The sequence below is a fragment of the Elgaria multicarinata genome, chromosome 15 (assembly GCF_023053635.1).
Source record: "Elgaria multicarinata webbii isolate HBS135686 ecotype San Diego chromosome 15, rElgMul1.1.pri, whole genome shotgun sequence".
NCBI lineage: Eukaryota > Metazoa > Chordata > Lepidosauria > Squamata > Anguidae > Elgaria > Elgaria multicarinata.
Window position 1 is genome coordinate 9,280,273 of NC_086185.1, and position 144,179 is coordinate 9,424,451.

Below are 144,179 nucleotides of genomic sequence, written 5' to 3' on the forward strand. Positions count from 1 at the left end.
GTAAAATCTGTTCCATCTGCATTTTGTGGATTTATTTGTGGCTCTTGTTCCGTCATCCACTTATTGGTGGAAGCAGATTCCTCCCCCCCCCCAATTTCCTGAATTTGTGCAAATTCACATTTTCGCAAATGTGCAAATCTCCCCAAATGCACAAATTGTCCCCAAATTGCACAACCCCCCCCCAAATGTTCAAATCATTCCCAACTCTGCTCTTTTATTCCCTAGCCTATGGAGAAAATGTGCATTTTCAGAAGTTGCTTTCAAAATGTATTTTTGTACAACTAGAATTCCATGAAATTCCAGTATTTTTTTTAAATAATAACAACAGTCTGCAAGTCCACTGAATCCGTGCAACTCAGGAAAAGTAATGTGGAATGACTGAAATCTTTATTGCTTAAAGCGATAAGCCATCACAATTTAACAGAGTTAGAAAAATAAAATACAAGTAAAAAGATGAGCTAAAGTAAATGGAATAAAAATAAATAATTTAAAATAAAATAAAAAATAGTAAACAGAAATACAAGAATATAAAAATGGAAAGTCACGTTAACATAAATGGAGCGCTCCCCAAGGGGTACTAGATCAGCACATAAAAAGGGCAAAGTCTTCCGCTCCATTATGAAACTTATAGATGGTCTTGAGGCCTAGCTCTCAACTTACTTGAAGCCAAGGCAAATTTTGCAACCAGGGCAGTAATAAATACAGAGCAGTAACACGGAATTTGTGAATCAAATATATAGAAATCCATTTGATTCCATTGTGGATTTCTCCTGGCTCATCTACACCAAGCAGGATATTCCACTATGAAAGCAGTATATAAAAGGCAGGAGCCACACTACTGCTTTATAGCAGTATTGAAGTGCACTGAAAACTGTTGGGGCTCATTGACCCATACTATATACCACTTTCATACTGCTATATCTTGCTTGCTGTGGCTTTTGCCTTTTATATACCGCTTTCATAGTGGAATATCCTGCCTGATGTGGATGAGTCCTCTGACATCCCTACCCCCAGGTTAGGATTTATGGCCTAGGGTTTGATCTAGAAGGAGCTAGGCCTGGGTGAATTCTCCAAGGTTTCTGTAATGGACTGCGATACCCTGTTCCATGGACAGAAACGAGAGCAGTCAAAATGTTGCTCCTTCACTCTTTTTTCCTCCTTCCCTTCCTGTGGCCCTTTCCACTGTCACCAAGTGGAAATTTACCTCTACCACCACCCCGGCTGCCTTCACCAAATCAGCCTGTCTCGTGGGGCTCATCTACACCAAGCAGGATATAGCACTATGAAAGCAGTATATGAAAGGCAGGAGCCACACTACTGCTTTATAGCGGTATTGAAGGGCACTAACAACTGTTGGGGCCTATTGATGCATACTATATACTGGTTTCATACTGCTATATGCTGCTTGGTGTGGCTCCTGCCTTTTATATACCGCTTTCATAATGGAATACCCTGCTTGGTGTAGGTGAGCCCCTGGTCTCAGATATCTATCTTAGGTAGCATCTGTGTGTAGGGAGAGATTGTGTGGAAATGTTTTTTTAAAATAATAATAACAACAACAACAACAACAACACATTTTCTGAACTCGATTACAAACGGAGAGAGGGGCAAAATGAAAACTCTGGAGAAAGAGGCTGGAAATGGGATAAATTCAAATAATTTTCACCTTTGGGCAGAGAACAGGTTTCCCCTTACCTTTTTAAGTGTATGTGGTGGCTGAGGGATCTGTTGTTGTTCTTCTTGTTGTTCCTTTTTTCATTTTTCATTTTTTTTTACTTTAAAAATGCACCATGCACGTGCAGTAGCACAAGACTATTTACAGAGAGGCATCTATAGCCTGGCAGCACTTCCTGAACTCCAGTGACAACTCATAACCTCCCTCTCTTTCTTCGGCGTTCAGAAAGAAATCATGGGCTGCAGGAGCCTCTGTGCAAAGAGTCCCACGGTGCTGCAAGCAAGAATAAACAAGGCTTTTAGGGCTTTAGAAAAATTCTGTTATTGCTTGCAGCAGTACAAGGTTCTCTGCAAAGAGGCTTTCTGCAGAGAGACATTCAGGAACACCTGCTGGGCTGCAGAAGCCTCAGTGGAAAGAGCTCTGAGCTGCAACAAGCAAGAAGAGAGTTTTCTAAATCATACAAAGTCTCATGTTACTTATAGGAACACAGGGCTGTTTATGGAGAGGCGTCTGCAGTCTGGGAGCTCTATAAGAGAGTTTGACTCATGTGGTCTGCTACACTGATGACGCCTCTCTGTAAAGTCTCTCATGCTGCTGGAAATAGAAGATCTCTCAGCCACCTCCTAAACTTAAAAACTTAAAAATGGTATGTAGAAACCCTGCCTCCTTCCCCAATATTAATTTTGTATCAATATTCACAATTGGTAACCCATTTCCAAAGCAAGGAATTCAGCCATTGCTAGACTTGATAGACATTTGCAATATAGATAGACAGACAGACACAGAAGGTACCCAAGGACATAAACAGGTGCATATGTTTTAAGGCAATAAAGATGGTATCATCACTGCCACACTTTAATGCCTACCTTCATCTACTGGGTATTGCAAAATAAGGACAATGCTGAAGGGGTGGTGATGAGTTTTCTTTCTGCTTTCATGCCCATGGGGTAGAATACTAGCTCAGCATCAGGAGATACCACTACTATATGAAACAACAGCCACTGGCCTCTTGTTAGTTGAATGGATCCAGGTCCTTCCCAAGATTGCAGCGCATGTGTTTTTGGCTTGTTTGCATTAAAGTTTCATGTAGACTTTCTGCACACTCATGATGATCGCTGCCCCGGATCCAATCAGCCGTGCCATCTCTAAAAGCTTTTTCACAAACCTTACAGACTACAAACTGGCCTCGACAAAAGACATCTTTGGAGACTTTCAAGAACAGGCAGGCACATTTTAAAAAGGGTTTACAGTTAATCATTTATGACAGCCCATGAAATTCTGTCGAGGGAGGGCGAGGGAGAAAAACACACAGTGTTACAAGCGCTGCTCTAAATGGAGCTTCGGTGTGTCATAATAAGGTGCAGCATGGAAGGAACTGTAGGGATATAGGAAGCCATTTTATCCTGAGTCAGACCGTTTGTCAACCAAACTCAACATGGTCTGCACACTGACTGGTGTGCTTTCCCCAGCTAAGATGTGTGAATCAGCAAACTCTGAGTTCCATGGGGCTGCCTATATGCTCCGGAAGCCCTGTGGTGGGGCTGCATTGATTATATGATGCAACACCACCCTGAAGCCCCCGTGGGACATTCCAGAGGAGCCGAAAAACTGTTTTCTCTGGAGCAAGGCAAGTACAGCACATTTGCCATCTAGCTCCAGATTCACATGGGACGCATGGCCGGGTGCATGGCGACCCTTCATTGGTCACTGTCCTCCTCCCCAGCTAAGAAAGGGGGATGGTGAGGGCACAGCAACTACAGGCACTTGTCTGCCACCGAGGCACCCAGACGGGGTGGTTTGCTGATGGCCAAGGCCTTACAGAGCACAGAGGCATCAGGGCTGCTTTTGTTCCTGCATGTGTGATGGTTCTGGAACAAAACCTGGGGCAGAGGTTGGAGGAAGTGGGTGGTGAGGGAAAGGGGGCATCTAGAGCCCCCTCCAATAAGTGCTTCCTTCCTCCCATGGAGCCTTAATTGCTCACCTGGACCTTGGCTTCGGGCAGTTGTGTGAGCTCCTCCAGTTGCTTCTGGATGCCATAGGTAGGACAAAGTGGTGAAAATGTGCCCCTGTTGGCTCAGCTGGCCCCAGTCGAATAAAACCCCATGCCCTGCCTCAGCATCAGGATTAGCCGATGCCACCCCACAGCAAAGAACGGGCAGCATTTTGCTTTTCGCAGCAGCAACCTGGCGCCATGTGGTCAGCGTTGCATCTTTTGAATTGCACAGATTCTGAGACCACTTTTGAACTTTATGGAATTCTGCACCAATTGAGTGGTCCAAAAAGACAAAAGTTGCTGTGAAATACACACACGTTTTATACATCTCTGATCTCCAATGTATAGAACTTCTGGGGTGTTTGTGTGTGCTCTCCTCACTGACCAGATGCTGAACGAAGAAGAATACACAAAAGGTTATGTGACAGTGAAACTTACATAAATTTCAATGAACTTTTTTTTGGCATACTTTTCTGAAGAAGGGGAAACAAATCTGATTCCCTCAATGAAAAACACCTGACAATCCACAAAAGAAGATGGAATGGATTAATCAAACATCTCTAGCAGTTTTACTAATTGCATGTAAAACACTCTGGGAATTACGGAGTGGGGTAAAAATACTACTTCTACTACTACGAAGTAGAAGAAATAAAAAAAAAATGATGTCATGGCACTTTGGTAACCACGTCTCTCAGCAAGATGCCCCAGGAGAAAGTAAAAGAATGTGTTTGATCCGGCAAATTTTCTGATGCATAAAAAGAATTCAAAACTTCCCACTGGGCAGGACTGTTGTAAAGCTAGCTGACTTGGACATGGGGTTGAATGCTCTCATATCTGTTTCCACAGTGTTAAGAGTTAGCAGTAACAGGGGACATTCAATTTTCATACTTTTAGAACACTGTTAAGATGCCTTTTCTGGATGCATTAATGAAGACTTAAGAAGGTTAGGAATGATGGATTTGGAAGGAGGCGTTTCATGTTACAGAATAAGCAGCATGTCTTGCACAAATCCCAATTATGCGAAAGTCTGCACAAATCTTCAAAAGGGCTCCAGGCGACTGTCAAGGAGAATAGTTGAAAACATGTTCAATATCTTTACAGCACAAACTAGCTGCAGGTTTATGTAATACGGGCAATCCTCAATCCTGAAAGTGGATTACATGATTTTCTGGAGCTCCAATCACCTTATACGGCTACTGTAAGCTGAGGAACAAATGTGGGCAAAATCTTCAGCTGTTTTCAGTTCCTGGCCACCTTTGCAATTGCTCCTTGCGTTAATACTTCTTGGAGTAAGCGATGCTATGGGCCTGGTTCTCATACACATAGTAAATCAATGCCTGGGTTAGAGCTGAGCTGTAATTTGATGGACAAACTTTAAATGGCCATTGTTGGTATGCTTTCAAACACAGACATACCCTCCACCTAGAAATTAGCATGTAATGGTCATTGTCCATGTGATGCTCAGTGGTGTCCTTGTTTGCCGACTAAGAACGAAGGTTTACGGCCATCATTATCAAGTGTGGAGATTGAGCCAGAGAAACTGCAGCTGGATACCTTAGTTGGCTGGGATGCCGGCAGAGCTGAATAACACAGTCCTGGAGTCACAGAGCAGGGCTTTTAGATGCAGGCAGAGTTGGGGTCACCGTTCAAAGGGTCTCAGCTCAACAGGGAGTCCAAACGCATGAAATATTGGATGGGTCAAACACTTGGGGGTTTGCATTGTTACCAGCATCTTCCCTGGGCTGCTCTGAGCCTTTTAACTCATGACATTAAGGTGCTGACAATTTGAGCTCTGCTGATCCCTCAATCTCATGAACCTGCGCTCAGCTGGGGTTGAAGGAGCTTTGTGATCCCCCTTCATCATTGTCTGATGCTGTTAAGAGGCTTCAGTTGGGTCTTGCCTGCCCCCTGAACGTAGAGGGTCTTGTCCTTCTTTGCTGCTAGTCCTTTTCCCAGAATCTGCTGGAGCTTGCTCTTCCCTTTCATCCTCTGATGATGAGGACTCTGGAAGAGGCATGGCCAGCAACATGTAGTTCCCTGAAGTTCTCTCTCTCTCCAGGGCTGGTGCCAGACTATTTTATGCCCTAGGCAGGTGAGCTGCTTTCACCCACCCACCCCCACCCCAGCATACCTGGGCGCGGGGCACCATCTCGCCCGCCCAGCCAAAGTGAAGCCAGGATGCTGGGGTGGGGGGGACGGGGCAGTGGTTTTGGAATAGCACGCCTGGTTGGAAGCCGCTCTAGGAGAGTGACTTCTGGACGCGCCGTTCCGAAGCTGCCTGCCTGCCCCCCCCCCCCCCGTGTGCTGGCTTCACTTCTGCTGGGCGCCCACCTAGCCAAAGTGAAGCCAGGACGCTAGGGTGGGTGGGCCAGCGGGCAGAACAGGGCACCTGGCCAGAAGCTGCTTTGGGAGAGTGACTTCCGGGCGCGCCGTTACGAAGCCGTCTGCCCCACTACCCCAGCATTCTGGATTCGCTTCGGCGCCCACCCAGCCAAAATGAAGCCGGGACGCTGGAGTGGGGGGGCAGGTATGGCTTTGCTTCGGCTGGGTGGGCGCCCAGCCGAAGCAAAGCCAGGATGCTGGGGTGGGGGGGCGGCTTTGGAATGGCATGCCCGGAAGCCGCCCTCTCAGAGCCGCTGTGGGAGAGAGGCTTCCAGGTGCGGCATTCGGCGCCCCCTTACCTTGGTGCTGTATGCGGCTGCCTGAGTGGCCTCTATGGTAGCACCGGCCCGCCCTCTCTCTCTCTCTCTCTCTCTCTCTCTCTCTCTCTCTTGATGCAGCTATCGGGACTATAATCTGCAGTGGAATTTAGGAAGTTGCCTTATACCAAATCAGACCCTTGGTCCACCTAACTCATTGACTGGCAGCAGTAGTTGGCCAGGGTTTCACTTGGGTGCCTTTTTGCCTCTATCTGGAGATGCTGGAGATTGAACTTGGGACCTTCTGCATGGAAAGTAGGGGCTCTATCACTTCCCTGAAGTACCTAAACTCCCCTGAGTGGTGGATGTCCAATGTTCCCGAGTGTTGCTGTGGGGAGTTTTTCAGACTTTTCCTCTTTGGTGGATTTTCTCCTAAAGGAGACCTCACGTATTTCCTTCCCCCTCGTCAAAGCAGGAAATGATATGGGCGCACAATGCAAATGTGGATACCAGAGTACCCATAAACCCATGCACAGACAAACAAGTCAACATCTTTCTGATTGAAAATCTGGCAGGCTGTAAAAGCCCTGTGCCTTTAGGAACAGTTCCTGACTTTACTTGGCTTCAATGATTTAATTATGTTTCAGAGAAGCTCATCAGGGAGCTATTTGTCCAATGAGAACGTTTTCTGCTAAGATTTTTATTAAAAGAATAATCTATGGAACGGGTTTATTGACCGCATGGATTTTGCCCAAAAAAAGAAGAAGTTATCGGGAGCAATTAACTGTCTCGAACAAGTGCCTGGACAGACATTAAAACAAAACATCTGGATGAACATGTCAGATTGAGTTCATCAATATTCATTAAGTCATCCATATTTATATTGCATCCCTCCCAGTGATTAGCTTTGATCACTAAAATAGTATTAATTATGTGAATGCGAAGACCTAGCTCAGGCCTGGTTTGAAAGCAAGTAAATTTGATTAGGAGCATCATCAGGTGAGCTTTTTATCACATGCTCACTACTGCCCACCTATGGATGTTCACATGTCCTTGAGATGACGTCATCCACCTCCCATGTGTCTCCCTTTCCTTCTAGCCTGTTTTCCATCACAAAATGGAGCCCTTTTCATATGATTTACAAACAAAAAACAAACCCAGAACGTGCCACTATTTCCTGCTATGTGCAGGAAAAGCGTCATGATCAAAACAGCTCCTGAATGGGCCATGTGGTCTTTGTTTACTTCCACTCTCTTCTTCCGATAGAAAGAGGAAGTATTGTGGGACAAGAGCGGGGGCGGAGAAATGATGGTAGGGAACCAATGTTTCCCCCCATCTGGTGGTACTCTTAAGCACGATCTAAATATGATGCAAGTCATTTCGATTGCATTTGGGGTGTTTGTGGGAGGGGAAATGGCTCAGAGATAGAACACATCCTTGGAACACAGAAAATCCTGGGTTCAAAACCACCACCACCCCATTATGTCAAGTTTAAAAAGAATGGAAAAACGTTGAGAGGCTATTTGCATGCAGGTCTAGCTGCTATTTATTCTCTCTCCACTCCCTTCTTCACAATTTCCAAGAGGAACTTAGTTTTCACAGGGGGCATGGCTAGACAAAGGGGGCTGATCTCACGATATGATGATCGCAAGATCCTCCCTCTCAGTCTACATTATTATTTATGTATTTATTTATTTATTGCACTTATATACCGCTCCCATAGCCAGGGCTCTCTGGGCGGTTTACAGAAATTCTAAAATTAAGATAAACACTAGTATACAAAATGTAAAATTCTAAAACGGAGAACACACACACATAAAGCATTAAAAACCATTAAAAAACTAAACATGTGGGTGATAAAGATGTGCCGCCATATGCCTGGGCAAAGAGGAAAGTCTTAACCTGGCGCCGGAAAGATAGGAGCGTTGGTGCCAGGCGAGCCTCGTCAGGGAGATCATTCCATAGTCTGGGGGCCACCACTGAAAATCAGGTATTGTGGTCCCAAGCTGTGTAAGGCTTTAGAGGTCAAAACCAGCACCTTGAATTGGGCTCGGAAACATACAGGCAGCCAGTGCAAGCAACGTCCCGGGAGAAAGAGGACGTTACGCCCACGTTTTTTTTTAATAGAAAAAGAGTGCTCCATCGCTTTTTTAAAGAGGCTTTTTTTCCCCCTGAAGAGTCCTGCTCCCTGTGTCCGGTTCCCAGCTCCTCACAGTTACTCATGAGGAGATAGGACAAAACTGGGACAGCCAGCCACACGTTCTGCACTCTCAGGATCATCCCAAGACCGTGGGAAAAGTCGGGATTAAAGGTAGGGTATATCCTGGGGGAAAAGAGGGATCATCCCTCCCTGCTCCCAGGATCCTCTGTGCATCATGTGGACACACAGGGACGATCCCGGGATGATCCCTGGGATATCGCCCCATCTAGACATGCCCTGACAATCCCTCCAAGGGTTGCAGCACCTCGCTCCAATTGGGGTGAAAATGGCCCTCCACATGCAAGCAATTCTTTGCAGAAAATATCAGATTCTAGGTCAAATAACAATTTTCTGGTATATGAGTTTCATTGGGAAACATATGTTTACCTGCTCCGTGATCTAACTCAAACCAGAGGTTCCTGTGAAGAAAATCCATGCATCCCTACTTGAAATCAACTTCATGACCTGCTCTTCCTTATTAGTGGGGAAATTGCCAATGAAACAAGCCCTGTGGACTTCTGCAGTTTCAGCAGGATTGCATAGGGAACTGCACGTGGAACGTCCATTGACAAAGACTGGATACACATCACCCTCTGAGCGCACAACATCAAATAAATCCCCCCATTCATGTCACTGTGTTGAATTGGACCCTCCAAAAGGTAATCAGATTATAGCAGCCTGAGGGCCTTAGACGAACATCCATCAACACGCTTAAAATTATGGCCTTGTAAAAAGCCTTTATTTTCCAGATGGGTTTTACGAACCCCCTTTTTCACCCACAAGAATGGACAGGCTGTATATACGGACAGGCTATTAAACTTTCCTATAAACTTTGCATGAATCATTCTGACAGATGTGTGAAGTGCTTGGTTTTCAATGGTGCAATGTGTGGTGGCGATGCTAGTGACATTTAGTAGCATAACGCAGTTCAGTAACATAATGCTCACTTCCACAATCTGGTCTCAAAACTTGTGTGTGTGTGTGTATTATTTTTGACCAGACTGGAATTTATTTTTTTATTAAAACACTTCTTTTTTAATTATTTTTTTAATGAAAAATATACAACATATTGTTATACAACACGGTCATTATACATAATCAATTATTTTAATTAGAGTCTCATGTGGCACAGAGCGGTAAAGCAGCAGTTTCTGAAGCTGAAACTCTCCCCATGGCCTGAGTTCGATCCCAGCGGAAGCTGGTTTCAGGCAGTCAGCTCGGGTCGACTCAGCCTTACATCCTCCCGAGGTCGGTAAAATGAGTACCCAGTTAGCTGGGGGAAAGGTAATCACGGCCGGGGAAGGCAACGTCAAACCACCCCACTGTAAGGCCTGCCAAGAAAATGTCAGCAAAAGCTGGCGTCCCTCCAAGTGTCAGCAATGACTCAGTGCTTGCACGAGAGGTTCCTTTCCTTTTTCCTATTTTAATTACTCAACCAAAGCACCCGATTTAACTCCACATATAAACATCCAAGAATGAGTTAAATAAATTTAGCATCAAATAAATTGAATTCTCATAACACCACACAAAAACCTCCAAGAATGAGTTAAATATAAACTAAACTAAACTAAACTAAAGAGATTAGATAGTACGTAAGATCAAGGTTCACTTATCATCCAAAGCCAATGATTTATTAAATAGCAAAACAAGAATATATGTTATTTTCTCTATTGTGATTATTTTTTACTATAGTCAATAAAAGGTTTCCATTCCTTTTATTTGATTAACAGATTTGGGGATCTGTTAAAATATTTGTATCCACTTTCACTAGGACCTCAGGGCGGTGTACAGATAAAATCAGAATAATTTGTACTGTTTTACTGGGGTGGATGAGGGGGGTGAAGATTGAAAAGAGTTTCTCAGAGGTTAGCTGGGCCACCCCGAGGGATGTCGCTGCCTGAGGTGAAGGACTAGTTGGCTGCCACACACCCCTCATTGGTTTCAGTGTGAACTAAGTGCAACTGACTAGAGAGTGTGATCGTATGCATGTCTACTAGAAGTATCTCCCATTGAGTTCAATGGTGCCTACTGCCAGATAACTCTGGCCATGGATGGACCAGGCCTATATCCCGGGATTGTCCCAGGATCATCCCTGTGCATCCAAATGACACACAGGGGATCCTGGGAGCAGGTAGGGATGACCCCTCCATTTGCCTGGGATAATCCTTAGGTCTAGCTAAGGCCTCTGCCTAGGGTTGCAGCTCTTCTGGCAGGCTCCCAGTGATGTAGAGGTAAATTATGAACCTAACAGCGCTCATCATAACAGGGGAATCCAAAAAACCAGGCCGCTGTTTTGGTTCATATCAACAAAACAGTTATGGCAGCTCTCATCTTTCCCAGGAGCAAGGTTTTTGGGTCAAGCGAACGGTTCTTAATTGCCCATTCAGTACCAAGCCACTCTAAAATGCGTCGTATTTTGACAGGGATAGCTCATAGTCACAGCAGTATATTGTTGCTGGAGGAACCTACCCACCAGAGTCCTCCAGCTACAGTGAGAAACACAGCTAAACCCGGAGAGAAATCTGATGGGGGAGGGCAGGTCCGAATGCTCTGATCCTGTGGGCGCTGGCCCCATGACGCCAGGTTACCTGTCCTGTGGCTACAGTTGCTCAAGTTTCCAGGTCTCTGCATAGAGTTCTCCTATGGCTTAACAAGTGCTCTCCCTCCTGGTTTCACTGACCCACAGATTAACTGACAGCTCCGTGCTGCCTGGACATTTTCTTCCGCCTCGTCCCTTTAACGCAACGTTCTCCGAGTTTGATCCTCCTGCGTTTTGATCTTCCCTTCTCTTCCCCACCCTCTGCCCTAAATGTGGATTTTTCTTTCGAGAAAATTACACACAGCTCGGTCTTCAAGACAAGCGGGCTTTCCGCCCTGCATCACTCAAAGGGATTATAAACGTCTTTTTTTTTCTTTTTCTTTTTAATTTGGGGACGGGGTTGGTATAACGCGAGTGCTGTGCTGTGCACATCAACACCCTTTAGGCTTGTAATTAACCTGAGAACTCTCATTAACCAACAGGACGCAACAGGGAATAATTGTTGCGCTTGATCATTCACACTTGGAACTTTGTCAGCCAGCCAGCCGATGCAGCCAGTGTCAGACAAATACTGCCGTTGCAAGTTATGATTAGTTTTCTATCCCCTTGTGCATTGTTACTATAACGAAATGAAGCCTGTCACTTTGGAAGTGGAAGGCAATGAAGCCCTCCCTAATGCTCCAATTGCCTGGTGAGGTTGAAGAAGCCTCTTTTAGGGTGGGGATCCAGGCCTGAGGGTGTATAGAAATAACAGGGGGGGGGGGTTCTTGGTGAGACTGGCAGGTCAGCAGGATGGATGCACTTTTAGGGTTAGTTAGTGCTTCACAGTGGGCAGTATCAACTGTGTCATTCCGTTTGCACAAATGACGTTGCACTAGCAGAAACTAGGTTCCAAACCACGCAGAAGAGAAAAATCCAACTGAAGTTGTGTTTGCATGAGCACAGTTGCACAAGTGGTTCAACTGTGCAGCCCGTTGTGCCACCCACTGTGCATATTTATTCTAATAATAATAATAATAATAATAATAATAATAATAATAATAATAATAATATTTATTTATTACCCGCCTCTCCCTTTGGATCGAGGCAGGGAACAACATTAGAACAGGAATCAACACATCTTAAGAATTCTTGATTTAACATTGATCTGGATAGGCCTGCCGGAAAAGGCTAATCTTTAAAGCTGCCTTAAAATCACACAGAGAGTTAATTTTACGAATCTCCTCCGGCAGGCCATTCCACAATCTGGGGGCGACAGAAGAAAAGGTCCTCTGGGAAACTGATGTCAGCCTAGTTTTAGCTGACTGAAGTAAGTTCACCCCAGAGGACCTGAGTGTGTGGGGCAGACTGTATGGGAGAAGGCGATCCCGCAGGTAACTTGGACCCAAACCATTTAGGGCTTTAAAGGTAATGACCAACACTTTGTACTTTGCCCAGAAACTATTTGGTAGCCAGTGGAGTGATTTTTATGTTGGGGTAATATGCTCACCCCTAGATGTACTGGTGACCAACCTGGCTGCCATATTTTGAACTAGTTGAAGTTTCTGAACTAGGTACAATGGTAGCCCTATGTAGAGCGCATTGCAGAAGTCAAGCCTTGAGGTTACCAGTGTGTGCACTACTGTCTTTAGGTCTAAAACATTTAAAACATTTCTTAGTTGCCTTTCAGGGCAAAAGCCATCCCAAGGCAGCTTACAACCATACATAAAACAGTATAAATGTTAAAAGCAATAAAAGCATAGGCAGTAAGATATCAGTTAAAACAATAAGAACTAAGAGTGAAAACTAACAATTGACATTGTAAAATAAAATGTTTTAAGGCCTTCTTTAAAGGCTGCAAGGATGGTGCATGGTGGACCTCCGGCGGGAGTTTGTTCCACAGGCTTGGGGCCACTGCCGAGAAGGCCCTCTCCCATGTGGAGATCCACCTAACAGCTTGCACAATGGATTGCACAAGGGTTTCCATACCTCTTGTGCAACCCAGTGTGAAATCAGCTGCTTGCCCAGATAGTTGTGCAAGCGTAATGAGCAACCGCTTGTGCAACAGAAAGGTTTGGCGGAGCGCCGCTAGAGCTATTGGAGTGTGCGGAATGACACTGCTGGACGCTGCCCACTGTTTTCTTTCTATGGCTTATGCTTAGAACATGGGCTCAGTGGATTATTTTGAAATGTGGCAGTGTAGGGGAAGCAGGTTTGCGGATAGTCTATGCGAGTTTTGAGGAAGACATGGTTCGTTTTGATAGGGCTTAATATATGTTGGATGAGTGACTCTAGCAAGCTGCTGTTTTTGGTCAGTTGTCTCCCCTTTTGCACCACCATAGACTTTTCTGGGGTTGGACTTCATGGGCTGGGTTCCCCCCCACACACACACACATCCCATCTGTACTACATGAAATGCTCTCACACACAAATGATCGTTCGTCAGCTTTTCATTGCAGCAGCCATTAGCGTCGATCCCACAGTGTAAACACAAATGGGAATGCCAGGGAGAGAAATTTCAGGCCATTTGGGAGTTTAATATAATCTAACACACTATTTTAAACCGAGCATTAATGACGCTCAAAACAGTATCAGCTGCTGTTTTCTTTTAAGAGCTGTAATTCATTTAAAGCATTTATGCTCTTGCTCTACAGATGTAATTCCTTCATGCCTTCAAGAATGCCTTGTAATAAGACTCTTAAAATAATCCCATTAAGAGAGGCTGATGAGCAAGCATGGATCTTGTGGAACTGAATGGTTCCCTGTCCCCCACCAACTGGTTTAGCCTACAGCTAAAAATGAAGGCACTTACGTGTAGGAATCCATGGATGTGTCTATTTGGGTTTTACTCAGTTTCTCAATTCTCCAGTCGTATGTTTATCTTGTCCTTTTTCTGCATCAGTTTGCAATTAAAACAAATAAACAAACAAACCAGAAATTGTTATGCATTTTTGTACACAATTTGATCCAAGATATGCATTCTGTTCAAGCCATTTCCCTAATATAATACATTTTGCCTGCTATTTTCATCAATGTGCACCTTTTCGTGTGCACTTTCTCCAAATATGATATTATAGAAATGTCGCACTGCTCTAACAGTCAGGAAGTTTTTCCTGATGTCAAGCCGGAATCTGGCTTCCTTTAACTTGAGCCCGTTATTCCATGTCCTGCACTCTGGGATGATCGAGAAGAGATCCTGGCCCTCCTCTGTGGGACAACCTTTCAAGTCTTTGAAGAGTGCTCTCATGTCTCCCCTCAATCTTCTCTTCTCCAGGCTAAACATGCCCAGTTCTTTCAGTCTCTCCTCATAGGGCTTTGATTCCAGACCCCTGATCATCCTGGTTGCCAGTTTTAAATTCAGATTTAAAACTTCGCTGTTTTAAATCTGTATTTAAAATCTGCATTCATCTCTGCATTGCTGCTCAGGTTTATCCTGGTTGTGGTTTTATATTGTGCTTTTATACTGTGTTTTTACACTGTCATTTGTTTTATACTTTGAATTGTCTCTGTGGTTTTAATTTTTGTGAACAGCCCAGGGAGTTTCGGCTATTGGGCAGTATAGAAATGCAATCAATCAATCAATCATGACATTTGGGTGTAAGGATAAAAGGCATATGTTTTAAAGGAAAGAGATACTGCAAACTGTATTGAAAAGTAATGTGATGTCTAACCCTACGGCCCCTGTTTTGGGAGAAGATGTTTCAGGTAATCAATCAGAATCAGATTCAGAACTAGAAGACGCAGCGCCAGACACCAGCCATCCTGTACCAGTGGGGGAGGAAGCTCTCATGGGCGATTCCCCAGCTGGGAGTCAGCCCTCTCCAGAGCTTATCTCCTCAAGGCCAAATCCTACACACAAAGTGGGAAGTGAGTGTGCTTCTGGGGGTGAGTGTTCCAAAACACTAACTGATGCTAGGATCCACCAGAAGCTGAAACGCACAGCGCGTAAAGAAGCTGTGAGAAAGTCGGTTCAAATACGCCAGAACCTACCACTGCACCAGGCACTTTGAAGTTACGGGCATTTGAGAAGTAACTTCTTTCTCTTCTTGAAAAGACAATTGTCTTGCTTAGTTTGCATAATTTTGCCTAGGGAGTCGTTTCAAAGAGGTTAGACTCTATTCAGGTAGAAGCTTAATAAAAGCTTTGTAGATTACTTAGCAAGCCTCATCATTTACCTCCCATCGAAAGTACAAGCATTCTGAGAGTCAGGACAAGTAAGGACTTTGGGGTGCAATCCTATATCTTCTTTCCTGGGAACTTGAACTCATTGAACTTGATGCTACTTTCTGTGAGTAGGCATATATGAGATTGCAATGTCATTGAGGGAACAACATGCACAAAGGCCACTTTCTTTCTTTCTTTCTTTCTTTCTTCTCACTGTAGTCAAAATGCGTCAGAACAAAACTGACGACCTTGGAAGATAAGAGTGTAATGAAGCCAAAACACATTCACTTTTCCTTTTCAATCTGATGGGCTGATTTTTATCAGGTGCTTTTGGAAATGTATGAGAGAGCTGACGTGGGCCATCTTTGCACTGGTGCAATTCCACAGTTTCCTAGGCAAGGGCCTTCCTTTCTTCTTCTTCTAGGATTATTATTATAGAATCATAGAATAGCAGAGTTCGAAGGGGCCTATAAGGCCATCGAGTCCAACCCCCTGCTCAATGCAGGAATCCACCCTACAGCATCCCTGACAGATGGTTGTCCAGCTGCAGTTCTGTTTTGCTTAGGACATTAATTTAAACAGATGCCCATGTCTAAAATGTTTGTATCCACAGCCTTTTTTATTTTAAATACAAATGCATTTTCCAAATGACCGAAACAAGATTGGCTTTTCTTACATGCCTTGTCCAGAATACAAACTATCCTTTGTTCCCACACCCCTAAAATAAAGACAGGGGGACTTGACTCAGTAATTGACTTGAGCTATAGGCCACAGATTTATTCTTCTACTACATGTCTGATCTGCTGCACAATAAATAGTTCAGCCAACTTCACCAATTCAGAGTGGGTACATTTGCTACTCTGCTGGAAGCTAGGACACTGAATTCCCTCTAATATGTGTGTGGGTGAACCCTCCAAGCGTTCAAGCAGTAAGGCCATTTTTCTTTGCACTTCAATGCCCACACATATTAAAGGTCTGAAGATGAGCCCTTATTAGAATCATCAGCCCCTAGCATTGAGGTCAATGAGGCCACCAGGCCCTGCTGCTGAACATCTCAAAACAGTTAACCATGAGAGGGTTCTTTGGGTAATCTTCCATTTTGGGGATGCTCTCTGCTGTCCCCTGGGTGTTCCCTTCTTTCCTCTTTGTTGTTGTTTATTCGTTCAGTCATTTCCGACTCTTCATGACTTCATGGACCAGCCCACGTCAGAGCTTTCTGTCGGCCGTTGCCACCCCTAGCTCCCCCAAGGTCAAGTCTGTCACCACCAGAATATCATCCCTCCATCTTGCCCTTGGTCGGCCCCTCTTCCTTTTGCCTTCCACTTTCCCTAGCATCAGCCTCTTCTCCAGGGTATCCTGTCTTCTCATTATGTGGCCAAAAGTACTTCAGTTTTGCCTTTAACACCATTCCCTCAAGTGAGCAGTCTGGCTTTATTTCCTGGAGTATGGACTGATTTGATCTTCTTGCAGTCCAAGGCACTCTCAGAATTTTCCTCCAACAACACAGTTCAAAAGCATCTATCTTCCTTCGCTCAGCTTTCCTTATGGTCCAGCTCTCGCAGCCATAGGTTACCACGGGGAATACCATTGCTTTAACTATGCGGACCATTGTTGTCAGTGTGGTGTCTCTGCTCTTAACTATTTTATCAAGATTTGTCATTGCTCTCCTCCCAAGAAGTAAACGTCTTCTGATTTCCTGGCTGCAGTCAGCGTCTGCAGTAATCTTTGTGCCCAGAAATACAAACTCTGTCACTGCCTCCACGTTTTCTCCCTCTGTTTGCCAGTTATCAATCAAGCTAGTTGCCATAATCTTGGGTTTTTTAAGGTTTAACTGCAACCCAGCTTTTGCACTTTCTTCTTTCACCTTTGTCATAAGGCTCCTCAGCTCCTCCTCGCTTTCAGCCATCAATGTGGTGTCATCTGCATATCTGAGATGGTTAATGTTTCTTCCTGCGATTTTAACTCCAGCCTTGGATTCGTCAAGCCCAGCACGTCGCATGATGTGTTCTGCATACAAGTTGAATAGGTAAGGTGAGAGTATACAACCCTGCCGTACTCCTTTCCCAATCTTAAACCAGTCTGTTGTTCCGTGGTCTGTTCTTACCGTTGCTACTTGTTCATTATACAGATTTCTCAGGAGGCAGACAAGATGACTTGGTATCCCCATACCACCAAGAACTTGCCACAGTTTGTTATGATCCACACAGTCAAAGGCTTTAGAACAGTCAATAAAACAGAAATAGATGTTTTTCTGGAACTCCCTGGCTTTCTCCATTATCCAGCAGATATTGGCAATTTGGTCTCTAGTTCCTCTGCCTTTTCTAAACCCAGCTTGTACATCTGGCAATTCTCGCTCCATGAATTGCTGGAGTCTACCTTGCAGGATCTTGAGCATTACCTTGCTGGCATGTGAAATAAGTGCCACTGTCCGATAGTTGGAACATTCTTTAGTGTTTCCCTTTTTTTGGTATGGGGATATAAGTTGATTTTTTCCAGTCTGATGGCCATTCTTGTGTTTTCCAAATTTGCTGGCATATGGCATGCATCACCCTGACAGCATCATCTTGCAATATTTTAAACAGTTCAGCTGGGATACCGTTGTCTCCTGCTGCCTTGTTATTAGCAATGCTTCTTAAGGCCCATTCAACCTCACTCTTCAGGATGTCTGGCTCTAACTCACTGACCACACCGTCTGAGCTATCCCCGATATTATTATCCTTCCTATACAGATCTTCCGTATATTCTTGCCACCTTTTCTTGATCTCTTCTGTTTCTGTTAGGTCCTTGCCATCTTTGTTTTTGATCATACCCATTTTTGCCTGGAATTTACCTCCGATATTTCTAATTTTCTGGAAGAGGTCTCTTGTCCTTCCTATTCTATTGTCTTCTTCCACTTCCGCACATTGCTTGTTTAAAAATAATTCCTTATCTCTTCTGGCTATCCTCTGGAATTTTGCATTTAATTGGGCATATCTCCCCCTATCACTGTTGCCTTTTACTTTCCTTCTTTCTTGGGCTACTTCCAGTGTCTCAGCAGACAGCCATCTTGCCTTCTTGGTTTTCTTTTTCTTTGGGACGTTTTTTGTTGCCACCTCTTGGACAATGTTGCGAACTTCTGTCCATAGTTCTTCCGGGACCCTATCTACTAAATCTAGTCCCTTAAATCTATTCTTCACTTCCACTGCATATTCATTAGGAATATTAGTGAGCTCATATCTAACTGATCTGTGGGTCTTCCCTATTCTCTTTAGTTTGATTCTAAATTGTGCAATAAGAAGTTCGTGATCTGAACTACAGTCAGCTCCAGGTCTTGTTTTTACTGTCTGTATAGATGTCCACCACCTTTGGCTGCAAAGGATGTAGTCAATCTGATTTCGGTGTCAGCCATCTGGTGAAGTCCATGTAGAAAGCCGTCTTTTCGGTTGTTGGAAGAGAGTGTTTGTTATGCACAGTGAATTGTCCTGGCAGAATTCTATCAGCCTATGTCTCGCTTCATTTTGTTCTCCTAGACCTTGCTTAACTGTAATTCCAGATGTCATTTGACTGCCCACCTTAGCGTTCCAGTCTCCTGTAATGAAAATAACATCTCTTTTTGATGTATTATCCAGTAGGTTCTGCAGATCCTCATAGAACTGATCTACATCTGCTTCTTCAGCATCTGTGGTTGGGGCATATATTTGGATCACTGTGATGTTAAATGGCTTACCCTGAATTCAAATTGAGATCATTCTATCATTTTTTTGATTGTATCCAAGCACCGCTTTAGCCACTTTATTATTAATTATGAAGGCTACTCCATTTCTTCTGTGATCCTCTTGTCCACAGTAGTAGAACTGGTGGTGATCTGATGTGAAGTGGCCCATTCCAGTCCATTTCAGTTCACTGACACCCAATATATCTATATTTAATCTTGACATCTCACCAATAACCAGTTTGCCCTGGCTCATAGATCTTACATTCCAGGTTCCTATGGTGTGTTGACCTTTAGAACATCGGATTCGTCGTTCACCACCAGCACCGTCGGCCGCTAGCCGTCCTTTCGGCTTTGAGCTAGCTGCGTCATCACATCTGGGGCTAGTTGAACATATCCTCTGTTCCTCCCCAGTAGCATTTTGACCATCTTCCGACCTGGGGGTCCCATCTTCTGATGGTATACCGACATATCTTCGGTTGTACTGATCCATTTAGTTTTCATGGCAGGAATACTGGGGGTGGGTTGCCATTACCTTCCCCAGGGATCGTATTTAGTCTGACCTCTCTGCCATGACCTTCCCGTCTTGGGTGTCCCTTCATGGTTTAGCTCATGGCATCCTTGAGGTGCTCAAGCTCCAGCACCACGACAAGGTAACGATCTCCTTTGCTGGAGTCTTTCCTCTTGCACAGACCCTATTTAATGGGAAACTAATTTCATATTATAGGGTGACCATATGAAAAGGAGGACAGGGCTCCTGTATCTTTAACTGTTGTATTGTATTGAAACAGGAATTTCAGCAGGTGTCATTTGTATATATGGGGAACCTGGTGAAATTCCCTCTTCATCACAACAGTGAAAGCTGCAGGAGCTATACTAGAGTGACCAGATTTAAAAGAGGGCAGGGCACCTGCAGCTTTAACTGTTGTGACAAAGACGGAACTTCACCAGGTTCTCCATATATGCAAATGACACCTGCTGAAATTCCCTTTTCAATACAACTGTTAAAGATACAGGAGCCCTGTCCTCCTTTTCATATAGTCACTCTATCATATTAGTGCTGTGCCAAAATTTTGGAGAAATTCTCCTGGGTTTGGTTCAGAGTTCTTGCACTTACCTCGCGTATGAGGTGGCTTAGGAGAGTGTTTTGAGTGTGAAGAAATGCATATATCTGTGTTGTTCTGTAATGTTTACTTTGTGTGACCTCTAGGAGGCAATAATGTTTATTTATTTATTTATTTATTTATTTATTACATTTTTATACCGCCCAATAGCCGAAGCTCTCTGGGCGGTTCACAAAAATTAAAATCATCATAAAACAACCAACAAGTTAAAAATACAAATACAAAATACAATATAAAAAGCACAACCAGGATAAAACCACGCAGCAAAATTGATATAAGGTTAAAATACAGAGTTAAAACAGTATAATTTAAATTTAAGTTAAAATTAAGTGTTAAAATACTGAGTGAATAAAAAGGTCTTCAGCTGGCGACGAAAGGAGTACAGTGTAGGCGCCAGGCGGACCTCTCTGGGGAGCTCATTCCACAACCGGGGTGCCACAGCGGAGAAAGCCCTCCTCCTAGTAGCCACCTGCCTCACTTCCTTTGGCAGGGGCTCACGGAGAAGGGCCCCTGTAGATGATCTTAAGGTCCGGGTAGGTACATATGGGAGGAGGCGTTCCTTCAAATAACCTGGCCCCAAACCGTTTAGGGCTTTAAATGTCAATACCAGCACTTTGAATCGGGCCCGGACCTGGACTGGCAGCCAATGAAGTTGTAAAAGGACTGGCGTAATGTGATCTCGCCAGCCAGTCCCTGTTAGTAAACGGGCTGCCCTGTTTTGTACCAGCTGAAGCTTCCGGACCGTTTTCAAAGGCAGCCCCACGTATAACGCATTGCAGTAATCCAAACGAGAGGTTATCAGAGCATGGATAACTGTAGCTAGGCTATCACTGTCCAGATAAGGGCGCAGTTGGTATATCAGCCTAAGCTGATAAAAGGTGCTCTTTGCCACTGAGTTCACCTGTGCCTCAAGTGACAGTTCTGGATCGAAGAGCACCCCCAAACTACGGACCCGATCCTTTAGGGAGAGTGCAACCCCGTCCAGGACAGGGCATCTGAATAGGCCTGAGGCCTTGCTTTGTTTCTGTCAAAGGTGTAGGTAGTAGTTGCTTAGTGACTAGGGTGACCATATGAAAAGGAGGACAGGGCTCCTGTATCTTTAACAGTTGTATTGAAAAGGGAATTTCAGCAGGTGTCATTTGTATATTTGTATATATGGCGAACCTGGTGAAATTCCCTCTTCATCACAACAGTTAAAGCTTCAGGTGCCCTGCCCTCTTTTAAATCTGGTCACTCTAGTATAGCTCCTATAGCTTTAACTGCTGTGATGAAGAGGGAATTTCTCCAGGTTCTCCATATATACAAATGACACCTGCTGAAATTCCCTTTTCTATGCAACTGTTAAAGATACAGGGCCCTGTCCTCCTTTTCATATGGTCACCCTATTAGTGATGTTCTGAATGGGGAAAACAGACAATCACTGTCAATATTGTTAAAGCAGGTAAATTCAATTACGATTGGCTGAGGATTTTAACTTGGTGGAAAGGAAAAGCTGGGAAATGGCAGTTAAGGAGTTTGGATTTGACAGTTAAGGATTTAGTGAGTTGGTGGTCAGTGAGAAATAGTGATGGATGGATGGACTCACCTGGGTCCAGAGCAGCGGGCACTTGTGGCCTTGCTGCTGCCAATTGCCTGCATGAGCTGGGCCACGTCAGCCCCTGGATTGCCTAGCAAAGGGTCTGTGAGCGCCTGCAGCTGCCCACTTCTCCATGTGAGCCAGCTGTGAGCCAACATTTTCCATAAAAGCTGGGCTCCTGAAAACGCACAGATCTGATCTTGCACACAATGGCTGCCATAAACGACCATTTCCACAAGATTAGAGACAGAAAGGGATTCAATTTTTCTATAAATTATGCATATACTGATTGTCCCTTTCTGACTCTAATCATTTTAGTGAATTTCATCAAGACCATAAACCAAACCCTCAGATACCAATCACCGATTACTGGAGGATTATCTCTCTTTCACTTATTGCCATCAATAAGAAACTAGGCATTTCTACATTGTCCGTTGGAACTATATCTTTAACATATGAAAATAAAAATATCAATGAAATATCAAAGAAAGCTCAGCATCTAAAGTTTTCAATAATGTCATCATTTTTCATCTTCCCCCACCCACTGCAAAAATAAAACAATACTGTGGGGGTTGGACCATAAAAACATGCTATATCTTTTGCTTCGCTACCCTATTTCTAAAGGAACACCGGACATTACCGTATTTCTTCGAGTGTAAGATGCCATCGATTGTGAGACACACACTATTTTCAGTACCACCAACAGAAAACAAACAAAACCCTAAGACACACCCGTGATTCTAAGACGCACCCCATTTTTAGAGATGTTTATATGGGGAAAAAAGTGCATCTCAGAATTGAAGAAATAGGGTACATCAATTAGGTGTCATTAATACCCATGGAGGTGCAGAAATAACATTTCATGAATTTCAGTGTTTTGCTAAGATGGGGTCTTTGCTTGAAAATGTAATCCTTCAAATAATTTAGTGCTAGCATAATGTTCATGATTCTGAACAAGCTTTTTAAAAAATGAGAAAGGGAGAGGACAAGGGAGGAGAGAGAGAGAGAGAGAGAATGAAAAATTTCCTGAAATGTCTTTTCTCTGTCCACTCCGATTTGGAAGTCATCCATCCTTTCAACATTATATGTGTCTTAAGAATAGCCTTTTTTAATCAGAAAAATAAATGATCCATCTAGTCCAACAGCCAGTACTGCACACGGCAGCGAAAATTTACTATGGCGCACGGCAGGACTGAAACTGTTCCATTTGTGTCATTCATTCTCAGGCGATGGCTTTTTGATGATTAGGGACACCATTAATGTCAGCGTACTGTTTCGCATTTCCCATTTCCCTGATGACTATGAAGTTTCAGGAGCAGGTTCCTCCTCCAGTGATATATTCTTTGCGATGGAAGAGCACTGGGGACATAAGGTGCACTTTAAGAATCTGACTGTTGACACATATTTGAGATGAGCATGGGGAGAAGAAGGGAGGTATGAGAAATTCATTTCAGTTCATTTTTGATCAGCATTCACCCAGTTCACCCCTTCCAGACCAAGCATGGACTCAGATGCAATCTGTGGTCAAAGTATGTGCATTTTAGTCAACTTAGGCCTTAGCTAGACCTACCTTTTGTTCCAGGACAGAGGAGGGGAGATCTCACATTGGGATTAATGTGAGAGATCTCCCCCATTTACATGTAAGGCGTGATGACCTCAGGAAGAGAGGCGTTGCGCCCGCCATTTTTATTTTTAAAGCAACGGCAGCACATGAATGCTCGTGCGCAGAAGGCTTGTGGTTTTTTTAAATTTAATTTGTTTTCCCCACTCCCACCACCCTAACCCCGATGCGGAGTGTGGCGGAAACAGGCCACACATTCCACGGTCTCTGGCTCAGCCCAGGACCATGGAAAAAGTGGACGGCTCTATCCTGGGGCAAGGGAGGGATGATCCCTCCCTGATCCTGGGATCACCTGTGCGTCGTGTGGACGCACAGGGACGATCCTGGGGTTCACCCCGTGATAAAGCCTGGTCTAGCTAAGGCCTTAATCATAAGCAAAGGTATGAATTTCTCAGGGAAATCATCATCATCATCATCCTTGGAACTGAGGGGCATGGGAGGGGTCTTGCTCCCACACTGGAATTAGCAAGGATGATGTGGCACATGCAGTTGAGATGCTTAAGCAATCCAGTATTCACCTCTGATTCAAATTCACTTGATGGTCCATGGTATAAATTCAACAACAAGTAGAGATGCTTCTAAATTCTCCTGATCTGAATTTTCTCCCAAATTCAGGAGTTTCATTGACCAAATACAAAAGAGGGTAGGGCTCCTGCAGCTTGAACTGTTGTGGTGAAGAGGGAATTTCACCAGGTGCAGCATGCATACAAAGGACACCTGCAGAAATTCCCTTATCAATACAACTGTTAAAGATACAGGAGCCCTGTCCTCATTTCCATATAGTCACCCTACCTAGATGAGCCATTAAGGGTGCAATCCTACAAAAGTCCTACAACAAGTCCAACAAGTCCTACATGGCTGACTGTGGAATGCTGAGGATTCTCGGACTCCCCACCCTTCTGTCTAAATATGAATAGGTAGGGTGACCAAATGAAAAGGAGGACTGGGCTCCTGTATCTTTAACAGTTGCATAGAAAAGGGAATTTCAGCAGGTATTTGTATATATGGAGAACCTGGTGAAATTTCCTCTTCATCACAACAGTTAAAAGCTGCAGGTGCCCTGCCCTCTTTTAAATCTGGTCACTCTAGTACTGCTCCTGCAGCTTTAACTGTTGAAGAGGAAATTTCACCAGGTCCTCCATATATACAAATGACACCTGCTGAAATTCCCTTTTCAATACAACTGTTAAAGATACAGGAGCCCTGTCCTCCTTTTCATATGGTCACCCTAGAATAGGCTTGTGGCCTAAGTCAGTGAGTGAGTGGGCCAAGTTGTATTTCTCTAGTAACTAGCCACATACGTAAATCTTAAGACCAAATGAGATCCTGTTAAATGTGTAATTGCATTTAATGTGGCTTTAAAACACTCCAACAAAATAGGATTGGGACCATGGCTTACCCTTACCCTTTGCCATGGTACCAGTGTAAAAATGCACCAACAGGGGCTTTCCTCTAAAAAAAAATAGAACCAGGAGGTAATTTTTGTTGGGATCACAACAAGGAAGACATGGGTTAAATCTACCATGCACATAATCTTGATCAAGCCTGGTACTACATTCTTAGCATGTGGTTTAACCCTTATAAGAACCAAAAAACTTATAAGGTGTTGGGCTAGAATAGAATGCTGTATGGTTTGGCTGTTTTTTATTTTAAAAAAAAAACTATGTTCTGAATAAAGCTATAAAAATACTTGCTAGTACGATACTTTCTGTCTTAGCTATCTTGAATCCAAATCTAATGATTAATAAAAAGTTCAAGGCAAGGACTGTATTGGTGAACTGGAACACCCACATTTGTTTCAGCTCTATTTGCAGTTTTTCCTTCTACAGATAAAAACATGTCAGTTCACTGAAATATCAATTTCCAAGTTTTAATTCATTGGGTTTATTATGCATTAAAGAAGATAAAGTAGAACCATCTATCTTTTTAATTGTGGTACTGTAGGGATTTTTTATTTTTTTATATATAAAAAGTAATAGCAAAATTGTCAGTTTAGTTGATTATTTATTCCTTTTAATTAATTGGATGAGTTTACAACTCAAAACTATTTCTAGCTACTACAACTTTTTTTCAGAACCACTTTGCATTAAAATACAACCAAATGGCATTACTGCTAGGGGTGTGAGGATTTCCAGAGTTCTGTTCCTATAAAACCTCAAACAGATAAAAGTGATGCCCCTCTTGAAACCATGTCTCCGCACCTTTCATCTATTATTATTATTATTATTTATTTATATAGCACCATCAGTGTACATGGTGCTGTACAGAGTAAAACAGTAAATAGCAAGACCCTGCCGCATAGGCTTACAATCTAATAAAATCATAGTAAAACAATAAGGAGGGGAAGAGAATGCAAACAGGTACAGGGTAGGGTAAGCAGGCACAGGGTAGGGTAAAACTAACAGTAGAAAGTAACAGTAGACATCTTGTAACATCTTGTAACATCTTGCAGGGGAATCCCGTTTCTTTCCAATTCTCTCCAGATTTAGTGGTCCATTTCTGGATGCCAGAACGCATTCTCCATATCTTCTAATGACCTCTACCTTTCCCTGACATTGTTCAGCTTTTCAGTGTATTCAGTGAAATTCACCGATTTGTTTACCCTTACTTTGAATGCATTTAGCTCCATTGCTAAATGGAGCATACTTCCAAATAAACTTGTGAATCAGTTAAATCTTAACTTTACTAGCTAAATAACATCTATTGTCTTTTCATCCCATGGGTTGCAAAGCATATTCACACATCCACTCATCAACATTCAGCTAACCATCCATATGCTCACCCAGATTTTTTTTTCTTTAGTTTTGGCATTATTATTATTATTATTATTATTATTATTATTATTATTATTATTATTATTATTTAAAAGTCACTGCAATGTGTTAGGGGTTTCTAAAATTATTTTGAGGGGGATTGTTTTGTTTTCTAAAAAAAAAGTGCTGAAAAGAAGCTACCCTGTGTGTGCTTGCTTGCAATGTGAAGCATATGCTTGAAAATTGTGTGTTTGTATAGAAATAAACCAGCAAAAATGGGACAATAATCCATGGAAGCCAATTATTTCTCTGTCTCTCTCTCTCTCTCTCTCTGCATGCTGCTCCACAACAACGTATTCTTGTCCAGCTAAGCAGACCTGACCATCTCCAGGTATAGGCACTCAAATGGATGAACAAAAAGTAGGAAGCAAGCAATAACAGATTGGACTAGCAGAAATAAATATAGTAGAAATGGTAAACACTCTCATGAATGATCATAAGATTGTCTAGTTCCCATAACCAGGCTTGCCCTTGGACCCTGAAAAAAGCATGGAAAAGTCTGTCAGTTTCAGTTCCTCTGGGTTCCACATTGTAGTTCATTCCAAACTTATATATATTTAAAAGTTTGCATCCAAGTCCATATACATTTTTGTCCCCATTGAGCTGGAGTTCAAAAACATCTGGAGAATTCCTGCCCATAGGATTCTCCCCATAATGCATCCTGGGTCAAGGTTAAGTGTCAGCCCTAACACAGTCTTTCCCAGTCACACCCTTTAAGGTCATTTGGGAGAGTCTTTTTCTCATCAATGCCTCCTTCCACACTCATTAACGTTGAGTAAGTGAGTTTGATGTTCCTCAAACATTCTGGTCCCTTTGGCTCTGAACCCAATAGTCCCGAGACGCTAGTCTAGGGAATCTTTTCACCCTCTAATGCAGGGGTATTGGACAACTTTGGGAGGTCCAAGTGTCATTTTTGCACACACACCCTAGGCTATGGCCATGGCTAGACCGGGCCTATCTCCCGGGATCGTCCCGGGAACTTCCCTGTACATCCAAATGACACACAGGGAATACCGGGAGCAGTCAGGGATGACCCCTCCATTTGCCTGGGATAATCCCTACGTCTAGCTAAGACCTATGTGGGTGAAAAAATGGCAGGGGCTTTGGTTCTGGATGCAAACTCAAAACTGAAGCAGGGTGATTTGGACCGAATCAGTCCGGATTAAGACAAGGTTGGGTCAGACAGGGTCCTAAGCACTTCAAACTGCTTTGGACCAATCCTGACAATGGCATGCCACTGTCCCCTGCCTTCTGAGCTGTGTTGGGACTTACCAAACCCATCTGCTTGCACCTGGCAGCTGCCCGTCTTCCATGGGAGCTGCCATTTTTATGGAAGATAGATCTAATCTTGTGCACAATGGTGGACGTAAAGGGTCATTTCTGTAAGCTCCAAACTGATGTTCATAGCGGTTTCCGGGGGGGGGTTCTTGCACAGCCCTAATTTTAACCCTTTGGGTACACTGTGGCAACTATGGACACCATTTTGTGTGCATATGTATGTATACGTATGTGTGTATAATATATGGAGGGTACCCCTGAATTTAGGGGGATAGTGAGGGGACTGTAGGCTGCCAGCTGCCTGCCCCTTTCCTTCTAAACCACTCATTTAGCAGAGAGGTAAACATACTCTAAGCCAGCTCCTTGGTATTACACATAGGGGATGGTCCGTATCAGTTTCAGAAGTGTTCATTCATAAATCTGTTCTGTCCTCTCATTGCGTTAACATCACACTTTCTCTTTTTTAAAAAAACAATATGAAAATTCATATTTAAATAGGTATTTCTGAACATGCACACACTCCCTTTCACATCCACACACACATGGATAACCTCAGAGAATATTTCCGCACTGCTTTGCAAAGGGGAAACCTGGTGCTTGTGCAATTGTTATATGGGCCTCCTTGCTGGCAAGTCCATTTCTCCATCAGGAGATGCCACGGCCTTTTATTAGCTGCGGTCTGCCTGCAGAAGGCGAGGTCTGGCTTCTCAATTTGATGGCAATTACAGCCCTGCAGGAAGGAAAATTAGTTGAAAAGGTGGATGGCAACTGCCGAATTTGCAATCAGTGCATATGGTTCTTCCTGCTAAATTCCTCTCTAATTGCTGGGGATACCTTGAAAAGAAATATATAAGCATCATGCTGTTTCCAAAATTAACCATGCAACCCTGGCTAAGTGTAATGAAAAGAGAAAAGAAAATGTGAGGTGGTCATTTGCTGGTATCAGCATGAGATAAACGTTTGCAGACCTGCAAACGTATTGTTCACTCGACTGGTTAAGCCAGCACATTTATTTATTTACATGGATTATTTTTATCCCCTTTCTAACTGATGTTCTCAAGGTGTTCAGGATGAGGAGCCTGTCAGGAAAAAAAGAGATGATAACTCTAATTCCACACCAACATGGTTGAGTGTTGAGATATTCAAATCTGGACTTTTAAGAGCTAAACTAGGGTAACCACATGAAAAGGAGGACAGGGCTCTTGTATCTTTAAAGTTCTATAGAAAATTGAATGCATGTAGCACATGGTGAAATTCTGTCTTCATCATAACAGTTAAAGCTGCAGGAGTCCTGCTCTCTTGACCAGATAGAAAAGAGAGGAGGGCACCTGCGGCTTTAACGATTGCGATGAAGAGGGAATTTAACCAGTAGCTGCATGCATACAAATGACACCTGCATACAAAAGAATCCCTTTTCTACAGCTGTTAGATGCAGCAGCCCCGTCCTCCTTTTCATAGGGTCACCCTAGCTAAACACTCCAAGTCCCTGGGATGGGATGGAAAATATATAAGTTTCAGATTACCCCACATTCTGACTTTTTTTTTTTTATGTCAAGTTCTTTTTTGTCCCAATTACATCACTTTGCAATACTTGGTCTTCTCAAAACTGAACTGAACTGATTTTTTTACCCGCCCTGATATTTAATTCACTCACATTAATTACACTTTCTTTTGAGAGTTTGTGTTACTCTCCTGATGTAGCATAAGATTTCCCCTCACCCACATTTATTTTAATAATAATAATGATAATGATGATGATGATGATGATGATAATAATAATAATAACAATAATAATTTATTTCTTACCCGCATCTCCCTCTGGATCGAGGCGGGGAACAACAGTGAATATAAAACACTGCGGAAAGTAGCAAGATTCCCCCACTTGGTGCTCTTCAGATGTTTTGGACATCAGCTCCCATCAGCCCAATCCAGCAAGGCCAGTGGTCACAAATGCTTGGAACTGTAATCCAACTTCTCAACTATTTAAGGAGGGTGTGGAGTGAAAAGAATTTGCCTAGAAAACTGAGAGAGGCCAGGGAAAATATTCTGAGAAATGCTCAACCGGAGTGGGGTGGAGTAGGGTGGGGTGGGGTGGAGTGTAATGGAATGGAGTAGAGTGGAGAGAGATGGGATGAGGTGAGATGGGGTGGAGTGGAGTGGAGTGGGATGAGATGGAGTGGAGTAGAGAGGGATGGGGTGGAGTGGATGGAGTGGAGAGGGGTGGGGTGGAGTGGAGAGAGATGGGATGGGGTGAGATGGGGTGGAATGGAATGGGTTGAGATGGAGTGGAGTAGGGAGGGATGGGGTGGAGTGGAGAGAGATGGGATGGGGTGAGATGGGTTGGAATGGAATGGGTTGAGATGGAGTGGAGTAGGGAGGGATGGGGTGGAGTGGAGTGGATGGAGTGGAGAGGGGTGGGGTGGAGTGGAATTGAATGGAGTAGAGTGGAGAGAGATGGGATGGGGTGAGATAGAGTGGAGTGGAGTAGGATGAGATGGAGTGGAGTAGGGAGGGATGGGATGGAGTGGAGTGGAGTGGAGTGAGCAGTGGGCTTATCTCATTTATTCATTTATTTTCTTTCTTCAGCACTTTGGCTGCCCCTCACAGATAGGGAGTCTCTCTACTGCAGCTTTCTGCAACAAATCAAGAAAAGGAACTATCCAATGCTCCTGAAGTTCACTATGATGTTATATAAGGCTATACCTAGACATACCTGAAGGACCAGGGGAGATGATGGGAGACCTCACGTTGCGATTAACATGAGATCTCACCCTCGTTTACACGTAACGCGCGACAAACTCAGGAAGAGAGGCGTCACGCCCACCATTTTTAAAAAAGGGAACAGAGTGCATGAAAGGTCCTGCACAAAGTTAAGGTGATTTTTTTTTAAAAAAAAAATTAACAACTTTCCCAGCTCACCCCACCGTACTCCCGATGGGCGCAGTGCTCCCAGCTCCACGCGAGTAATCACACGGAGCCGGGTAAACCTGCGGAAATGGGCCACATGCTCCATGGTCTCGGGCTCAGCCTGAGACTGCAGAAAAACCAGGCCCAAAGGGTAGGGCTGTATCCCGTGGCAAGGGAGGGATGATCCCTCCCTGATCCTGGGATCCCCTGTGTGTCATCTGGACACACTGGGATGATCCCTGGGTTCGCCCCAGGATATAGCCCGGTCTAGCTAAGGCCTAAGAAACAATTAATACAAAACTAAACATTCCTTAGTTTGGATTTTGACACACCACATGGGGACGATTGACTCATCCCAACCCATATGCAGTGTGGTCCCAATTTCACAAATGGCTTATCTTGATATACCACATATGGTATATCTGTAAACCGCCCAGAGAGCTCTAGCTATGGGGGCGGTATATAAATGTAATTGATAAATAAATATTGGGGGGGCAATTTGGAACAGGATCATGGCTGGTAAATGAAGGCTTTGCCTTTTCCTCTCCTGGCACTGTGGTCTTGAGCAGACAAGAATCAGATTCTACTCTTAGTGGACCTTGTCAACAGTAAAACCCTACCACTGCTTTCACATTTTTCTTTCGAGTGGACCAATACACTGTCATCTACAATTCATGATGATTTTAAAAAAGCAAAGAACGACTTTAAAAAAAAAAGTTCCAAACGTCAGCTCCCACCGCCGAGAGGGAACTGCATGAAGGATAAATCGATAGATAAAGAACTGTCTCAATGGATATATAACTAGGATGAATTAAAATAGCAAAAGCAACATGAAGAGTAAGCACAGATATAACCCGTGTTTGTTTCAAGTTCAAAGCAGCATCTAAGCATTATTCAGATTAAAATTTAGAACTGCTATTACTGCCCATTCAAATTTTGTGCTGCTAGGTGCTTGCGGAATTGACATTTTAAATGCGTGCACTATTCAAGTGCTTACAGATGATCTACCATGCATATATTCTGGATGGTTTGTCAGAATTAATGGGGCTGGTTTACTCACAGATGAGTCATTTTCTCTACTTACTCAATATATAGGCAGGGCATATATTAATTTTTACACATTCCTTTAGCTATAATAGTATAGTGATATGTAATGCAACCCCATTAACTCCCGCGTGGGAGTAACTTCAATGTGATGGATTTGTAATACGCAGATTAAGTGCTAACAGGGACACCATACCAACTTGTATCTCCCTTTTAGTTATTATTAGGAATGGGGATCAGATTCAAACAAAGTCTGAAATTAGAATGTGCAAATCAGGAAAAAAAAAAAGAATTCCACCTCAAAGCCTGTTGTGGCTCAGTTTGTGAGCTTTGTATGTTTTTGGGGTTTTTTCTTTTCACATGAAAATCCATGCTGAAATTTCTGCATATTTTTCCAAATGTATGCATCAATTGTGAATAGCTTGGAAATGTACACATTTTTCTCCTAATTGATTGAAACGTATTTGTGCATTTTTAAAAATTGTGCATTTTTTTCCAAATGAATGCAGGTTTTTTTTGGGGGGGGGGTCTACAAATCACACCACAATCTCGGAAATGTATGGGCTTTGAATGCAGATTGCATTTGAGTCTGTGTTCAGTCTGGAAGGTGTGAACCAGGTAAATCCTAATAAAAAGCAAACTGAAACAAATTTCTCATATATCCCTACTGAAATCTGACCAGAATTGTGCTGCTTTGGTCTATTACTGGTGTCTCCTGCAGTGATGTAGTCTTCCTCTTAAGCTACAGGAATTTAGGCTATAGCTGAAGAAGGCTTCAGTACTGACTTATAGTTTCAAGATGTAGGAGATTCAGAGTAGTGGCTTGCAAATAGTGTCTTTTTGGTTTTGTTTCCCTAAAAACTGTGTGTGGGAGGGAGGAGAAAGGACCCATCTGAGTGCACATTTTGCTGACTTCCATTTCCTCTCAGTTGTACAATGTAGCAGCTTGGGAGTCAGAAGAGAAGTGATAAGTGCTGTTGTGTTGGGTGGGGTCATTTGGATTCAAGTTTTGTTTGCTCCTGATTCTTCCTGCAGTAAGTCAATGCTTCTCTCAGACTTTTCCCAAAAAGTGATTTAAGAACATCAGAACATAAGAAGAGCCCTGATGCTGGATCAGACCAAGGGTCCATCTAGTCCAGCACTCTGTTCACACAGTGGCCAACCAGCCATTGGCCAGGGACCAACAAGCAGGACATGGCGCAACAGCACCCTCCTACCCATATTTCCCAGCAATTGGTGCACACAGGCTTACTGCCTTGAATACTGAAGATAACACACAACCATCAGCCATTGATAGCCTTCTCCTCCGGGAATTTATCCAATCCCTTTGAAAGCCATCCAAATTGGTGGCCATCACTACATCTTGTGGTAGTGAGTTTCATAATTTAACTATAAGCTGTGTGAAGAAGTCCTTCCTTTTATTTGTTCTGCATCTCCCACCAATCAGCTTCATGGGATGTTCCCTGGTTCTAGTATTTTGAGAGATACCCTTTGATTTCTCAGTCATTCTGCCCATGTGCATCTTTGTGTAGAATTAGCTATTGGGCCCCTAATGTAGTTAATCAGATTTTTTTTTGTGGGGGGAGGGGTAATTTAAATAATCTGAAATGAGTTCCTGTTGTCCTGTGTTTTTTCACGTGTGTGTGGGGGGGGTATGCTTTGGGACATGTGGGGAGGGGTTCAAGGGGGAAGAGAGGTTCAGGAAGTTCTGATGTGGACACAAATGGGCAATGTTGTATCCAAACCAAAGTCTGGTGCTTTGGAGCATTATGGGAAAGTGGGCAGTTTCCCAGATGCAGATGCTGCCAAAAAGAATGGCAGCTGGGTGGGCAGGCCAAATAGCAGCACCGTTGAGCCCTGTCAGGTTCCAGCAGGTGCCTAAGGATGCCAGTTACTGCACTGGTCCTGAGACAGGCTCTCAAATTAACCAGACACTGAGCTATCATCATTGTCATGGCTGCTGTCATGCTTCCTTAAACTTCTGGCCATATTGGGAGATAATAAAGGGAGTCTGCCACGTAATCCACAATGCTTTATTCAGAAAATAAACATCTCTTCCCACCTGAAGAGAGTCCAACCTCTAGGAACGTTCTTCTAGGCAAAACTATGAAAACTAAGCAAGACCATTGTCCTTTCAAGAAGAACGGGAAGCCTTTTCCCAGAATGCTTTGACTTCAGGGAGATGGTTTTGAAGAGCCCTTTGGTGAGAAGCTAGCTGGGCAGACCTTCTCTCAACTTCCTTTAGCTCTGCCCATTTTAGTCTGTGGCAGACTCTAGGACCAGCTAGTCTGTCAGCGCCCTCCTCCTCGGAAGAATACTGATTTCCCACAGACTGTGTTTTGCTTACACTTCCAGAGATAAGGACTGGGGAAACAGTATTCCGAGCTAGTAAAGAGCCAGTGAGAAACACCTCTTCCACTCCCCGTATAGGCTGGAATGTTTCTGTCACCATCTCTTCCGCTTCAGAATCTGATTCTGATCGATCGCCTGAAACTCCTTCCCCCCAGCCTAAGGGGAACAGGCCTAGTCATGACAGTTGGGATGATCTGGGTTTCGAGGTAGAAAATGACCATTGGATTTCTTTTCTATCAAATTGAAAGAGAATGGTTGCATTGGGGGTACCGAGGGAAATTCAGCACACACCAATTTTAATTGTCACAGTAGAAATGCTATCAAAAAAGAAGTCACATCCATCTGCTTCTGTGTATTATATTAATCTAGATTTTGAGTAGAACATAAGAAACACCACATTCCCATTGAAAACATGCTACACGCCTGTCTCTATATCCCGTGACATTTGTTTGAAGTATCCACCTGCAAACTCCCCACAAATTTCTCCCTATCATCCTGTTTGCTTTATATTTATTGTAATAAGGAATTGTTGATAAGCTGCTTTAGCCTGTGGCTCCGTGTATGTGCATGGGCTGCTAACATTTATCCCCCCTTTTTAGATTTTACTGTGTCCCAAAGCAGATGCCAACCTGTTCCTGCTGCTTCTCAAATTTGATCCCGGTGTGTTCTTTGATGTTTGATCTTCCCAAGTGTGCATGTTTACAAGATTATATTCCACTTTAAAAAAGAAGAAGAAGATTGTAAGTGGAGTACGACAAAATAATTCACGAGACAGAAACCTTGGAGTTGTGTTGCATTATGTTAAACTGATTGCAGCATAAGGAGTTAAGGAGAGACAAAAAGAAACATTTCTCTGCACAGTGCATAACTAATGTATGGAATTAGCTACCCAAATGTGTGGTGGTGGCCCCTCACATAGATGGATTGAGAAAGGGGGTACCACCTATAACCACCCCTGCTTTCTTGGAGAATTGTTATTGGTAAACTGATGGAATTACTTAAGTCCTATTTTGTTTGCAGATTTGAAAGGAGTGTTCCATCCACATTCTGGGGACAGTGATTTCTGGGATAATTCCCCATGCTGGATTCCTAGAACCTCATAGGGGGAATACTCCAAGAGACTCCTGGAGTTTTAAATTAGGTAAGTTTAACAGACTCGGTAATGAGTTAATCTCGAAAGTATGAAATCTATGTTGGGGGACAGAGTAAGTAAAGTGTTTTTGTGCAATGCTACAGTACAAAACTGCAATTATAGCAGTCTGGCAAACAGTTTTCTGCCTAAAGGAGAGCCATAAAGCCAAAGATGGAAGCATGTATATATTGGGCCAGTACATATATATTGACCAAACTTCTGCTGGGGAGGAGTAGTCATGGAGCCATGAAGAATCCTGATATTATCTCTCCTCTATCCACTGCCCTAAGTCCTGCATAGCCTTTATAGTGCATCTGAGACTTCACAAAGTGTGACAAGGGATCACAACTAAGAGTGGGATTAGCACTGCTGCTGCTACTTTCCCATGACAACAAATTCAATATATTAAAAAAAGAAGTGGAGGAAGGATCTCTGCTGTCTATACAAAATGTAAGTCCTCCTGTACCTTGAATTTATAAAAATGTCGACGGCCCATAGGTTTCTACCCATGCTCCCCTCTGTCTCTACAATTGTGCTGGAAAAGTTCCTTTCTGAACTTTCAGCACAGCCATAATGTTGTTAGATCAGTATCCAACCACGCAGACATGAAAATCAAACATGAAAGACCATAAAGAGGATTGGCCACCCATGCTTATTTATTTATTTTAGCATTTATATCCTGCCTTTTTTCCTCCAAGGGACCCAAGGCAGCATACATAATCCTCTTCCTCCTCCTCCTCCTCCTCTCCATTTTATCCTCACAACAACAACCCTGTGAGGAGAGTTGGGCTGAGAGTGTGTGACTGGCCCAAAGTCACCCAGTGGGTTTCCATGGCTGAGTGGGGACTAGAACCTGGATCTCCTGACTCCCAGTCCAGCACCTTGGCCATTACACCACACTTGCATGTTGATCAAGGACTATCCATGGATATTGTTTGGCAGATATTATCTTCCAGGATCTCAAGGTCAGACTACAAAGCAAGGGTGGGGGATGTGTGGTCCTCCAGGGTCGTAGAGGGCTGCACTCTCATCAGCCCTAGCAGGTACAAGCAATGGTGAGACTGTGTGGGAGCTCTAGTCCAGCAACTTCTGGAAGTCCATGCATTATCCTTCCCTTTTCTACAGCTTCTTAGGATGTACAGTGGTGGCCAAAATTGTGGACACTTTTTGAAATTTTCGTGTTTTGCAACTTTGCATGCTTATAGAAAATGTTCTGTTTTGCAAAATCCAAATGTTTATATATCAATCAAAAGACCTGATTCCTGTAATACAACAATCCTGCTTCTTTTCCTGGGTGTCCAATCAACTCTTTTCTTTGGTGCTGTTGCTCTGTTTATGATGTACGTAGGTACACTTTTAATTTGAGAAATATTATTATTATATTATATCATCATCATCATCGGTCTAGAAACAAAGCCCTATGAGGAGATACTGAAAGAACTGGGCATGTTTAGCCTTGAGAACAGAAGACTGAGGCGAGACAGCACAGACGTCTTCAAGTACTAGAAAGGTTGTCACACAGGGGAGGGCCAGGATTTCTTCTTGATCATCCCAGAGTGCAGGACACGGAATAATGGGCTCAAGTTACAGGAAGCCAGATTCCAGCTGAATATCAGGAAAAACTTCCTGACAGAGCAGTCTGACAATGGAACCAATGACCTAGGAAGGTTGTGGCCTCTCCCACACTAGAGGCCTTCAAGAGGCAGCTGGACAACCATCTGTCAAGGATGCTTTAAGGTGGATTCCTGCACTGAACAGGGGGTTGGACTCACCTTATAGGCCCCTTCCAACTCTACTGTTCTATGATTCTGTGATATGATTCTGCACTAAATGATGTTTCAGGACCTTCATCAGAGGTACTTTGATGTGTATTGCATTGCCATAATCTAGGTGGTTACCAGTGTGTGGAGCCACCCAAACAGTTTGGAGGTCCTGCTCAATGACATACATGCAAAGGATGATCATTTGGCTCCCACTCTCTTAGACCTGCTCTCCTTCAATGGCCATCAAGTGGAGGTAATGAACATTTTGTTTCACAGGGCCTTTGGTGTTGCAACCATCTAATTGCTGGTGCTGCTCTTTATTGTGATGTGTTTTGATGTCTTTATATTTTTACTAGCTGTACCCTGCCACGCGTTGCTGTGGCTCAGTCTGGTTAAATTGAAAAGAAAGAAAAGACAAAGCGGATGTTTCTAATATGTTTAATTTCACAATGCTTGTGGATATACAATATTTTTAGTTGTTCCATTGTCTGTGTAGATATAGAGATTGTCTGGTTTGCCAACTCTAGAACACGCAACATATAATTGTCCATGTGAGAAGCAATCTGTGTCTAGATCTAAACCGCACAATTCTAAAGATTGGCCCTGAGTTTTGTTGATGGTGATTGCAAACGCCAATCGAATGGGGAATTGCAATCTCTTAAATTGAAATGGCATATCTGTTGGAATCATAGGAATGCGAGGAATGAAGACATCTTCACCTGTGAAAGGTCCTGTCAAGATTGTTGCTTCTATGACCTATAAGAGCAAATAGGAGAGAACATGCAAATAGGAGAGAAGGCAGAGGCAGTGGATTGGCCTACTGGTTGGCGATGTCACAATAACCTATAAGAGCAAATAGGAGAGAACATGCAAATAGGAGAGGAGGCAGAGGCAGTGGATTGGCCTACTGGTTGGCGATGTCACAATGATCAGCAGGACTGGTTTTGAGGAGGCCTATTTCTTCGATTTTAAGACAAACTTTTGACCCCACATAGAACATAGTTACATAACAACGCTCACGTATTCGAATGCAACGTTGTGTCAAAATTTCAAAGCAATCGGTGAAGAACTTTCGGAGATATAACGTCTGTTTTGAACGAACATTTACATTTTTATTTATATAGATTTGGTGCTTTCAATGTCATTTTATTGTTGTCTTGTGTGATTCAACTGTCGTGTAACATGTATTTATGGCTCCACTTTAATTCCTTACAGTTCCAGATGGTTTGATTTTGCTTGTGTTAGCCACCTTGGATATTCTTTTCATAAAAAGGCAGAACATAAATAATGTTTTAATAAAAGTGAAACAATAGTGTGAAACAAAAGGTGAAACAATAGACACATTGGGATTTTCCAAATCATGCTTTCCCTAAGGGAATTAGTGTGGGTGGGTCCTCGTTGTTCCTGATGATGATCCACAATGCTTCAAAATAAGGAATATTCTGTGAGGATAAAGAAGTAGAAGAGAAAACAAAGAAGCAGTCTCAAACCTTTGGTTTTTGCTCCGATCTAACTTTCAGACTTTAAGAAAAGAGAGCTTGCAGTCTATCTTATCACTGTAGGAGAGTGGAGCCACTACAAGTAATTTCAATTAGTACTAATGGCCATCACCTCTGTAACTTCTTGAAAGACTGATGGAATAACAGACTCAAGGCTGCATTCAACAAAATCTCTTAACTTTTGATAAAATTGAAGTCTCTCTCTCTCTCCCTCTCTCCCTCTCTCTCTCTCTCTCTCTCTCTCTCTCTCTAGTATATCCATTTTCTCTGACAGCTCATTCTTCTTTGTTGTGCTTTTCTCCTCTCTCTCTCTGTGTGTGTGTGTGTGTGTATGTGTGCTTGTGTGTAATGTACCGAATGTCTAGAGATCATAAATGTTGACCAATTCCATTTGCAGGTGTACTTCTTCAATTCTTCTTCCTGTCACTTATTATTTATTATGTGCACAGTATTTTTTTTTAAAGTTCCCCTCCATAACGATTTTAGGGGCATAACCCTCCATCTGCTTGAATTTTGTTTACTGCTTTTTCCCATTTACAGAACCATACCGTTTTCCATTTACAGATTCGTACCACTTTCAATATTTAGAAGGGTGCCATGACAACGTATTGCCAACATGATCCTAATAAAATAACTTACACTGTTAGAAACAGTATATTGACTAAGTATGATCATTTCCCCCTGAAATGTGTTCAGGAGCCAACACAATTGTACATAAGCAAAGCACCATATAACAAAGTTCCAGGGGCACTAAAGATATAATAGATCTTCAAAGTTTCCATCTCTGCATACTAACAATATGGCTATATCTGACATGTATTTTTGGAAAAGTCCAACAGCATAGTTTTATGCATTGCATAGATGGGTTTTGTACCAGAAAAAAAATTGTTGACTGTTTATGAAAAGCAACTCTTACCGATGTAGATGTTGCAAGAATATAAAAGCAGGGGACACTTTAAAAAAAAAACATTTGCAGTCAAACTTGTAATGTATGAATAAAAATAAGTATGGATTTGTTTTAGACTAGTGGTACTACAACATTATGACACCACCTTATCCAAATTGGTGGCCATCACTACATCTTGTAGTGATGGCCACCAGGTTCTGAAATAGTTACTGCAGGAGAAGTATCCAACTGATTGCACAAGAATTATGCACACTGTGTTGCACAACAGGTTTCACAAGAGATATGCACAATGGGTTGCACAATGGGTTTTGAAGCTGGTATAAATCACGGAAAAATACACATTTGGCCACAGCTTGTGCCTATATGTTTCTTCTTCTGTAAGCAGCTGCAGCTCGGTGGGAAAGGGGATTTGGATTGGGACTGTGGTGTAGGAAAAATAGTTGGATCCTCCTCTTCCATGCTGAGGCCCTGATCCAAGTCACCCCCCAATGTTTTAAAGAAGAACATTATATTTTTGGAATTCCAGCACAAGAACATTAACATAAGAAGTAGTTTGGTCATTGCACGTTGTTGCTGAACAGAATGTTATGAAAAACTACTAAAGAAAAACTACTAAGAGAAGAAAAATACAGATTATTTTCAATAACTAAAGGGGAAAACCAGTTCCCCTCCCTCCCAAAACAACACATCTATTTCACTACATATCTACTCTCTATCTCCTTCTTACATCCATACGCAAATAATAGCTTTTTAAATCAAAGATTTGATATTAAAGGAATACTGAAATATGTTGGCATTAGCAAAATGGTAGCTGCTCTCATTTAATCAGAAGGGATTTGGGATATAATTTCTAGTTAATTGAGGATGCACCAGCCTGGAGCGTTGCATAATGTATACCAATACTGTTGCAAACCACCTAGACAGCTTCGGCTATTGAGTGGTATAGAAATGAAATGAAATAAATAATATTTGCTTTCTTTCTTTAGTAAGCCTCTTCCACGTTGGCACATCAAGGTGGATAGAAAGTTGGACTCAGTCAATCTAAGTTGGAGTAATTAAAGACTAGTAACATCAGCTATTTGTCTAGATCCTGAATTGTACTAATGTTCCACTGAATAGCAGTTGCTGGGAGCAACAATGAGAGGATGCTAATGAATGTTATTGACTTAAGAATGTAAGAGCCCTGCTGGATCACACCAAGGGTCCATCCAATCCAGCATTCTGTTCACACAGTAGTCAACCAGCTGTCCACAAGAAACCCACAACAGGGCGGGAGTGCAACAGTTTCTGACTTCCCAGAGTCATGTGTTTAGCCATTACAAAGTGAGGAATAGGATGCAGGTCTAGATGGATCATTGGTCTGATCCAACATAGTTCTCATTATGCACCATTCTTTTAAATTATTATTAAATGTGGATTGCCTGAGGAAGTTGCCTCCACTGACCAAAGGCCAACCTGCCTGGAGACACCTCTGGCTCCTAATTGCTGCTTACTGACAATGAAACATCAGAGAATAAGGCAATTAGTTTTATCTCCCCTGTTAATCTAAGGTTTCTGCATACCCTCCTCAAAAGCACATAGAATAATAGAATAGCAGAGTTGGAAGGGGCCTACAAGGCTATCGAGTCCAACCTCCTGCTCAATGCAGGAATCCACCCTAAAGCATTCCTGACAGAGGGCTGTCCAGCTGCCTCTTGAATGACTCTAGTGTGGGAGAGCCCACAACTTCCCTAGGTAACTGGTTCCATTGTCGTACTGCTCTAACAGTCAGAAAGTTTTTCCTGATGTCCATCTGGAATCTAGCTTCCTTTAACTTGAGCCCATTATTCCATGTCCTGCACTCTGGGAGGATCAAGAAGAGATCCTGGCCCTCCTCTGTGTGATAATCTTTCAAGTATTTGAAAGGTGCTCTCATGTCTCCCCTCAGTCTTCTCTTCTCCAGGCTAAACATGCCCAGTTCTTTCAGTCTCTCTTCATAGGGCTTTGTTTCCAGACCCCTGATCATCCTGGTTGCCCTCCTCTGAACACGCTCCAGCTTGTCTGCGTCCTTCTTGTATTGTGGAGCCCAGAACTGGACGCAATACTCTAGATGAGGCCTAATCTTTCTACTCACAGCAGTGAGCAAATGCCTCAACAACGTGGGCTAATTTGGGTGTGGGGAAAGATTGATTTGGACCTGTTTTCTGGAAGTGAAACCCTGAGCCTGGGAAGTTAAGAATTCTTGGTGTGTGGGTGTATTAGTGGTTGTTGTTGGTGATAGGGATGTCCAAGAATTCTGCAATGGAGGTAAATGAGTCTGACTTCCTGTGAATCCAACTTGTGGATTTTGCAGCAGAACAACTTTTCCTAAATCACACAGATCCTGTGGATTTGCAAACCGGTTTCCAGAATTTTACACAAATTTAGTTATGGAAAAAAAGAGCGAAAATATGTATTTTCTCCATAGGCCAAAGCATGGGGGGATTTGGACTTGTTGGGGAGGATTTGTGGATTTTCACAACTGGGAATTTATGCAATTTTGGGTAAATGGAAAAAAACAAACAGATTCTGCTAATGCATTGACAATGGAACAAAAGGCACCTACCTGACCATCCACAGAACACCGATGGAACAAATTTTACAAATCTGCAAATTTGTAAAATTGCTTACAAATTTGTAAACAAATTTATTTACAAATTTACATACCTGTAGTGTCTGTGTCTGTGGGATGATGGGGGTGGAGAAAACTCAACATGATCTATTGAAGCTGTATAAAGAAACCCACAGAAGTTAATAGGCTTTTTTTAAAAAACAAACAAACCCCAAAACCTAAGGTGCTAAGAGGCTAGCCTATTGGCTACAGAGTTACTCCTGATCTGTGGAAAGAAAAGGGAGCAGACTTCCAGGTGCACAAGGAAAAGTTTATTACAGCCAAATAAACATAAAAACAGGACAGCTACTTGCCCCGCCCCACACACAGGCCTCATCTACACCAAGCAGGGTATTGCACTATGAAAGTGGTATGTAAAAGGCAGGAGCCACACAACTGCTTTACAGCAGTATCGAAGTGCACTGACAACTGTTGAGGCCCATTGACCCATACAATATATCACTTTCATAGCACTATATCCTGTTTGGTGTGGCTCCTGCCTTTTATATACTGCTTCATACCGCTTCCATAGTGCAATATCCTGCTTAGGGTAGATGAGGAGGGCAACCAGGATGATCAGGGGTCTGGAAACAAAGCCTTATGAAGAGAGACTGAAAGAACTGGGCCTGTTTAGCCTGGAGGAGAGGAGATTGAGGGGAGACATGATACCACTCTTCAAATACTTAAAAGGTTGTCACACAGAGGAGGGCCAGGATCTCTTCTCGATCATCCCAGAGTGCAGGACACGGAATAATGGGCTCAAGTTAAAGGAAGTCAGATTCCAGCTGGACATCAGGAAAAACTTCCTGACTGTTAGAGCAGTACAACAATGAAATCAGTTACCTAGGGAGGTTGTGGGCTCTCCCACACTAGAGGCCTTCAAGAGGCAGCTGGACAACCATCTGTCAGGGATGCTTTAGGGTGGATTCCTGCATTGAGCAGGGGGTTGGACTCAATGGCCTTGTAGGCCTCTTCCAACGCTGCTATTCTATGATTCTATGAGGCCACAGAGGACAGCAAAACACCACCCTCTGGGAGAAAGTCAAAAATGGCAGATTTATCAAACCAAGCATTGGGAGTTGTGTGTTTAGCTCTTAAATGTCTGGATTTGAATCCCTGTGGATTCCACTGTGCCTATGGTACAGAAAGGCTATTCTGCCATGCCCGGCCTGGGCGTGGGAAAGCATTTGTGGGTGGGGGGGATGAGCAAGACATGCCCTCCTGCCATTGGGAGGGCACATCCAGGCCTTAAGGGGGGAGGGGGCACTGAGGCTATAAAAGAAGGCTCACCACCTACCACCTCCTCTTTCACTGCACGGCTCCCTCCGTCCCTCCCTGTAGACAGTGTGGGCTTGCTGGTTGCCTTTTATGGGGCCAAGTAGGACTTTTTTACTCATGTACTGAATTGTACGTGAGTTTCTTTGACTACTTCACACTGTAAGACAGTTTGGGACTATAAATAGATTAATTTGCTTTAATTCAGTCACATTTATTTGGCACTAGGTATGGGCATCCAGAGCATTGGTGATGGTGAGCATTGAGGGGCACTGTTCAAGGTGACTGGTAAGTTTGAGGCTCCTAGCTTTGAGCTCCGTGGCCTAGCTAGGGAGGTAAGGCTTACCTTTGGGGCCAGCCCTACTCTCCCACTCTGAACTGGGTGGTCTGAGTTGGGGGTGACAAAGGAAGGCTCCCCTACCCCACAAGGGGAGGCCCATGGGAAGACGATTGGTGCAGCGCCTGCCCAAAGGCCATGAATGCCTCGCCCGATCTGAGGGGCCTGTAAGCAGGCCGGACTGGATGCCCGATAGGATTTCAACCCCCTTTGCAGATCGCTACATAAATATGTGGCCCTGTTTCAACCCAGCTATTGTTGTCTGTCTCATTATTTATCCACCTACACGCCACAATTAGGGTTTCCACCCCAGGTTCCTCAGCTGTAACTGCTACATGACAGTCAGCTGCCACATTATTATTATTATTATTATTATTATTATTATTATTATTATTATTATTATTATTTATTTATATAGCACCATCAATGTACATGGTGCTGTACAGAGTAAAACAGTAAATAGCAAGACCCTGCCGCATAGGCTTACAATCTAATAAAATCATAGTAAAACAATAAGGAGGGGAAGAGAATGCAAACAGGTACAGGGTAGGGTAAGCAGGCACAGGGTAGGGAAAAACTAACAGTAGAAAGTAACAGTAGAAGTCTGCACAACATCAAGTTTTAAAAGCTTTAGGAAAAAGAAAAGTTTTTAGTTGAGCTTTAAAAGCTGTGGTTGAACTTGTAGTTCTCAAATGAGCAGGATATGACACTTTGAAAATGGTTTGAAAACTGTATCTGGAGTGTGTCCTGGGCCCTAACAGTTGTCACTACTGTTATAAACCATTTTAAAGCAGTAGTGTAGAGTCTGCCATGGTCCTCTCTGTGCTAGGAGTATTCCTTTAGAATTTGGCTAGTACAGATAGGTGAGGATTTCATTTAAACTGTTTTGTTTATTTGTTGTTGGATTATTATAATCATTATTTTGGTGGAGGGGGTAAAATAGAAATATTTATTTATTTACTTCATTTGTATACCACGCAACAGCCAAAGTTCACCAAAAACACACACCTTAAAATACAACTTAAGTATAAACTTTAAAACACAATATAAAAGTATAGCCAGAACAAAACTGCGCAGCAATGCAGAGATTTAAAATACAGATTTAAAACAGCAAGTTACAAAAGTGGGATAGTAAAATGTTAAAATACTGGGTGGGGGGGAGTTCTTCACCTGGCGTCAGAAAGTGTATAAGGTAGGTGCCAGGCGAACCTCTCAGGGGAGTTCATTTCACAGCTGTGGTGTCACTGCAGAAAAGGCCCTTCTCCTGGTATTGTGCATTAATAAACATTTAGCCTTTTAAATAGCTTTTAGTGGTTTTAATGTGGTTTAATTTTATTCTTTTGTGTTATTATTGTTTGGTTTGATTTGTTGCCACCAACATGGTGCACTCTTGGCACTATAGAAATATTGCAAATAAATAAACAAGGATGAATAAGAACTTGCCGACATTCACAAATTTGTTCATGAATGTGGCAGAAAGAACTTGAAAATTTAAAAATGCCCAATAATGCAACTCTTTAAGTTATTGGATTCCTGCCTTGGGCAGATTGGATGGGTGGAGATCTTGAGTGTTGTTGGTTAGTACAAGTTACATAAAACAGTAAAAAACAACAACCCTGTGTCTTGTTATAGCCAGAATTTTTAAAGCAAACAAAAACACATAATGATTCTGTGATTTAATGCAGCATATGCAGGTAGAGATAAGAGGTCCTGTTTCGTTAACACTTCATCATATTATGACATTTTAATTTCCAAGTGAGTGTGATTAATACCCCTGGAGAAATAATTTATCATCAATACTAATTCAAATGGCAGAGGGCCTCAAAAAAAAAAAATCAGCTGGTGGTAATACTGATATCCCGTTGATACTTTCACTTTGCTTTGATAAATTAACACTGTATCTCATTAATAATAAATTAAATTTTCATTGTACTAGAACAGTCCTTGGTTTCACAAAATACCGCCCCCCCCAAAAAAAAATCACTGCAAATAATGTAACTTTGTGATTCCCTACAATTCTGCAAGGTGCAGAGGAAGAGGAAGGCAGGCGTCTAGACTTTCTGAAATGAACGTTTGCAACGACTCGCATACAATTTGTGCTTTAACAATATTTGCAAAGCCAGTATCAGCCGTGCTTGGTTTTCTCAATTTGGAGTTAGGGAGTAAAGGAAATAAGAGAAGAAGCTGAACTGAAGGTGGATTGGAGCATGGGGAGAGGTGTGCATGTTGTGGCTAGTGTAGCAGCTAAAGCTGATCTGAAACTTCTTAGAATACCTTTTTCCTGAGGTAATTTCTAGTTTTTTCCTTATCCCTCCACCCCCCACCACCACCTTGCTAAACAAGAAGGCCACTTTGTAGAATTTTCTCTGAACGTTCTGTGCCATTTTGTTCCTGTTATTCTCTCCACCACCACAATGTTCCATCACAATACGAAGTCCAGGGCACTGTGGAAGATTTAAAATGATGGCCAGGCTGCCCACACCTTAGCCAACATTGTGTTTGGGTGTGGAGAGAGAAAGAGAGTGTGATACTGCCACTGTTCATGGTGATGCCCACCCCTGAGAAAATGTAGGTGAATTTCTCCTCCCCCTGGAGAAATTAGATGAAATGTCCCCCCCTCCTCACAATTCATCTTCCCACAAGCAGGGTGGGGAATTTGAAGAGACCATTTTCACACAGCTGTATTATCACCAGGAAGAGTACTAAGAAGCACATACGATAGAATAGTGTGAAAATGTGATGTAAGCCCATAAAGAGGTGATCTATCCACTGACAGTTTGGCAGTTCCTCAGAGTGCTCAGACGGGAGTTCTCCGTTTTTGTGCATACGCAATATCAAGGTGGATCTTGGGAGCTGTTGATTGGACTTTTGTCATGTGGCAAGATGTCACATGTCATCACATTATGCCCTCATTCTGATTGGTTGTTTTCACGTGGCCTTCCTCCATAATGAGGCCATGTGACGTTTACTCACTATTGTCAATCACTGGTATGAACATGATCACCACAGAATCTGCCTCCTCCTCCTCCTCCTCCTCTCAGAGTCAGAGGTGTTATGGTGGTGACGAAGAGGAGGGATGCCACTAAAAACTCTTTCAAGTATGTTTTTTTGAGAATTGGGCGGGGGGAGTCTGTGTATTGGTTTACCCTGTACTGTTAGGAGTGGACAGACTCATCACTGTTTGGTTTCTCTGGACCAAAGAGAAACCATTTGGTCCACCTTCTCTGGACCAAAGAGAAACCATTTGGGAGTGGTGATGGACACCATCACCACTCCCACCTGACCAGGATTTTGAGCAGCTGCACACACAACAAGCCGATCCAGCATCTATCCACTCCCATAGTGAGCCTCCATTTTGCATAGAAATGATTTCAGGATTTCCGTAAAAGTAATGTTGTACAAATGGCGGCTATAAAGCGGCCATTGATGCAACATCACAGCCTCAGGTGCAATATTTCTTGACCAATAAGATGACTAATTATGAAATTCAGTGGCATCACTAGTTAATTTGTGTTTCTCAATGCCATAGCCAAATGAGCTTCTCCTGTAGAAGGCTAAATATGAATTTTATCCCCACCTACATAGATTTTTTTTCACTACTAACTATAAAGAAGAAGAATACAGTGGGAGTAATTTTATTCTCAATTACAGTAAGTGCCTACAGTAAGGTATATTCAGGGGCAATGAGGGCAGCAAAAAAAATCAAAAAAACAAAAAACACCTTGCTGCCACTATCAAATCATCAATCTGTGTCCAGCAGAGCTTTTCAGAGTTGTCTGGGGGCTATTACATGCTGGCCCCAAGGACATGGTAGAACCATTTGAGAACCATTTGCTAGGCACTTCCAGAATAAAGTCTTTCACATCCGTCAGGACCTAGACTCCAGTGTTATAGCAGGTGAATCTAGTGAGGTGGCCAGAGCACAGCCTTGTCCAGTTTTCTTGGATGAGTTTCAGTTGGTACAGCTCGAGGACGTTGACAAGGTGCTTGGACAGGTTCACATGACCACTTCCATGTTGGATCCTTGTCCCTCTTGGCTAATAAGAGCTAGCAGGGATGGAACAGCTGGCTAGGCCAAGAAAGTGATTAATGTCTGTCTGTGAGAGGGAGTAGTCCCAGGCCATCTGAAAGAGGTGGTAGTGAGACCACTCCTGAAAAAAATCATCCTTGGACCCAGAAAATCTTAGTAACTACAGGCCGGTGGCAAATGTTCCTTTCCTGGGCAAGGTCCTTGAGTGGGTGGTAAGGGGCCAGCTCCAGACACCCTTGGATGAGACTGATTATCTGGATCCATTTCAGTCTGGTTTCAGGCCTGGTTTTGGCACGGAAACAGCCTTGGTCGCCTTTCACAATGACAGAGGCTGTCCAGTTGTAGAAGGTTCTTCACTTGGCTCGCTGAATTGCTGTGACTCTGACTGACATTTTCTTGAGGTCAGGCCAGCTGAGAATCAACAGCCAAGAGGTGAGGGCTGGGCGTGCCACTACAGCAGAGTCATTTAGCAAAAGAGGAGTTGAAGGTGCAACTTAGGCCTTAGCTAGACGAGGGGTTATCCCGGGCTGATACCTAGGATCGCCCCTGTGCATCCAGATGACGCACAGGGGATCCCGGGCTCAGGCAAGGATGAACCCTCCCTTGACCTGAGATAATGGGCATCACTTGTGGCCTAATATTTCCCATGAGCGTGTGGCCTGTTCCGCGGCTTCTCCTGGCTTCAGCGATTACTCGTGAGGAGCCGGGAGAAGCCGCACACGGTCCACAGCACTCCCCAGGAGTGCTGCGCCCATTGAGAGCAACAGCCCACAATAGTTGTATCGTAGGCTCGCCCCTCCTCCCGCCCGGATTTCCAGGTCTAGCAAAGGCCTTAGTCACAGGCCAATGAGGTTCTGGCACTTCACAGTAACTTTTTAACCTTGAATGTAACAATCCCATCAATTGTATTATTATTATTTTTATGTGGTAGGCCTTGAGCTTTGTATCCTCAATGACAAACTGTTCTTTATTCAGCATTGTTAAGAAACAATTGTGGTTGTTGTTTTTTATAAAACCCTTCATTGTCTGGAGATGCCAGAAATCTTTCCAAACAAATGGAGAATTGTGCTCTTCATGAAGAGAGAACGTTGCAAATGAATATTCTGCAAAGGTTACCATTCTATAGACATTCCATAATGAAGACTGAGTAGATAAAGCAGACAAAGTTTTATATACAAAGTTACCTAAAGTCAATCGTAGGTTTTCAGTGAATTATTTGCCCTTGTTTCCACTTAAATAGAGAGAATCACATTGGAGGAAGATGACACACTCAATATGGCCCCTTGGTAATCTTCTGAAGCAATGTTCTGAACACAGGCTGTTGGTTTCAGATCAGTTGTGAAACACTTTTGAGAGGTCGGGTGGAAATACCTTGGATGAAGGATGGCAGTCTGTGAATGCTTTTAGAACTTTGTTTCAGAAGTCTGCCTTGAGAATAGTTGTTTTGTTTTTCAGTTTACTAGTTCTCATTTACTAGATACTTACCTCACCCACCCTGCAAGGTTACTTCAGACCCATGTAATGTAGGCTCCCTCCCTCTTCTTTTAACCTTACAATGTCCCTGTAAAATAGATTTAGGTTGGAAGATTGTGACTAGTACAAGGAAGTTCAGTAACTCTCATTGCTGGCTCCAAATGAAAACCTGATGTTTGGTCTACTTGAGGTTGTCTTCTTCAAAGCACATCCCTAATGTAGGGTGACCATATGAAAAGGAGGACAGGGCTCCTATATCTTTAACAGTTGCATAGAAAAGGGAATTTCAGTATGCATGTTGCACCTGGTGAAATTTCCTCTTCATCAAAACAGTTAAAGCTGCAGGAGCTCTACTGCAGTTCTACTGTGACCAGATTTAAAACAGGGCAGGGCACCTGCAGCTTTAACTGTTCTGATGAAGAGGAAATTTCACCAGGTTCTCCATCTATACAAATGACACCTACTGAAATTCCCTTTTCAATACAACTGTAAAGATACAGGAGCCCTGTCCTCCTTTTCATATGGTCACCCTACCTAACAGTAACGATAGGGCAAAATAGTAATTGTAGTTGAGTAACATGTCAGAACTTAGGATAACAGGGGCAGCTTTATATTTGTCCGTCCTACGGCAAACTTGATTATTGATTCTTGTCAGCCTTCTGTTAGCTCTTTTCCAAATGAGTTCTCTGGCTTGACCTTGAAAAGATCCGAACGGGACGCCTGCAGTTTCATTCTAATTGCTGCTCTTCCTTATGGACTGCACCACACCAACCTGTCAGTCCTCAAGTCCATTTGTCTGCGAACTGACTTAATTAAACGTCTCCAATCCAATTTACTTGATCTTTTCCACTATATACAATAAAACAAAAACAAAAAAGTCCAGCAGCCGTGTAGAGCTCCCCAAGAAGAAGCTTTCTTAAAACAAAAGTTTATTTATTTATTATTTATTTATTTATTTATTTTTATCCTGCACCTCAGGCTCTCGGAGCGGCTTACAATGTATCAATAAAGAAGATAGTCCCTACCCTCAGGACTACATTCTAAAAAAAAAGACATGACACACAGGGAAAAGTGGATGGGGAGGGAAGAGGGAGAGTTGGCATTGTTGTCTTCTTGTGGGCAAAGAAGGAAACCAAGGAAATAAGTAGCTAAAACTAGGGCCTCTTTATTTTATGTGGGTCATTCACCCCTCCTTGGAACGGCATGTGAAACTGCAAGGATCTATTAAGACCTTTTCCCAGGCAATTAGCCTGCCTTATGGGCAAGCCACACTGCCAAAGCTGAGACTCTGGTAAAACCCAGGTCCTTTCTTAAGCTATACCAGTGTAAGTGGGGGGAGACCACCCCACACTACCCTTTCCTGGTGCTGCACATGTCTGAGTAGGGGAGACAAGAAGGTCCTAAAAGGCAAGCTGTATCCTGACTCAAGTGCTGCATGGCGCCTGAGATCTTGCCCATCACTGTAAAGGTGCAAGCAAGTCCTGACAAAACCTATTATAATTCCCGTACAGCCTTGCCCATTCCAAATCAACCTATTTACCCACCCTCTACTAAGAAATAATTCCAGTATGAAGTAGGCGAAAAAACCTGTACACAAATGCCAATCCGTGGCAGGTAATATTTCTTCTCAGCCCTCCCAAAGGGAGTGACTAGCTCATCCCATAGTGGTTATAGGGAGGGAGGGAGCTGCAAAGTGATAGGGGGCACTTTATGGGTGGGGCTCACCTTTACATAGGGGTGGGGTGAAAATCTACCAAGGCCTGCGAGCTCACCAAATGCCCCCCATCCAGCCCTCCCAGGGGCTGGTAAACATGCCCAGAAGATTTTTGCCCCCATGCTCCCTATACTGACAAAGGGGTTGCAGGTCTGGGCAGAACTCATTTCTTACCTGATCTGTATGCACCCTTTGTCCTTTTACCCCCACTGCAGTAATGGTGGCTACTATTACCACAGTGTGTGGGGGTGGGGGTGGGGGGTGGGGATATGCAATTTCCCCAAGGCTAGGGAAATTGTGTATTTCCTCCCTCCAGCCTTGGTGGATTAGTGTTAGTCCTCCCAATGGGGGTCTCAAAGGCCCTATTAACATGAACTTTAACCCCCCCCCATTGGTGGTGGTAGGGAGGAGGAGAAGGGTTTCCCCTTCTACTCTAATGGCAGCCTGAAAGGGCCTCTTCATGCTTGAATTAAGGGGCCCTTTCAGGCCCTGAGGGTGTGGGGAAGTGTACTTTTCAGGGCTCCAGAATTTGCACTTTTAACAGAGGCCCAGAAAGTACATTTTCCCATGCCTCTCCTCCCTCCCTCACCCATTGGGGCTGGAAAGGGCATCTTAGCGCAAGTGTTGAGGTACTTTTAGGCCCCAATAGGTGCTGGGGGGGAGGGAGGGAAAGCAGACACCTGGGGCCTCCAGAATGGCATGCTGTGGGAATTGCACATTTTCTGGAGGCTCCAGACATGCGCAATGCTGAGCACTCAGCCTGGCCACCTGGGCCGAAAGAGCACCAGCTGGGCACCGCTCAGTGAGGTCACAGAACAGGCCCCTGAGGAAATTGCCATTCGCTACCTTTACAGGTCTTGGCCCGCCCACATCTCATGCGGCATCTCTTCCTCCTCCTCCCCACCCACAAATGCCGCCTCTCCACTAGGGTGACCATATTTGGGAAACCAAAAAAGAGGACACCTAGTGTGTGTGTGGGGAAGCAGCTTTCTGAGTCCTGCAGAAAGTACGTTATTCCCCCGCCACCTTAAAGAACCCGATTGGAGTGGAGGAGGGGAAAGGATTTCATTCTGCACCACCACCATCCACTCCAATTGGGGCCTTTTCTATAATGTCCACGAATGACCTACTTTCCCCTTTAAGACCTCAATTGGAGCTCGGGGTGGGGGAATGATGTGCCTCAAGAAAGCATGTCATTCCCTCCTGCTATGCTAATGGCAGCCTTAAAGAGGAAGGTGTGTCATTCCAGGACATTATTGAAAATTATAGAAAATCCCCCCTGACACCATGGAAAGAACAAAAACCAGGACAAATCCGGGGAAATCCTGACAGTTGGTCACCCTACTCTCCACACACACAAAACATCCCAGCAGGGCGGGAAGCCGAAGAGAATACAGAATGCAAAAACAACTTTGCAAAGCAGGCACTATTCATTCCGTACTAAAATAAAACAAAACAAAAAGGATGCTTTAACACTCCCTTCCAAATGCAGATTTGTTTCAATGCTGGATTGGAGAGTTGTTCAATTGTTGCTATTTTCCCCTTTAGCTAATCAGGATCCAGAAATCGGATTCAGGCATTCCTTGAATTCATAACACCATTAGCTGTTACCTTCCTTTCCAATTAAACAGATAATTAGATTGCACATTACAGAAGAAGGTGTCAGTCTTTACATCTGATGTGTTAACTGTTGTTGTACTATGTGTGTGGAAGTGAAACAGTAACCCTTCCTTTGCTAAAACTGATCTGTTTAGAGTAGTAGTGTTAAGACAAATCACTATGTGCATACGGTCACATCAGCATTTGTCTATCTGTTGAAAAGAAAATGCAAAAAGAAAAGTGCTTGGATTTTCTGTGTTCCCAACTGGGATGAAATACTGGATGTGCTAAGATAGGCACAAGCAGGGATGGATAGGATTCTTTGTTTCAATTTGGTTTGGATAAGAATGTACCCAGATGGGGGGCGGAGCCAGCATCCTAATGGCGTAGTAGGAGAATTTGTTCCTGCCGTGGTAGGTTTTGAATAACTCTTATCATCTAAAAGTGTCAGGGCTGGAAATGGTGAAGAACACCGATTAAAGTGTTTGGAAGCTTGGAGCCACAGACGGGGTTTGAAAGAACAATGCATTTTGCTGTGTAAAGGCTGCAATTTAAAGGCAAAGAGAGGGGGGCTAGACCGGAGGAAGTTTTTTTAAAAAAAACTTCAAGGAGCGATATTATAAGAAGTGTCCCAGACGGAGTGCTTATCTTAAAGGGAATTTTAATTGCAGAGGCCAGCGTCGGGAGAGACTGATTAATAGCCACCCCTCCTTTAGCAAGCAGTAAATTTTGTTAAACACGGCAATAAACCCCTCAGGAGTGTGCTGAGTGACTGACTTTGAAACGAAACTAATACCAGCCGTAATCGTGAATATATGCCACCCAAAAAACAAGTTGCGGCCAAGCCACGGTGGGTTGCCCACGCGTCAAACAATACGATTAGGAGATTACAGAAAGTAGCCGAGGCAGAAGGGGAAGATATTCAAAAAGATAAGCAAGAAGAATCCACAACAGCAACAGAAGAGCACAAGATGGCTGCTAAAGTTGGCTCAGTGCCAGCAGAGCAGGGAGAGATGATGCAGCAATTTTCAGCTCTGCTGAAAGGGCTAAAAGATGAGTTATTTATGAAAATTGAAACGGAAGTTGGCAAAACTAACAAGAGAGTGGATGATTTGGCTGCTGAAATGGCTATAAGAGATAAGCAATTAGGCTTTTTGAAGACAGAGGTGGATCAGATGAAAAATCAGTTTAAAGATCTTAAAAAGATACAAGATGACCAAGAAGTGAAATTTAACGACTATGATAAGAGGCTTATCTCCTTGGAGGACAATTCACGAAGAGCAAATTTACGCGTTCGTCGTCTGGGGGAGAAGAAGGGGGAGGACCTCAGGAAGAATCTCCTAGGCTGGTTTAAAGAACTAGTCCCAACCCTGCAACTAACTGAAGAAGATGTGGAGCGCGTTCACAGGGTTGGCGGCTTTAGAAGCGGTGCAACTCCCAGAGATGTCCTGGTGAAATTTTCAAGTTATTACAAGAAAGAGCAGCTTATGAGGGAGTTAAGAGCATTGGGAGAGCTGAAGTTCCAGGGAGCAACAGTGCAGGTCTTTAATGATCTGTGCCAACAAACTTTGGATTGGAGACGCAGTGTCAAGTCTATAACAGGGGAATTGAAGAAGAGGGAAATCCCCTATGCATGGGGATATCCGATTTTTCTGCGTTTCTCATATAAGGGGGAAAATCATAAGGTTTTCTCCCTTCAGCAAGGCATGGAGCTTCTGGAGAGCTTAGGTTTGGGTCCGCAAGGAGAAGCCGGTGGTAACGCAAAGAGTGATGACGAAGAAGAAAGAGGTGCAGTAGGCGGAGTGGTGTAAAGTGGATATTATAGGGATGATAAGAAGTATAATCATATTAGATCCTACTGGCTTTGGGTTCCTGGCTGCTTTCCCCCCCCCAAGGGTTAAAATAATGGCCGGAGTGTTAGACTCCCGGAGATATATTGGGGGGAAAAGAGATGGGAGGGGAAGGGGAAGTGGGGTGGGAGGGAAGGGTTTGTGTGGGTTGTTGTATTTTTATGTATGTAAGTTAAGTTTTCAACACGTTCGGGATCGAGAAGAAGTTCAAAGAATTAGATATGGATAAGAAGATAAGAATCTCAACACTCAATGTTAAAGGTCTGGGGGCGGTCGTAAAAAGGAGAAGGATTGAACAATTGCTAAATAGGGATGGTTCTGATATAATTTTTTTGCAAGAAACTCATCAATTTAAGGAAAAAAATAATGTTATTCGTTTGAAATGGCCAGTGTTTTACGAAGTGTCTTTGGGGACATCAAAAAAAAATGGAGTGGCCATCTTGATTTCAAAAAGAAGTGGGTTTGTGATGGAAAATATTAAAAAAGATCAGAATGGGAGATATCTTATGATAAAGGGTCAATTGGAAGGGAAAATGTATACTTTGATCAATATGTATGCTCCAAATAATAAACAAAAAGAATTTTATGAGGAGGTATTAAGAGAGATTGAAGAATTTAAGGAGGGGTATGCTATTTTGGCTGGAGATTTTAATATGGTTATGAATAATAGACTAGATAGGTCAAATCCCTCTGAGATAGAAAAAAGAAACAATATCACTATCTTAAACAAACTAATTAAAGAAAAGGATTTTGTTGATTCTTGGCGAGTTCTTAGAGGGGCTGACCCAGGATTTACATATTATTCTCCAGTCCATCACACATACTCCAGGATTGATCATATTTTTGTATCCAGAGATTTTTTAACTAAGATATGTAAAATGGAATTGGGGACAATTAAGGTAACGGATCATGCACTAGTAAGTTTAGTTTTCGCAGTTGATAAGGATTACAAACAAGCATTAAGGTGGAGACTGAATACTAAGATATTTAAGTACGATAAAGTAATTGAGAAAATGCAGAAGGAACTGTCAGAAACATGGGAAATAAATGAGAAGGGGGGAACAAGAACGGCAGTGGTTTGGGATACCATGAAGGCTGTGTTTAGGGGGAATTGTATTAGGGAAATGTGTAATCTAAAAAGACAACAGGAGGTAAGGCAGGTTACTTTAGAGAATGAGATAAGGAAGCTGGAAAATGAATATTGGCAAACTAAAAATAAATATAAATTAATAGAAGTACAGGCAAAAAAAAAGGAACTAGAAAATATTAATTTAGAAGAGGTTCAGAGGAACTTAATTTATATGAAAAGGGAATACTTTCAAAATAGTAACAGGAACTCGAAGATGCTTGCCAAACTCACACAAAAGGAAAAAGCTAAAAATGGGATAGGGGCAGTAAAAAATAGGCAGGGTAATTATTGTCATATGATGAAGGATAAAATAAAAAATTTTCAGCAATTTTTTGAAGATTTATACAAGGAAAGAGATATTCAAACGAAGAGGAAGGAAGAGTATGTGGGTAAATTTGTGAAAAAAGGATTAGAAAATGAGCATAAGAAAATTATGGATAGTAACATACTGCAATGTGAAATAGAGGAGGTCATAGATCAGCTTAAAGTAGGGAAATCACCGGGGGTAGATGGCCTGGGACCAGAGTTTTATAAAAGATTTAAAACATTAATAGTGCCAAAGTTGTTGAAATTATATAATGCAATAATGGAAGGGGAGAAGATTCCAGAGTCATGGGAGCATTCTATAATAATTTTAATCCCGAAACCAGATAAGGATTTGACTCTCCCTGATTCATATAGACCAATTTCGTTAATAAATCAAGATGCTAAAATTTTTTCAACTATTTTGGCCAAAAGATTAAATAAATTTATAGCAAATTATGTAGGGGAAGACCAATGTGGTTTTATAGCAGGCAGACAGATGCATACATTAATAGGGAGAGTCTTAAATGCAATACAGGGGATAAAAAAGTCAAAAAATAAGGCGGGTATTTTAGCGCTAGATATTTTTAAGGCTTTTGACTGTGTGAGTTGGCAAACGTTAAAGTTGGTTTTAAACAAAATGGGATTTGGTAACAAATTCAGAGCAATAATAGAGCAGTTATACTCTAAAAACACAGCTGTAGTGGTAGTAAATGATGGAATAACGGATAAGATACGACTAGCCAGAGGGACAAGACAAGGATGCCCACTCTCGCCAGTCCTGTTTGTATTGGTGATGGAATTGTTGGCAAATGCAATAAGAGAAGATGGGGAGATAGAGGGGATAGGTACTAGAAAGAAAATTAAGTTGAATATGTTTGCAGATGATACATTGATGACTTTTAGAGATCCGATAAGCAAAATGGAAAGAATTAGACAGCAGTTAAAAGAATTTGAAGAAGTTACGGGGTTAAGAATAAATTGGGCAAAATCCGAGTTGATGTTATTTAATTACACTAAAAAGGAAGAGAAGGAATGGGAAGGGAAGGCTTCAGTTTTGAATAGTAAAGAAAAAATTAAATATTTGGGTATTAAGATTACTAAAAATTTAGAAGATTTGGAAAGTGAAAATTTAAAAGGATTGAAAAAAGAGGTAATAGAAAAGCTAAAGAAGTATAAGAAACTGAATCTTTCTTGGTTTGGAAGAATAGCTCTAATAAAGATGAAAATTTTGCCAAAGATCAATTTTATTTTCAGGATGTTACCAATAAGAATTTCAGATTTAGAGTTAAAAAGTTGGCAGAATCTTATAAATAATTACTGCAATGCGGAGAAGAAAGCAAGAATTAACAAATCTAATTGGTATATAAATCAAAAGAAGGGTGGATTGGGTCTCCCGAACCTTGAGTACTATTATATAGCAAACAGGTTAAGACACATTGCTGAAGCAATTCTAGGGGTAGGGGACTTAGAATGGATGGAAGAAAATACATTAGATAATATTGAGCTAAATTTGCAGAATGTTTTTTTTAAGGAAAAAGGGAAGGGTAATTGGCTTAATGAAATAGATAATTACTTTTTGAAGTTCCATTGGGAACTCTGGAATAAATATAAAAAGGAATTGCTTTCAATTAATTCCCCTTTAACACCAGTGATAATGCTAAAGAAATTTCCTGAAAATTTAAAGAATAGATTAGGTAAAGTTTTAAAGGAGGAAAATAAAATGAGATTAAGTGAATGGTTAAAGGGGATGAATACAAGAGAGAGGATGGAAGATGTTTTAAAAGATTTGAAATTATCATGGTTAAACTATGGGCAATTGGAACAATGGACTAAAAATTGGGTAAAAGAAAATAGAGAGTGTGGAGAGAAGACGAAATTTGAGGAATTAATTGAAAAAAAAGGGATTGATAAGGGACAAAATATAGGGATAAAAGGGTTAACGAGTCAACTATACAATATATTAACTGAGAAAGGAGTGTGGGATAGCAGTGGGAAAGTGGTTTGGGAGACTGATTTGAAGATACAGATAGGACAGCAGAGATGGGAGGGACTATGGAGACAGAGAGTGTTGAGAAATATGTCAGTAAGAATAAAGGAGAATTACTACAAACTGGTATGGAGGTGGTATTTAACTCCGGTCAGATTAAATAAGATTAATAATCAGCTTTCAGCAGATTGTTGGAGGGGATGTGGTGAAAAAGGAACGTATTTACATATGTGGTGGGACTGTAAACAGGTGCAAAAGTTGTGGAAGATGGTTTTTTATGAGATTGAGCAGATAGTGGGATTTAAAGTAGAAGTCACACCAAGGATTGCACTACTTTCACCGCAAGAAGAACTTAAATGTAATAAAGAAACGAAAGAGCTAATAACGAATCTGTTGACGGCTGTGAGACTGATTGTAGCCAGGAACTGGAAGATGCAAGGAGACTATTGTATTGAAGAATGGTATAAAGAAGTGTGGGACATTGCTATAAATGATAAATTGACATGTAATATTAAAATGAAAAAAGGTATAGCAAAAACAAATGATTTTGAGGGTATATGGAAAAAGTTCCTGGAGTTTGTATTTTCTAAAGGCAGTGGGAAACCACCAACAGAAGAAACTATGAGTTTTTGGAAACAGGAATGAGATCCCGAGGGGGGGGGGGAGCACTGTTATGTTTAGTATAAATATGTTTAATAGGCAAAATTTGAATATTTGATATTAAGGTAATTTTATGTATATGTAACAAGTGTTTTTTATTTGATGTTTTGTTGTTGTTATATGTTGTTTAATAAAATTTTAAAAATTTAAAAAAAAAAAAAAAAAAAAGAATGTACCCAGATTCACATTTTTCTACATATTTGGGACAAAAAGAATTTGAGATTGAAAAGAAAAAGAATATGAGCAAAACCAGAACTAATAGATCCATCCATCCTTGTTTTCCTCCTAAAAGTTTGGGTTTGAATCACTGTGAATCCATTCATGTCTGTGGTGCTGAATTAGGATCACTACTTCTTCTTTTTTCCAGACAGGCTCTTCACCTTTAACATCTACATGACAGGGAGGTACAACATAGGCATAATCTACACCAAGCAGGATATTGCACTATGAAAGTGGCATGAAAGCAGTATATAAAAGGCAGGAGCAAAACCAAGCAGGATATAGCACTATGGAAGTGGTATATGGTATGTGCCAATGGGCCCCAACAGTTGTCAGTGTACTTCAATACTGTGATAAAGCAGTCGTGTGGCTCCTATCTTTTATATACTGCTTTTATACCACTTTCATAGTTCAATATCCTGCTTGGTGTAGATTAGGCCATAGTCTTCTCCATCCTGGAAGAAGATGGATGTACTGAACGTGGCTGGTGCGGATGAGATATCTCATCTTCACCAGCCACATTCATATATTCTGTTTGGTTTTGATAAGATTTTATCCAAATTCACCAACTTTATTTTGGGGAGAGAAAAAACTTGAGATGATGATGATGATGATGGTGGTATTGAGTGCAGAAGAAAGCCAACTTTTTAAAATTGTCCATCCCCTGGCATGAAGCTAAGGAAGAAATAGTTTTTATTTCTTTCTTTGTCACATCAATTTTCCTTGAAATACTTCCTATTTCCAATGATACATGCTAGGAATTATTTATTTATTTAAAATTTATTTAAAATATTTATATCCTGCCCTATTTCACTAAGATCTCAGGGCAGTGTACAGATAAAAACATACAGTATAAAACAATAAATATACACAGTTAAAAACAAACCATAATCCAAGTTAAAAACAATATATAATTTAAAAGCAATAGATGCAGTTAAAACAGTTAAAACAATGTGCCAGTGAGTTTAACCATCAAAGGCTTTGTTTAAAAGCCATGTTTTTACTTGGCGTCGAAATGCAGTCCATGTTGGCGCCAATCGGGCCTCCAAGGGGAGGGCATTCCACAGTCGGGGTGCCACCACAGAGAAAGCCCTCTCCCTTGTCCCATCATAACATATATGTTGCGTTGGTGGGATGCGGAGAAAGGCTCCTCCAATTAGGGAAGTATGGGAATTTTGTATCATAGAATCATAGAATCATAGAATAGCAGAGTTGGAAGGGGCCTACAAGGCCATCGAGTCCAACCCCCTGCTCAATGCAGGAATCCACCCTAAAGCATCCCTGACAGATGCTTGTCCAGCTGCCTCTTGAAGGCCTCTAGTGTGGGAGAGCCCACAACCTCCCTAGGTAGCTGATTCCATTGTCGCACTGCTCTAACAGTCAGGAAGTTTTTCCTGATGTCCAGCCAGAATCTGGCTTCCTTTAACTTGAGCCCGTTATTCCGTGTCCTGCACTCTGGGAGGATCGAGAAGAGATCCTGGCCCTCCTCTGTGTGACAACCTTTTAAGTATTTGAAGAGTGCTATCATGTCTCCCCTCAATCTTCTCTTCTCCAGGCTAAACATGCCCAGTTCTTTCAGTCTCTCTTCATAGGGCTTTGTTTCTAGACCTCTGATCATCCTGGTTGCCCTCTTCTGAACACGCTCCAGCTTGTCTGCGTCCTTCTTGAATTGTGGAGCCCAGAACTGGACGCAATACTCTAGATGAGGCCTAACCAGGGCCGAATAGAGAGGAACCAGTACCTCACGTGATTTGGAAGCTATACTTCTATTAATGCAGCCCAAAATAGCATTTGCCTTTCTTGCAGCCATATCGCACTGTTGGCTCATATTCAGCTTGTGATCTACAACAATTCCAAGATCTTTCTCGTTTGTAGTATTGCTGAGCCAAGTGTCCTCCATCTTGTAACTGTGCATTTGGTTTCTATTCCCTAAATGTAGAACTTGGCATTTATCCCTATTAAATTTCATTCTGTTGTTTTCAGCCCAGCACTCCAGCCTATCAAGATCACTTTGAAGTTTGTTTCTGTCTTCCAGGGTATTAGCTATCCCACCCAATTTTGTGTCATCTGCAAATTTGATCAGCGTTCCCTGCACCTCCTCGTCCAAATCATTAATAAAAATGTTGAAGAGCACTGGGCCCAGGACTGAGCCCTGCGGCACCCCACTCGTTGCCTCTCCCCAGTTTGAGAAGGTTCCATTGATAAGTACTCTTTGAGTCCGATTCTGTAGCCAACTGTGGATCCACCTAATAGTTGTTCCATCTAGCCCACTTTTAGCTAGTTTGTTAATCAGAATGTCATGTGGTACTTTGTCAAAAGCTTTGCTGAAGTCAAGATATATGACGTCCACAGCATTCCCACAGTCCACAAGGGAGGTTATCCTATCAAAAAATGAGATCAAATTAGTCTGACAGGATTTGTTCCTGACAAATCCATGTTGGCTTCTAGTAATCACTGCATTAATTTCAAGGTGTTTACAGATTGACTTCTTTATAATCTGCTCCAGAATTTTCCCAGGGATGGATGTCAGACTGACTGGTCTGTAGTTCCCAGGTTCCTCCTTTTTGCCCTTTTTGAAGATAGGGACAACGTTAGCCCTCCTCCAGTCGTCCGGCACCTCACCTGTCTTCCATAATTTTGCAAAGATAATAGACAAAGGTTCTGAGAGTTCTTCCGCTAGCTCCTTCATTACTCTTGGATGCAGTTCATCGGGCTATGGAGATTTGAACTCATTCAAGGAAATTAGGTGTTCTTTGACCATTTGTTTATCAATCTCAAACTGCAATCCTGCCCCCTCAACTTCTGCTTCACTTTTTCCAGGGGGGTCATAGACCCGCTTTTGGGAGAAGACCGAGGCAAAGTAGGAATTGAGCACTTCAGCCTTTTCTTTGTCATCTGTTATCAATTTGCCATCCTCATTAAGCAGTTGAACCACCATTTCTTTCCTCTGTCTTTTACTACTCACGTATCTGAAGAAAGCCTTTTTATTGCTTTTAGCATCCCTCGCTAATCTCAGCTCATTCACAGCTTTAGCCTTCCTGACGCCATTTCGGCACTTCTGCGCCACTTGTCTGTACTCTTCTTTTGTAGCCTGGCCTTCCTTCCACTTCCTATATCCCTTTTTGTTTTCAGTTCATCAATGAGCTTTTTGTGGAGCCACATTGGTTTCCTCTGTTGTCTTCTATCTTTTCTCCTTGTTGGAATTGTTTGTAACTGTGCCTTTAAAATTTCATTTTTTAGATACTCCCACCCATCCTGCACTCCTTTTCTCTTTAGGCTCCCTTGCCACGGGACCTTACTTATTATAGTTCTGAGTTTATTAAAATCAGCTTTCCTAAAATCCAGAGTACGTGTATGGCTACGCTCGACTTTTGTCTCCTTCATAATCAAGAATTCAAGTATGACATGGTCACTTTCCCCCAGAGTTCCCGTAACTGCCACTTTATCCACTAAGTCGTCCCTATTGGTCAATAACAAGTCAAGGATTGCCGATCCTCTAGTTCCTTCCACCACTTTCTGTAGGAGAAAGTTATCACCCATACATGTCAGGAATTTCTTGGAAGGGCCGCTTTTGGCAGTAATGGTATCCCAACAGATATCAGGGTAATTGAAGTCCCCCATCACTACTACATCACACTTCCTTGAAACACTGGTAATTTGTTTCTCAAAAGTTTCGTCCTCGTCTTCTCCTTGATTGGGTGGTCGGTAGTAGACTCCGATTATCATATTCTTTTTATTCCTAGCCCCATTTATTTTAATCCAGACGCTCTCGACGGGGCTCCCAATCTCATCCGCCTGTATTTCTGTGCAGGGATAGGTATTTTTAACATATAGTGCAACTCCACCTCCCTTTCTATTTCTTCTGTTCTTTTTGAACAAGTTATATCCTTCAATTGCTATATTCCAGTCATGGGAGTCATCCCACAAAGTTTCAGTTATACCTATCAAGTCGTATTTGCCTTCATGTAATAAGAGTTCAAGTTCATTCTGTTTGTTTCCCATGCTCTGGGCATTAGTATATAGACATCGAAGACCATGTGTTTTATAGTCTGGCTTTGTTCCTACCTTGTTGCAGACACTATTTTGGGACACTGTTGGAGCTGTTCTCTGTACTGTGGTGCATTGGCCTTCATCCATTGTTGCCTCAAAATTTACGTCTCCCGCCCCCGTAAGATTCAGTTTAAAGCCAGTTTAAAGTTCACAAATCATTTGAAATTGCCCTGTTCAACCCCCAAATGTGAATGGGGGTATTTTATTTTATTTATTATATTGTATTTATTTGGGGGGGGGAATTATGCACAATCCCACTTCTGATCCCAGAGATCTTCAGTGTTGTAAAAGTGTAGAACAGTTGCACTATTTTAGATGAGCAGTAGCAACGAGAGAGATCAGTTATTTATTTATTTATTGCATTTTTATATTGCCCAATAGCCGAAGCAAGACAAGTTACAGTAAAGTCTAAAGATCCAATCTTGGATCAAGTTTAACTTCAAAATCTCTGGGTTTGGATTTGGAGGGTAAGTGATAGACCACATGCTTTGCGTGGAGAAGGTCCCAGGTTCAACTCCTGGCATCTCCCAGTAGGGTTTGGAAAGGATCCTACCTGAAACCCTGGAGAGGCATTGCTGCCAGTCAGTGTTGGCAATACTGGGCTAGATGTCCCAATGGTATGACTCAGTATAGGGGAGCTCCCTATGTACCTATGTTATTAAGGTCCATGAATGCAACAGCCCTCATGTCCATGGAACAGGCCCCACTGCTCCAATGAGCCACCATTTGGCTGAAAATGGCAGCTCGGTAGAGGAGCAGGATGGGGGGAGATAGATGAGAGAATTGGTGAAAACTGCCTCCCCCAAACACACACACACACATACACGAACAGCTGAGCTACTTTGAATCCAAATGAATCCTTTTCATCTGTGCCTAGTTAAAAGGTCGTACCACTGCTTAAAACAACAGTCATGCACGTAAAATCAGTGAGTTCGGTGGGGATTTAGATAATCCTGAGGAATAACTGTATGTGCTTTGAAACATGACTGCCTATTCCTGCCTCCTTAAATAGAACTGTGATGAGAAACTCAGGCTTATTTTCTTTAATCCAATGCCATTTCCTCTGCCTCTTCTATTATGAAAAGGAACCCCCCAATACCTTCTGGGTGACCCTAGTAACTTGATAGCCAGAGTCCAGAGCAGAATCAGCACCAGAAGTCTGGATGCTGCCACAGGCCCTGTTTCCTCCCTGCCCTGTTTGTTCTGCCTCTTCCTCTTCCTCTGATTCTGATTTTTGCTGCTGCTGCTAAAAAGACTTCACCACCACCATCACCATCACCACCTGACTCAGTTTTCAAGCACTCAGCAGGCAAGGAAGCAGCACTGGGAAGCTCCCAGGGGGGAAAATCCTGGTTAAGTCCTCTAAGGGGGCTTTTCAAAAAAGCACAAGCAGGGGAGGTTGCAAAAGCGTGGGACATAAACTGAAACAGAAAGAGAACTCCCCTGAAGCCCTGCACACTAAGACATTTCTCCAGAGGTCTCCGGAACTCTGCAAACAAAGCAAAGCAAAGCAAACAAACATTTGCTGGAAAATGAAGAGGTTGAGAAGGACCAGGATGGAGTTTGGCACATCAGTACTTGAACCTTCTTAAAAATATGCATTTAAATACAAATTTGGGGAGAAAACTCATGTTTTCTCGTGCATTTTTTCACCCTTTTCTGAAGAGTGCAGATTAATTCAGAAATCATAGAATAGTAGAGTTGGAAGGGGCCTATAAGGCCATCGAGTCCAACCCCCTGCTCAATGCAAGAATCCACCTTAAAGCATACCTGACAGATGGCTGTCCAGCTGCCTCTTGAATGCCTCTAGGGTGGGAGAGCCCACGACCTCCCTAGGTCATTGGTTCCATTGTCATACAGTTCTAACAGTCAGGAAGTTTTTCCTGATGTCCAGCCGGAATCTGGCTTCCTGTAATTTGAGCACGTTATTCCATGTCCTGCACTCTGGGAGGATCAAGAAGAGATCCTGGAATCATGATAAAATCATGCACAAGTGACAAATTCCAGAAGTAGATCCAGTCATTCCTAACTGGGGGTCAATGCCTGTATACATCAGCCTATAACAACCGCTACCCTCCAGATGCTTAGGGATGGGTGAATTCACCCCTCCTTGTACCATGCAATGGTTGCTGGACCCCTGTTGGCTGCCTGGCCCTGTTCACCACAATCAAGTTGCTGGATGGTCCACGGGTGCCTAACAAGCGATGCACAGAGTCCCCCTCCTAGCAAAAAGATGGCTCAGCATTTTCCGTAAAGAGTTATTTTGTACAAATGGCAGCCATAAAAGGCCCATTTATTCAAAAGTGGAGGCATAAAAGTACAGGTGCAGGCCACGTCATGCAGCATGGGGGTCCCTGTGTTCCCAACGCTTGCTCGTGCTGGCTGGGCCATGCTGCTGAAGTCCAAATCACCTGGAAGGCACCAGGTTGGGAAAGTATGGGGCGTATGGATTTTGTCAAATCCATTCCATCTCCATTTCCCAGATTGTCAGGTGCCTTTCATTCCATCATCCACTCATTGGCAGAATTGGACTCTTTTGTGTGTTCGGGAATATATGCAAAGATTGTCGAAAAAATAAACACAGCTACCAACCCGATAGAAATGGAAGAACTGCAGTGAGCTCACATTTGGCTGATTCTCTCATCCCAAGTGTGAGCATGCATAGAGGTCTTTGTCTTGCTGATTTGCACAGCCCTAGTGCAAACACCTGTAGAGGTCTTTAATGTTCTACTTCTTAAAAAATAAAAAAATAAACAATCTTGTTGCAGACATTTTTTTCCAAGATGAAAAACCCCACTGTTTCCAAAGGCCAGTGTTCCTTTAGAATTCCGCGGGTCTCTGAAAGGTTGTTCTACCTTGAACTACCACTCATAGCTGACACAGAGAGACTAACTGTTACAAATCAGCATTTCCCCTCCCTCAGTGCTGCTCCTCAGCAGCACAGAATTGGCACCGGGCCTGAACAGTAACTGTGCTCAAATATTCTAAACAGCTGGGCTTTTGTCACTGTCAGACTGGCACGCTACACCAAGGACAGCTTAGATCATCTCTAAGGATGGTCCAGATGGGCCAACTCACACACACCGCCATCTTGACGACTGGCTGGCGTGTCTCTTGGTAACTCTGGAGCAGGGGAAGAAAAGAAAGGAGGAACAGTGTTGGGTTTATTCCAGTCAGCCCAGAAATGTAACCTTCCCAATGCTCCATTATTTGTCCTAAATGTTATCATGGCAATATAATAATGCCAAGCAGGAGTCTGTTTTGTTAGTCTGACCTGCCAAAGCAAAATAAGAATATTTTTAAACTAGGGGTTCTAGGGACTTTGTTCAGTCTGTATTTTGAGGCAAACTGATCCAAACTGCCAATGAATGTACAGATAATTCCCTGATGAATGCGCAGATCTGAAGAAAATGGTATCAAATCTCATATCAAATGTGTATTTTAGCAACAACAACAAAAAGTTTAGAAGTGTTTCCTTCTGAAGCAACCTTCCCTCATAGGGGAGATGCTCCAGCCCCTTAATCATTTTGGTTGCCCTTTTCTGCCCTTTTTCCAGCTCCATAATATCCTTTTTTAGGTGTGGTGACCAGAACTGTACACAGTATTCTAAGTGTGGTCGCACCATAGATTTGTATAAGGGCAGTATGATAGTGGCAGTTTTATTCTCAATTCCTTTTCTTATAATGCCTAACATGGAGTTTGCCTTCGTTACTGTGGCTGCACTTGGCCATGGAAGCTCACTGGGTGACTTTGGGCCAGTCACAGACTCTCAGCCCAGCCTACCTCACAGGGCTGTTGTTGTTGTGAGGATAAAATGAAGAGGAGGGGGAGGATTATGCACGCCGCCTTGGGTTCCTTTTTGCAAATGAGGTGGGATATAAATGTAATAAATAGATAACTAGAATAGATAAATAACAGTATGATGACAAGACACAGCGAAAGCTCCTACAGAATCAGAAGCAAAGAGAGCGTCGAGAAAACATCTGCTACTTCGGTGATAAGCAATGGTACAGGAAGCTGCTAGCGGTTCATTGGGGAAAGATTGAAAATAATAGAGCCAAACTACTCACCATGGAAGGAAGGAAAAGAAGATCAGCCCCATGGTAAGTCCTCAGAGCAGAAGAGTTGCTCAGAGGCATTTCATGAAAAGATGTGGTTCCATCTGCTAGCATTCTGTGGATAGGGCTGGAAAAGAACTGGAAGTGGAAAAAAGGACCCATCTTGTGGCATTTAATATTCTTACATTAAGGAATAAGGTATTAAAAGTTACCTTTGCTGCTCTTGCTTTGGATCGAAAACACCTTGGGAGTTCGTAATCTCCCCCCTCCCCACTGCCGCCGCCCCCTGAAATTCAAAAAATGAAAACGGAGACAAATTAAAAGTTTTCCTCTTACCATGCAGAAGTTCTTATGATTGTAGCCAAAGTCAGGCTTCTAAGCAGTGCTGACCTGGCATTCGCCGTGTGCTCACCATAGGACAGCATCTTTTTAAACCCATTTTTCATTCATTAGCTAGAGCTTCATTTGCCTCTGAGCTGTCATTCCTGAGAACTTTCAAACTGCCTGCGTCTGGAAAAGAAGAAATAAGATCTTGAACACAGGAGTACATTTGAGGTTGCTTTCCCTTAGGTATATATTACCTTTCTGGAATGCAAGGCCGCTCCTTCAGCCCAACTTGAATGAGTTCAGATTGTGGCAAATTTGCAGACGGTCCAAGATAGAGGCACAGCAAAAAGTTACTTAAGCCAACTCCACCACTAGCCAGATGTCTTTGGGTCCCCTCTGTCAGTGAGTTTACCTTCTCACCACTATAATCTCCAGTTGATCTTTCTCCTCCTCTTTCTCATCATTGCTACCACTTCCTTGCTTGACAGGTAGAGAGTCAGCGTGTGAACAGACAGTGGCATCTCCTTCCCTTCAGAACCACCGTTGTCTCATCCAGGTTGCAATGGTGAAGACAGGGAGCAACTACTGGAAACTAGGCATGTGCTCCGCTCCGATTAGAAGCACAGAAGCAGGAGTGAATTGGCCTGCTCCGCCTTGCCCAGAGGCGGAGTAGAAGCGGACCGCGGACCCCTAGAAGCAAGGCAAAGAGAAGCGCCCATTTTTGGAGCGCTCCGGTTTCCGCATTCCACTTCTATCGCCATCTTGAAACATTTCGCCCATAGGATTGCATTGCGGAAAAGAAAGGGGGATAACTGTGTTGTTTTTGAAGCTATCTTTCTAAAAATTCTTGTGCTTGGAGAGTCGTGGATGGGGGTCATTTTGAGACTACTCTCATCTCTCTGCGTGGTGCGGGTCGCGCGCTAGAATTCTTTTAAAAATTGGCGGGAAAAATACCTTTTCCAAAGGGCTGAGGGGCAGAGTCAACTCCCGGTCATGATCACATGATCCCAAAGTTGGAGGAGGGGATAGGCAAAACGGGTAACTTGGGATTCTGGGAACTTCTCTTTCTTAGTCTGAACGGACTTTTCCCAGTGTTTTTTAACACAGTAGCCCCAGCAAATGCACAAACACAACCTGTGAAATCATATACTAAGCCAATAATAAGAGATAGAAACATAGCACTGCTACCCACCCTAACTTTGGGGAACAACTGAAAAGATGTGGTGCAAGGGGATGAGCTCCCCTAGGGCATCCCATGTGGACGTGCCCCCACTCTCTCCTGTACTTGGGGGGCCATTAGAGCCTTCCAAAGAGAGTAACCCGATGGAGCAATGCCTATCATGAGTTGAAGTGAGAGCTCCACTTTTCAGAGCTCTCGTGGTGGAGCAATGGCTTTCATGAGTTGAACTGACAGCCTTGCTTCTTAAGACTGGTTGACCAGTCAAATTGGCAGCTGCTGCTTCCCCCTCCCCTGGGCACGTCCCCCTATTGCTGGTAAAAGACAGATATAGCCTTTTTTTAAAAAAAATATTCTTGTTGTTTATTCAGCAACACTGCTGCTTTTAATTCCACCCCTCCTTTGTTTATTTATTTATTCCATTTTATATGCATTACTGGCTTATCCTTGGCTCACTTCCTTATGCCCCCAGAAATGTCTGCTGCCTGCCTGCCTGCCTTCCCTCTCTCCTCCCCTGCCCGCCTCGCAGGGATGTTGTGTGTGTCTGGCTTTGACTCAGGGGAGAAGTCCTTCCTGCGCTCACTTGGAGTTTTGGAAGTTCCAAATCCATTTTTCAAGTGTGGAAAAAGATTCATACTCCCCAATTCATGGCATGTTGGGATTTCCTTTGAAATGGCCCCATTGAGATGTCTGCAGGTTTAAGCCCCACCAAAAAACAGGGGATGATGGGACTGCCTTGAGTCTGGGTGTACATCTGTATCCCTGGATAAGCTATCATGGTGGTGAGTTTGAGATTTCTAACGTGCAAATTGACTGAGCTATCGAAAGGGGTGTGAATGGGGTGTTGGATTTTCATGAATTCCCCCAAAATCAGGGGATGATGGGACTGCCTTGAGTCTTTGCGTGCATGTGTATCCCTGGATAAGCTGTCGTGGTGGTGAGTTTGAGGTTTCTAACGTGCAAATTGACGGAGCTATGGAAAGGGGTGTGAATGGGGTGCCCGATTTTCATAAATTCCCCAAAAATCAGGGGATGATGGGACTGCCTTGAGTCTTGGCGTGCATGTGTATACCTCCATGAGGTGTCATGGTGCCAAACTTGAGGTTTCTAACTTTAACAGAAAAAAAAGTTGTATACTTTTTTAGCTTAATGCAAGCCTATGGGGGGGGGAAACGGAGCTCTGATCCGGATCCGGATCTCCAAGCGGAGCGGAGCGGACATGGGCGGAGCGGGGGCGGAGCGAAGCGGCCCGATCCGCAAATTGCGGATCTGGAAGTGAAGCAGAGCGGGGGGGTCCGTGCACACCCCTACTTGAAACTCTTGTCAATGGGTTCCTACTGGGGTTTGGGCCCTTGGGTGGTCCTGGTCTTGGCACCCAACCTCCCCACTTTGTGGTTACAGTAGAGAACCATCTGGTCACTTCAGGGTGCAGCTACTATGAAGCTGATTGATGGGAGATTCAGGACAAATAAAGGGAAGTACACCCTTCACACAGCTCATAGGCCATAGCTAGACCTAAGGTTTATCCCTGGATCGTCCAGGGGTCAAACCTGTTCATGTAGGTGACACACAGGGGATCCAGTGCTCAGGCAGGGGCGAACCCTGGATGATCCCAGGATAAACCTTAGGTCTAGCTGTGGCCATAGTTAAATTATGCAACTCACTACCACAAGATGTAGTGATGGCCACCAATTTGGATGGCTTTAAAATAAGGTTGGATAATTTCCTGGAGGAGAAGGCTATCAACGGCTATTACTAGCCCTAATGGTTAGGTGCTACCTGCGGTATCCAAGGCAGTAAGCCTGTCTGCACCAGTTGCTGGGGAACATGGGTGAGAGGGTGTTGTTGTACCATGTCCTGCTTTGTTGGTCCCTGGTCGACAGCTGGTTGTCCACTGTGTGAACAGAGCGCTGGACTAGATGGTCCCTCGGTCTGAGTCAGCAGGGCTCTATTTATGTTCTTGTGTTCTTAACCAGGGCCGGTGCTACCATAGAGACCACTCAGGCGGCCGCCTAGAGCACCAAGGTAAGGGGGCGCCAAACGCCGCACCTGGAAGCCGCTCTCCCACAGCGGCTCTGAGAGGGCAGCTTCCGGGCACGCCATTCCGAAGTTGCCCACCCGCCCCAGCGTCCTGGCTTTGCTTTGGCTGGGCACCCACTCAGCTGAAGTGAAGCCCCCCCCGCCCCCCCAGCATCCTGGCTTCGCTTTAGCTGGGTGGGCACCCAGTCGAAGCGAAGCCAGAACACTGGGGGGGGGCAGGCAGGTGGCTTCGGAATGGCGCACCCAGAAGTCACTCTCCCAGAGCGGCTTCCAACCGGGCGTGCTGTTCCAAAGCTGCTGCCCTGTCCCGCCCCACCCCAGCGTCCTGGCTTCGCTTCGGCTGGGTGGGCGAGATGGTGCCCCGCGCCCAGGTACGCTGGGGTGGGGGTGGGTGGGTGAGAGCAGCTCACCTGCCTAGGGCACAAAATAGTCTGGCACCGGCCCTGTTCTTAACTGGTGCACAATGGGGGCAGTTAGTGTACTAGCCTCAACTGTACCAATGCTGTCTTGCCCATGGCTGAGACCTTGCCATCCAAGTCTCAGCAGTGACTTGGACGGCCAGGTCAAGTTAAATCCAGGATCTGCTAAAGTTAAATAATGTTATTGCCCTAGTTAACCCAATGGCTCATCTTCCCTTCTCCAATTATTCCTGGTCTGTCCACATACAGAAGATTCATAGCTCAACATGATTTCTAATGAGCATTTGCGAACTTTTAAATGTTGTGTATTTTATGTAATACTTCAGATTAATGAATGTTTGAACACTGTTGTTATACGTGTGCCAAACAAAGTGTTACACTAAGCTCAGAGTTACTTGACATAATTAGCCATGCTTAACTCAAAAGTACCTTTTTATGGACGGACTTATTCCTGAAATGTGATGTTGGACTGTATTTACATGAAGGGATGCTATTGGTGGAAATCCGTTAAGCTTTTTGAAAGTATTGAAAGGATTATCCAAATCCTTAGAGTTATTTGGTGCTAAAAATAATGACTCAGTCATTGGATTATACACATTATGTAACGAACCGCTATAGAACATGTGGATACGAGTGATCTCTATCTGCTTTGGTGTTTGAAACTGGTAGAGTAAGGCTGGTGTGAATTTGGTTTGCCATATATCAATTTTCCTTTCCAGGTATCATTCATTGAAAAAGCCCATCCACTAGGGGAGTGCAAAGAATGTTTCCCTTCTACATTCATTTTCATAGGTTTCCTTTGTTCATTTGTTTCTATTTGTTTGAATTGCATCTGTCCATTTGTCTGTTTCTCCATTGACTTCAATGGAAGAATCAGCTGGTCCTCTGCTGCCTGTAACCATCAAGAAAGGATGTGTGAAATTCAGTCCTGTCCCACCTCTTCCACTCGTTTAGCAAAATTCACATCCAGGCAGAGGGCTTTCAGTCCCTAGCGCTTCAAAGGCCCTTTCTACACCTACGGGTGTAGAGGGAGGGAGAGGAGGCAATCCTGGACTTACCTGCTTCTGAGATCGTTGCCCTCAGTCTAAACGGGCCACGCGATGTCATGGGCACCATTTTTTTAAAAAAGGCCAGAGTTGAAGCACAATTGCGCCCCAGTGAAAATTAAAACATAAGGGGGGGAAGCCCTGACCCCGCTCCCCACCCCTGAGGGCCCTGGACTCCCCCATCCCGGATCCTTCTCTCTGATGACCCTCGCTACTCACAGGGAGCAGGGAAGAAGCCAGGATGGGCGCCCACACTGCCTGCAGTCTTCAGGATCGTCCTGGGACCACATGTAAAAGTGGGATAAATGAGATCTCAGTTATCCCAGGGAAATGGAGGGATCATCCCTCCCTGCTCCTGGGATCCCCTTTGGACACACAGGGATGATCCCAGGATGATGATCCCTGGAAAAATGGCTGGTGTAGAAAGGGCCATAGTTGGCACCTGAATTGCTGCATTCAACCATGTCGGTGATGCTGAAATTTTGTTGCCTTCAATTTTTAAGAGCTGAATGGCAAGGAGGTACAACAAGTGGGAATAACTGCAGCTATTTAATTTATCAGCTGCAGTTGGGTGATTTATAATTAGTAGCATTTGTGAGTTTGGGTAAGTTCTTCTCAAACAGCGAACCTGAGGAAATTCTCACCCATGTCTATGGTGGGATGGAAGCAATGTGGCTTCATCACCCTGGAATTGCTTCTTTGTGTAGCTTGGCTGAGTTTGCAGCTTGAGAATAACAACTCCCTGAGTATTGGTAGTGCCGAAAAGCCTTTGTTATAAGGGATGCATTCATACGTTTTCTCAGCTTCGTAAGCTAATACATCTTTTGGAGAGGCAGTGTGGTGTAGTGCTTAGAGTGTTGGACTGGGAGTTGGGATGTTCTAAATCCCACCCAGTCATGAAGCTCATTGGCTGATTTTAGGCCAGTCACTGACTTTTAGCCTAACCAACCACACAGGGCTGTTGTGAGGATAAAATGGAGAGGAAACATATCATGCAAGCCACCTTTGTTTCCTCACAAGAGAAAGATAAAAGTGGGTTTATTTATTTATTTCATTTATATCCTGCCTTTTTATCCTCCAAGGAACCCAAGGCAGCATACACAATCCACCTCCTCTCCATTTTATCCTCACAACAACAACCCTGTGAGGTAGGCTGGGCTGAGAATCTGTGACTGGCCCAAAGTCACCCAGTGGGTTTCCATGGCTGAGTGGGGACTAGAACCTGGATCTCCTGACTCCCAGTCCAACACTTTGGCTACTATACCAAAGTATAGTATAGTACCAGTTTGGCTGGTTATAAATATAATAAATAAATATTATGCATAGGGATGGAAGAATCAGCAAGTCTCCAGTTGGTTGAGGTTTTCTGAGTCCCACATGGTCTGCCTAGTCCCTGTTCCTGAATATGACCTTTGTTATTGTTCAAATGGCAAAAGTGCACATTTAGGTGCAATTTTTTAAAAAATAAATAAATAAAAGTGTACACCCAAATGCATATTCCCAACCTACACACACACACACACACCATTGATTAAAGCATGGAGATGCATATTATTTGTCCAATGTGCATTTTTAAAAGTGTGCATTATTCTCGCAAATGCATTTTGTGAACATGACTGCCAGCTTGGGAATATGCGAGTTTTGCCCACCCTTGATTGAGGGTGCAAACAGGGCAAGTTCTGATGTTTAATGAACTGAACTGAAATTCTTATATCTCTCTGCTTGTGTCCCATTTAATTCCATCGTCAAGTTGCCCTACCTGGTACCCGAGTGTTGAAATGTGCATGGTGTACCCAGAATGTGAGATGCTGTGTCAAACTAGTTCATTAGTGGTTTCGCTGATTACTTTCCCATTTTCCTTTCTATCGCTGCGGCCAGCTGTGTTCCTGTTACAAATCTGGATCCGATGGAATAAAACAGCTTGGAACATTGAGGTAGATTTCAGCAGATTAAAGTCTGCACTGTAATGCACTAGACTTAATCCTAGCTATGGTAAACCCTTTATATGCTATCCTTCCCTCAAGATTAGAAAGATTTATGTAACCATATATTTTTCCTCTTCCACATCCAAAGCAGCTTAAGGGAATCAACACAGATTGTTCTGGGTGTTGAATAAAAGCTGTAAGCCCAGATGAAGCATTGCTGTTCTTCAGATACTATATTACACCATAGCACTTTAAAAGTGAATGGTCATAAGAGACCTGACTGAATAGCAACAACTAGCAAGAATAATTATTCCTTTAGGGGTATTTACAAATTGCTATCCATGCGCTATAATAATAGCTCAGTCAGAATACAATTTTTTTAAAAATGGTATATAGAAAACCATTAACTACTTAACCACCATCACCACCATGGATTTAATGGAGCAGTAGGGCAAGTCTGAACAAGTCTCTTTTTCTTGTTTTGCTAAAACTTTCTAATATACTAAGATCCTTGTAGAATCAGTCAGCAAGAAGGGGCATATCAATAAAGTAAGGCTAGAAATATTAATGGGGTTATGAAAAGCACGGTGCGAAATGCCTGTGAATGTGGAGAGAGAGAGAGAGAGTTAGGCCCTTTCTAGACCTAAGGATTTTCCCTGGAAAATAGAGGGATTGTCCCTGCCTGCTTTCGGGATCCCCTGTGTGTCATTTGCATGCACAGGGATGATCCCGGGAGGATCCCAGGAAAAAAGGCATGTGTAGAAACGGGCTAAGTCAGCTTTAGTTAGAGATGAGGGGGGAATTTGTTTCTTTCACATTTCTATGTGAACCTATCCACCTTAGCACATCTGTGAAATTGCAAACCAATGCTCAGTTGTAGTGCGGAAGTCGATAAATAACGAGACGAGAAATGTATGGCTGGGTTTAAATAGAGCCACATTTATTAAAGATCAAAGGTGGAAATCCTATAGGGCATCCAGTATGGCCTGTTTACCGGCCCTGTTAAGTTGGGTGAGCCATTCATGGCCCGTGGGTTTGCACTGAGCCATTCACCTTCCCCACGGGCCTGCCCCTTGTGGGGTAGGGAGACTTTCCGGTGTCACCCCCAACCCAGGCCGCAGGGCTCTAAGTGGGGGAGAAGGGTTGGCCTCAAAGGTAAGCCTTATCTCCCAGCTAGGGGCCGGGGCTCAAAGCTAGGAGCCCTCAGATCTTACCAGCCACCCTAACAGTAGGGTGACCATATGAAAAGGAGGACTGGGCTCCTGTATCTTTAACAGTTGTATTGAAAAAGGAATTTCAGCAGGTGTCATTTGTATATATGAAGAACCTGGGGAAATTTCCTCTTCATCACAACAGTTAAAGCTGCAGGTGCCCTGCCCTCTTTTAAATCTGGAGGTCATCTACACGTCATACTGAGGGCGCTTGCATGCGCCCCCAGTATGCCCCCAAAACGATGGTGTAGATTCTGCCTACCTGCTGCCCAGAAGAGACAGAGGAGGCGGCGGCTGGGGAATCTGGACGCGTCCTTGCTGCCGCCGCCTCCCCACCGGCCTCCTGCTGCCGGGGTAAGAGCGACCCGGGTCGGAGAGCTCAGCTTCCACTTCCGCCGAGCTCTCCGACCCGGGTCACTCTTACCCCGGCAGCAGGAGGCCGGCGGGGAGGCGGCGGCAAGGACGCGGCCGGATTCCCCAGCCGCCTCCTCCTCCGTCTCTTCTGGGCTGCAGGTAGGCAGAATCTACACCATCATTTGGGGGGCGTACTGGGGGCGCATGCAAGCGCCCTCAGTATGACATGTAGATTCCCTCCTGGTCACAGTATAGCTACAGTATAACTCCTGCAGCTTTAACTGTTGTGATGAAGAGGAAATTTCACCAGGTGTGACATGCATACAAATGACACCTGCTGAAATTCCCTTTTCTACGCAACTGTTAAAGATACATGAGCCCTGTCCCCCTCTTCATTGGGTCACCCTACCTAACAGTGTCTGTGAATGCTCACCATTCCCAAATTCCACTCTGGATGCCCGTACGTAGCTGCCTATTAGCTAACGTGAGCAAATTAAGAATCAGACAAATCAATCTATTTAATATTCACCGGTGTCTTGCAGTGTGGAGTAGGTGAAAGAACTCATGAACAATTCAGAACAGGAGTAAAAAAATCCTACTCGGCCCCCTAATGGCAACCAGCAAGTTCACACTGCCTACAGGGAGGGAGCTGGGCAAACAGAGAGGAGGCTGGGAGGGGTGAGCTCTCTTTTGTAGCCTCAATAGTCCCGTCCCAGCCCAGTGGCCCAAACATTGCCCAGCCAATGGCTTGCGGGCACATTTCATCCCTCTCCCATGCACGCAAAGGCCTCACCACGCCCAGGCTGTGCTGGGCATGGCAGAATGGCATTTATCCTTCAAAATGCACACTCTTTTTGAATGCTGTAATGGGGTTCTCAAATTTTAAAAAAAGGCATGCAACAATGCATATATCAAGGGGAAGTGTTCACAAAGTACACACAGTACACACAAAACATTCAAAATGCATTATATGAGGAAAACCATGTGTATTAAGCAAAACTGTGTGCAAAAATGCTTGCAATAAGAGAAATAATCCCCTGCAATAGAAAGTTTTGTGCAAACTTGAACAATTTAGGACGTGCCAAATTTCAGATTGGAAGAATGAGAGAATTATAGAAACTACTTTTTACAGGTTCATCCGTCCCTTGTTTTGGTCCATCCAACATGGTCTCCATATTTCAAACTCTACCTCCATACTCTGGGAGCCCAGTAAAGCAGAGTTGGTAATTCCGGTAACAAATATGGCGGCCTTGCTCTCTTCAGAGTTCTTCCACTTCTGTCTCTCTTCCGCTCAGCCTGTCTGCCTTCTCTGAAGATTTGATGATTAATTTATATAATTTTATTTTGTTAAGGATGGCAATACTTCAGAATACAACATGATCTCTAAAGAGTTTGGGTTTCACTGTGTGGCAAAACACTTTTGCATAAGTCCTTCAGTTGACCTTTATCATTGTCTGGGAATGCTGTTTTCCACTATTGATGTAAATGCAACATAATCTGTTTTTTAAAAAAGGAAAACTCATAAAACAGGGGGGGGGCATCCTCTCCAAAGTGAAATGCAACAAAGGAGACCTTCACTTTCAAAAGCCCATTGTCTTATTATTGTATAAAAGCATATTGTTTAGTAGAACAATTTCATTGGTTTTGAAGATCACAGGATGACACATTTAAACAATAATAAAAAAGGTCTGCTCTTGGTCACATGGAGTTGGAGGGTAATCCATTGCATAGAATGTATCACCTCTTATTGATTCAAAAGTTGGAAACAACACAAAAGTCTGACATGCTCCTTCTAACGGTTTAATTATACTCCCCCCCCACACACAAAAAAAACCCAACCACATGGACGTTCTTTGTATCTTCTTGGATGCCCTAGGATAGACATGTTTTTTATCTACCAATCTTCTCTCAAAGGAAAGACTAGCATCATGATTAAAAACAAAACAGATGGCCAGTGTGGTATAGTGGTTAGAGTGTTAGACTGGGAATAAGTAATTATTCTGGGTAGGCTACACTAAGAACGTAAGAAGAGCCCTGCTGGATCAGACCAAGGGTCCATCTAGTCCAACACTCTGTTCACACAGTGGCCAACCAGCCATCGGCCAGGGATGAACAAGCAGGACATGGAGCAACAGCCCTCCCACCCATGTTCCCCAGCAACTGGTACACACAATCTTACTGCCTCTAATACTGGAGATAGCACACAACCATCTGGGCTAGTAGCCATTGATAGCCTTTGCCTCCAGGAATTTATCCAACCCCCTTTTAAAGCCATCCAAATTGGTGCCAATCACTACACTCTTAAAAAGCCTTTGTTCTCATTCTTTCAACATTCCAATCACAAGTCATAATAAATGAGTTACAATCTAGCTGAGCTAGAGATGAATTTCATCCAGGTGCACATTCTTTATAAATAGATGAGCAGATATTCATAACAGGTGTTGAGGTGTGGACATGCTAATAATATAGGAGATGGCATGACAGTTCCACTTGCTGCAGATGCCAGTGAGATAAATACTTGAGCTGATATTTAACTTCAAGATTGTTGTTCCCTATCATTCAAATACTTGATGCTCTCCAGATACTAATAGTAGCACTAGCATATTCTGCTCCTCAGTAGCCAGAAAAAGCTAGGAGCGTTGGCTCCAGGTCTTTGAGGGCCCTTGGGCAAGGCAGCTGAACAAGCAGGTTGCAAATGGTGAAAAGGAAGATCAGTTTCATAGGGTGGGGGTTGTCGGTAGCTGCCTGCTATGGTGTGGGCCTTCAGAGGATGCCCAATCATGCTTACCCTTGATGCTGACTCTGGTTTCTAGTCTACAGGATAGGGAACGTTCCAAATTGCTGCTATTTCAGTCACACACACACACCTTTGAATAATGGAATTTCAAAATATCAGGAGTTGGATCCAGACTAGAATAACCACTTTTTCATCCCATTGAAATCAACTGACTTGATGCATTGATTTCAATGGGACCTGATGGAACCAACACATTAAGCTTTCTCCATTGTTCTAGGTTGTTGTTGATGATGATGATGACGATGATGATGATGATATTGTGTACAACTTTCACCACCTCTTGCTACAGTAATGGTAGCTCTCCATAATTTAAATTTAAATAAATAGTTGTACTATATCACACTCTCTCTCCCTAGGGATGGACGTATCTGTTTCCTTTCCCATTTTTTTAAAAAATTCTCAAGTTCCTTCTGAGCTGTTTATGAGGATATTTGCAAATATTTCCTCCACCACCACTATCATCATCATCATCAATAAAAAATGAGCTGAACAAAATTCTCACTCATCTGCACCAGCCAAATACAATAAGTAGAGCTATTGCCAGCCAGTGTGGTGTAGTGGCTAAGGTGTTGGACTGGGAGTTGGGAGATCCAGGTTCTTGTCCCCACTCGGCCATGGAAACCCACTGGGTGACTTTGGGCCTGTCACACACTCTCAGCCCAACCTACCTCGCAGGGTTGTTGTGAGGATAAAATGGAGCGGAGAAGGATTATGTATGTCGCCTTGGATTCCTTGGAGGAAAAAAGGCTGGATATTAATGCAATTAAATAAATAAATAAATAAAGGCGACCATGCTGTATATTTGCCAGTATTGTTCAAAAGGCGGGATACGAATAAATATAATAATAATAATATAATAATAACTACATGTCATGTCTCTGTTAAAGCTCAGGACCATGTCAGAAGGAAGAGGTAGCAACCAGTGCTGTGCTGAAACCCTCTCTGCCCTTCCAGTACATCTTGTTTCCCTTTGAAAGGGGCAAACATTTTTCCTGTCCCTTTGGTTGGGATGCTGAGAATCACAGAGGAATATCTCTGGGTGCAGGGCTCAAGTGTTTTCCTTACTTTAAGGAGGTCACCCAGGGGTCCGTGTGCACTTTCTTTTACTATTTTCTCCTGCTCTGTCCTTGGAAAGCCCACTAGAAGACAGAAAAGCTGAACAATTAGTTCTTCTTTTTCTTCCACTTCTGCTGCTTCTTGTTACAAAGACTTTAATAACAACAAAGCAAAAGCAAAAAAAAGTGTCAGCTTCCTGCTCATCTCTCCTCGCTTGCAGTCATAATCTATGTTCATTTCATGCAAATAGGACGATTGCTAAGCTTTTGTGGGGGGCATTCTCCTGCTCGCACTCATGGATGAGGTTGTGAACAGCGCATGTTAGCTTGTTTTGTGAGCAGAAACCCAAGTCTTTTGCACCCCTGTTCAGCACCACCATCATTTGAGTTCACAGGGATTCAAAGCCAGACTTTTAAGAGCTAACCACCCCTAGTCTTCTCCCTCAATCTGTCAGTTACGTTTTCGTCCACTTTTCAGTTCGTTTTGATCTCAACGCTTTCCCCCCTTGGTTATGAAGAACTTTGGAAATTTGGGTAAGTTCTTATCAAAAAATGAACAAAACAGAATTCTTGCCTATCCCTAGGTATCTCTCTCCACCCCACCATCCCTTTCTAGTTCAGGCTTCTGAATTCCTCCTCCCTACATTTCAAGCCGAAACTGTTCATTTGAGAACTTTCAGCTCATCCTTACGTGTAATTGACTAGGTAACAGTGAACCATTGTCCTGTTCCAACAGCTATAAAATAATTTAGGTATGTTTTGAGGATTCTCTTTGAATGTTATTGTGTCTTTATGAGGGCCCTGAAATGTCCCATACAATATTTGAGCTTGCTAACTGTTACTTTCCTGCATGGAATTAAACCCATATCTCACAGATATTACCAGACCCTTCTGTCCAAAATGGATGAGGGAAATTTTCAGTGGTAGAAAATACACCAAAATGTCAGCACCAACTTTTATATAAATGTCAACAATAACCAGTCTGCCCCACTTCGGGAGCCAAAATGAAAAGTTCAGAGGTTTCTTGTGAAATCATCTTTAAAAGAACTTATAATGTGCTGATCATGAATTACTACAGTTTGAGAAATCACTTTTTGTTTTCTCTTAGGGATGGATTAGGGATGAACCTATGAAATATCAACATCCACCAGTGTTTAATCTTGGCAGCCATCAAGTATTAAGCCTGTGACTAATGTGAACCAAGTAATATATAGATGTTGGATTTCATTGTGATATCTCATTGTTCATATTGGGCCTACGTTTTCCCTACATTTGGGGTAGGTAAATTAGAAGGAAACAAAGACCCCCAACAATCAGGAAAGAGGCAGAAGACAGGACTGGTGTGTGTGTGTGTGTGTGGTGCTGAGCTATATAAGTATATAAATTATTCTGAAAACTATGGAGGTGTCATTGGACAAACGAGCAACGTTTGATGTAGCTATGATTCTCCAATAATAATCTAGCCACCATGTTGTGCTCGACCGCTGTTCATGATTGTGATCACTGCTAGTTTCATGCAAATAGGGGATTTGTGCAAATTGAGCAGCAATTGATGGGAGATTTGTTCAAATCTCTGGAAATTTGTGCGAATTAGGAAATTTGTGCAAATTGAACTTGGAATCTGGAACGAGATAAACACAAGGATGTGTTTGACAGTTTGTGAATATTTTCAGTGGAGATGTGTTTGAGTTCAGGGCTTCAAACGGGGACATGCCCACATGTTTTGTGAGCAAAAACAAAATGCTCATACAGCCCTATCAATGGCCACTATCCTATTCCTGTTCTGCTGATTATCTCAGCTGTTTGACTTTGCAAACTGACTTGTCCCTTCACCATAAAGAAGTCCAGATCTCCGTCATAACTAATTGTGTAACCATATTTTGATGTAATAAAAATACTTAGCACTTCCATGTCACTTTTATGTATGTGAAGCACTTTGAATATCTGTGCAAGTACCCATTACAACAGAGGTGGGCAACTTGAAGCCCTCCAGGTCAGGCCTAGCCATCATAGCCAATGGTGAGGGCCAATGGGAGGTTGAGGCCAGTACTTCTGGAGGACCACAAGTTGTCTACCCCAGCCATGCGACAAATCCTGCAAGGTAACTAGTTTTATTAACTTCTCACCATGTCATACAAAGAGCTGAGACATAGGCCATGGCTAGACCTACTGGGTCTAGCACAATGGAGGGGAAAGGATCTCACAATATGGTTATTGTGAAATCTCCCCCTCTGTCTATATGCAGCACGCGATGTCCCAGGAGGAAGAGGACATCACACCTACCATTTTCTTTTGTTTTTTTTTAAAGGAGAAGCAGAGCGCTGTGCGCAAACTGTAATTTTTTTTTTAAAAAAAAGTCCCCGCTCCCCCACCCCACCCCCAGTGGCTGTGTGCCCCTTGCCCGGGTCCCTGCTCCTCATGGTTACTCACAAGGAGACAGGACAACCCACAACACCCAGCCACATGTTTTGTGGTCTCAGGATCCCAACACCATGGAAAAAGCAGGCTAAAAGGGTAGGGTGATATCCCAGGCCAAGGGAGGGATCATCCCTCCCTGCTCCCAGAATCCCCTGTGCATCATGTGGATGCAAAGGGACATATCCCATAGCTAGATATCACCCCATCTAGCTATGCCCATAATAAGTTGCTTAGGGCCATGTAGTGAGTACTAAGTTTGTTACTACGTATCATTTGAAACCAGGATTTATCAGTTCATTGTCCATGTTCCTAGCCATTACATTGCACCAGCTCTCATTTAATCCAGACTTGTATTGGTTTCCTAGAAGCTTAACTATAAAAAGTGGTATCTGCATTGAGACTAACACCCATGTAAATTGCATTGTGCCTGCATAAGAGCCCTCTAGCACAGTGCCATTAACATTAGTTGAAGTGATGGGTTTTCCAGGGGAACCTGCCACACCAGCTAATGCTATTGGTGGATACACTAACACTAGTGTATCATAATTTACGTTAGCACTCATATTGACTTCGATACTTCCCAAAGTTGCATTGCATTCAGACTTCTTTGTTTGTATCCCCTTCTGGATATACAATTCCCCCAGTGACCATTTACACCTCTGCACATGGCCAATTGCTCAGTCGAAAAGCAACAATGAAGACATACAGTACTTTGTACGAGGCATGACATTACATGGTTTGGTCAGTATTAGTGATGGGTGAATTTACCCCCAGCAAATACATAATTTACTTGGACAATGATGAACTCACCCATGTAGGTGTGGGTGATGGTTCTCCCTCTTGTCCCATGGTAGCTTCTGCACATGCATGAGACGCAAGTGCATTAGGGAAGCTGTTGTCAAAGAACTTAATTTCATCCTTCCTGAGCAAAGGAAGAGTGTGGGGAACTGACAGATTCTTTCACAAGTACGGCATATCGCTCTGCTGGACTAAATGAAGCATTGTATGAAAAGGATGAAACTGACAAGGATATTGACAACGGTGAATATGCCTCTGCGGGGTTACATAGCGGACAGGCGGACTTGCTATCCTCTGCACTTGAGCAAGATAGAATTTTTTTACAAAAATAATTTCTATCTATTTGCACAAATTTCAAACCCCCCCCCCAAAAAAAAGAAATCATGCTAATTGGCACCATTAAAATCGGAACGGAGTTGATGGATTGAATTGTCACCAGTGAGGAGAAATAGAATGAAATCTGCAAGGCCTAATCAGAAAAACCCATTGAGTTTTCACCCACCCCCAAGCAGAATTCTCATATATCCCTAATTTGTATACACCCCCCCCACTCCAGGCTCATTAAAAAGCTGACCATTATGAATGGGTGGATTTTGGCCAGAGAGTGGACCATTTACACAGTTTGGTAGCATGACAAGTCAGTAGGAGGACTGAGGGGCTGGCCATAACAAGTCTATGGCCCTGTTCAGAAGGCATCTTAAACCATGGCTTTGATCATGGTGAATAAGGCAAAAAGGCCTTATTCACTGTGGTTAAAGCCATGGTTTAAGGTGTCTTCTGAATAGGGCCTATGTTTTCATCATGTGTTGTGTTTTTTATGAGAACAACAGGATGCAAACACACAATGGCCTACTTTATGGCTACAGCTTTATGCTGCCTCAGCCATTGCAAATAAACCTTCCTTTGCTGCTTCAGGAGGTTTTTCATGTCCATTCAGTGCATCCAGCAGTCTTACTATGCTCTGTTTCCTGTAGTTTTATACATTAAGGCTGCCAGTTCCTTGGAAACATAGTCACCGTATCCTCTAGGTGGGTAATGTTAAGGGCACAAATTATTATTTCACTGGAGGCAGTGGGCCATTCATGCACTTTTGAATTAGATTATGCTCTTTGAAGAATTTGAATCCATCTGGATTGATGGTACATTTATGTGTACATTATCTTTGCTTGTGTTCTCCAATGGAGCATCTGACTTTAATCTTGGCGGACTCTGACAAGGTGTCTCATAAGCATACAAATTGAGCATGTTCCTGATGCAAACTAATCAAGTTCCTGCTGGCAACCAGAAGTATCTTTCTATTTTAGGTGGGATGGCATATTCATCCTCCTCGATCAAGTCATGACTAATGGATGAGTGCGTTAACATCTTTCATTCACTATACCCACCCTGAGAATAATCCAAGTGAAAATAGCAACTCTTGCACATAGTACTGGGATTCTTTGGCTTCTCTCAATACACAATGGAAGGGGTACAATGTGTGTGATTATTTGCATATCCTGACAAATAGGAAACCTTTCCATGAGCTTTGCACAGTCCCTGAAATTACTCTGTTGGATGTTTGCATAATACCTTCATATTTATATATATATGTTAAGGGGATAACAAAAGTGTTGTGGTTTTATTCATGGGAAGTTGCAGCCACAGATGCAGTGCAGTCCCATGTATGTCTACTCACAAGTAAGTTTTGTTAAGTTCAACAGGGCTTACTATGCCCTACTGATGGCAAATAACATTTGATTTTGAGTTATGGAAATATGAATGCATGCGTGATGGTGAGATATTAATACGGAATACACGAAAAGCATCTCTGGTTGAAATTGTCTATTTAAATTAGAATGTGCAGCAGAGACTTCACTGCTGAGTCACAACCTGAAGGCAAACAAAGGAAATTGATGTGAATGAGTGCTGTGTAGTTCAGTGTTGTTTAGTGATTCTGGAAAGACTTCATAAATATTGTAAATTAAGAGATATGTTTATTCTCCCATTGCGTGTACGCATACACACACACACACACACACACACTTTTCTTTACTAATAGCTTACTCATATAGTAAATTAGGACCACTTATTGATTTATGCACAGGGGATGTTACTTTTTTTAAAAAAAAAAGTGCAATTGCCCTCATAGAAGCCTCAATTTTTCACCCAGTGGTTTTCCCCCCCTTTCCCATGATTTGGTGGACATCTCACCTAGGGATTTCACTCAGAGGAATCCATTTGACTGGTGGAATTTGCCAAGCTTTCAGTAGTTGGACTCCCAACTTGCCTCCATGCAAGATGGTCCAACTTGATTGCACTGAGTTGGGCCAGCTCATGGATTTTCCTTTATTTCCCTGGCCAAAGAGCTGAAAATCCTCCCTCCTTGCTGCCATTATTGTTGTTGCTGCCACACACCCTTCCACACTCCCTGTTGCTGTTTGTCACCAGCCCAGGAAGCCTACTACATCACCTTCCTGAAAGAGAGGGGATCTGTGAGCTGGGGCTTATGGGAGCAGTAAGAGGGGGGGAATTGTGGGGCAGTGACTATGGCAGGAGCGGCAGGGTGGTAAATTCTTAAGAACATCAGAAGAACCATGATGGATCAGACCAAGAATCCATCTAGTCCAGGATTCTATTCACACAGTGGCTAACCAACCATTGGCCTGGGATGAACAAGCAGGACATGGTGCAACAGCACCCTCCCACACATGTTCCCCAGCAACTGGGGCACACAGGCTTACTGCCTCGGATACTGGAGGTATTCTTCATTTTATTGTTTTTCATTAACCCAAATTTGAGCAAATTATGACCCTAATTTGTGGCAATTGGTGTTGACAACAACAACAGAACAGGCTCCCAGATTAGAGGAATAAACCCTTCATTCGCCTCACAAAACCAACCTGAACCGAGGATGCTATGGTAATCTGTTGCCCCTTGAACAAGCTGGATTAACCTGGGATGGACATCCCTAATCTCATGACTATATTATCACCAGCATTGGAACAACAACGCCGCTTGTGTGTGTTTAAAAGAAATCTAGAAAAAAACACGTCTTACAGCCATTTTTTTTAAAAAAACTACTACAACAACAAATCTTGCTTTTGGAGCCCATGGAAGGCAATGTCTGATATTCCAGCCATGGCCTCAGTTCATTGGCGGTCTTTGCATTGCAATGTGGAAATCATCAAAAGTCAGTTACACCAAAGTTCTCCAAAGTTCTGTTTGAAGATTTTTCTGACCCATGTCCATATCAGATTGTGATTTTTGCTTCTTTTGTTTTTTTTCCAAATGAAAATTTGCACACATTTTCCAGATGTATGCATCAATTGTGCACATTTTAACTGTATGCATTTTTCTCCAGTTGGTTCAAGTGTGTGTGTGTGTGTGTGTGTTTGTTTGTGCATGTATTTTTATAATGTATACTTTTATCATGAGCATTTTTCAAATGTACACAATTGGCGGTGTGTGTGTCTAAAAACCACATTGCCTTCTTGGAAATGAACAGACTTCAGCCACAAATTGTGTCCAGATCTGCATTCATGTCTGGGAAATAGAAATTGAGTAAATTCTGGTCACAAAAAAACCTTAATATTTTTTGCACAATGATAAAATCTGCACCATCATAAGAGTGCATGAGAAGTTAAAATTATTCCAAGTCAAGTTTTAGGAATATTTCACTTCACTCAAAAATGCAGAGGATATTGATCATAAATCTAGATCACTTCATAAAAGAATACATTTCATAAAAGCCAGGCAAAACAATGCAAATAAAACTCTTTAAGCAAATTTGGCACCTTAATACAGAATTCCATGTAATATTAATACACCTGATCCCTGCCCTTAAAAGAAAAGAAAAGAATTCAATGTTAATTAAAATAAGACCTTGCTCATAGCAGGTTATTTTAAGACAAGAACAAAGTAAAAAAAATAATAATCCAAAATTGTTGTTAACTATCATTCCCTAGAGGTGGCATCAAACACTTTAAAAAGAGTAAGAATGATTGATTCTAATTAGCAATTAATGAGATGTGTTGCTGAAAAGTAAACTGCAAAATCACAAAAAAAGAAAAAGGAAAAAAAAGTTAATCCACATTGAATACTATAATAGAAAAGTGGACTATACATATTTTAATGAAATCATAACTCCCAGGTTCTTGGTAGGCAAAAAATTATGCCTTCAATTTGCCACCCAGTTTGAAGATGATGAATTGGTGGTGTCATTTGAAACTGGATCACAATGTCAAAATGGTGGTATCATGAAGCAGAGACTGTGCTCCTCTCCTGCAAAACAAACCAAAAATAGCATATCTGATGCAAAATATCACAATCAATTAACAAGCAAAATCATAATTTCACAGGTGGCTGATCGTTTACATGGAGTGAGGTTTTGGGAAGCATTTGAGACGGCACGGGACGTTAACCAAATTTCATAGCAAATAACATGCCTTCACACCATTGTGGATTGACATTGCTAATAAAAATATCTTGATCTATAAAAGGAAGTGTCATGTACCCATGCTTAAAACTGATAGGACTTTAGGAGTTCAGTGATTTTGAATGGTTTCCTTTCATGGACTTACTTATCCACATTTTACTCTGTGAATCCACCAATTTCTTCAGTCTAGATGGATCAGGTGAAAGAGATGGTTTAAGAGTATTGTACCTGCTCAGTAGATATAAGCACCCCCAAGAATCCCTTAATGTCATGTAACATCTCTTAAAACTTGACAACAGACAGTTGGTACCAAGTAACATGCTGTTGATATTTTTCAATGTGAACTAGAATGGCCCAAGAAGGTGTAAGTGATGGTTAGATTACATATCTTCCTTTCCGAAGGAGGCAGAGCATGGTCTGTGTGTATAGCAGGAATTCCGTCTGAGAGTAAAATGAAACAGAGAGCTAACATAGTTGTATTTATTTATTTATTTATTTATTTATTTATTTATTTATTTATTTTATTTGTACCCCAACCTTTCAACAACAGCAAGAACAACAGGGCTGAAAAAGGAAAGAACATCTTCTCCCTTGCCAACCTGCCCAGTCACTGAGGTCATGCTCTTGGTGGTTCCTCATGGACTGGCTGGAATCCACCAGAAGAGCTTTTATTGTGGTGGCCCCTGACCCTGGAGGTCAGGCAGGCACCAACACTGTGCTGCATTCACTGCTCTGGAATCTATGGTAGTTATGGAATGGCATGTAAATATTGTAAATAAAAATAATAAAAGGTTTTCCTTCTGCATGGGAAATCCTTTGTGGGTTCTCCTAGACAACTGACAGGAAACAGGGCCGGTGCTACCATAGAGGCCACTCAGGTGGCTGCCTAGAGCGCCAAGCTGAGAGGGGTGCTGGGCACAGCGCAGCACTCACGCGCGTTGGCTGTGAGCCGGGCTGGCCCAAGGATTCTGCTGGGCCTGGGCAGGCGAGATGGCACCCCATGCCCGCCCAGCCGAAGCGAAGCCAGGGACGCTGGGGTGGGGGTGGGGCGGCTCCACGTTCGGACTTCCAGAATGTGCCCGGAAGAGAGAGAGAGAGAGAGAGAGAGAATGTATGGGTGAATGGGGTGCATGGGGTCTTTGAGTGAATGCATGTGTTTGTTTGGAGTAAGTGATGCTGAGTGTGTGTGTGTACGCACGTGTGTGAGTTGTGGGGGATGATTTGGAAGTGATATTCCTATTAAATAATGCATTTTAGACCCATAGACATTCCTTTCCGATTTGTTTGACGTATTTCTTGCACTTTAAAATAAATTTAGCAGTTTCAAGTTTTGTGCTTCTTATTTTTTCCAGGAAACATATGTTCTTAAAAATCAAAGTTGGCATTTTTGGGGGTGGGGGTGGGGTGAAAGTAGCTCACCTTGCCTAGGCCGCAAAATAGTCTGGCACCGGCCCTGGTTGGAATGCAGAATTATTGTTGTGCCGAAGTTATGCTCTTTAAAAAAGTGAAAAGTGAGCTCCCCCCACACCACCACAAACAAAAAACTACCTTTGTGATTGACATTTTTTTATTCCTTTTTGCAGAGTTCATATTTTCCAGCATCATTTTTTAGGCTTCATCTGCTTTGTGATTCCCACCCAAATTACAGGAAACATGGTAGTGTTTCCTGTAGTTAAGGACGGTCAGTAAAACGAGCATTCCGCCATGTTAAATGGAGTTGCGGGGGGGAGGGTCAACCTAGCACCCTAAAATGAAAAATATTCCAGCAATCTTTCTGAAACGCAGTACTGCCAGAAAGAAATGTTGGCTTTACATTCCCTGCGTGTTTCAGGGAGATTGCTGGAATATTGAGGGCTGGATGGCAGTTTAAAGGAGAAAAAGGGGGGAAGCATGTCTGTTTTAAACTGTTCAGATTTACTTCCTCGTGGCGACTTTTTTTTTTTTGCGCACTTATAGCGCTCAATTGGAAGCCTCCCCGTGCAATCCATTAGTAGGATTGTATTCCCCTATTCTCCCCATTGATGGAATGGCCTTTCTTTTTTCGAAAGACCGTTCCATCAATTTTTAATTAATTTTTTAAAAACACCATGTTTCCCTATGGGGAATCTGATAAGCTCACGCATGCGCGTGAGCATCAGAATCCCCAGAGGGAGGGGGGAGAAGCAGGGAGAGCGTGGCCAGCGCTCATTCCCGACGGGTCAAGTAAGTGGGGTGAGGGGGCTTGCCTGGAGCCGTGGCTGCATTCGTGCAGCGGCGGACCCAGGCATAGCGAGGGGGGAAACTGGGGGGGAGTCCCCCCCCCAAGTTTCACCTTGTCCATCGGCTGCAGGCCTGGGTTTCAATTGAGCGCCTGGCTCTACCCGAAAGCAAGCCGGGCGCTCAGTTGAAACCTGGGCCTCCCATCGACTTGGGAGGGAGGGGAAGGGAGGCTTGGAGGGCATCCGCGTGGTGACTTACCTTCCTATTTATTTATTTATTTATTATTTATTTATTACATTTTTATACCGCCCAATAGCCGAAGCTCTCTGGGCGGTTCACAAAAATTAAAATCATCATAAAACAACCAACAAGTTAAAAATACAAATACAAAATACAATATAAAAAGCACAACCAGGATAAAACCACGCAGCAAAATTGATATAAGGTTAAAATACAGAGTTAAAACAGTATAATTTAAATTTAAGTTAAAATTAAGTGTTAAAATACTGAGTGAATAAAAAGGTCTTCAGCTGGCGACGAAAGGAGTACAGTGTAGGCGCCAGGCGGACCTCTCTGGGGAGCTCATTCCACAACCGGGGTGCCACAGCGGAGAAAGCCCTCCTCCTAGTAGCCACCTGCCTCACTTCCTTTGGCAGGGGCTCACGGAGAAGGGCCCCTGTAGATGATCTTAAGGTCCGGGTAGGTACATATGGGAGGAGGCGTTCCTTCAAATAACCTGGCCCCAAACCGTTTAGGGCTTTAAATGTCAATACCAGCACTTTGAATCGGGCCCGGACCTGGACTGGCAGCCAATGAAGTTGTAAAAGGACTGGCGTAATGTGATCTCGCCAGCCAGTCCCTGTTAGTAAACGGGCTGCCCTGTTTTGTACCAGCTGAAGCTTCCGGACCGTTTTCAAAGGCAGCCCCACGTATAACGCATTGCAGTAATCCAAACGAGAGGTTATCAGAGCATGGATAACTGTAGCTAGGCTATCACTGTCCAGATAAGGGCGCAGTTGGTATATCAGCCTAAGCTGATAAAAGGTGCTCTTTAAAAGGTTTCCTATGTTCACCTCCCAGTCCAGGCTTTGAAGCCTGGTGCAGCACTTTAAAGTGTCCGCCTCCAACCTAACCTTGGACCGGGAGGTGAACATAGGAAATAGGAAGGTAAGTCACCGCACGGCTGGGGGTGGGGGGGGATGTTGGGGAGTGGGGGGGCTAGCTGGGGGGTGAGAGAGGAGGTGTTTACCTCCTTCCTCGTCGCAGGCCTGGTGGGAAATGAAGTTCCCAGCATAAGAGGAAGTGATGCAATAGGCCTTTGCGTCACTTCCTGTTATGCTGGGGACGCCATTTCTCACCTGGTCTTTGATGAGGAAGGAGGTGAGTGCGAGTGCGTGTGTGTGTGTGTGTGTGTGTGTGGCTTCCCTGGCCTCTGCCTCTGCCGCCATAGATCCTGCAGCGACGGCGGCTGTAGGCCAGGGTGGGCTGGGTCACGCCACGTCGGTGGGGTGGGGGTGCGGGGGAAGCTTCCCTAGCCTGCCGCCACCGCCGCTCAAACTGCGGTGGCGGCGAGGCCAGGGAAGCGCCGCGCCGCTGGGGTGTGTGTGGTTTTTTTTGCCGGGCTCGCCGCTGTCGGCGCAGTTCATGCGCCGGCACTGGTGAGACCAGGCCGGGGGGTGGGGGTTGGGAGAGAGCGGGTGGGTGGGAGGGAGTGAAGGGACAGGAGCAAGCGGGGGGTTACTGGGAGGCTTCCCTGGGGCCACCGGGCAGAGGGAGCAGCTACTTCTGTATAAATAAATAAATACTTACCTCCGACGGCAGGCCCAGCTTCCCCGTTCCTCCTCCCTCCCCGGTGCTCAGACCGGCAGCGTTGGCAACTCCTCATTGGTGCTCCTTCCCATGCAGATGCTATATAAATAAATAATAATAAGAAGAAGAAGAAGCGCCAGTGGGGGAGCATGAGGCCTCGCAGTGCCGACGCACCTATGTTAAGATGGAGCCTTGGTCTGATCCAGCATGGCTCTTCTTATGATCTTATTACCATTATTAAAAATTGCAAGGTGGAAAGTGGCTCTAAACATTGCATCCAAAGGCAGCCACTTCCCAGCATTTTCCCCTTTGGACTCACAGTCTTTTATGTTATTTTGTTTGGTCTTATCTGTGCATGGTAAAAATAATAATAATACCAGTGTTAGGCTTTTAAACTTTTGTTGGGTTAGCATTTTCATCCAATAAAAAAGTAAGCCTGTTAATGGATTTAGATGTGACAGAGAAGCACCACCAGCCAAATGTGCAAGCAAGCTGCGTTTGACTGACAATACATTCCTATCACTTTTCAAGGGAGAAAAGGCCCATCTCTCTTTGTGGCCAAATACACAAGCTCCAGGTATATGAAGAACGTGCACATCTGACTAGAGCAAGGAGAGTTGAAAAGGGGTCTTGAGAGGGCATCTAGTCCATCCCCCTTCTTAATGCAGGAATTTAGCTGGCAGTTTTGGAAAACTTTGTCCCTCCAGTTATCGTTGCATGTTTGACTCACATCAGCCAGAGGCAATGCACTCTGCCCATGTTCAGAGAATCCTAGAATAGCAGAGTTGGAAAGGTACCCTGAGAGGGCATCTAGTCCAACCCCCTTCTTAATGCAGGAATCCACCTGGGATTCATCACAGCATTTAAAGTCACAGGAGCCTTGCCTCTTTTGTATCTGGTCAAGAGGGCAGGGCTCCTGCAGCTTTAAATGTTGTGATGAAGAGAGAATTTCACCAGGTGGTGCATGCATACAGATGACACCTGCTGAAATGTACTTTTCTGTCTTTTACAGGAGCCCTGTACTCCTTTGCATATGGTCACAAGGGGGGATGGTGACTCCGATGTCAGTGGGTCTATGAATCTGTGGGTATATGCATAGGATTGTAGGATTTTATGTCTAACCTTGCATAGGATTGTAGGATTCATATACCCACGGATTCATAGCCCCACTGACATCAGAGTCACCAGCCCCCCTGCCCCTGTGACCATATGCAAATGAGGACAGGGCTCCTGTATCTTTAACACATGCATAGAAAAGGACATTTCAGCAGGTGTCATTTGTATATATGGAGAACCTGGTGAAGTTCCCTCTTCATCACAACAGTTAAAGCTGCAGGAGCTATACTACAGTGACTGCATTTAAAAGAGGGCAGGGCTCTCGTTATCCTTTACAAAAAGCCATGAAATTCAATGAACAAAAAACTTAGTTTATAAAACAACGTTAAGGACGTATACTTTTCCACCAAGCACCAAAAAGCGGGGAAATTGGGAGTTAAGGCTCACCAGCCTTAACGCCACATCCTCCCTAAGGAGGCAGAAAGTACCAGTGAAATTCTCATTCTGCCAAAGCAGATAAATCATGAGGACGGGATGGAGAATAGGATATGCAGAGGTGACTGTGGGGTTGATGACGAACAACTTAGAGCCACCTACTTCTTTTTTTGTTTAGAGCAGCCCTTCCCCAACCTGGTGCCCTCCAAAGGTGTTGGACTGCGATGACGGAGCAGGTAAGAAACCCCACCCCCTCCTGCCTGGCCCTGCTGCCAGGTAAGCCCCAACCCACTTACGTGTTCCATCGTCACTGGGCCCGGGCTTGAACTGAGCACCCTGGTCCATCCGGAAGCTCAATTCAAGCCTGGGCCCGGGGACGACGGAGCAGGTAAGCAACCCCCTCCTGCCTGGGCCCTTACCTAGACCCACTGCCACTGCTGTGCAAACTGCAGCAACAGCTCCAGGCAAGCTCCCACCCCAGCCCACCCCACTTACCTGCTCCATCGTCGCTGGGCCCCGGCTTGAATCGAGTGCCCTGGTCCACCCGGAAGCAAGTCCGCACCTGCAGCCTTGCTTCTGGGTGGACTCAGGGGCTTGATTCAAGCACGGGTCAGGCCATGACGGAGAAGGCAAGTGGTGGGGAGCGGGGGGGCTTGCCTGGAGCTGCCACCACAACAGTTTGTGCAGTGGCGGCTCCAGATAAGGGGCCAGGCAGGAGGGGGGGTTGGCTGGAGCTGCCATACTTTGTGCAGTGGTGGCAGCAGGTCCAGGTAAGGGGCCAGGAGTGTGTGTGTGGGTGGGTGTTCTTACCTGCTCCGTCGTCGCCTGGCCCAGGCTTGAATTGAGCCCCTGGGTCCACCCAGAAGCAAGGCTGCAAGTGTGGCCTTGCTTCCAGGTGCACCAGGGCGCTCAGTTCAAGCCCGGGCCCAGCAACGACAGAGCAGGTAAGTGGGGTGGTGTAGGGGGGGGGCTTGCCTTGAGCCGCTGCCCTACGTTCCCCATCCTGCTGTCCCAGCATTCCTGACCATGGGACATACTGACTTGCAATGATGGATCGTCACAGTCCAACATTTTTGGAGGGCACCAGGTTGGGGAAGGGCTGCTCTAAACAAAAAAAGAAGTAGGTGGCTCTAAGTTGTTCGTCATCAGTTTTCCACAACCCCACAGTCACCTCTGCATATCCTATTCTCCATCCTGTCCTCATGGTTTATCTGCTTTGACAGAATGAGAATTTCACTGGTACTTTCTGCCTCCTTAGGGAGGATGTGGCGTTAAGGCTGGCGAGCCTTAACTCCCAATTTCCCCGCTTTTTGGTGCTTGGTGGAAAAGTGTACGTCCTTAACGTTGTTTTATAAACCGTAGGTTTTTTGTTCATTGAATATATAGCTAAGCTGATGCTGCATCCAATTAGATTTGGGGCAGCAAAGGTATGATTCAATGGGACTTCCTTCTAGTAAAGTGGATGTTGGATAGCAAAATCTAAATGACTCAGATCATGGAAGTGCATGCAAAGACACTGTACGTTCTTTGGTAAGCCAGTGAAGGCTTTGTAAGTAGGGATGTTTGGGTTTTATTAAACAAAGTTGCAATACAATAGGAGGTAGTGGTTGGCAATGACCCAAAGCCATAAGGGTGCTAAGGCACTCAGCCACGTGAACAATGCGTAAGGTATAATGCATAAACAGTTGGTTTATAAAAGATTTTTCTATATTGTCATGAGTACACATGCACTACATAATATTCTATATTTATACAATGAAATAAATTGCAATATATAGTAGAACAATGAAACAAAGGAATACAATAACACCTATGTAATTATATTATATTCCTTTGTTTCATTGTTCTACTATATATTGCAATTTATTAAACCAACTGTTTATGCATTATACCTTACACATTGTTCACGTGGTTGAGTGCCTTAGCACCCTTACTGTTTTAGGTTTTATTTAATCCATTCTGCATGGGTTCCATGGATTGGGTGGAGTTTTGAGGTCCATTCTTCGCACGGTCACAAATTCGGATATTTCTTTTCCCACTCAGAAAAGCCTACCAATAAATTTGCAGCAAGATATAAAAGTATTTATGTAACAATTTACGAAGTTTATATTTGTGAATTGTGTAATGTTCTTCATCTAACTTTCAGTTTTGCCTATGAATTTATTTAAGTAAATTTTAGATTACGTAAAAAAAAAAAATATTTGCACATCCACAGAATTAGCCTGATACGCAGATACTGGTTTCGTGCAAAATCACAGACTGGATTACAATATATCTGGACACATTTCAGTCCATTTTGGATTTCTCTGACAACCCTATTAGTAAGTCAGGAATCCAGCATGTCTATGGTCATTTGCATCTGTCTTTTATTTCTCCACCTGTATTCCTTTTTTCTGCATGAATCATTAGCCAGAACTCTGAATCAGGGCCATGGCAATTCACCTTTTTGTCATGTTTAATCATAGATACCCATACGTCTCCATTTTGGTGGTGGCTACAAGCAATTACCCCTGAGTGATTGCCTATAACCACCTCTGACATGGAGATCTACCACAAAAAGAGAAGCTCTTCTCCATCATAATGACAGCAAACAGACAATGTAGGTTCAGATGGCTGAGAATCAGATGGATGATGACAAGGTACCCATTATAAAAAGTGAGTACACTTGGATAGACTGAAAATGTTGGAGTGTCATGATATCTGTTTCCTTGCCTACATACAAATAAATGATACACCAGCATCTACACTGAATTATTATTAGCTACTTTATCATATAATCCATTTTAACAGCAGTCATATGAAGGACTGGTTGCAAAGACATCATTTGATCTAATTTACTTCTTATTTAACTATTTAACTCCAGTTACCTTAGAAAACTTTCAAAAATAAGCATTGAAAACTTGAACAAGATGATTCCCATTCAATCCATGTAACATATGCTAATGGAAGTTAATGAAATGAATAAATGTCTGCAACGGAGGAAGATTATTCTTACCAATGGAATATACCTTTCGTAATTGCAGTAATGTATTCTTAGTGGCAAGCTACATCTTCAGAATCTTTGCACATTCTTCAAATAAACAGCTTGGAGGTCAAATCAACAATCAAACGGCAGATGTCTCTCTCCCCCCCCCCACTGGTTTTCCAAGAAGTTGTTAAATACTATGGCTGAGATCCAAATATGAAGTGTGTCCATCGATGTGAGAGGCAGCGGGTAGAGAGGGTATGGTGTACCACCGCTTTCTCAGATGCAAAGTTTGAAAAGAAGCAGAAGGCTGAGGTGAAACAACATTTTGGTAAAATCTCAAATCCATGGACCTCAGATTAAAATGCATCAACCTATTTAGGTTAATTGGAAGATTTTCTACACAATGCTGAGCCCATCACACACACCCCACAGCCCCTGTAGATCAAAGCTGTGTGTCCCATGAAAACTACCCACAATAGGACAGGGTGGTTGACTACTTTGTTCTACCAAATACAAGGGTCATCTCTATTAGGCAGCTGATTAACCCAACTGGGGTGAGAGGCCATGTAACTATGGGATGGAAGCATACTTTTGATTGGGAAGTGGTACTAAGTGATGATGGGGAAAGGCTGAACAGACCCAATCCAATTCAGGGACCTCTACAAGTTTAAGAACATCAGAAGTGCCCTGATGCTGGATCAGACCAAGGGTCCATCTAGTCCAGCACTCTGCTCACACAGTGGCCAACCAGCCATCGGCCAGGGATGAACAAGCAGGACATGGTGCAACAGCACCCTCCTGCCCATGTTCCCCAGCAACTGGTGCACCCAGGCTTACTGCCTCGGATACTGGAGATAGCACACAAAGTTTAACCTTTGAAAAAGTTGGAGGGAAATCCCAGCACAGTTTTCTGCATCTCCTTTTCTATGGGCCCTAAATCTGAAATTCTTGCCAACACAAAGCCTGTTAAATTAACACTTTGCTGAAATCAAGGCAGCTTCCTTGCTTAAAATCCTACTGTCAGAACAGTACGTCTTGGTGGCTTTGTTTTAAAATGACTGTGAATGTACTCTTTCTGGCATCTAATGTAGGAATCAGTCATTTTTAATTCAAATGCTAATCTCTAGAACTGTGGCACTTTAATTTTAATTATCAGGGGATGCACATTTTCCTGATGATTGCAATTGATGCAATTTTAACAGCTGCACGTTACCAGTCTCTGGCTTGTTTCTCGGTTGTTGTTGGCTTTTAATTGTATTTATTCCTTTGAAGGCAAGAGAGACTAGATTCTGTTCTCTTCAGCTGAAATATACAAGATGAGAATCATATGTAGTTTTGCTCTGATGATGTCTTTCTTTACCTAAAACAGCCCAGTCACCAATGGGAGAGGGATCTAAGCTATTTCTGTCTGTTTTTCCCCCTTTGGGGCCAGAAGCACCTTGAGAATGGGGTGCAGCTTGGAAGTAAAAACCCAGCAGAGGTAGAAGAGTTAAGATACTTCTCTCCTAGTCCATGGATGTAAGGCCTTAGCTAGACCTACCTTCTATCTCATGATGGAGGAGGGAAGATCTCACGTTGTGATTAACATGAGATCCCTCCTCCGTTTACACGTAAGGCACAACGACCGCAGGAGGTGAGGTGTCGTGCCCGCCATTTTTTTTTAAAGAAGACGGAGCGCACAAATGGTCATGTGCAAAGGAAAGGGTTTTTTTATTTTAAGTTAATTTCCTTGCTCCCCCCACCCACCCTACCCCCGATGGGCGCAGCACTCCTGAGGAGCACTGCGCCCCGTGAGTGGCTCCGCGCTCCATGTGAATAATTGTGCGGAGCTAGGTCAAGCTGCGGCAAAGGGCCACATGTTTTGCAGTCTTGGGCTCAGCCTGGGACCACAGAAAAAGCAGGCCCAAAGTGAGGGCGAGATCCCAGGGAAAGGGAGGGATCATCCCTCCCTGATCCCGGGATCCTCTGGGCATCATGTGGGTGCACAGGGACGAACCTGGGATTTCACTCCGGGATTTCGCCCGGTCTAGCTAAGGCCTGTGTCTCTCATTGGAGAATGCAGCTTGAAATGCTGCTATAAGCATGGAGGGATGGAACTATATGTGGTTTATGTTTTGTGTAGTTTGACTCAAACTACACAAAACTCAAGGATGGGCAGAAAGTAGACCTCCAGTAATTGTATTTGACTTTAACTCCCAGCATTCCTGACTGTTGGCCATGCTAACAGGGGCTTCTGGGAGTTGAGGTCCTAAACATCTGGAGATCTACTTTCTACCCTCCTGTGATATCACAAAATGGGCTGAAAATATCACCTACTTAGACTCTAGCTACACACAAGGAAGGGAGCTATTTATTTATTTATTTATTTAATTTGCAATTTTAATTTATCTGGATATCTGGATCAGAACTCAGTTATCCTTCAAATTGTGCACATCTTTGAATGTTGTGATGCTGTTCTTGACTCAAAAAGGGCACACAGAAAATGGTATATTGGTGAAAGCTGCACACAGTAAAGACACTATCTAAAAGGCAAGCAAAACTCTGTGCCAGCAGCAAACCTTAGACAGAATTAGGAATTGTTGTTGTTTTTAATTTGTACAGTTCTTGAGAAGTTTATGGTTTGGCAAAGTGAAGGTAAAATGAACTATGGTTGCATCCCATGTTTAGAATAGACTGACTGAAATCAACAGGTATTTACTTAGTGGCTGATGGCTTTATTAATTATACATTTATTTAAGAAAATTATAGCTTGTTTTCCCTCTCCAGAAAAAGGCCTCACCCAAAGCAGCCTACCAAATATGAAATAAGAACAATTTTAAAAAGATCAACATTAAAACACATTTAGAAGCTGAAAGCAACAGCAAACAAACAAAAACCTGCAAAGAATGCAAATTAGCAGTCAGTAAGAATGTTCCACCATTTGTCCTGGAATTCCCATGTGTGAAGGACAGTCCAAAATGGCTGTGGTCTTATTCAGCTAAGTCTTATCCGGATAATTGTGTTCAACTGTTTAACTTGGCCCAGGCCTGTGGGGCAGAGGGAGGGAGTTTGGAGAACATCTCTCAAGGTCGATCTCATGGTGGGGTAATTGGCTGTGCCTAGCACTCCCTGCTTCCTACCACAGCACCTGTGGATTTATCAACCTGACCAAGGTTGGACTAATTGGGATGTTGACTTGTTTCAGCTGTGAGAAGGAATGTCATCGTGGAGGGGGCCTTGCTCCTGAGGGAGGGGGTGCCAGGGGCCCGAGGGGGGCATAGGATTGGTGGAGACAGGTCACGGGGCCTGTTGACTGGCACGGGGGTAAAGAAACAAGCAGCCAGGGACCTTCCATCTTCCTTGAGGCTACATGTGTGTAAAGTGGAAGATCAGTTCTGAGCTGGGCCGAAGACCCAGCTGAAGACCTTTTTATTCTCTCAGTATTTTAACACTTAATTTTAACTTAAATTTAAATTTTACTGTTCTAACTCAGTATTTTAATCTTATATCAATTTTTGCAGCGTGGTTTTATCCTGGTTGTGCTTTTTATACTGTATTTTGCATTTGTGTTTTTAACCTGTTGGTTGTTTTATTGTGGTTTTAATTTTTGTAAACCACCCAGAGAGCTTCGGCTATTGGGCGGTATAAAAATGTAATAAATAAATAAATAAATAAATAAATAAAATAAATCAGTTCTGAGCTGGGCCGGAGCTCAGGTTTAGATAGTATTTATTTATTTATTTATTTATTTATTACATTTTTATACCGCTCAATAGCCGAAGCTCTCTGGGCGGTTCACAAGAGTTTTGTGAAAACTTTTTTTATGTTTAAAGTGTCTGGATACTTTAGGGGAGACTGGCCGCTGCTGCGGCAGGTTTTAGAATGGGGTTAATGGTTTTATGGTGTGATTGCTTGCTGCTAACCTTTCCTCAACATTTTACCTCATCCCTCCTTCCTCCTTCCTCCCCCTTCTTCCCTTTCCTTCCGCTTTCGCTGCCTGACCAGAGCCTTACGAGTTAGATTTTAGTGTGTTTAAATAAGCCTGCTTTGGTCCTTAAAGTGTTGTGTGGTTTCATTCCTTAAAGGGCTGGCTTTTCCTGACTAAGGTCATGACTAGGGAGGGGCATACCTGGGAATCTAGATGTTTGGTCTGGGAGCCTACCTTGCAGGGATGCTGGGTTGACCCCAGCTTTCCTTCACACCTTGTTTATGGGCTGATGGAGGAATGAAACAATGACAATTGGAGGTCTACACAAGTTGTGCTGCAGCTTGGGGCTATTGAAGTCAAGTGATGCCACCACATTTCGTTATTGACCAGCTTGTTGGCTGAAACTCATCCGTTTGTAATGCTATCTTTTGTAGCAAACCTGGGCCGATGTACTACACATTTCTTATTAAGTTCAGAATAGATTGTGAGCTTCAGAGCATGCATGCTAAACTAGTATACATACCATGATCACCACCTAATTTTTCAGTTTTCCTACCACCGAGGACCTGACCAAAAAAAGAGAAGTAGTCTCATTAGCTGCTGTCTTCATTGTCATTGCCACCATAGTTCTTGCTCTGAGGAGCAAGAGGAGTATTCTGTGACAGCTAATAAACTTATGGTGTTGTATTTAGTTTTACTATATCATTACATTTCATGCTTTTCAGTTTGCTTTGGAAACTGCCCACAGAACTAATGGGCAGTTCATTTTTTTAAAAAAAAAAAATCAATAAAAATAAACATTATATGACATCATTGCACTGACAGGCCATGGGAAAACAACCAATCAGAAAGGGGCGAATGTGGTGTTGCACATTCTCCATATTACTCCGAGAAGTCCTAATCAGACCAGTTGACTTTAAAAAATGTGGATCAAACAAAATTCTTGAGCATCCCTAGTTATACTCAAAGAAGACAATGTTAGAGCAGTACAACAATGGAACCAGTTACCTAGGGAGATTGTGGGCTCTCCCACACTAGAGGCAGCTGGACAACCATCTGTCAGGGATGCTTTAGGGTGGATTCCTGCATTGAGCAGGGGGTTGGACTTGATGGCCTTGTAGGCCCCTTCCGACTCTACTATTCTATGATTCTGTGATTCTATGAACTGGGAAAGACATCAGCAGTAGACCTTGAAAAGACCTTGCCAGTCAGTGTGAACAATACCAGGTTAAGTAGACCAGTCACCACCTGACTCTGCATATTGTAACTTATTTGACACATTCAAATGTCTGAGGAAGCGTTTATTTTACTGGCTTTTATGAATTCTGTGATGGCAGATGAGGCTGATTGCAACCACCTGGAATGACATCTGCATTTGTAGATGGCTATTACTATATTTAGCAAATGATTGGTGCTGCCACACACCCCACACATTTCAAAAGCAGTGAAACTGAGAAAGCATTCTTTATGGAGGTGATTATGCTCATTTCTACCTGCTGGATTAAAGAGCCATTTTAACTACAGGCAATTAGTTGTTTCCCTCTAAAACCAGACAGACAAGTCATAAGTCATCTCTGAAACCTGTGAACTTTAACCTAAGACCTTCCACTTCCTTTGGATGCTTTTTAAAAAAATGTATTTGGAACTAAAAGTAATGAATCCAACTAAAAGATTCAACTATAGTCATCAACAGTCTTTGGCTCTTGGGCTAAGCAATACTATTGTTACTTTATAATGAGTCCAGAGATATGTTGCTGCTAAACCCGCAACATTGCTCATGAGTGTTGGCATAAGGATGGGCCAGGGATTAATTTGGTTCCCATTTTAATGTGAATTTACCTAATTTGGCCCTCTTGAACCAATACACAAACTGAAACGCAGCCATCTTTTGAAATTTACACCTCTCTGAATTTTGCATGGAGCACTCTAATTGGGATGGAAAGACTCCTGACAATTCACACAACACAGAGAACGGATGTCACAAAGTCCACACATTCCTAACTTGAGCATACCATTATATAGGATTCAACATCCTTCCCACAAAGTTCGGTGATTTCAGTTCCGCTCAGAAGATTCAGAGAGCCTTCGTAAACTATTCCCTGTGATTAGAACGCAAACCTGTCAGTCACTCAGTTTCTCCCCATTCCATTAAGTTTTTTTTAAAAAAATATATTTTATGAAGCTAGCTATGTTTTGGGGACTCAGTGCCAGCATTTCTGCATCCTCTGAAGCACTGAATTGCTCACAAAGGTTCAGTTCTGGTCACTTTGGAGGGAATATCTGATCGCTCAGTTTAATTAGGGATTGAACCAAATCCAAAGTACATCCCTAAGCTTTTACATGTCCATTTCTCAATATGCTCCCAGAGTTTTCTCAAACCAATGAACAGAGCTGTGGTTTATTACAACTCTATGACATTTACCCTAAGAATCAAAGTTGATTCTTCTCATTTTAAATCTATGCAAACAGATCTTAGTAAGTTCATTGTTAAAATGGAGAGGTGGGAGCAGACAGGAGAGGTGATGGGGTGAGCATCCACTGAAACAGTTGAAATGCTCATTTTGGAACAGGGCAATATTTGTCGCAATCTGAAAATGAATATTACCATCAGGGCCGGTGCCAGATTATTTTGCGCCCTAGGCAGGAGAGCTGCTTTCACCCACCTACCCCCACCCAAGCATACCTGGGCACAGGGCACCATCTCACCCGCCCAGCCGAAGCGAGGCCAGGACACTGGGGTGGGGTGGACAGGGCAGCAGCTTTGGAACAGCACACCCGGTCGGAAGCCGCTCTGGGAGAGTGACTTCTGGGTGTGCCATTCCAAAGCCGCCTGCCTGTGTTCTGGCTTCGCTTCGACTGGGCGCCCACCCAGCTAAAGTGAAGCCAGGATGCGGGGTGTGGCTTCACTTCAGCTGGGTGGGCGCCCAGCCATGCGGCGCCCCCTTACCTTGGCGCTCTAGGCGGCCGCCTGAGTGGCCTCTATGGTAGCACCGGCCCTGATTACCATTCAGTTATGGGGTTGTTTTTTAGAAGTGCAAAAGTCTCATTGCACAAGGGGTGAGTCCTATGAGTCGAACAGAACCAACGGAGATGGAATAGCCCCATTAGATACTGTCAACTAGGGGTGTTCACGGACCCCCCGCTCCGCTTCACTTCCAGATCTGCAATTTTCAGATCGGGCCGCTTCGCCCCACCCCCGCTCCGCCCATGTCCGCTCGGAGCTCCGGATCCGGATCGGAGCTCCGTTTCCCCCCCCATAGGGTTGCATTGAAAGCTAAAAAAGTAAACAACTTTTTTTCTGTTCAAGTTAGAAACCTCACGTTTGGCACCATAACACCACATGGGGGTATACACATGCATGCCAAGTTTCAAGGGAATCCCATCATCCCCTGATTTTTGGGGAATTTATGAAAAGCCAACACCCCATTCACACCCCTTTCCATAGCTCCGTCAATTTGCACGCTAAAAATCTCAAATTTGCCACCATGAGAGCTTATCCAGGGACACACATGCACGCCCAGACTCAAGGCAGTCCCATCATTCCCTGATTTTTGGCACGGCTCTAACCTCTAACACACCACCCATAACCCTAATTCACACCCCTTTTGATAGCTCCGTCAATTTGCATGTTAGAAACCTCAAACTCTGCACCATGATAGCTTATCCACATGTCCACATGGACACCAAGTTTCAAGGCAATCCCATCATCCCCTGATTTTTGGGGAATTTATGAAAAAAAAACATTCAGACCCCTTGGGATAGCTCCGTCAATTTGCATGTTAGAAACCTCAAACTTGGCACTATGAAAGCTTATCCATGTGTCCACATGGATGCCCAGACTCAAGGCAATCCCATTATCCCCTGATTTTTGGCGCGGCTTAACTCACCCCAAATTGTCCCATTCTACAACTACGTCAATTTGCACGTTAGAAACCTCAAACTCGGCACCATGATAGCTTATCCACGTGTCCACATGGACGCCAAGTTTCAAGGAAATCCCATCATCCCCTGATTTTGGGGGAATTTATGAAAATCGGGCACCCCATTCACACCCCTTTCCATAGCTCTGTCATTTTGCATGTTAGAAACCTCAAACTTGGCACCATGAAAGCTAATCCATGTGTCTAATCCTACTGTATGTAGGGAAATGGGACAAGAAGTGTGTGTATGCTTTGCCCAAACAGGATTTGAAATGCTCAATCAGTGGCTGTTGCACTTCACAAACAGTGCACTGCACACAAAGCATGCTCACACAATCACACACAGAGTCCAAGTAACAGAGAGAAGAAATAGAGAATAATTTTTTTTTGGTTTTTTTTGTATTTTTTGGTATATAGAAGGAAGGAAGATGAAACACAGTCAGGCTTTAAGAGAGGGGAGGGGGGACAACCAACCAACCAAACACACACTCCAAAGTTTAAAAATAAAGTTTATATTAAATCAAAGTAAGGGAAAAACACAGAGCAAACTAAACTAAAAGTCAGAAAGAAGCAAACAAACACACACACACACGCCACACTAAATCCTAATTTATCTCCAAAGTCCAAACACAGCAGCAGCACCTATAACTAACTCCTCTCTCCACGAACGACAACCCACAAAGACGCTGAAAGCTGAAAGATCTGAGGGTGCCTCTGCCTTAGTCCCCCCTTCCAACACTGGGATTGGAGGATGCTTCATGAGGTGATCAATTCTCATCAGGATTGGGAGATGAATGTGCCTGTCATCGCTTCAAATAAACCCCGCCGCGCCGCAGCCGGGTTTACCCTACCGTTTGTATTGTAAATGTACCCAATTTTTTTTAAAAACATAGCACGCGAACCAAAGGACACAGAAAGTTGAGAGTAGTCTCAAAATGACCCCCATCCACGACTGTCTAAGCACAAGAATTTTCAGAACGATAGCTTAAAAATCAACCCAGTTATCCCCGATTCTTTTCCGCAATGCAATCCTATGGGCGAAAACCGCCGTTTGACCCGCGCTGTCCCTGTTTGTTGACCCGATTTTTAAAAAAATATAGCACGCGACCCGCACGACGCAGAGAGGTGAGAGTAGTCTCAAAATGACCCCCATCCACGACTGTCTAAGCACAAGAATTTTCAGAACGATAGCTTCAAAAACAACCCAGTTATCTATGGGCGAAATGTTTCAAGATGGCGATCGGAGCGCTCCGCGGAAAGAGAAGCGCTCCGCCAATGGTCGCTTCTCTTCGCCTTGCTTCTAGGGGTCTGCAGTCCGCTTCTACTCCTCCTCTGGGCAAGGCGGAGCAGGCCAATTCGCTCCTGCTTCTGTGCTTCTAATAGGAGTGGAGCACATGCCTACTGTCAACAATGAAAGAAAGAAAGAAAGAGGGTTTCTAATTATGTGAACTTTTTTTTTTTTTTTGGCTTTGTTTCATTTTAAAACTCATTTCAGTATAGGGTGATATGAATAAGGGAGGGGAAACCCAATGGGAATGGAATGGGATTTAGGGTTTTCTCAAGTTTTTCATTTTTTTAAATCAGCGCATCTTGAAATTTGAGAATTTCTCCACTCTTGGATTTGGCTTGTCTCAAACACTGTGGTTTTTTTTATATGTTTGATTAACAGTTTGCATGAAAATCCATAAGCATTTTGTGCATTATTATTATTATTATTATTATTATTATTATTATTATTATTATTATTATTATTATACTATCCCATAGCTAAAACTCTCTGGGTGGTTTACAAAAGATTAAACATTAAAAATCAATACACAAAATTTTAAACCATAAAAGCAGACAACAGACAAAGACAACATCCATTTAAAAACAACTTTGAGCTCTCAGCCAGACCTAAAGATAGATCTGGGGTCGATTAAAACTCAGCATATGCTGCCAAAAGCCTGGGGGCCGTATACATTTTGCTTAACGTACACATTTTTTGCGTATATTTTAATGTATTTTTTTGAAAGCATATAATGCTTTTTAAACATTATTTCCCCTAATGTACACATTCGTTAACACATTTTTTGGGGGGGATTGGAAAGCTGTATTGCAAAACTCAGACATGTGCACGTTTCAGAAGATAACTTAGTTTTGGTCTGTATACTAGTTTAAAAGTGAGAAATTAGATAAGTCCATATTAAAATGTGAGCTGGTTCAATTTCTCCTCCATTCCTAATAAAATCCAGTTGCTCCCAAATCTAAATTCATGACCTAGTGAGTTGTACTTGAGCTTAAAAAACAAACAAAAATCCTGTTGCAAACCAAGCATCAAGTTCCATGTGTCTGTTTTGTTTTTGAGGGTGCCCAGCTATTTAGCAAGACACCGATAAGAGCATGTGAATTGCATGTGGAGTGAGTGAGCCATTTAATTTATGTATTTTTACAATTTTTATCTCTGTAGCTCCCAGGTTCCTTTGCTTTCCCAGAACTTATTCTGGCTTGTGGTTAATGAAATCACAATGGTTTTTTTCCCCCCCTGAAGCCCTTCCATTATTATTTTTTAACACTGACGTGGCAAAATTATGGCACGTGTGATGCATTAAGGGCTTAGTATGAAAGAGAAACACCACCAATGTAAATGAAGGCATATGGTACATGCTGCTTCTAGTGCCAGCTGATGAGCAATTCATTTTACATTATGATCAACTTTGGAGGTTTTAGACCATTAAAACCAACTTGCTCTTGTTTTGCATGTTTGGAGGTTTTGGGTTAAGCCAAGGGGAGTAGCTTGATTTATCTGACTGTGTGACAGTCGTCCCGGCCCTTGCCAGCTTGGAATTTCCAAACACTGGAGAATTGGATGCAAATTTTATGATGGCATATTTCATGCAGTGGCAGTGCAGCCTGGAAACCTGTAAAACATAATAATAGCAACATAAAAAGCATGTATAAGGAGGGGGGGGGGTGAAAGGCAGTGTGCAATGTTGCCACCCACCCTTGCTACCGGGACCTACCTAGTGATTCGTAAGGATGCCTGTCACTGAGAAATCTGAACCTTTTTGGTCTCACTGGATTTCCGCGGTCATTGGTGGGAGATCCCGAACAGATAAAAGGAAGTACTTCTGCACAACGTGCGTAGTGAAACTAGAGAATTCACATCCACAAGACGTAGTGATGGCTGGCCACCAATTGGAATAGCTTTAAAAGGGGATTGGGCAAATTCATGCAGGATAAGGCTGCCAATGGCTACTGATTCCTAGGGCTCTATGCTACCTCCACTATCAGAGGTAATATGATTATATACACTAGATGTTGAGAAACATAGGTGGGGTGTTGCTGTTGTGCTCCTGCCCTGCGTGTGTGAACAGAAGGCTGGGCTAAATGGACCTTTGGTCTGATCCAACATGGGTCTGCCCAGTGCTGTGGAGACTGAGGATGGGATGCATCAGGGAGGCCATCCTTTTGGGTGTGGCCTAAGAGAGTGGGTGGGAATAAATTTCCCATTCCTCACCCTGAGTGGGGCTGAGCTCACCACAAAAGAACTCAAGCTAGTGGCCTGCAGTTCTCAGGTCCAGTTAACTCACACAAAACCCATCTCCTCTGCAAGTCCTGATTGAGGCCGTTGCTAGGAGAGGGTTTAGCCCAGTGCGAGGCCCGGGCTCCCTGCTGTGCGTGCAGATGACGCACAGGGGATCCCGGGGTCAGGCTGGGCTAAACCCTCCCTTGACCCGGGATAACTGGATCCACTTTTGGGCCGGTTTTCCCCACGGTCCTGGCCTTAGGTTGGGCTGAGGCTGGAACCATGGGTGTGTGGACCGTTCCGCCACTTTTCCTGGCTACCGCACTTACGTGCGAGTAGCCGGGAAAAGTGGCAGATGAGCCACAGTGCTCTGGCCCCCCGTCCCCCAATTCCCCCCACCTCCCCTGGCCTTCGATCCTCCCTTCTCCCCCCCATGTCCTCACCTGCTATTTGCCGCCGATGTCCCCAGCCGCTGTGTGCCGCCGCCGCTGAGGATGATGTCCCCAGCTGGCATTTCCTGCTGCCGTCATGTCTCCTGGCCTGCAGGCATCACAGGCTGGGGGACAGACAGCAGGAAATGCCAGCTGGGGACATCGTCCTCATCAGTGGTGGCGGCGGCACACAGCGGCTGGGGACATCGGTGGCAAATAGCAGGTGTGGACATGGGGGAGAGAGGGGGGATCGAAGGCCAAGGGAGGTGGGGGGGCTTTTTTAATATATATATACCTGGTCGTTGGTGCGCTCCTGCGCACGCGGCCGCTTTAAGGCGGGGGGAAATGGAGGACACGACGGAGCTTCCCTCAGCCCCGTCACGCCTCAGGTGTAGACGGGGCCGACAGGCCGCGCTACTTCTAGTGCGGCCTGGCCCCTCCTCACCGCTGGATTCGGCGGTAGGTCTAGCAAGGCCCTGAGATTTAATAAATAGTCCCTTGTTCAACTCAGCACTTGTGTCTCGCCCATCTCTTTATTTCCAGCTATGTTGGCAAATTTTCCACACACTCTCCCAAAGCCACCAGCAAGTGAGTCAGACCCAATTTCCAGCCCCAGCATTTGCGCGAGAGGGAAAGCAAAGCAAACACGCAAAAAACCCACAAACCAGATTAAGCAACAGTTCCATTTTGTGCTGAACAACCTTTCTGTGGGAAAGAGTGTGCTGGAATAAATCAGATTGCCTTCCTGTTTGCTTGATACTTGAATTCAGTCTCTGAATAAAACTCAGTTATTGATTGCTGTATTTCCAATTTGCCTCAGGGCGTTTTATACAGATCCTCCAATCCTGCCGACAAAGATTCTGCTGCAACGTCTCTTTCAATTCAAAGCAAATAACACAGAAACCGAGGATAGATTATAGTATGCAGCTCGAGGTCCCAACATGGGAGTTTTAGCAAGAGGGAAGGTTTTGTTATTGCTGTTAAACTGTCAAAATATTTGTCTTTGCAAATGACTTTGAATTTTTGTTTTTATCTGGAGGAATAGTACTTCTACTGTTACTTTCTACTGTTAGTTTTACCCTACCCTGTGCCTGCTTACCCTACCCTGTGCCTGTTGGCATTCTCTTCCCCTCCTTATTGTTTTACTATGATTTTATTAGATTGTAAGCCTATGCGGCAGGGTTTTGCTATTTACTGTTTTACTCTGTACAGCACCATGTACATTGATGGTGCTATATAAATAAATAAATAAATAATAATAATAATAATAATAATAATAATAATAATAATAATACCCCAGCAGTATTTTATGTGTAAATCCATGTAATTATTCCAAGATACTCTTGGACAAACCAAAAGTAGGTCTGAGCCAGAAAATTAGTTATGATGTAGGTTTGAAATTCAGGACACTGCTCTGTTTCTCTACTGAATTCAAGTTAAACTCTACAGCACATGTATTGCCAAATGATGAGTAAATTCAGTTCTAAGTACTGTTCCAATGTCTTTTCTTTCCTATGCAAACTAGGGCTGTGCGGGAATTCTGTTTCCATTGATTGAAGGCTAGAGCGTCTCTAGTTTGCATCCCTGACTATGGATGTGAATGAATTTTGAGGTGAAAACCTTGCAGGAACCCAAGGCTGTGATGCTCATCTCTTGTTTTGGGGGTTCCATTGTGACAGGACAGTTAAATTTCCTGGCCTTGGCCAAAGGGCCTTCTTGGGAGCTCCATACAGAAGGAGGCAGGGTGCCTCTGTGTAACAGTTGCTGGGGAGTGCAAACAGGGTGGTGCTTTTGTGCTCATGTTCTACCTGTGGGCTTCCCACAGGCAACTGGTTGGTCACTGTGTGAACAGAATGCTGCATTAGATAGACCATTGGCTTGACCCAACACAGCTCTAAGTTCTTATGTTCTTATGAGCTCCCCGTTAACTCTGCCTGGCACCATGGCAGTGTTTTAATATCTTCAGCCATTGCTGTAAATGCTCCAGCCTCTGCTACATGCAAAAACAAGTCCCATTGAGTTCAATGAGAATGACTTCCTCGTACATTTGTGCAGGCTAAAAGCCTTCGATTCCTGTTGCAACATTGTTAATGGAAGATTAAAATCAGTTTGTGTGCATGGAGACTGCCTTGATGCCTTTTTTAAAAGAGAGAGAGAGAGAATAAACAAAAAACAAAAGGTAAGATGCCTTAGGCATGAAAAACCCTTTTAAAACAACATGAAATGATTTTAATGTCACTCTGCCCTGTAAATGCAAATACATGTCCAGTGTTTTTCTCTATTAAATGTGTTAGTTCCTTCCCTTCCAAGAGGCCTTATCTTGTGTTTAATGCTGAAAGGATAAGAAACCCCTGTTTGTACTACCCCCCTTTTCAATCTTTTGTGTTTATCTAAATGTCACAGGTGTGCCTGTCAAGAATCAAACACTAAGCCTCAACCAATGACTTCCCCCCCACCCCAAAAGCAAACTTTCTTTCTTTCTATGAATGACAGAGCCTACCAGCCTGACTTGGGCAGGAAACGACAAACATTCCCCGGCCAACCTGGCCATGTACCTTGTTCATCTCCTGGTAGCTGGCCTTGATGCCTGGCCATTTTATGTAAAAGACTACAGAGTATGTATTTCATTACTGTAGATTCCCCAAATGTGTTGCTGTCAATGAAGATTGCCTTGCAAAACATTGGCCTCTCTCCAAGGGAACGGAGAAAAGCTAACCTTTCCTAAAGGGCAGCTTCAAGTCACTCAACAGTTGAACGTAAAGAACAAGAATAATCAGAAAATAAACAAATAAAGCGTCCATATTTCCTTGCCTAACAACTGCTGGTGTAGACCAGCCAGTTTGCAGTCAGATAGAAACATCATAAAAGATGACAGAGAATCCTTTGAAGTCCCCAGGACATGCTGAGATCTGGAAGAGTGGGTTCCTCTTAGTGAGGACACCAGACAGGCATTTTGAAGGAACCTCATTGTGGGCCCCACTGAATCCAGGGATGTAGACATCTAGGGATTTAGATACAGCTCTTCTTGTTGTATGTTTGGGCACAAGGTTCTCCACTACATCCTGAACTTCAAGAAAAAAATGTGGTCATCTTGGGAAACCGCCAACCTATCAGCTGTCAGAGGGAAGGAGGTGGGACCAATGGAAGAGTGTATGGCCAACTGGGGAATGCCAGTGGGCTTGTTTGGGATTCCAGGTCAGCTGGATTTGGTTGATGGCCCTAAGATTCTACTGCCCTAGTCTATTGGATCAAATGAGCCTGCTCTTGCAAGTGAGGCTAAACATTATATTGCATTATAAGTACATCAGAAGAGCCCTGCTGGATCAGACCAAGGGTCCATCTAGTCCAGCACTCTGTTTACATAGTGGGCAACCAGCTGTTGACCAGGGGTCCATAAGCAAGACATGGTGCAACACCACCCTTCCACCCATTTTCCCCAGCAACTGGTGTCTCCCACTGATGTTCCTCAGCAACTGGTGTACATATGCATACTGTCTCTGATACTGGAGGTAGCACATAGCCATCAGGACTAGTAGCCATTGATAGCCTTCTCCTCTAGGAATTCATATAGAACCCTTTTAAAACCATCAAAATTGGTGGCCATCAATTGATTTTTCTCATTACAGTTGGTTACATGGTGCACTGGTTGCTGGTCAGCAGATCTGGATTCTCTGGCCCATCAACATGATGTGGCAAGATTCCATCTTATCTCCTCCTCCATGAATTTATCTAGCCCACTTCTAAAGCTATCCAAATTGGTGGTCGTCACTACGTCTTGTGGTAGCAAATAGATTATTTATCTATTTGCATTTTTAAAAAATGAATTTTACTAATGTACTTAATGTGATTGCTATTTTAATATTGTATTGGTTTTATGTGCTCTTTTAACCAGTTTTATGTATTGCGTTGTTGTATTTACTGTTGTTCTCTGCCTCAATCCAGAGGGAGAGGTGGGTAAATAAATAAATAAATGTATTATGATTATGATTAATTAATGAAGCAAGAAAGAAACATTTCAAATTCAAATAAATGCTAATCCTAGAAAAGTGGCTATTGAACTCACTTTAGATCATGTCCTGGGCGGATGATACATGCTCTGCTGATCCAGTGTACACACCCTGTCATGTTTGCTGCTGCAAACTTTATAAAATGACGCCCCGAGAGATTCAAGTATGGAACAGAAACTCCCTACTGAATAAACGCTGTGCAATCCCTTCCAACATTGAACTCAAAATGCCTTTGCTGCCCTAGACTTCAACTCTTCAGTGATGATGGTGTTTTCTAGATCTGCTCCCTTCCAGGCACCTACCCATAGGACTCTGTTATTGTTATAGACTCAAAGAAAATGCATTATCGATTGCCATGATTTGCCAGTCTCTATTTTTGGCCTGGAGGAACTAGGCTCTCTTCTCAAAGTTGTAGCCTCTCCTGAGAAGTATTGCCGGATGATACAGGCAGTGGTTTTCAACCAGAAGGAGGGAGGGGGGCAGAAATACATCCATATTAACCGTCGATTCTCCGGTGATGCAGCTGGAAGCCAAAGCGGTCCCCAAACTTACGGCACAATGGAAACAGCCACTCCCCAAATTTGCCCTGTCTTTCACAGGTGGTAAAGTGGAGGATTAATTATTTTGGGACGGTGGCAACATTTACTGTAAATGGGATCTCACAAATTCTGGAGAACCCGTGGTTCTGTGGTGGTTAGTTCAGCACTAGTCCAAATTAGGCCCTGAAAAACCGGTCCTGGAGTAAATCCATCTCTCTCTCTCTCTCTCTCTCTCTCTCTCTCTCTCTCTCTCTCTCTCTCTCTCTCTTTTCAGCTCTAAAAAACCCACTACGTTTGCTGAGCTCAAGCAGGGAGGAGTTTCCTTATTATCCAGACCCACAGTGCCTAGTTTGAGCAAAATTATTTCTCAGCAGATCCAGCATCTCCTTCCTGGGCAGTTTTGATCCTGTTCCAAAAATTAGATAGAGGCTGTTTCTACAACAGCCCAAAAATCCGGTCTGGTCACGGCTGAGTCCCTATGTGTCCAAATGATGCACAGGGACTCCTGGGGGCAGGGGGGGGCAAGCACACATTTCCCCAGGGATAAATAATCCCTGGGAAAACCTGATTCCTCCCGTGTTCTTGGGATCATCCCGAGACCACATGAGGTGTGTGGCCACCCGTCCCAGCTTCTTCCCTCCTCCCCACGAGTAGCGGGGAGCAGTAGAGGGAACGAGCCGGGCCAGGAGGAATAAGGGGTGGGGGGAGCAGGAGCAAGGATTTCCCCCCACGTACCTTTCACTGGAGCATGAATCTGTTCTGGCTCCTGTAACTTTAAAAAAATGGCCACCTCCACTCACACGACATCCCTCCTCCCAACCCAGATGTCGCGCTGGCCATTTGGACATGGGGGACAATCCTGGAAGGAGGTAAGTCTGGGATCACCCCCTTCCTTCCCTCTATACCTGTATGGTGTAGAAAGGGCCTGAGCTGACTGTGGGCTCATCTACACCAAGCAGGATATTCCACAAGTGCTGTGAAAGTGGTATATAAAAGGCAGGAACCACACTACAGCTTTATAGTGGTACTGAAGTGCACTGACAACTGTTGGGGCCATGACACATCTACCCCAAGTAGGATATAACATTATGAAAGTGGTATATGGGATGTGTCCTGGGCCCCAACAGTTGTCAGTGCACTTCAGTACCACTATAAAGCAGTAGTGTGGCTCCTGCCTTTTATATAATGCTTTCACACCACTTTCATAGTGGGATATCCTGCTTGGTGTAGATGAGCCCTGTGTCTCAAACAGCATTTTTCTGAAGCAACTAAACTACATGCAAGGACACAAACAGACTTGATGAAGAGCAAAATGCTTGTAATGTCATGGGAACAGTATTATGCTTCATAACAATTCTTCCTGCATTCAGTGAAACATTCTCTTTGCAAAGATGCATTAAAAGGTGACCAGCTGTCCAAGGAAGGAGCCTGATACCCTGATCATTTAATGATGTCCTGATTATTTAATGGCATTTAAAGCATATAAACGCACATCTGTGGTTTGTTTTATTTTACAGAGAGCCAATATTTTCTTCTTCTTCTCTCAACAGAGAGCAGAACATTTATGTGGGCATCACGAGTTCAAACAGCCTGCCAGAGCCCAACCATATGGCAATTTAGAAAGAGCTACTCTGGATGTTCCCGAAAGCAACAATGTGGTACGTTCGTTTCCTTACGCAGTTAACTTCAATGATACCTTTTGTCTGAATGCATTGTAGAGAAGAAATCAGGAGTTTGTGGAGAGTCTAGTAAACCGTTGGCTACTGATGTCCTTCATTGCATAAGAGGTTAACGTCCAAACCTTCCTCTTAGACAAGCTTTGGGGCCAGATGTGATGGTGGACTGGCATTGTTACCTGTGGTATTTATTCTGGAGGTATGATCTTCTGTGGTTTAATTTTGCATTTTAAATGGTGGCTTTATTATTTATGTTGTATGCCACTTTGAGTATCATGATAAATAAAAAGGTGTGGTATGTGTGTGTGTGTGTGTATTCCTAAAAGGAATAAGAGCAAGGAGTTGGACAGGACAACCTGTGTCTGTCTAAATCAAGGGCTGCCCAAGGAGTGGCATCTTGAGGTGGGTGGAATGCTTGAGCAATGACTTTGCATCTTCTGTGGACATTGGATTGAAGTTTTGCCGTGTCACCGGCACTGGAGGAGCCATTTTGCTTAATTCTTTGAACTGGTTTTAGCGGCTGCACTCGCTATCAAGAAATGAGGCTGATGGCAAGAAGTGCTGGGTGAGAGGACTTCATTCGGCCTGCCTAATTTGATACTTCTTGGTTTTGTAGGTCTAAAGGGTCAACTTTCAACCCTCCTTGCTTTGTTTATCTGGCAGAGTTATTTCGGAGAATTATGCCCCATTCGTATGGGTTTTTCTATAGCCTAATGTTGCTTTTATGCTGTTTGCTTTTGAAGTGGGATGTGATGCTGTTACCTCCTTGCAGACTGAAATCAAATTCCTACATCTTGTGTCTGCCACACAATTGCTTCTGAAAAGTCACCTCCATCACCATCACAGACAGCACAGCCTGTCATCATTGGAGCTCGCCATCGTTTGGACATACAGGGACTTGGCCATGACCAGCCTGGATTTTTGGGCTGGTGTAGAAACAGCCTCTGCAGTCTGATTTTTGTCTTCATGGACTGATGTCAGAAGAATCCACATTTTTTCCCAGCTCCCCCCCTCCCAAACGCCAGCTTGCAGATTCCTGAACTGCCTCAACTCACCATTTTTATTATTTTTGGGGTACCCCAATTTCCGCAAATTTGCAGCTGGGAATATTTACAGAAATTGTGATTTGCACAAAATAGCCGTAAATTGCACGATTTGTGCAAAGTTGCAGGTGTAATGTTGTACCTTCCAACTGCCTCCTAGCAGACTCAGGCTCCCAGCACAGAACCATCTCACCCCCAGCTGCAACAACTTTTTGGGACTGGGAGCTTAAGAGGCAGGCTCCTTTGGGGGCGGGTCTGCCACCAGTGGGGTTGCAACCAAAGGGGGCGACACCAAGGCGAGGGCCTGCCCCCTTGTTTGTTTGTTTTATCCCACTACTGACTTATAATTTTGTTGTGTATTTTAATTTTTTTTTAATTTCTTTTCCTATGTTTTAAAATGTATGTTTTAAACTTTGTAATACCGCCTTAAGGCCCGGTATTGGGCAAAAGGTGGGATAATAATAATAATAATAATAATAATAATAATAATAATAGCTGCATTTTATTCAAATTGTGCTATTTATGGCTCAATTTTGCACAAATCACAATTTCTGTAAATATTCCCAGCTGCAAATTTGCAGAGATTGTAGCTCATCAACTAAAACATTGAGACAAACTCTCAATGGGGACCCACGGACTGTCTGGTGGCTTCCCCAGTGTGCATCCTGGGGACGGGTAAGCAACGGGAGTCTTCTGAGGCAAGTGTGAACAGGAGTTGGTGGAGTTTGCCCGTCCCTACTTTCAAGTGTATTTTATTTTTCTACCATGGTGGAATTTGTGGGGCTTTTTTCCCCGACTGAGTCTGATGGGTTCTGTGGACTTGGAACTTCCCTATGCAATTCTATTAAGGAATTGTTGTTGTTGTTTTAAAAGAGACTTAAAAGAGAGAGGAAAGAGAGTGATCTCTTGCATTTAGTGTCTGCATAAAATAAAGCTAACCTTAATTCAGAAACATCATGACAAGGCTGGCTAAAAAAAAAAAATCTCATTGTTACATTCAAAGCAATGTTGGAGGTTGGATGTGGGGGCACTCAACTGGTTAACTGCCCTTCTCTATATTCATCAGCTCGTCTAGTAGCAGATTGGTTCATTATCCAGCAATGCCATTAATCTCTTTTATTAGCACCTTTAAAATAAACAAACAGTGATTCTGCCGTGTTTGACACAAGTAGCGCATTCTAATTTTGTACGCTTGCATCCCTGCCTCTAAAAAAAACCCAGCAGCCACAAGCTCTCTCTGCAACAACAATTCAGATTCAAAGGCTTTCCTTCATTCCTTACCAATCTGAATTCGGTGTTTGGGCTGTGGAATGATAACAACATCTGTGTGCCTGTTAAATGGGAGTGTACTAATTTAGTACCTTCCACATGGTGTAGAGCATTAACCACTGCTGTTTGCTTTAATTAAGGGCGAGAAATGAAAAAATAACTTGTCACTCATTTTGCCTAATGTGAGAATGAACTCATGGATAGTGAGTTAATAATGTCTAAATACTGTTCTTTTGTGGGCAATGACCTTAAAAATAATAATTCTGGGAGCCTTTTTGATTATATGTATATGGTGTGAAAAGAAGCAAAGGGAACCTCTTCTGGGAAACAGGGTTTAGAGGAAGCATGTGCTCTGAGACCAGGTTCCCTTTCATCTACTTTGTTTCATGTGAGTCATGTTGTGACACTGTTTGGGTAAGGAAAGGAGCAACTCCTAACTTTATTTAAATACTGTGCTTCATTAAAATAGTTACATACAGAGACATTACAGAGCTTATTGTTCTGGACATCAGGAAAAACTTCCTGACTGTTAGAGCAGTACGACAATGGAATCTAGGGAGGTTGTGGGCTCTCCCACACTAGAGGTCTTCAAGAGGCAGCTGGGCAACCATCTGTCAGGGATGCTTTAGGGTGGATTCCTGCATTGAGCAGGGGGTTGAACTCGACGGCCTTATAGGCCCGTTCCAACTCTACCATTCTATGATTCTATGATTCGATGGTCCTTCCCTAAAACTCCCCCTCTGTCTCTTCCTCCTCACTTCCTGTTTCTCCTGAAAACTAGTGTTGTAGTAGAGCCAGGGTCCACAGGGACAACAATGCCAGGACATTAGCAGGGACACTGATGGCATCTGCCATCACTACTCAGAACCCCATGTTCCCTCTGAGCTTTGCTGCAATTCTCACACTAGATGGATTTTCCAAACAATGTTCTATTGTTCTCTGTTGGTAATGCACAGTATTTTGCAGTGGTTTAGTCTTGATTGGACAATTAAGACCCTTTTGATTGACCAGAGATCTGCTCCTGGCCTGGGGCAATGGAGACTGCTAGAACTGGTTTATTGATACAAATCAACACAATACTCAAAATTCTGGACTCTCCTTAGGGTCGTGGCTATGGACACTGCCATGATGTGTGCTCACACGTCAACATCCACCATTTCACCACTGCTATGTAGCTTTTTCTGAGATTTCTGCCCATAACAATTCTGTGACTACCTCTTTTTACTGTTCCTTGTTTATTGCACTCAATGTGAACTCTCTCGTATGTGGAATTGGACACCTACTGGGATCTGCTTGTGGTAGATAGCTGATGATAGAGAGATTGGTGGGAGAGTTTTTCAGGTGGACAAAACGCAAAGCGGAGGAGAAGATTGGGCAGGGCACTGGCTCAATAGCTGTGATGTACATATGGCGATGTGTGAATCAACAAAATTCAATCTCACTGGAGTTCTCTGAATTCCATCTCAAAGTTTGTTCCAGCTTGAGTCCCTATCGGATTGCATTTTGTGTGTATTCTTCTTAATTAACACATCAATTGTGTGCAACTTGGAAATCCACAGATTTTTCTCCCATTGGTTAAAGCGTACTCATGCTCTTTTCCCCCCCAACGTACACATTTTTCCATCACATGTTTTAAATGTACACACGTTGTCAAATACATTTTTCCTTGGGTCTGCCATCTGCGTCACACGCATTGTACTGACTTTGACCACAGATTGGGTCCAAGGCCACGTTCAATCTGGAAGGCGCGAAATGGGTAATATCTTGATAAAAAATGAACTGAATTGAATTTCTCATACATCGATATGTACTAGGGGCATGCTCTGCTCCGTTTTGGATCCCTGAATCCAAAGTGGAGAGGGCTGATCTGCACCTCCAATGCCCAGTTCCGGAGTGGATCGAGGGTGGTATGGATCGGTTCGGAACGGTCCAAAGCAATTTGGACTGTTCTGAAGCTCCGGTCCCAGGTAAGTGGGGAAGGGGAGTTTACCTGGCTCCCCCATCTGCCGCCACCATGGTCCATGTGGCAGTGGCAGCAGCACCAGGTAAGGGGGCTTACCTGGCAGCGGTGCAGTCCATGCAGCGACGGCAGTGGAGCCAGGTAAGGGGGAGGGGGCTTACCTGGCTCCGTCACCACTGCTGTCCATGCAGCGATGGCAGTGGTGGCACCAGGTAAGTGAGGGAGGGGGGCTTACCTCACTCCGCCACCCACCACCGCCACAGTCCATGCGGCGGCGGACAGCAAAGCCAGATAAGGAGGGAGGGGACCTATTCAGCCCCCATTTTGTTCCCCCTTCCCCACTTACCTGCCTCCGCTGTCCACCACGGAGACAAGTAAGTGGGGAAGGGGGGGCAAAATTGGGTCCAAATCTTGATCTGGCCCTCTGGATCTCACTCTGAATCCGGTTCTGGAGCAGAGTGGATTGACCCAAAATGGTTCAAGGTGGTGGTGCACAGCCCTAAGATGTACATCACAACTGTGATGTCAGTAAAATAAGAGCCTACAATGGGTTTGGGGCTCATTTATTTATTTATTTATTTATTTATTTATTTATTTATTTATTACACCCACTCCATCTCCCTCTGTCTTTTCTATAGACAATCTATTCAGGGATAACTGTCTGTGACAACTATTGTTCCAAAATGTGCCCTTGCAGGTTACAATGTTTTGGCCGGTTGTCTGGCTGATCTGGGGAGGAATGAAAGCTCATTCTTCTTGATAGAGGAACAGCAGCTCCGTAACTGGACCTTGGGAATCGCTCCACTGGCTTTTTTTTCCTAGAGCTCCTGGCCAATCAAATAGCTGTTTATCTTGGTTTAAGAGACAAGTTCTGAAAGCACCACTGCGGTTCGCCAGGGGCCTGCTAAGTTGGTGGTGTATGCAAATAGTCAGAGATGGATTGATTGTACAAGATAAATTGATACTCCGTTCCTGGGAAGATACAAACACAACAACAATCAACATGTTAAAACAGACCAAATGGAATGGTCCGAGGGCATGTAAATAGAACGTAAGCCATGGGAATAGACTGAAGTAGGGAAGTGAACTTCAATACAGTTTTCAGGGCTCTAAGGAAAACTTCAGTTGCTCACCTGGATTAAAAAAAAAAAATCTTTTAACATTTCCTTTGCCTCTCTGTTCTCTCTACTTAACAGCAATGAAACGACTTCTGTCTGTTATCACATACCCTCTAGCCATCGTTACGTGATGGCAAACAGAAGCATTGGTGTTTCTACCTAATAATTTCTACCGAATTTCTACCAAATTAGGTATTTCTACCTAATTCTCCCAGTATTTTAACACTTAATTTTAACTTAAATTTAAATTTTACTGTTTTAACTCTGTATTTTAATTTTATATCAATTTTGCTGCGTGGTTTTTATTCTGGTTGTGCTTTTTATATTGCATTGTGTATTTGTGCTTTTAACCTGTTGATTGTTTTACTATGATTTTAATTTTTGTGAACCACCCAGAGAGCTTCGGCTATTGGGCAGTATAGAAATGTAATAAATAAATAAATAAATAAATATAAGGAGCAGGCATAAGATTGGGTGTGCAATGATGCTAACCAAGGCCCTTTCTACACATAAGGATTATCCCAGGCAAATGGAGGGGTCATCCCTGGCTGCTCCTGGGATCCCCTGTGTGACATTTGGATGTACAGTGATGATCCCGGGATGATCCCGGGGGGAAAAGGCAGGTATGGAAATGGCCCAAGTGGCTGCAGTGATGTCAAGAATCCTTCATTCCATTGAAATCCAAGAGAAATTCTATCTCGGGGGTCATTTGTAGACAGTGCATCTATATCTGGGTTTGTTCAGAAGGAATCAGAGCTATTTTTTTGTAAAATTCACCAGGACTGCAGTCCTGCAAATATATAATTCCCACTCAACTATATCAACACAATGCTAACAGTAACAAACAAACAAAAGGGGAAAAAAGATCATGGAACTTACTGATATACAGTAATCATTAACATCTTCCCTTATATATGGAACAGAAAAGAAAAATGAGAAAATAAAAACACAAGGGAAAAGAAAAAGATTAATGTTTCCATTTCAAATATATACATTAATATAAGCAGTCCATATATCTAAATCAGCATGCATCCGTCTTTGATGGTTTTAGGAGATATAAGCAGGAATGGATGAGAAAGTAATTGGGTCCATATGTTTAATGCAAGATTGCCATATTTTCACACACACACACAGAACTGAACATGGACCCAAATGCAATTTGTGATCAGAAATCCATACATTTTTGAGTTTGTGGTATATTTCACCCCTTACCCCACCTCCACTATTTTAAAAATGTGCACATTTCAAAAATGTTCACAAGCATGCTTATGTCAAGGGATACTTGTGTATAAAATGTGTTCACTTGAAAATGTACATACAAGTGCACATTTTGGGAAATGTGAATGAAAATATCTAAGAATATAAGAACGTAAAATGAGCCATGCTGGATCACACTAAAGGTCTATCTAGTCGACCATTTTGTTCGCACACTGGCCAAGCAGCAGCCCGTGGGAAACCCACATGTAGGATGACATCAGCGCCCAACTGGATCTGTGGGTCTGCTGCACTCCCCAGTGCCTGAGCATCCGACCCAGGCTCACGGAGGCATTCACCCCACCAGACCCATTTGCTGAGTGGCTGTGCACCCACCAAATAGATCCGGCAGCTACCCATCACCATAGTGACCTACCATTTCGGTAGAAATAGTGGTTCGGGAAAAGTAGTATTGCGCAAATGATGGCAGCCAAGAAGCCATTGATGCAATGTTAAAGCCGTGAATTTTTGCCTGTACTGTTTTATAAGTGGCTTCTTCATGGCTGCCATTTATTCAACGTTACTTTTATGGAAATCCTTGAGCCACCATTTCTATGCAAATGGCGGCTTACTATGCTGGACCTGTTCATTGGGCACACTCGGTGAGGGGTCTGGGAGGAACTGAGCAGCAGCAGAAGCCTGGAGAGCACCCCCACGGACTGGGTGGAGGCGAGTCCACCCATCCCTGCCCCCAAGTAGGACATGAGTGCCATAGAGCCATCTTCCCCAGCAACCGGTCTAAATAGGCAAACGGCTTCTAATACTGGATGTAGCATATCGCCCTCAGGACACATTAATGCACCCCAAAAAGTCCCAATGCAAAACGAAGTGGAAGGAGTCTAGCAGTGGAAAGGTGAGAACCTGGATGAGATCAAGCTTGACAGATTCCCCCATCCCTAACCATGGGCTCCTTTTCACTTGACATGAAACAAGTGTAGCTATTTTCCTCTATCGGTATTCGGAAAGCAGGACAATAGAATTGCTTGTGAAGGCTTGTTTGGCCATCAGGAGTGGTATTGCTCTTCGCTCCCAATAAAAAAGGGACCACTTCTCAGGATGCTGAGAAAGGGATGTTTTAGTCCATGACCAATGTGTTTTGGTCTGCTGTAATTCAAAGCTCTTTCTTCAAGGTCTACAAACAAGCTTTTTAGATAGAACAGCCAACAAAGGAACACATCAACAACAAGTAGATGGAATAAAGAAACTTTGACTTAACAAATAAAATAACAATCAGTACAAAATAGGGGTGTGCACGGACCCCCCGCTCCGCTTCACTTGCAGATCCATGATTTTTGGAGCGGGCCGCTTCGCCCCGCCCCCGCTCCGCCCACTTCCGCTCCGCTCCGCTCGGAGCTCCGGATCCGGATCGGAGCTCTGTTTCCCCCCCCCATAGGCTTGCATTGAAAGCTAAAAAATTATACAACTTTTTTTCTGTTCAAGTTAGAAACCTCACATTTGGCACCATGACACCTCATGGGGGTATACACACGCACACCAAGTTTCAAAGCAATCCCATCATCCCCTGATTTTGGGGGAATTTTTGAAAATCGGGCACCCCATTCACACCCCTTTCCATAGCTCCGTCAATTTGCATGTTAGAAACCTCAATCTCGGCACCATGATAGCTTATCCATGTGTCCACATGGACGCCAAGTTTCAAGGAAATCCCATCATCCCCTGATTTTTGGGGAATTTTTGAAAATCGGGCACCCCATTCACACCCCTTTAGATAGCTCTGTCAATTTGCATGTTAGAAACCTCAAACTCAGCACCATGAAAGCTTATCCAGGGATACATACGCACGCCGAGACTCAAGGCAGTCCCATCATCCCCTGTTTTTTGGCGGGGCTTAAACCTGCAAAATTTGGAACTTCCAAAACTCCAAGTGAGCGCAGGAAGGACTTCTCCCCTGAGTCAAAGCCACACACACACAACATCCCTGCAAGGTGGGCAGGGGAGGAGGGAGGGAAGGCAGGCAGGCATGCAGCTGGCATTTCTGGGGGCATAAGGAAGTGAGCCAAGGATAAGCCAGTAATGCATATAAAATGGAATAAATAAACAAATAAACAAAGGAGGGGTGGAATTAAAAGCAGCAGTGTTGCTGAATAAACAACAAGAAGAACTTTTTAAAAAAGGCTATATCTGTCTTTTACCAGTAATAGGGGGACGTGCCCGGGGGAGAGGGAAGCAGCTGCCAGTTCAACTCAAGACAGCCATTGCTTCACCAACAGCTCTGAGAAGTAAACGCTCACTTCAACTCATGATAGGCATCGCTCCACCACTAAGAAGTAAACGCTCACTTCGACTCATGATAGGCATTGCTCCACCGTTTTACTCTCTTTGGAAGGCTCTAATGGCCTTCCAGTGCAGGAGAGAGTGGGGGCACATCCACGATGAGATGCCCTAGGGGAGCTCATCCCCTTGCACCACATCTTTTCAGTTGTTCCCCAAAGTTAGGGTGGGGAGCAGTGCTGTGTTTCTATCTCTTATTCTTGGCTTAGTATATGATTTCAGGTTGTGTTTGTGCATTTGGTGGGGCTACTGTGTTAAAAAACACTGGGAAAAGTCCGTTCAGATGAAGAAAGAGAAGTTTCCCAGAATCCCAAGTTACCCATTTTGCCTATGCCCTCCTCTAACTTTGGGATCATGTGATCATGACCGGGAGCTGACTCTGCCCCTCAGCACTTTGAAAAAGGTATTTTTCTCGCCGATTTTTCCAAAAATTCTAGCGCGCGACCCGCACCACGCAGAGAGGTGAGAGTAGTCTCAAAATGACCCCCATCCACGACTCTCTGTGCACAAGAATTTCCAGAACGATAGCTTAAAAATCAAACCAGTTATCCCCGATTGTTTTCCTCAATGCAATCCTATGGGCGAAAACCTCCGTTTGACCCGCGCTGTCCCTGTTTGTAATGTTTGTTGACCCGATTTTTTAAAAAATATAGCACGCGACCCGCATGACGCAGAGAGGTGAGAGTAGTCTCAAAATGACCCCCATCCACGACTCTCTGTGCACAAGAATTTCCAGAACGATAGCTTCAAAAACAACCTAGTTATGCGCGATTATTTGCCGCAATGCAATCCTATGGCGAAATGTTTTCAAGATGGCGACCGGAGCGCTCTGCTTGAAGTAGGAGCTCCGAAAAATGGCCGCTTCTCTTCGCCTTGCTTCTAGGGGTCCGCGGTCCGCTTCTACTCCGCCTCTAGGTAAGGCGGAGCAGGCCAATCCGCTACTGCTTCTCCGCTCCTAATCGGAGCGGAGCACATGCCTAGTACAAAATACATTAAAACACATATCTACCTGTATTAAATATGCCAACAAAGATCTCTGAAACAGATTGGGATTGGAATAACAAATTTCTTTTCCAGCATCCTGTGACATGGGCATGGCTAGACAGGGCGATATCTCAGGGCATCCCGGGAGCAGGGAGGGATGATTCCTCCCTTTCCCCAGGATATCGCCCTACGCATTAATTTCAATTTTTCCACTGTCTCAGAATGATCCTGACACCGTGGAACATGTGGCCCACCATCACGGTTTCCCCGGCTTCTCATGAGTAACACGAGGAGCCGGGAAATGGGCAAGGAGCTCTTCAAGACCATTTCGGTCGAGCACTCGTGCACTCCTTTTCCTTTAAAAAAAAATAAATCCAAAATGCTGCCCATGATCTCGCATGCCATGTGTAGACGAGGGCAACAATTTTGCGAACATAAAATCGCGAGGTCGTCGCCCTCCACCCCCCTTGTCTAGTCATGCCCATGGTCTCTCTTTTTTGTGGGCTTGTATTGGATGCTATCCAAGTGGGGTTTTGTTGTTTGTTCATTTGTTTGTTCATTTGTTTGTGGGGGGATTGCATTTATTGTACTTCAGCTGTCTTTGGTGGCCCTACATGGTTTGGGTCCAGGCTACCTGCGGGATCGCCTTCTCCCATACAATCCGCCCCGCACACTCACACTTCCCAGGTCCTCTGGGAAGAATTTACTTCAGCCAACAAAAACAAAGCTGGCAACTATTACCCAGAGGACCTTTTCTTCTGCTGCTCCCAGTTTGTGAAATGGCTTGCCGGGAGAGATTTGTCAACTTAACAGTCTTCCATAATTTAAGAAAGCCTTAAAGACTGATCCCTTCCGGCAGGCCTACCCAGTTGAATTTTAAGATGCCTTTTTAATAAGGTGCTGCTTCTAATAATATATTAATTTTAAATGTTTTAATTAATTATATGGTGTTTGCATTTGTGTTGTACCCCGCCTCGATCCAGAGGGAGAGGTGGGTAACAAATATTTTATTATTATTATTAATAATATTATTATTATTACTACTACTACTACTACTCACAGACACACACACACACACTGTATGCATAAGCATGAGTTGAGAACCTCATATAAATATTTGGGAAGCGCAAAGGTCACTGGATAACTGAATTCTGATATACATGTTCATGGTGGAGCCATAGATCAGTGGTAGAGAGCACATGTTTTACATGCAGAAGGTACCACGTTCCATTCCAGGCATCTCCAAGTAGATTTCTGCCTGAAAGCTTGGACAGCAGCTGCCATACAGTGTCAGCAATACTGGGCTAGATGGACCGACAGTCTAAGTCAGTAAAAGACAGCTTCCTGTGTTGCTAGGATGATATTGGAATTCAAAAATATCTAATTCCTCTAGTATTCTTATTCACTACCATCTTTTTCTCCTCTTATCCTTAAGGAAATTTAAGTTTAGGACAATATATTTGTTTTCCACTGCCCTTCCCTGTCCATTGACATTCCTTCGCAAAGTAGCTGCTATCAGAAAAGATGTTCTGGACACCATATTTCTATGGACGCCCAGGGCTAATGATTCATATTTTCTTCCTCTTCCTTGGAAGTTGTCCAAAGCCAATTCTATTTAATCTGCCTGCTGCTCGTCTGGAAGTGACATCTGTTTAAATTTACACTCTTTATCATGGCTGACATGTTGTTTGTGTGCCTGTTTACCCCAGACCCTGTTTCCAACTGCCTCTAGTAATTTGTGACTTCTTGTTTCATTCTCTGCAGGTTGCTAGGCAGTGCTTTTGCTGCATATGCTTTTATTCCTCGTTTCATTTCCAAAGTATGGTTGCGATGAACAAACAGCACTGAAAACCTAGATGTGACTTGCCTGGGGAGCGGTGCTATTGACAGTGTGTGTGTGTGCGTGCGTGTGTCAGGGCTGATATCCGTAAAATAGAGTTGCCAAAAGCCATGCCGAAATGAACATAATCAAATGCAGGTTCTGCTATCACAGAAGTTATATCTATGAACAAGGGACAGAGGGCATCAGAAGTGTATCCATTAGGGGTGTGCAGAGAGGGTCTGCTCCGCTCCAAAATCCGGAGTGGAATTCTGTCGGTCGGCTTCTCTGCTCCAATTTTAAGAACAGCTGCCTTGCTCCGCTTCTTCAGATTGTCCGGCGGAGAACTGCTCCGTTTTCGGAGAACCACTGTATTATAATCAATGGAAATTAACCACAATGCTTATAGTGATGTCATTTTTAAAGATAAAGAGATGAAACCTGGCACTGTGATAGCTCTTACATAGGAATTTAGTCATACCAAGTTGGAAACAGATCTGTTCATGCCTTGAGTTTTAAGTTTGTTTGTTTGTTTTTTAAGTTCAAGCTCAGGTTGTGAAACCTCCTCTTTGGGGTCTAGGACCTTGAGCAGTGTACACACACACACACACACGCACACACACATATATGAAATTTAAAATAAAAAAGCCAGTCAGCCTGTATATTATAAACAACAATGAGAGGTCAGATAAGAACAAACATAAATATAAATTATATAGTGGGGGTAAAAGGATAGAGCAAGAACACACACGAAGTGAGAGACTGTAACACACAAAGGGGGAGTCTGGGGTGGGTATAAGGTGCTTGGAATTTGGGAACTGGAAAAGACAACAAGAAGAACTAGCACAGAGACAAGAACCAAAGAAAAGCAGAAACACAGAGACAGCAAACCAACAGCAAACACCAAACAGCAGGTCTCTCTCACACACTCTCTGACTTTCTCCTCCTTCTTTTCTAGCGCTACAAGACAGAGGTATCAGAAGCAAAGTCTTCTGACTTTGATACCAGGGCCAGGACAAATGGTTATATCATTTGCAGTCTCTTTCCCTAAGCACTGTAATTAGAGGGGGAGGACAGGGAGGACACTGTGGTTATTGGTTAGCCACAGATGTCAATCCCAAAACTACCCATCACCCTCTGAGTATTTTCCTCATATGGAGAAGTGTTCAGTTGACTCCCAGCAACATTCAAGTAAATACAAGTCTCAGAGAACTGTCAGATACTGATGAAGTGGTTTGGAGCACCAAACAACCTTTGCTCCACTTCAAATTTATCCGATGGTCTTAAAACCGCCCATGATCCACTTTGCAAGAGCGGGTCTCCGACAGAGTTCTGACAAACCTTAGGGTTTTCAGAGCAGAGTGCACAGCCCTAGTATCTATTGGTTCCTGCCCCACCACCACCACCACCAATGCCATGCATTCATTTGATCTTTTTGCCAACAGATAAGTTGCTGTTGTTTTTCTTTTCTGTTTTGGGCCTTAGATGCTACCTGACCATTAGTACAAATAAGTGAATGACCATGGTTCATGTGTTCTTCATTCCCCAACCAGTGGATGAAGTAGGGTTCACTTCCTTCCCCAACCATCTCTTCTCTTCCCTTTCTCCATTTCTCTTCCCCATGACCATTTCTCTCTGATGCATGCATTGATAGAGGTAAGCCTTCAACACAGTACAAGATTTGTTTCATTTTTACAGTGTGTTTGCTCTTTATAGATTACAGGACACTTCTCTCTGCTCCTCTGTCATATCTCTCTAAGTAGAGGAGGAATTGGAGCAGACAGCTTTAATAACTTTACCTACAGTACAGGAAGTAGGCACTGGCAAAATATAAAAAAGCAATCTAAAATGCAGCACCCTAAGAGCCCATCACTTGAAAATGACTAAGGAGTTATAGATCAGTAATATCTTTTGGGGAATGGTACCTTGTGCTTGAGAATCAAATCAAATTATGATTTGTGGTCCAATATTGCTCTTTAGAGAGTCACCTTTTCCTTGTTCACTAGACACATGGAAGGACAAGGGGGTTTACATTAAAATAACTGGTTATTTAGCATCTGATTGCTGGTAATTGAGATTAGTAATTAAAACAAGAGTTTTACCCTCATCTTGTTTCTTAAGTGTTGTTAAGTGCACGAATCGTCTACATCATTCTTGGGTCAACAGTTAAGAAGATTTACAGGAGAGAGAGAATAGCATTCCTTTTTTTAAAAAAAGAAGAAGAACCTAGCATATGTGGTGGTTGTGCTTCACTTCAAAAAGGTTTCTTGCACAATCCTACACATGTTTACATGGAAGTAAATCCTGATGTGTTCAATGGGATTTACTCCTTGTGTGTTTAGGACTGAGGCTTAGCTAGACCTAAGGTTTATCCTGGGATCATCCCAGGGTCATCCCTGCCTGTTCCCGGGATCCCCTATGTGTAGGGTGACCATGTGAAAAGGAGGACAGGGCTCCTGTATCCTTAACAGTTGCATAGAAAAAGGAATTTCAGCAGGTGTCATTTGTATGCATGCAGCACCTGGTGAAATTCCCTCTTCATCACAGCCGTTAAAGCTGCAGGACCTCTGCCTAGCATGACCAGATATAAAAGTGGGCAGGGCTCCTGCCTTCCTGTCTCACAAGTACTTCTCACAAGAAGTACTTGTGAGAGAGAGGTCAGTAAATAAAGAGATGACACACAGAACTTTGGGTTTAAACAGGGCCACATTTATTAAAGATCTGCAAAGGGGAAACCTAAAGGGCATCCAGTCTGGCATGTTACAAACCTTTCTTAGTAGGGCGAGCCATTCAGGGCCCATGGGTTGGCACTGTAGAATTCACCCTCCCACAGACTGCTCCTTTTGGGGTAGTGAGACCTTCCGGTGTCACCCCCAACTTATGCCTCAAGGCTATGAGTGGGTGAGAAAGGTTGGTCTCAGAGGTAACCCTTATCTCCCCGCCAGGCCACGGGACTCAAAGCTGGGAGGCCTCAGGAATTACCAGTCACCGCAACAGTGCCTGTGAATGCTCACCATTAAAAAATCAGTCTGGATGCCCGTTCCTTCCTGTCTATCATCAAATGTGACCAAATTAACAAGCAATGCCAAATCAACCTATTTGTGCTCCCAAGCTGTCTTACAGTGTGGAGTAGGCAAAAAAACCCATGAACAATTTAGAACAGGAGCACAAAATTCCTACTTGGCCCCAAATGGTGACCAGAGAACTCACATTGCCTACAGGGAGGGAGGGAGCCACACGAACTAGAAGGAAACTGGGAGGGGTAAGGGCCTAATTATAGTAGGGCTATTCTCTAGGGATGTGCTCCGCTCCGATTAGGAGCGTAGAAGCAGTAGCGGATTGGCCTGCTCCGCCTTACCCAGAGGCGGAGTAGGAGCGGACCGCGGACCCCCTAGAAGCAAGGCGAAGAGAAGCGGCCATTTTTCGGAGCTCCGAGTTCAGGCGGAGCGCTCCGGTCGCCATCTTGAAAACATTTCGCCATAGGATTGCATTGCGGCAAATAATCGCGCATAACTACGTTGTTTTTGAAGCTATCATTCTGAAAATTCTTGTGCACAGAGAGTCGTGGATGGGGGTCATTTTGAGACCACTCTCACCTCTCTGCGTTGTCTGGGTCGCGGGCTATATTTTTGTGAAAATCGGGTGAACCGCGCGGCTCAAACTGCGTTTTCGGCTTTTCGCCCATAGGATTGCATTGAGGGAAAGAATCGGGGATAACTGGGGGGGGGGGTTTAAGCTATCATTCTGAAAATTCTTGTGCACAGAGAGTCGTGGATGGGGGTCATTTTGAGACCACTCTCAACTTTCTGCATCGTACGGGTCGCGGGCTATATTTTTGTGAAAATTGGGTCAACCGCGCGGCTCAAACTGCGTTTTCGGCTTTTCGCCCATAGGATTGCATTGAGGGAAAGAATCGGGGATAACTGGGGGGGGGGGTTTAAGCTATCATTCTGAAAATTCTTGTGCACAGAGAGTCGTGGATGGGGGTCATTTTGAGACCACTCTCAACTTTCTGCATCGTACGGGTCGCGGGCTATATTTTTGTGAAAATCGGGTCAACCGCGCGGCTCAAACTGCGTTTTCGGCTTTTCGCCCATAGGATTGCATTGAGGGAAAGAATCGGGGATAACTGGGGGGCGGTTTAAGCTATCATTCTGAAAATTCTTGTGGACAGAGAGTCGTGGATGGGGGTCATTTTGAGACCACTCTCAACTTTCTGCATCGTACGGGTCGCGGGCTATATTTTTGTGAAAATCGGGTCAACCGCGCGGCTCAAACTGCGTTTTCGGCTTTTCGCCCATAGGATTGCATTGAGGGAAAGAATCGGGGATAACTGGGGGGGGGTTTAAGCTATCATTCTGAAAATTCTTGTGCACAGAGAGTCGTGGATGGGGGTCATTTTGAGACCACTCTCAACTTTCTGCATCGTACGGGTCGCGGGCTAGAAGTTTTTAAAAAATCGGCGGGAAAAATACCTTTTTCAAAGGGCTGAGGGGCAGAGTCAGCTCCCGGTCATGATGATCCCAAAGTTGGAGGAGGGCATAGGCAAAACAGGTAACTTGGGATTCTGGGAAACTTCTCTTTCTTCATCTGAACAGGCTTTTCCCCGTGTTTTTTAACACACCTCGCAGGGATGTTGTGTGTGGGGTGCCCGATTTTCAAAAATTCGCCAAAAATCAGGGGATGATGGGATTGCTTTGAAACTTGGCGTGCGTGTGTATATCCCCATGAGGTGTCATGGTGCCAAACATGAGGTTTCTAACTTGAACAGAAAAAAAGTTGTATAATTTTTTAGCTTTCAATGCAAGCCTATGGGGGGGGGAAACGGAGCTCCGGATCCGGATCCGGAGCTCCGGGCGGAGCGGAGCGGAAGTGGGCGGAGCGGGGGCGGGGCGGAGCGGCCCAATCCGGAAAATGGCGGATCTGCAAGTGAAGCGGAGCGGGGGGTCCGTGCACACCCCTACTATTCTCCACTCTGATTCAGATCACGAATCCAGAGCAGACCTGTTCAACCTCTGCCAAACTCAGATCCGAATCGGGTCGGGGGAGCTGCGGATTGAGGCGAACCACTTCGCCTCCATCCAGAGCTCTGAACGCAGGTAAGTGGGGGGGGAGGGCTCACCTGGTGCCACCAGCATCGCTGCAGTCTGTGCAGCAATGGCAGTGGAGCCAGGTAAGGGTACCGGGGGAGGGGGCTTATTCAGCCCCCATTTTGTCCCCCCTTCCCCACTTACCTGCCTCTGCTGTCTGCCACAGAGGCAAGTAAGTAGGGAAGGGGGGGCAAAATCTTGATCCGTCCCTCCAGATCTCACTTCGTGGAGCAGAGCAGGGGAGGGTCAGATCAACCCGAAGCAGTTCGGGCCCGATTTGAAAGTTCCAGATAAGGCCACAAAGTGGTTCGGAGGGTCTGTGCACAGCCCTAATTTTTAGGCCAGCATTATACCCTTCCCCACTCAATGGCACCACCTGTTCTAAACCAACACAGAGAGCGCACATCTCAATTCTTCCCCCGCTCGCAAATGCTTCCTCTCGCCCAGGCTATGCCAGGCATGGCAGAATGGCTCTTCCTTATAAGAACATAAGAAAGTGGTATAGGATGTGTAATGTGAGCCAACAGTTATCAGTGCACTTCAATGCCTCTAAGAGCAGTAGTATAGTTCTAGCCATGAGCATTATCAATTATTATGACAGGGTCAGTTTGCCCATTTCTATCTGCCCATTTCTGAAATACATTTAGAAAATAGTTATGAAAAGTGAGACCCCTGTTCATATCAATGATGGAAGATGTCCTGCATTGTACACAATACTTTGTTTATAATAATAATAATAATAATAATAATAATAATAATAATAATAATAATAATAAATCCACTTGCTCATAAACTTGACTGCCAGGTTCAGAACACTCACAGGAACAGAAAACTGCCACCATTTGTTAAATAATTGTGGCTTCCAATGAAAAGCTACAGTACTTTAGGTGCAAGTTACATATGTCCTCTGGCATTCTTACTGCACTTCCAAGCCGTATAGAATTTCCTGAATAATTGCATACATAAACTATGTCCACCAGTGATTTACGTTCCCCCACACTTAATGGTATGCACTGCATGAAACATTCCAAATGGTGATATATGCCATTTTACATTGCCACTGTCAGATGTTTTCATGATGGGTGTTGCTTTATGGGAAATCATATGAAATGTTGTTATTTGGTATATATTTTTCCCAGTGATGTGTTGCTGGGTTGTTTTTTTTTAAAGGAATAGCACAAGGTTAAAAACGTTTTGTCAAAGTAAATCATCTTCAAAGGGTTGTGAGTTACAATTCTTAGCTGACTAATGATAATAACAATATCATTCCTGCTACAGTAAGATATTTTCAACTAAAATCTTATCGTACTGTCTTGCAATGCTTGAATTAACAGAAGCAAAAGGACACATCATAAATCAGGGGAATTAAATACATATAAAAGAGGATATTGATTAGACAAACAATTCCAGAATTGGAACTTTCTATTACGAAGCTGGTCAGGTCTCATGGTCTTAAAAATGCAAACTGAACCAACTGTGCTCAACAATCATCCAAACCATATGCCAGTCAAGACCCTTGGTTCTCGGACCTCTGCAGATATCAGAATATTTTCTTGCAGCAGAGAAGAAACATGTTATCTGGAATGAAAAGGGCTGATGAGTACCTGCCAACCTATGACTCCACTGATCAAACTGGAAACTGTTATCCATTCCGTTTGCAAATCATTCCAACTTCCCCTGTTTGCATTCTCCAACTTGACATCACATTAGCAAAAACGCATATTTTGAAATCTGAGCTGGCAGTGACCAAACAAGAAAGAGATCTTGGGATTGTGGTGGACAGCTCGATGAAAATGTCCACCCAGTGTGTGGCCACTGTAAAGAAGGCAAACTCCATGTTAGGCATTATAAGAAAAGGAATTGAGAATAAAACGGCCAATATCATACTGCCTTTATGCAAATCTATAGTGTGACCACACTAAGAATACTGTGTACAGTTCTGGTCACCACACCTAAAAAAAGATAGTATAGAGCTGGAAAAGTGCAGAAAAGAGCAACTAAAATGATTAAGGGGCTGGAGCATCTCCCCTATGAGGGAAGGTTACATCAACTGGGATTGTTTAGCTTAGAAAAAAGGAGGCTAAGGGGAGACATGATAGAGGTGTAGAAAATTATGCATGGTGTGGAGAATGTGGGCAGGAAGACATTTTTCTTCCTCTCTTAAAATGCTAGAACCTGGGGTCGTCCCATGAAGCTGATTGGTGGGAGATACAGGACAAATAAAAGGAAGGACTTCTTCACACAGCACATAGTTAAATTATGGAACTCACTACCACAAGATGTAGTGATGGCCACCAATCTGGATGACTTCAAAAGGGGGTTGGATAAATTCCTGGAGGCAAAGGCTATCCATGGCTACTAGCCCTGATGGTTGTGTGCTATCTCCAGTATTCGAGGCAGTAAGCCTGTGTGCACCAGTTGCTGGAGAACATGGGTGGGAGGGTGCTGTTGCACCCATGTCCTGCTTGTTCATCCCTGGCCGATGGCTGGTTGGCCACTGTGTGAACTGAGTGCTGGACTAGATGGATCCTGGGTCTGATCCAGCATCAGGGCACTTCTTAGGTTCTTATGAAAACTGTGGATTTTAAAATGTGCATTAAGATAATATACATTTTCACACATCAGTCGATAGCAGAAAAGTCTGTACCAAACAAAATGTGCACCAAAACATTCACTTTCCCTTTTTGAAATGTACACTTTCCCCATTTGAACAAAAATAAAAATAAATGAGAATCGGAGCAAAACAAACTGAGCTTTGAACAGGAGTTTTGAGAATTTTATTGAATCTGATCATCCCTGGTCATTCACTCTCTAAACACCACAGAATTCAGAATTCCCTCCAGAATTCTTGAAGCTTTAGATTTGTTCATTTTAAAAATGGGCACGCTTCTTGCCTCCACCATGCCAGACAAAACCTTGGAAAGCTGTGGCCAGAAAGAACCTGGTGGAGACAGTTTCCAGTGGATACATGTGAACCTAGGAATGTGCTTCATGCTGAGACAGCTTATTGGTCCACCGAGTTATTCAAGAGGAGCAGTAAAGGTTCCGTGTGAGCCAGCTAAACAGAAGTTCTGATTCCACATTTATTCAACTTGGCTGAGAGAGGAGCAGGGTAACTGCCCAATTAATTCTTCAATCAAAGGCGAAGCAGAAGATGGCAGTTGCCACCTGTTAGATAAATCTGGAATAATGGCACTTAACAGGAAATGGCCTTGACCAGATCCAAGAGACTAAATACATATTGTATTTTGAGTTGCAATTTTGTTGTGAACCAATCGAAATACTGTGCATTATAGAAATGGAATGGAACCATGAAAAATGATGTGTACCATTCCAAAAGCCTGATATAAAGCAGCTGCCCCAGCTAAAAATGCCTACACCTATAGAGAAATGGATATTCAGAAAAAGCTCAACATCATGGTGGATTTATGCTTCTCTTTGCTCTATCTTATCTTTGCTCTTATCTTTGCTCTATCTTGGTAGCTGTTATCAGCAACTACTGTTTGTCCACAGAAACCTTTGGACCACACTCTGCAGGGTTTAGATGGTGATTGATAATTTATTATTTATTATTTATTTATTTAGAGTATTTATATACCGCTCCCCCTTGAAAAATTTCGGAGCGGTGCACAAGGTAAAATAAAAAAAAAAACAGAATAAAAACAGTTAAAACAAAATTTAAAAGAAGCAAAATCACTGTAATGTTTTCACATTTTACTTAAATGGGCTCACTGTGATTCTTGAACCTGAGCTGCAACTCTGATCATTATCTTAATATCCCAGGTTGATTACCCATCATGCTTTCAATGTATTTCTTATTACTCATTACTAGAGATGTGAAGGCCTGGGGGGGGGGAAATGGAAACAATTTGGGAATAATGGTTTTTCCATTTTTTCCAAAGCCTTCTTTCCCCCAAAAAATTGGGGGGGGGGAATGAAGAAAAATAGATTGTAGGATGTTTTATTTTAGCATGATGAATAAAATGTTTAAGATAAGGTGTTCAGATATTTACTTCTCCAAATGGCTTCTAAAAACTATGTACAGTATCATCAACAACAACAACATCAATTTATTGCAGTCAATAGACCATCCCAACAAAACTTACGTACTAAAAGACTGAGTGTACAATTAGCTATTAAAAAGACAAGTAATCATAGAGGATCTAATAGAAATGGCCAAGTTCAAAAACTTGGCCACTTGCTCAGTGATTGATTTAAGGGCTGTGCACAGACACACACACCCGATCCGCAACTTCTGGATTGGGTTGGGTCTGCTCCGCCCTGCGACGATGCGCCTATGGTCCACTCCACTCCGCTGCGGAGCTCCTGATCCGAATCAGAGCTCTGCGGCACTGGCGGTGCCAGTTAAGGCCCCCCTACCCCCTCACAACTTACCTGCCTCCGTCGTGGTCCGGCGGCGGCTTCAACTGAGGTTGAGGACTCAAACAGGAAGACCAGGCCACAGCCTGGTCTTCCAGTTTGAATCCTCGGCCTCAGTTGAAACTGCCGCCAGACCGTGATGAGCCAGGTAAGCCACCCTCCCCCCTGCCCCTTACTTGGCTCCACCGCCGTCACCGCATGGACTGTGGCAGCACCAGGTAAGCCCCCACTTACTTATTTTTCGGAGCTCCAGATTGAGGTGAAAGATCCGCTTGGTCTTGATCCACTTCTTCTTGATCCACAGCTTCCCCGACCCGATCCATCTTCGCCTTTGTCGGAGGCGAATCAGGCCACCTTGCTATCACTTCTCCGATTTGAAGCGAAGCGGATTACAGCCCTAATTGATTTGTCTGAGTTCCAAAGTAAAAGGGACATTAAGGGTTCAGTTGGGTGACCAGGAAAAGATTGTAAAATGGGGTTCAGAAGATCATTCCTAGCCCCTTGATAAAATCTACAGAACAGTAACACGTGTGATATGGTTTCCACCTCAGTATTGTTACAGGGACAGCATCTGTTGAGCTGTGAGATTTTGTTGTGTCTGCCATCTAAAAGTTTAGAGGGAAGGACGTTAAGTCTGGCTAGTGAGAATGCTCTCCTGTATTTGAGAATTGTTAACCAGTGCAGGTAAGGCATCCCATCTTTACAAAAGGAGACTGGTAGTCCTGGGGACTGGGGGCAGCATGGGCCCCGAGCAGCACTCTGAAGGACTTGCATGTCTTGTACAGTATCAGATTATTACAATTTCTGTGCACTGAGGACAAGCAAAGTCTTAGGTTCCAAACTGGGATTACAACTCTCAAATGCAAGAGCAAGATGCATTTCTGCCTTTAGGGGGCAGCACTGCCCCTGAAGCAGAGACTGAAACTGATAGTGATAGCTCAGAAAATGAATCTGATTAAATTTCATACATATTCATTGAATCTTGGCCCCCCTTTTTTCTCAGTTATTTTTATGGGAATGGGGGCTTTATGTCCGCTTGACAATGTGGAGGTCTAATGAAGACATAAATAATTTTCTTTGTTAGTAATGTTGATGGTTTCCTCTGTTGTTGTTGTTGTTGTTGTTGTTTTAAATTATTTTTGCCTCCTCATAAACTGGCAAAACCAAATGGGTTCTTTACAGTCCAGATGTTCCTTACAGTTCAGGAGCTTGTAGCTCCATTTGTTACCAACAAGGTACTTTTTTTAAAAGTAATTTCAGTTTGTAATAATTGTTTGAATACACTGTACTTTTAATATACCAAATGTAATAATTTTATGCCAAACCAACTTCACCATAATTACATTTTATGTTCCTAAAGTAACAAAGTGACTTTCAATCTGTAAAAAGTGCTAATATTGCATTATTTCAATTTTTCTGAAAATTTCTGGAAATTTTACATCTCTACGCGTTACCAGCAGTGGTTGGCTGTCACATCCTACTTACATACACTCACTCACTTTCATTCTTTTCTGTCTTCTTTCCAAAAGGATTTTTATTAATCCTTATTAATTTAGCTGCATAGGACAAAAGGGTATAATACTTCTTAACTATCCCTTGGTTAATGGTCCCACATTCCCCATTTTGATTGTACTATAGCAATTTGCATGCCTTTCTATACCAAATTGCATTAATTAGGCCATATGCTCCCTTCTGGCGGTGCAAGTAGAAGCAAAGCCCTGGCAGCAAGTCCGAGAATATAAGGCGTAAGAATGGAAGGCAAAGAAACACGAGATACTGTATAGCTGCTTTTTTCAGGTCCTGCTGCAAGAGCCTATGAGTCACAATACATCATGCATGTGAAATTTTAAGCCAGGGGTTGGCAACTTGTGACCTTCCAAAAGTTTTGGCCTACAACTCCCATGAGCCCTAGCCAGCATAGACAATGGTGGGCCATCTTGGGAGTTGATTGATTGATTGATTACATTTTTATACTGCCCCATAGCCGAAGCTCTCTAGGCGGTTCACAGAAGTTAAAACCATGAAAAGCACACAAAACAACCAACAGTCTAAAAACACAAATACAAAATACAGTATAAAAAGCACAACCAGGATAAAACCACGCAGCAGAAATTGATATAGATGAAAATACGGAATTAAAACTGCAAAGTGTAAATTTAAGTTAAATTCAATGTTAAAATACTGAGAAAATAAAAAGGTCTTCAGCTGGTGATGGAAGAAATACAGTGTAGGCGCCAGGCGAACCTCTCTGGGGAGCTCATTCCACAGCCGGGGTGCCACAGCAGAGAAAGCCCTCCTCCTAGTAGCCACCTGCCTCACTTCCTTTGCCAGGGGCTCACAGAGAAGGACCCCTGTGGATGATCTTACGGTCCAGGCAGGTACATATGGGAGGAGGCGTTCCTTCAAATAACCTGGCCCAAGCTGTTTAGGGCTTTGAATGTTAGTACCAGAACTTTGAAATGTGCCCGGACCTGGACTGGCAGCCAATGAAGTTGTAAAAGGACTGGCGTGACGTGATTTCGCCGGCCAGTCCCTGTTAGTAAACGGGCTGCCCTGTTTTGCACCAGCTGAAGTTTCCGGACCGTTTTCAAAGGCAGCCCCATGTATAATGCATTGCAGTAATCCAAGCGAGAGGTTATCAGAGCATGGATAACTGTAGCTAGCCTATCTCTGTCCAGAGAAGGGTGCAGTTGGTATATCAGCCTAAGTTGTACACATGCTTGGTAGTCTTTGTGGGGAGAAAACATCAAAATCCTAACTAATTTTGAAGAAAGGCCTTGAATTAGGGTTGTCAGATAAATCTGCAATGGATTCAAATGAGTTTAGATATCTATGAGTCTAATCTTTGGATTCCAAGGTGGACTGGCTGTTTTTGAATCATATGGATTCCATGGATTTACATACTTTTTTTTAAAAAAAAAACTATTGAAGGGTCTTGTGCAAATGTTCACGTGTGCAGGCCTGCATCACTGCAATGGTGTGTGTGCAAATGAATGTCATTCTTCGACAAAATAAAATCCAGTTCCATCAATGCGTGGACGATGGAATGAAAGATGCCAGCCAATCCATAAAACACAGATTAAACAAATGCTGTACATCCTTAGCTTGAGTATATTCTAGTTCTGGTGAAGCGGGTTTGGAATATCGAGGAGGTTTTCTCCTCCAGGACCTCTCATAATTTCTTAAGATTTTGTAGCATTTGCCCTGTGATAGGAAACTTGGGATTGATGACTTGTCTGTTTCATGGCTTCCAACCCTCTGCCTCAAAGTACCCATATAGATTTCCAATAAATGTTCACTCTGCTGTTTAGAGGCAAGGAAGCAAAAGGGGGAGCCAGCTGTTTTGTTGCTAGAGAGTTATACCAGACTCGATTGTTATAACAGTTTATTTCTTGCAATATATCCTTCTTTCATTTCCTTAAAAAATGAGATGGCTTTGACAAAGAGTAGCCTAATAATAGGAAATGTCTGTGTAAATCACACGGATCCCTCATTTGGTAACATTTATTACCCATGTTAGCTTAGAAATGACTGTATTCCATGTTTGCAGAACTGCTTCTTGTCTGGTTTATGTGCCCTTGTCAAAGAACTTTTTTCCCCCCAACTGATGTCTGTAAGCTCTAACATGGAGATCTAAGAAATCTGAAATAAAACGAAATAGAAACTTGTATTAAATAAGAAAGAGTTCAGTAGCCTGACTCTAGATCTTGATGAAGAAGAAGGACCTGTCACTCTTTCTGGACTGGCAGGTGGTTGTGGGTGGGAGGCTCAACATCACAGGTCTTCATATCCTTCACACTGCAGGGTTCCTGCAGCTTTTAATCTCGTGATGAAGAGGGGATTCCACCAGGTTCTCCATATATACAAATGACACCAGCTGAAATCCCCTTTTCTAGGCAACTGTTAAAGATACAGGAGCCTGGTCCTCCTTTTTAAAGCTGCAGGACCCCTGCCCTCTTGACCAGATACAAAAGAAGGCAGGGCTCCTGCAGCTTTAACTGTTGTTATGAAGAGGGAATTTCACCGGGAGCTGCATGCATACAAACGACACCTGCTGAAATTGCCTTTTCTAGGCAACTGTTAAAGATACAGGAGCCCGGTCCTCCTTTCCATATGGGCACCCTGCTCCTAAAGTAATCTCAGTTGTGACACATATGATGACCATCTTATTTCTTTTGAATGTCCCTTTGCTTCATTTGTTGTTCATGTGGTACTTAGATTGAAATCCAAACCAAAAGGAAAATAATAACGGTGATAAACAGAAAAAACTTCTGTGCACCTGGAAGATCTAATATGGTTTGCACTGGGTTTGTACATTTTGGGAGAAGAGTTCTCCTCTCCCTCCATGCTGTCTGAATGCAATCTTCCAAAACTGAACAGCCATCTTCTTTCCTCTTCATTTTAGATGTGCCACTTTCTAACAAAGTTTTATCAGAAACAGACATCTCTATTCATTTATACTATCTCTTGGAGCTGATACAATTTCATCTTACTACGATAATCAGTTGTGCACACCCCCACATTCCCCTTCCAGTCCTGACCTTCTGCACACATTTGTAACTCAGTACTGTCTGGTTGTGGAATAAATAATTCCATTTTATTTTGTAGGGCAGAACATAACAGTGAAAAATATCTTCTTCAACAGCAAATATACATTGTCAATTACATGATATATATATATATATATATATATATATATATATATATATATATATATATATATATATATATTTTCCCGGTGCAGAGAACTGCTCACATACCCATGGCCTTTTTTAAAAAAAAATAGGTGCTCCAAAAAACAAGAGTTGGAGGCTGCTGTCCTATTGACACATGGGTGTAGCCCTCTGTGAACTATGTGGGCTTACTTCTGAGTAAATTTGTTTCTTTACATACCACATGAGTGGCCTATCTAATAAGAGCTCCATCAGATGAACACTTTACTACATGCTCATTGCTGGGCATTCACAGATTTTTGCAGGTCCCTCTCATGACATCATCTGCCTCCTGCCCCTTCTAGCCTTAAGAACATAACCTAAGAAGAGCCCTGATGCTGGACCAGACCAAGGGCCCATCTAGTCTAACCACTCACTTCACACAGTGGCCAACCAGTAGTCAACCAGGGACCAACAAAGCAGGACATGGTGCAACAGCACCCTCCCATCCATGTTCCCCAGCAACTGGTGCACACAGGCTAACTATTGCCCCGCTCGTGCTCTTCGCTCCTCTGATGCCATGTTTCTCGCCTGCCCAAGGGTCTCTCCTTCCCTTGCTCGGCTCCGTCCATTTTCTTCTGCTGCCCCTTACGCCTGGAACGCTCTTCCAGAACATTTGAGATCTACAACTTCAATCGCAGCTTTTAAAGCTCAGCTAAAAACTTTTCTTTTTCCTAAAGCTTTTAAAACTTGATGTTGCTCCGACTTTATACTGTTAGTTTTACCCTACCCTGTGCCTGTTTACCCTACCCAGTGCCTATTTCCATTCCCTTCCCCTCCTTATTGCTTTACTATGATTTTATTAGAATGTAAGCCTATGCGGCAGGGCCTTGCTATTTACTGTTTTACTCTGTACAGCACCATGTGCATTGATGGTGCTACATAAATAAATAAATAAATAAATAAATAATAATAATAATAATAATAATAATAATAATAATAATACTGCCTTGGATACTGGAGGTAGCACAGTACATTGATAGTCTTTGCCTCTAGGAACTTATCCAACCCCCGTTTAAAGCCATCCAAATTGGTGACCTTCTTTAAAGCCATCCAAATTGGTGACAAAAAACAACATCCCCAAAACAACCACTCCAATAATTCTGACTTATTTTTAAAGCCGGAAGTTGCCGCTCTCTCCTGCTGTGTGCGGTTGAAGCAGCGTGATCCAAACGGTCCACTGAATGGACCATGTGCACATTGTTTACTTCCTCTTTCAAAAGAGGAAGTAATGAGGGACAAACACAGGGGCGGAGAAGCGACGGTAGGCAAGCACGATTTTTCCCTGTGTGAAGATGCTCTATGACCCTTTTTACACCTAAGGATTATCCCAGGAAAATGGAGGGATCATCCCTGCCTGCTCCCAGGATCCCCTGTGTCATTTGCATGAACAGGGATGATCCCTGGGGAAAAAGGCAGTTTGTAGAAATAGCCTAAGATGCCCCAGAAACAATAAAAATGATACCAAAGAGAAGATAAACAGAATTGTTAAACAACATTTAGATCTAAAATCATAACCACAAAAATAAAAATAAAAATGAGGCATTGGAAACCAATTAAAAGTTGTTCTTTAAAGGGTGGGGGCAGTTTGAACTCGTGCCTGTCGATCAGCAATGAAAGAAAATCATGGATCTGTTTGAGGAAACTGATCCAAAGAAGAGGTAACAAAAATACCCTGGTATTACATTTCCCAGGTTTTAATACCCTGATATTAAAATTTGGTACCCTGACTCATATTTTTTGTTTGTTTGTTCATTTCAAGTATTGTTCATTTCAACACTTTGGAAATTAATTCACAACAGCAGGGAGCTTTGCCTTGTGTCCTGGTCAGCGCTGGTGCCAGACTATTTTGCGCCCTAGGCAAGGTGAGCTACTTTCACACACACACACACACACACACACACACACATCCAAAAAATGTTTGATTTTTAAGAACATATGTTTCCTGGAAAAAATAAGAAGCACAAAACTTGAAACTGCTAAATTTATTTTAAAGTGCAAGATGCCAATTATAGCAAACAAATTGGAAAGGAACATCTATGGGTCTAAAATGCATTATTTAATAGGAATATCACCTCCAAATCATCCCCCCCCAACTCATACAAGCGTGTGCGTACACACACTCAGCATCACTCTCTCCAAACAAACACATGTGTGAACACATGCATTCACTCAGAGACCCCATGCACCCCATTCACCCATACATTTTTTTTCTCTCTCTCTCTTCCGAGCACATTCCAGAAGTCCGAATGTGGAGCCTCCCCACTCCCACCCCCACCCCAGCATCCTTGGCTTCGCTTCAGATGGGTGGGCACGGGGCGCCATCTTGCCCGCCCAGGCCCAGCTGAATCCTCGGGCCAGCCCGGCTCACAGCCAATGCGTGAACCTGGTGAAATTCCCTCTTCATCACAACAGTTAAAGCTGCAGGAGCTATACTAGAGTGACCAGATTTAAAAGAGGGCAGGGAACCTGCAGCTTTAACTGCTGTGATGAAGAGGAAATTTCCCCAGATACCCAAATATACAAATGACACCTGCTGAAATTTACTTTTCAATACAACTGTTAAAAATACAGGAGCCCTGTCCTCCTTTCCATATGGTCACCCTAGGCATATATAAGGAGAGGCACTCCCTCAAGTATTGAGGTCCCAAGCCGTTTAGGGCTTTAAACATCATTACCAACACCGGAAGCATATAGGCAGCCAGTGCAGTCTAACATTATAACACTGCTAGTTCATCACCACCACTGCCATTTTCCCCTGTGACCATATTGAGTTCCCTCTCTTTTACAGAGTAGAACTTCCTCACCCTTTACAGAGAAAACTCCATTTTGGACCAAGCTAAATATCTTTGCTTCTGCTGTTCAGTTTCATCGGAAGCACAATGGAGCAACCAGAGCTACCATTTCTCCCATGCCCCCAACTTCACATCTATTTGGATCCACTTGGCTGTTTCTACCTCTCTCGGTACAGAGATCACATGCACAATAAGTGACACTTCAATTAGAAGCCAATAATCTTGAGAATTTCTACTCCCCTCTGGATTACTTCCTTTTTATTCATCCTTCTTTCCCTGCTATCCACCCCTTCACTTTTTTTTAGGAAGAAAAGCTGTGCTGAAAACTTCAGTGCAGCTCTACTTGAATTAGAGTTGAAACCAAGAGTAGTATAAAGAGCTCTAGAGATCAAGTAGAAGACGGAGCAATATCTTTTCCCCACTTAGGTTTCGAAATAACATTCCAAATGTTCATCCTTTGTAATCATGAGCCCAGATGAAAAAGAAGCCAGATTTCAGCAAAACATTTGCTCTGTTTTATTTCAACTTCTATCACAGAACGGCAAGCAAGTGTCACTGGTTTCCATGTAATTACCAAGGAAGGGTAAATGACACAACAGCAGAGAAATATCTTCCAAAAGGGACCAAGCATGTTTCACTGCAGATCAACTCATTAGCTTGTTTCTGAAATGTGTCTGTGCCTCCCCTCCTCAAAACAATGAATGAAAAGGGGGTTATATGACTACCACTGGTGGCAAAGCATCTGTTGTTCAGCTCCAATAAAGCCACCGGGAGTGGAAATGAACAAACTATGTTCTTATTTTGTCAGGGTAAATGGAACCAGAGAGACATTTTGTCGGCTGTATCTCTGCCTCCTGCTTCCCCTTAAAACAAAACTCTTAAGGGGATAGAGTTGCCATCTTCATTCTGATGTTCTTCTTGCAAATGAATAATTTCCATCTGCTTTGTAATGAGCAAGAATGTGGTGTCTGCTGGTTGTCAGGAAAAGAAGCGACTGTCCATACGCATGAAAGAAAAAGAAAAAGAAGGGAAAAACACCCAGAGGGATGAATTTTCCTTCTGTCACAACGTAAAGGATCTCAGGGTTCCCCTCCCCCACTGGGTTGCATTTGTGGATGAAAGTTTACCCTAGTTTTTTCCAGCAATTCGTAAATAATGCAGCCAAACAAGAAGCAATGTGTACTTTCCTATGACCAGGTGATCCACCTTACTTTTTTTACTACCCAGATTCTAGAGAGAGAGAGTTGGGGGTGGGGGAGGCAGGTATTTAGCTCTTTGGAAGTCTTGCAAACAGCAGTTATCTGCAGTGGTGACACAATGTAATTGTGCCATTTTGTGATAAGGGATAGAAGTAATGTCTTTTTCAACATTAAAATGTGATTGCTTTGGTTTCTGAAAGAAATAATATTCCCAAACACTGTGAGCTATCCAGAAAGCTCTCTGTGCTGGCCTGGTAACCTGGTGTAATACAGAGGGGATAACATTAAATCATAGGCTATTATCCTCCATATATTTCTTCCTCGTTCAATTTTTTTCTTCCATCAAATTCCGTCGCCATTCTCTAAGGCCCTCTAGTGAGTTCATGATAGAGGGTCGAACTATACATTAGGACAATTATTGAGCATGCAATTCTGCATCTGTTTTAGTTTTACTCTAAAGTAAGCACGCAGGGCTGTGTTCTGGATCAAAAGCAGCACGCAGGCAGAAGTTGAATCCTTCCTTCCCCAGCACTTTACCTACCCAAAGTATATATACATATACACAGCAAAGAGAAAAAGGAAAAATCCCTCTATTGGCATTTGTATCCTGCCCTATTTTACTAGGATCTCAGGATGGCCTACAGATAAAACCATACTAGCAATATAAAACAGTAAATATACACAGCTAAAAAACAAATTAAACCATTAATCAAGCAAAAACCAATATAGAATTTAAAAGCTGTAAAACACAATTAAAACAATGTGCAAGGTGAATTAAGCCATCAAAGGCTTTGTTTAAAAGCCATGTCTTAACTTGGTGCTGAAATGAAGCCAGTGCCAGCACCAGTCGGTCCTCCAAGGGGAGGGCATTCCACAGCCGAGGTGCCACAACAGAGAAAGCCCTCTCCTTTGTCCTACCATAATGTATGTCTCACGTTGGTGGGACGCAGAGGACAGCTCCTCTAACAGAACTCAAGTCTTGGGCAGGCGTATATAGGGAGAGGTGTGCCCTCAAGTATCAAGGTCCCAAGCTGTTTAGGGCTTTAAATTAGGGCTGTGCACCAGCCCCCCGAACCGCTTTGTGGCCTGATCAGGCCTGAACCGGTTTGTGCCGATCAGACCCTCCCCTGACCATCAGATCCTGGAGTGAGATCCGAAGGGTCAGATCGTGATTTGCCCGCCATTTTGCCCCCCTTCCCCACTTACTTGCCTCCACAGTGAACAATGGGGGGCAAATAAGTCCCCCTCCCCCCTTACCTGCCTCCACTGTCCGCCGCCACACGGACCGCGGCAGGGGTGGGTGGCAGAGCCAGGTAAGGCCCCCCTCCCCACCACCACTTACCTGCCTCTGTTGTGGTCCGGCGGTGGCTTCAACTGAGGCCAAGACCTCAAAGTGGAAGAACAGGTCGCAACTGCAGCCTGCTCTTCTGGTTTGAGGCCTGGGCCTCAGTTGAAGCTGCCGCCAGACTGCGACGGAGGCAGGTAAGCCTCCTGCCCCCTTACCTGACTCTGCCACTGTCGCTGCACGGACTGTGGCGGCGCCAGGTAAGCTCCCTTCCCCCACACTTACCTTTTTTTGGAGCTCTGGATTGGGGTGAAGGATCCACTTTGTCTCA